Source organism: Lissotriton vulgaris, chromosome 1_2 (genome assembly GCF_964263255.1).
Source record: "Lissotriton vulgaris chromosome 1_2, aLisVul1.2, whole genome shotgun sequence".
In the NCBI taxonomy this organism is placed as follows: domain Eukaryota; kingdom Metazoa; phylum Chordata; class Amphibia; order Caudata; family Salamandridae; genus Lissotriton; species Lissotriton vulgaris.
In genome coordinates this window covers 169,389,967-169,534,145 of record NC_141686.1, presented here as the reverse complement: position 1 = coordinate 169,534,145, position 144,179 = coordinate 169,389,967, and the positions used below count along the sequence as shown (strand labels likewise).

At 46.0% G+C, this 144,179-nt stretch overlaps 1 protein-coding gene across 1 annotated transcript; it reads left to right on the top strand.

Annotated features, from left to right (window-relative positions):
* The first annotated feature begins 36,081 nt into the window (after positions 1–36,081).
* On the top strand, positions 36,082–132,164 carry RAB19 (RAB19, member RAS oncogene family). The gene is made up of 4 exons (XM_086953053.1): positions 36,082–36,271; positions 58,243–58,452; positions 111,682–111,865; positions 129,359–132,164. Exons 2-4 carry the CDS (start codon positions 58,258–58,260, stop codon positions 129,622–129,624), a joined length of 645 nt encoding a protein of 214 aa, XP_086809179.1. The 5' UTR covers positions 36,082–36,271; positions 58,243–58,257; the 3' UTR covers positions 129,625–132,164.
* Positions 132,165–144,179: the final 12,015 nt, after the last annotated feature.

The window sequence follows — 144,179 nt, the reverse complement described above, 5'->3', positions numbered from 1 at the left end:
AGAGCATGTGAGTTGAGAGAGGGGCTAGATGTGAACATTTACACTGATAGCCAATACGCCTTTGGTGTGGCTCATAATTATGGGCGACTTTGGGCAGAACGGGGATTTTTGACTTCCCATGGCCAACGAATACAACATGGTCCACTGATATTACGACTGCTAACGGCACTGACACTACCTAAAAGACTGGCTGTGATAAAATGTAGCGCACACAAGACAATAGTGGATGATGTGGGAAGAGGCAATGCTTTTGCTGATGAGACAGCAAAGGAAACTGCTAGAGAAAAATTACCACGGATGTTTGTGGCAGGGCCAGCTAGATGGGTCCCAGATGTTCATATGTTTGCAGACACTGTACAGAGTGTCAAGAACATACAAGGAAAAGCGACAGACGAGGAATTGAGAGCATGGAAGGATGGGCAGGGACGACTGGATGCGGATGAATGTTGGACAGACACGACAGACAAGAGACAATGGTTGCTACCGAATGCGTATGTTCTTCCAGTAGTGACGATGGCACATGGGCCTGCCCATGTGAGCGCCAAGGGCATCTGTAAGCTGTTAGACCCGGTGTGGAGTAATAAAAATATCTCTAAAATGGCCATTAATTTGGTTCGTCAGTGCATGGTGTGTTTGAGACATAATCCTGGAAAAGGTACTCCCGTCCTGTGAGAAGTTGGCCTGATATGTAGTGTTTCCAATTCTGGAACCACTGGGTATCAGTCCAAACAAACCCCAAAGATGTCAGGTTGTAAGTCAACCTTGTAGACAAGCTATCCTAGTGGTAGCATGGACTAAGCAGCCTTAAAGGCTTAACTTAAGAGGTCGTGTTAAGCGAGCTGTTTTACCACATACAATCCTGTAATCAAATGAAAGGACACCACACAAGTATATATTATAAAAATATATGTATTTATTTCTAAATTACTCCCCAGTACTCTTTATGAGGAAAGGGGCACAAGCGTTAAATCAAAAGCACTGTTACACATATAAAGTTGCACGTTTATGGATGAGGGCGGGTGGCCACTCAGACCATATATTAAAAAAGTGGTATAAGTAACACTTATCGAACAATGGTTAGGCCTAGGGCCTAGAGATTCGCTGGGAGCAGTCAGGACAAGCAATGAAGAAGTCGGGAGTAGCCCACAGGAGACGGGTGCAGCACGGAAAGTGCGGCGCGCACCAATGCACTGTCAATGGTGCGTAAAAGTCAATTAAAGTGAATTAAAAGATACTTCCGCTGAACCTAGGAACACAAAACTTTAGACACAGACCCTAGAGGTGTGTACCAGTGTAAAGACACCGGCGTTGCAAAGTTACCTCACCCACAGGCCGTGGGTGCACAGGGTCGAAGTGGCGTCGGGTTCTGTCACGCAGGTTCTTGGTGCTTGGAGCTGTTGCAGCTGCAGGCGCTGTGAAGCAGAAGTGTCCGGTGCGATCCAAGGGTGGATCGAAGTAGAAAAGTACCTGAAAGCAGAGGGGACAGAGTCTGGGTCACTCAGCAGTGACCAGGGTGGAACCAGGACGGAACCAGGCAATGTCGGGCGCAATCAGGCGGTTGTCGATAGGCTTCTCTCCGCTGTCACGTGGGCTCTGGGGCATCTGCGACGTCCAGGAGCAGGTCACGATCTGTCCCACGTAGGCTCTCGCCGTCAGCACCGTCGGCTTCAAGATTGCAGCAAACAGCACTTGGCAAAAGCAATCCACGCGGAACCGGGAGATTGCTTATCACTCGAACCAGGAGGGTCAGAGTGGGTGCTCCTTTTCACAGGAGCTGGTGCAGATCTGGAGCAACCAGAAAAGCAAGTCGGATTTCAAAGTTCGTCGGCACAGGGGCCACAAGCCAGCTGGCAAGTGACCGGGCCAACGCGTCGAGCGCACACAAGCAGAAGGGCCCCACGCAGCACTCGTCGAGTGTGGAGGGGTGAGCTTTGGTGCAAGTGGAGCTCGGGGCTGGGGCTTCTCAAACCCTGGTGTACAGCTTCGAGGGTCACTCGTGGGCCGCACGGTCAGCGTCTCGTGGCCTTTTCAAGATGGCGTGCCCCACGCTTCCGGTCGCCTCCACGGGTCTCAGCTCTGCAGGGACTGTGGATCGGGCAGGTAGAAGGCAGGCAAGCTTGATCTCGTCGATCTCTGTCGCTCGAGTTCCGGCGGGAACTGCAACAAAGCAAGGGTCGAGGGCTGGATGGTGCCTTTTTGCACAGGGTGGTCACTCCTTGACCACAAGGGAGATTCTTCAGTCTTCTCACGTTGTGTAGAAAGTCGAAGGGTCCAGATTTCGTTTCTTATGTTTCTTCAGGATGATCTGAGGTCCGTTGGGACTGCTCCCCCTCTTATTCGAATCTCGGGGGTTGGACATCCTGCTAGGTCCCCTCCTATGGGTGGGACCCAGGAAGGGGGTGGTTACACCCCTCTCCTTTGATCCTGGCCGCGCTGGGACAGGGGCTGGGAGGCCCCAGAACCGGTTTGGCCGGATCCTGCAAGGGGCAGCCTTGTGCTCCCCAGGCAGTGTCTGGTTTCATTGAAACCTCCCTACTCCAATCCACTATCTCCTGTCTGGGGTGGTTTGACACCGCCCTGTGACAGGAAACTCTTTGTCCAGGCCTCCTCTGCCGGGTTTCGGTCAGCAGCAGGAGGTCAGACCCGTGTCTGTGGCAGGGGCATCCATTTTGTGGATCTGAGGCTCATTTTAAATCAACCGCGTTTCAGTAAAGTAACATGTCTTCTCCCTCTAGAAGGGTGGAATGCTACCCCCGTCGCCAGAACTGGCGAGGGGGTAGTATTCCAATTCGTATGACACCTTACACGACATGTTTTGATAAAGCCAAACCAAAGTTGCTATATAACCGCGAGGATTATAAGGCGCTTAAGAGTATATGGTATGGCATTATCCCGGATCAGCTTAGGGAGTTGTTCCCGACAGCTGCAGACAGGCTCAGCTCATGCCAGAGCACCATCTCACATAAAACCACGCACTCTGCCTCCAGGATTGATGAGGCCTTCCATAGGAGTGGCTTACAGGCTATATATGTGTCCAGATATAGGTTTAGATATAGGTATACTATATCTAAGCAAGGGGTGATTACACCCACTTGCCCCAGCTGAGTGATCAGCCAGTTGTGTCAATTTAAGAACCAGCCAGGGGTGGCAAAAGCTATGCTTCAGCCCCTGGTAGGCCTTGGTGGCACCTATGCCCTGGGCACCTATAGTGCATGGTACAGGGGCTGACAAGGAGTCCATTTCCAATTGTGGTATGTACCTATAGCACATGTATTATAAATTTAGAGAGAGAACAGCAGGCTGGGGGTCTGATTAGCAGGCCCACAGCCTCAGTAAGTCGAAAACCAGTGAAGCAAAAAGCAAAAATTGGGGTGACCATAGGATAGCAGACCCTACTCTCCTACATAACCCCCCCCCCCAAACGCAGGGACATTAAACTTAACCTTGACCAGATAAGTCTTCATGTTCTAAGTGGAAGTACCTGGAGAGACCATCTGCATTACCATGGTCAGTCCCTGGGCGGTGCTCCACTGTAAAGTCCATCCCCGGTAGGGAAATGGACCACCTGAGCAGTTTGGGATTTTCACCCTTCATCTGATTTAGCCACAAGAGGGGCTTATGGTCTGTCTGAATTAGGAAGTGAGTGCCAAACAAGTATGGCCTCAACTTCTTCAGGGCCCAAACCACAGCAAAGGCCTCCCTCTCAATAGCTGACCAACGTTTCTCCCTGGGGGTCAGCCTTCTGCTAATAAAAGCAATGGGCTGGTCTTGACCATCTTGATTAAGTTGTGAAAGCACAGCTCCCACCCCCAACTCAGAAGCATCTGTCTGTACAATGAACTGTTTGGAGTAGTCAGGACTCTTCAGGATAGGTGCAGAGCACATGGCCTTCTTCAGGTCATCAAATGCCTTTTGACAGCTAACTGTCCACTGAACCTTTTTGGGCATCTTCTTGGATGTCAAGTCATTCAATGGTGTCACAATGGACCCATAGTTCTTTACAAATTTTCTGTAATACCCAGTCAGGCCCAAGAAGGCTCTGACTTGTGTCTGGGTAGTTGGAGGAGTCCAGTCCTGTATGGTCTGGATCTTGCTCTCCAGTGGTTGAACTTGACCCCCACCTACTAGGTGGCCCAAGTACACAACCTTGCTCTGCCCTATCTGGCACTTAGTAGCCTTGATAGTCAGGCCTGCCTTTTGCAGGGCCTCCAGAACCTTCTTCAGGTGGATCAGGTGATCCTCCCAGGTGGAGCTAAAGACAGCAATATCATCTAGATATGCTGCGCAAAAGTCATCCAACCCAGCAAGGACTTGGTTCACCAACCTTTGGAAAGTGGCAGGTGCATTCTTCAAACCAAAGGGCATTACCACAAACTGAGAATGTCCACTAGGGGTAGAGAATGCTGTTTTGGCTTTTGACTCTTCAGCTAGTCTGATTTGCCAGTAGCCAGCTGTCAAATCAAATGTGCTCAGAAATTTGGCAGAAGCCAATTTATCAATGAGCTCATCTGCTCTTGGAATGGGATGAGCATCTGTCCTAGTGACAGCATTGAGACCTCTGTAGTCCACACAAAACCTCATTTCTCTCTTCCCATCTTTGGTATGAGGTTTTGGCACAAGGACCACTGGGCTAGCCCATGGGCTCTCTGATGGCTCAATCACTCCAAGCTCCAACATCTTTTGCACCTCAGCCTTTATACAATCCCTGACATGGTCAGGTTGCCTGTAGATCTTATTCTTCACAGGCAGATTGTCACCAGTATCCACCTCATGGGTGCACCAGTTAGTCTGACTGGGTGTGAGTGAAAACAAATGTCTGTGGGCCTGCAACACCTGTCTGCAGTCCACCTGTTGCTGCTCAGTGAGGCTGCCTGCCAAGGCTACTCCATCAACTGAACCATCATCAGGGTTCTGGGAAAGCAGGTCTGGGAGAGGGTCACTCTCTTCCTCCTGTTCCCCATCTGTGGCCATGAGGAGACTCATGTCCTCCCTGTCAACAAATGCTTTCAAACGATTGACATGGAGCACCCTGTGGGGGCTCCTAGGGGTGCCAAAGTCAACCAAGTAGGTGACTTCTCCCTTTTTTTCAATGATAGGGTAGGGTCCAGTCCATTGGTCCTGGAGAGCTGCTGGCCCCACTGGGTCCAACACCCACACCTTCTGCCCTGGCTGGTACTCAACCAGAACAGCCTTCTGGTCATGCCAGGCTTTCTGTAATTCCTGACTTGCCTCAAGGTTTTTGGATGCTCTCTCCATGTATTCAGCCATCCTGGAGCGGAGACCAAGTACATAGTCCACAATGTCTAGTTTAGGCTTTTTGAGAGGTAACTCCCATCCTTCCTTCACCAAACTCAGTGGACCTCTTACAGGGTGGCCAAACAAAAGTTCAAAAGGGCTGTAGCCAACCCCCTTCTGTGGGACCTCTCTGTAAGCAAAGAGCAAGCAGGGTAAAAGGATGTCCCATTTCCGCCTAAGCTTCTCTGGTAAACCTTTTATCATTCCCTTTAGGGTCTTGTTGAACCTTTCCACAAGCCCATTGCACTGTGGATGGTAGGGTGTGGTAAACTTATAGTTTACTCCACACTCTTTCCACATTGCTTTTAAGTATCCAGACATGAAGTTGGTACCTCTGTCTGAAAGAACCTCCTTTGGAAAGCCCACTCTTGAGAAAACTGCAATGAGGGCTTTTGCCACCACAGGAGCTGTGGTGGTCCTCAGGGGAATTGCTTCTGGGTACCTGGTGGCATGATCCACTACCACCAGTATAAATCTGTGCCCAGATGCTGTTTGAGGATCCATGGGACCCACAATGTCTATTCCAACTCTTTCAAAGGGTACCCCCACCACAGGTAGTGGTATCAGGGGGGCCTTTGTTGTGCCACCTGACTTACCACTGGCTTGGCAAGTGACACAGGAGCGACAAAACTCCTTGACATTTTCTGACATGTGAGGCCAGTGAAAGTGTGGAACAAGCCTGTCCCAAGTCTTATTCTGGCCTAAGTGTCCTGCAAGGGGAATATCATGGGCCAAGGTAAGAAGGAAGCCCCTAAACTTCAAAGGTATAACCAACCTCCTGGTTGTGCCAGGCTTGGGGTCTCTAGCCTCTGAATAAAGGAGTCCTTCATCCCAATACACTTTATGGGTACCTTGAGCATTCCCTGCAGCCTCAGCAGCAGCTTGCTGTCTGAGGGGTTCAAGTGAAGGGCAATCTAATTGGGCCTGCCCCAGGTCTGCCCTTGAGGGTCCCCCTGTCCCCAGAAACTCAACCTGATCAGGTTCAAGCTCCTCAGAGACAGTCTCCTCTTGGACTGCAGAATCAGTTTCCTGTGAAACTTGATCCTCAACCTGGGGCAAGTGGGAAGGCACAGCCTTAACCCTCTTGCTCCTTCTCTTGGGTTGTGGTTGGTCTATTGTTTCAAGATCCACCACTGGTTCAGGAAGGCACTTCTTAGCCTGAGACCTTGTCACTGCAAGGACATGAGCTGAAATCCCTAGCATTTCTGCATGAGTCCTGTACTCCACTTCTGACCAAACTGAGCTTTCAAGATCATTGCCTAACAGACAGTCTACTGGGAGGTCTGCACTCACAACAACTTTCTTTAGGCCATCTACCCCTCCCCAGGAGAAGTTCACAACAGCCACACTATGGGAAGTAGTGGAGTTGCTTGCATTGGTCACTAGGTAACTTTCACCTAGTACAATTTGTCCAGGGTCCACAAAGCCAGGTGCCACCATTGTGACACTGGCACAAGTGTCCCTGTAGGCCTGAGCCAGTTTCTCATTAATTAAGGGAGTCTGCCTATATTTGCCCAGGTTACTGGGGCTTACTGCAGTGGGCAAAGATATGTCCACATCATATAGGAGAACTGCCTGTGTGGGGATTCTGACTAGGCCAGATTCCACCTCAGTACCCAGGGTCAACCCTACTAAACCCTTTGGCTGTGTACCACCACTGCTGACTGTACTAGGGGGTGCAGTTGCTTTAGGAGCTGCAGTGGTGGGGACTGGATTTTTCTTAGTGCATTCACTGCCCCAGTGTGAAACTGATTTGCAGGTATTACACCAAGGTTTCTTTGGGCCATCGTTCTTCTTTTTCTTGTTTCCATTTTGGGAACCCCCCTCCTTATTGCTAGTTTGGGGGCCTGAAGACTTCTGGTCCTTTTCTTTATCTTTCTGATTCCCACCCTTCTGGTCTGTTTTCTTCTGGTCACCTTGGTTCTGGTTTTTCTGCTTAATCCTTGTTCTGACCCATTTGTCTGCCTTCTTTCCCAATTCTTGGGGAGAGGTCAAATCAGAGTCAACAAGGTATTGATGCAACAGCTGGTTCTGACAGTTATTAAGGATCTGTTCTCTCATCATAAGGTTGTACAATCCTGTATAGTCTGAAACTTTACTTCCCTGCAGCCAACCCTCCAGAGCCTTAGTGGCACAATCTACAAAATCAGTCCAGTCCTGAGTCTGTGCTTTTTGGGTGTCTCTGAACAACAACCTGTATTGCTCAGTGGTTAGGCCAAACCCTTCAATAAGAGCACTCTTCAGAACAGAGTAGTTTTTGGCATCCTCAGGTCTAACAGTGAGGAGCCTGTCCCTCCCTTTCTCAGAAAAGGAGTACCATAAAATTGCTGCCCACTGATCCTCAGGGACCTGCTGTACCATGCAGGCCCTCTCAAGAGCAGTCATCCATTTGTGGATATCATCCCCTTCCTTGTAGGGGGGCACAATTTTTGTCAGGTTTCTATTGTCATAGGCCCTGTCTTTTTCTTTAGGAACTTTGCTGCCACCAGTGGCATCTAAGCCACACAATTTTTTCTCTCTTGCTAAAGCAAGTTTAGCTTGAGCCAAGGCTACCTCTTCCCTTTCTATTTGGAGTTGGACAGCCCTCATCCTGGCCCTATGCTCTTTTCTCTGGGAGGAAGTCATTCCTCTTTGAGATTCTCTTGAGGCACTAGAAAGATGAGAATCCCTTGATAGAGATCTCACCCTCCTATTACCTGGGAGAATTTGGTTATGAGATCTGGAGTGGTGCTGGCCCTCTCCATTCCCATGTAGGTCCAAGTTGGCCTGGTTAAGCCTGGCAACCTGTACCTGGTTTCCCCCCTGATCCTGATCTTCAGGCTCATCTAAATCAGAGCCTTCTTCTTCTTCTTCCTCCTCCACTACATCATCTTGAAGATCCTCATTCTCAGGGGAGTTTATCCCTTCCTCTGTTTCTAAGGGAGTCTGACTCACCTTATCTAGGTCATCCTTTTCTAGGAGAGCTACTAGGGAAGGAATGGTAGGGCCTCTGCCCTTTTTTAGCCCCCTGGCTGTGCACAAGGCACTCAGGTCTTTGTGGCTAAGGTTGTCATATCTGGATGTTGTCCCTATAGGATCAACTATTACAGGAGCAGAGCCTGAAGCTCTACCTGTATCAGACATGACTGCTAGTGAGGTGTAAGTGGTGCACTTACCTACACTAAGTGGTTTCCTACTGTACCTTGCTAGTGAGTTGTAGTCAGGGTGTGCTAATCCCTTTAATCTACAACTACTAAGTTCAGTAGAACTTAATATGCTAAGCTTTTGATTTATATGTACCTAGAGGTACTTGATGTGATCTTTCAATTTGATAAAGATTGCAATGGTAAAACAAACAGCAAGCTCAAATCCCACTGCTGCCACCAATGTGAGAAGTTGGCCTGATATGTAGTGTTTCCAATTCTGGAACCACTGGGTATCAGTCCAAACAAACCCCAAAGATGTCAGGTTGTAAGTCAACCTTGTAGACAAGCTATCCTAGTGGTAGCATGGACTAAGCAGCCTTAAAGGCTTAACTTAAGAGGTCGTGTTAAGCGAGCTGTTTTACCACATACAATCCTGTAATCAAATGAAAGGACACCACACAAGTATATATTATAAAAATATATGTATTTATTTCTAAATTACTCCCCAGTACTCTTTATGAGGAAAGGGGCACAAGCGTTAAATCAAAAGCACTGTTACACATATAAAGTTGCACGTTTATGGATGAGGGCGGGTGGCCACTCAGACCATATATTAAAAAAGTGGTATAAGTAACACTTATCGAACAATGGTTAGGCCTAGGGCCTAGAGATTCGCTGGGAGCAGTCAGGACAAGCAATGAAGAAGTCGGGAGTAGCCCACAGGAGACGGGTGCAGCACGGAAAGTGCGGCGCGCACCAATGCACTGTCAATGGTGCGTAAAAGTCAATTAAAGTGAATTAAAAGATACTTCCGCTGAACCTAGGAACACAAAACTTTAGACACAGACCCTAGAGGTGTGTACCAGTGTAAAGACACCGGCGTTGCAAAGTTACCTCACCCACAGGCCGTGGGTGCACAGGGTCGAAGTGGCGTCGGGTTCTGTCACGCAGGTTCTTGGTGCTTGGAGCTGTTGCAGCTGCAGGCGCTGTGAAGCAGAAGTGTCCGGTGCGATCCAAGGGTGGATCGAAGTAGAAAAGTACCTGAAAGCAGAGGGGACAGAGTCTGGGTCACTCAGCAGTGACCAGGGTGGAACCAGGACGGAACCAGGCAATGTCGGGCGCAATCAGGCGGTTGTCGATAGGCTTCTCTCCGCTGTCACGTGGGCTCTGGGGCATCTGCGACGTCCAGGAGCAGGTCACGATCTGTCCCACGTAGGCTCTCGCCGTCAGCACCGTCGGCTTCAAGATTGCAGCAAACAGCACTTGGCAAAAGCAATCCACGCGGAACCGGGAGATTGCTTATCACTCGAACCAGGAGGGTCAGAGTGGGTGCTCCTTTTCACAGGAGCTGGTGCAGATCTGGAGCAACCAGAAAAGCAAGTCGGATTTCAAAGTTCGTCGGCACAGGGGCCACAAGCCAGCTGGCAAGTGACCGGGCCAACGCGTCGAGCGCACACAAGCAGAAGGGCCCCACGCAGCACTCGTCGAGTGTGGAGGGGTGAGCTTTGGTGCAAGTGGAGCTCGGGGCTGGGGCTTCTCAAACCCCGGTGTACAGCTTCGAGGGTCACTCGTGGGCCGCACGGTCAGCGTCTCGTGGCCTTTTCAAGATGGCGTGCCCCACGCTTCCGGTCGCCTCCACGGGTCTCAGCTCTGCAGGGACTGTGGATCGGGCAGGTAGAAGGCAGGCAAGCTTGATCTCGTCGATCTCTGTCGCTCGAGTTCCGGCGGGAACTGCAACAAAGCAAGGGTCGAGGGCTGGATGGTGCCTGTTTGCACAGGGTGGTCACTCCTTGACCACAAGGGAGATTCTTCAGTCTTCTCACGTCGTGTAGAAAGTCGAAGGGTCCAGATTTCGTTTCTTATGTTTCTTCAGGATGATCTGAGGTCCGTTGGGACTGCTCCCCCTCTTATTCGAATCTCGGGGGTTGGACATCCTGCTAGGTCCCCTCCTATGGGTGGGACCCAGGAAGGGGGTGGTTACACCCCTCTCCTTTGATCCTGGCCGCGCTGGGACAGGGGCTGGGAGGCCCCAGAACCGGTTTGGCCGGATCCTGCAAGGGGCAGCCTTGTGCTCCCCAGGCAGTGTCTGGTTTCATTGAAACCTCCCTACTCCAATCCACTATCTCCTGTCTGGGGTGGTTTGACACCGCCCTGTGACAGGAAACTCTTTGTCCAGGCCTCCTCTGCCGGGTTTCGGTCAGCAGCAGGAGGTCAGACCCGTGTCTGTGGCAGGGGCATCCATTTTGTGGATCTGAGGCTCATTTTAAATCAACCGCGTTTCAGTAAAGTAACATGTCTTCTCCCTCTAGAAGGGTGGAATGCTACCCCCGTCGCCAGAACTGGCGAGGGGGTAGTATTCCAATTCGTATGACACCTTACACGACATGTTTTGATAAAGCCAAACCAAAGTTGCTATATAACCGCGAGGATTATAAGGCGCTTAAGAGTATATGGTATGGCATTATCCCGGATCAGCTTAGGGAGTTGTTCCCGACAGCTGCAGACAGGCTCAGCTCATGCCAGAGCACCATCTCACATAAAACCACGCACTCTGCCTCCAGGATTGATGAGGCCTTCCATAGGAGTGGCTTACAGGCTATATATGTGTCCAGATATAGGTTTAGATATAGGTATACTATATCTAAGCAAGGGGTGATTACACCCACTTGCCCCAGCTGAGTGATCAGCCAGTTGTGTCAATTTAAGAACCAGCCAGGGGTGGCAAAAGCTATGCTTCAGCCCCTGGTAGGCCTTGGTGGCACCTATGCCCTGGGCACCTATAGTGCATGGTACAGGGGCTGACAAGGAGTCCATTTCCAATTGTGGTATGTACCTATAGCACATGTATTATAAATTTAGAGAGAGAACAGCAGGCTGGGGGTCTGATTAGCAGGCCCACAGCCTCAGTAAGTCGAAAACCAGTGAAGCAAAAAGCAAAAATTGGGGTGACCATAGGATAGCAGACCCTACTCTCCTACACGTCCCAACTGGAAATTTCGCACCCCCCTCTTTCCCTTTCGAGGTGATCCAGATGGATTACATCGAAATGGAAAGGGTCAATAACTTGAAGTACGTCCTGGTAGTCGTATGTGCTTTTAGTAGGTGGGTGGAGGCGTACGCTACGAAGGATTGTACAGCCATTTCTACTGCTAAAATGTTGATCAAAGAGTATTTTTCCCGTTTCGGATTACCTAGGGTGATCTGGAGTGATAATGGTACGTCCTTTAATGCTGAATTAGTGAAACAAATATGCAAAGGTTTGCACATTTCGCAGAAGTTCCACTCAGCCTTGCATCCTCAGGCAGCAGGACTGGTGGAACGGTTTAACGGCACGCTCAAGCTAAAAATGGCCAAGATATGCGAGAGTACAGGTCTCCGTTGGCCAGACGCACTTCCCGTAGCTTTGCTTTCAACGAGAGTCACTGTAAATGCAAAGATGGGCGTCTCCCCCTATGAGGTGGTATTCGGCCGTCCGGCCAATATCTGGGGAGTGCCCAGACCTAAATGTTTCTCTGAAGTACCATACCCTCTGTTGACAGATTATCTGTATGCTTTGACTAAAGATCTTCGTTCTATTCATCAGCAGGTAGCAGACACTCTGAAGCCGTTGCCGGAGGGGCCTGGACACACCATCCACCCAGGGGACTGGGTTGTGGTGCGACGATACCAGCGGAAGTCTTGTCTGGAGCCAAGGTGGTCAGAGCCGCGCCAGGTGCTCCTCACCACGCGCACGGCGCTTCGGATCGACGGCAGGAAAGCGTGGACACACGCCTCACATGTAAAGCGAGTCCCGCTTCCGTTACCCTATGACAAATGGGTCCAGGATGGCATCGCTGATCAAGAGCACGAGTCTATACCGAGGTATGCTCCTTTCTCGGATGCTTCACTGATTGGAGAAGAGCGTAGCGGAATAGAGAATTCAGTGAGCTCTACTACTCCCCTTGCTACTAGTGAAGAGACATCAGAAAGTCCAGCGTTTGCCGCAGATACACCTGTTTTGTTCACGGATCCTGAAGTGCCAGGGAGCACTCGCTATAATTTGAGGCCCCGAACAAGAAATAACAAATAACAGTGCTGAAAATGATGGACTAGACATCGGAAGAAGGGCTTAGTGGATTTCCTGAATAAGAAGATTTAGTGGTAGGGATGGACTTATAAGAGCCCTGGTGTTTAGCTGAAGATTGTGTTCTCTGAGACTATAGAGTGGTGCGGGGCCCGAATTAAGTGCTCCCCTTGTTTCTGAATTGTTGAACAACATCGGTGGAATAAGGTATGGACGGTAAAAGCCTGCCTGTGAGGCTTTGAAGGACACAGGGAGAAGATCCCTTTTTAAGGGTTGAAGAACCCCTCTGGCCGGTTGAGGATTGTCTGGGACTATTTTTTTAGTAGTAGTGTGATTTTTCTTTTTGATTTTTGGTACTAAGATTATTCAGAATGTATCCCTTTGGGCGGCCCATTCCTGATGAGGAGCAGCCCTTTGCAGCTCCCCCGAGACCTGAGCCTGCTTCCCCCTGGTTGGCCCTTCCCCGAAAGGGAAAGATAGTGGTTATAATTATCATTCTGATTGCCTTTCTAGTGACTCTTGGAATATTGTTTTTCCTAGATAAAGCTTATCCCGTTCATGTGTTCGCACCCACACCCACCGCTGTTCCAGAACATAATATGATTACTGTTGATTATGGTGAAAGAATGATGCGAAAAAATTACAAGGACAATGTTTTTATTAAGACTTTGCACCATGCACACGCCACTACCAACTTGACAGATTGTTGGGTTTGCGGGCTTTTACCTTCTGCTGCCTATAAGAAAGATAGATTCCTCGCTCTCCCTTTAACGCCAGTGAATAGTTGTGTGGGGTGGTATACTCTTATAGGTCTTGTTAAATATTTCCAGCAGCCAGATTCCCTGACTCCCCGCCTGCAGAATAGGGTGTGGACAATGACAATGCGAGTACGCCCTCTGCCTTCATCTTCCCTTGGACGAATATATACTGATGGACGTTTTGATCAAACTTTTATAGAGACCTGTGAGAAAAAGTTGGGTCGATTCCTGACACCAAATGATACTGACAGACTGAGAGATAGTTTCCTGAAATTGAATGCCACTTTGTCCTACAGACACCCCCCGAAGAGTAACGACAGTTCCAAGTCTCTGATACCCTTGGCTGTGGTGGGTCCTTCTCCATTTTTCTGTATAGAGGGAAGGGGTCCTATAAAAGTTGGTAATAGCTCCTGCAATGTGACTGCTTCAATACGCTTGCCCGTTAGTCCCTCTTTGATTGCCCCACCCAGTATCTATTTCATTTGCGGTGATAGTGGATACTTATGGTTGCCCGAGGGTTGGGGTGGGGTGTGCTACCTGGCCTATATGATTCCCCCTGTGTATGTGGCTCTCCGATTACCACAAAACTCATCGTCAATTTCCCAGTCCTCAGGAGCAGCCACAAGAGCAGCGAAAAAGGAGGGAACTTCAGGTAGATGACGTCGATCAGACAGACACTTCGTACCAACAATGGACTGATTTTTCTAAGGGTTTGCTTCTTTTCTGGGGTCCGATATTTAATAGCAGGGCTATTAGACGACTGTCTAGGGTGATGGAAAAGGGGGTTCTGACTGAAGCCGACATTACGACTAATATATCCGTTGAAATTCAGGCTATGAGATTATTTACGATCCAGAACAGGATGGTTCTTGACGTCATACTGGCTGATAGGGGTGGGGCCTGTCGCATCATCGGGACGTCTTGTTGTGTTTATATTCCTGACTCCGCCCCGACTGTTAATTTGGCAGTACAGAAATTACATAGATTGGCGACTGAACTACACCAGGATAATGGGACATGGTCCCTACAAGGGTGGCTCTGGGGTGCCTTCTCTTCCTGGGGTTGGAAAATATTGATGGGTGGTGAGTGTAATTCTGACTTGCTGCCTTTGCATATATTGCCTCCCTCCATGTTGTTCAATGTGTGCTGCAAATATGCGTCCTAAAAAGAAGTTACCTGGTCAATATACCACTTCTATGATTACTGAAATTCCTGCTGATGCAAGTTGGTTAATGTTTATTGCAGAAGATGTTCTAGACTAAAGATATAAAGTCCTGCCCCTAGAATGGATGTCGGCACTACCTTTTGCAAATAAATGAGGCTATAGTTAGCCAATGATGCTAAAAGGAGGGTCTGATAGAATTCACTTTTCGATGCCCTAATTACCCTATGATGATGTGCGAGTTAGCATCATATGACTAACTAATGCAGTTCGTATATGCACTTATGCTGAATTTCTATTCTCACTCATTGCTTATATTCAAATGTATGTGTGACCATATTAGTTTCTTAGCTTAGCCTGTGTGCCACCATTTTGTGTAAACCCTCTGTGCCTGCGGGCCCTGCTCGCTCATATGCCCCTCCCGCAGGAATACAGAAATGTACTAAGACAGCAGTTTTCGTTTCTCAGCTTACTGTGGCCGAAACTAACAAGTCTCTTTATCAGTAATGTTCTCATGCCCAGAGACGCCGAAGCCTAGCTCCATGGCCTTGAGTAGAGATAATAATGTATCCCTTGCAGGTGCAGATGCCTGCTGTATGAGAGCATTGTACACTGGTCTGAGGCTCGGTGATTTTCCACAAGGGGCGTACCCCTCGTTACTGTATTGCATTATAATGTATTGCTGTGATGCAGAGAGTCAGTCCTCTCGTTCGCACTCCTAGGAGTGAGGTCGGACAGGGCCCTCTCATATGAGTGTTGTTTGGCCTAATAAAGACTTTTGTTTATTCTTCTCCACTGTCCGGCTGACTTCCTATATGGTAATTATAGGTGAGTGCAGTAAGTCACTCGGGTGGATTTGAGCCACGCTTATCAACGCGCGCGTCTCTTCTCGTGCCCCCACGCTTTAACTTTTGCGAACGAGGCTGCCTGGACAGCCTCGGCAGGATCGCACCACGGGTCACCTCCCAGTCAGCCTTGGAGGTTAATGGGTTTCTTATGGAGGTTTTTGCACTCCGTATAAGTGGGTCTTTTTAAGACTTGCACATTTGAGATCTTGTTAATTAGTCTTGATCTAAACATATGCATCTGCTTCTCCCTTGGTGTTGTATTTCATTCCTATAGCGCTTCACACCACGTTAGCACGAAGGAAGCCTCTGTATGGCGTGGGGGTGCGTCGATGAAATTTTGCATCAGTCTAGCTATTTAGAGAGTGTGCTGGTGTCCTGTGTGTGACATCAGAATGGTGGCCTCCCCTGCTTAGGTGCTGCGCCTGGCATGAGATGGCGAGACGGGTGATGACAGAACACATGCAGCTTAAATTGGTTTATTGTTTTGACTCATTGAATGGGTCTCTGTGGACCCCCACCGATGAGCGATGAAAGAGCAGACCAAGGCAGGCCCTGAATAGAGGGGGTGCCGCAAGCCTGGGTGTGCAGTGGGGCACATTCTACCACCACTGTGCAAAGCTATCTCCTAGTCAGGAGCAGACAGCTTCTGTAAAACAGCCTCGCCTACTCTTTAGTTACGCCGGACTGAGAATGTCTGTGAAGGGAAGAAATGACAAAGTGAAGCTCCCAGACCATTTCAGTAAAATTAAAAAGTATTTTATGACTACATTAAGCCAAAACTGGAATTGAATCAGTCATTCAGTGACCCTTGACCTTGCTGGTAGGTCGCTCCCCCACCACACAGCTCAGCCTGTGTGTCCTGACCCTGCCCCAGCTGCCGCTGCTGTAGAAGTTGAGGCCCTCCTCCACCCGTAGGCTACCACCTGTGCCTCATCCCTGGTCTCCAGTGGTAGACCTTAGGTTTGTATCACTGTCGCTGTCTGTCTGTCTTCCCTGTACTGCCCATACTGTCTTCTGGTGTCTGTGACCGCTGTTGCCTCACTACCCACGGTCCCTGCATTCTTATCTGTGCCCGTTTTCTTGCCATCTGTTCCCTGATTGTGCTCGTTTTCTTGCCTTCTGCTCCTCTGATTGCACTAGTTTTTCTTGCCTTCTGCTCCCCCGATTGTGCTTGTTTTCTTGCCTTCTGCTCTTCTGATTGCACTCGTTTTTCTTGCCTTCTGCTCCCCTGATTGCACTCGTTTTTCTTGCTTTCTGCTCCCCTAACTTGTACTTGTTTTTCTTGCCTTCTGCACCCTTGATTGTACTCGTTTTCTTCCCTTCTGTTCCCCCTGATTGTGCTCGTTTTCTTGCCTTCTGCTCCCCTGATTGCACTCGTTTTTCTTGCCTTCTGCTCCCCTGATCGCACTCGTTTTTCTTGCCTTCTGCTCCCCAGATTAGACTAGTTTTTCTTGCCTCTGCTCCCCTGATTGTACCCGTTTTTCGTGCCTTCTGCTCCCCTGATTGTACTCATTTTTCTTGCCTTCTGCTCCCCTGATTGCACTCGTTTTTATTGCATTCTGCTCCCCTGTTTGCATTAACTTTTCTTGCCTCCGCTCCCCTAATTGTACCCGTTTTTTTCGTGCCTTCTGCTCCCCTGATTGCACTCGTTTTTCGTGCCTTCTGCTCCCCTGATTGTACCCGTTTTTCGTGCCTTCTGCTCCCCTGATTGTACTCGTTTTTCTTGCCTCTACTCCCCTTTGTGCCTCAGTGCCACTCGTTTCCCCCCATTTTTTGTGACCTTTCTACCCTTTCTTGGGACCTTTGTGCCTCTGTGCCACATGTTTCCCCCCGTTTTTTTGTGACCTTTCTGCCTCTGTGCCACTTGTTTCCCCCCGTTTTCTGTGACCTTTTCTGCCCTTTCTTGTGACCTTTCTGCCTCCGTGCCACTCATTTCCCCCCATTTTTTGTGACCTTTCTGCCCTTTCTTGTGACCTTTCTGTCTCTGTGCAACTCGTTTCCCCCCGTTTTTTGTGACCTTTTCTGCCCTTTCTTGTGACCTTTGTGCCTCTGTGCCACTCGTTTCCCCCCATTTTCTGTGACCTTTTCTGCCCTTTCTTGTGACCTTTCTGCCTCCGTGCCACTTGTTTCCCCCTATTTTTTGTGACCTTTCTGCCCTTTCTTGTGACCTTTCTGCCTCTGTGCAACTCGTTTCCCCCTGTTTTTTGTAACCTTTTCTGCCCTTTCTTGTGACCTTTGTGCCTCTGTGCCACTCGTTTCCCCCCGTTTTCTGTGACCTTTCTGTGCTTTTTTGTGACCTTTGACCCTGCTTGCAGGCAAGTCGCCCCCACGCCGCTGCTCGTCACCTGACTGCCTGGTTCCTGCCTCCTTGCTGCCTCCTTGTTTCCTGGGTTTTTCCCTCCCCTCTGCCCTGTGCACCAGTTCCCCCCGCACCCCCCTTTCCCGATCCGATCCTTTCCTGCCACTGCATTCCTGTGGCCCCGCCCCCCCTGCACACCCATTCGCCTCCCCGCTCCGGCCCCAGTTGCTTCTCCCTCCCAAGCCACCTCATGCAGGCCGAGAAGCAGCCGCTCAGCAGACGCGCTTAGCGGACGCGCGCAGCGAGCGTGCTGTTGGCGTGCCTCGCCCATCCGCGCCTGGACCACGCCCAGCGCCAGAACCCCTGGACCCCGCAAACGCCACAACACCAGAATCCACTACCACGCCAGCACCCTCCACGCACTCAATGCCGGCTGAAACCACACCTGCTTCCAGGCCGCCCCGAAACGGACCCAGGACCCTTCTCTTGCCACACCTGCAGTTTCACCTGCGACAGAACCACCAAACCTCCAAGGACTGGACCCAACCACCTCCGCTGCATACTCCTCAACACCCGCTCCGCACGCAAACACGCCGTCGAGCTCTGGGATCTGCTCGACACCTCAACCCCAGACGTGGCCTTCCTGACCGAGACCTGGTGGAACGACTCCTCGGTGCCCGACATCACCATAGCCATCCCAGACAGCTACAAGATCACCCGCAGGGATCGCGCCAACGGAATCGAAGGAGGAAAAGCCATCGTCCACAAGTCCACCCTCAATTTTGCCACCCACGCAGACAACACCCTCAACACTGCCGAACACCTGCACTTCCGGATCCACACCGCCCCGAACACCACCCTTAGAGGAACACTCATCTACAGACCCCCCGGACCCCGGGCTCAGTCCAGCAACTCCATCGCCAACCTCGCCAGCACCCACGCACTCGCCTCCACAGACTACATCCTCCTCGGGGACCTGAACTTCCACCTCGAGAACAACAACGCCGCCAACTCCGCCACCCTGATCGACAACCTCGCCAACCTGGGCCTCAGATAACTTGTCACCGCACTCATGCACGCTGCCAGCCACACGCTGGATCCCGTCTTCTCCACAGGCTCCCACATCGCCTTCGACCACACCACCGAACTCCACTGGACCGACCACCACTGCATCCATTTCACCTTCAAGAAACCAAACACGCACCACCGCACCCAACAGCTGTTTCGCCGCTGCTGGAGCAAAGTCACCGAAGACCAGCTGATCACCTCCCTCGCCAAGAACCCACCTACTGACCCCACCAACCCAGACTCCGCAGCCCGAAACTTCAGACAGTGGATCGACAACTGCACCAACACCCTCGCCCGGCTCAAGAAACCCTCCAACAGCCAGGCCAACAAGAGAGCCACCTGGTTCACCGACGAGCTCCAGACCTCTAAACACGCATGCCAGAAACTGGACAAGACATGGCTCCACGAACCCACACCGGACAACCACGCAGCCCAAAAGGACGCCACCCGCAGACACCACCACCTCATCAGATTAGCCAAGAGATCCTCCTTCAAAGATCGCTTGGATAACAATACACACAACAGCAAAGGGCTCTTCAGCATCGTAAAGGAACTCTCCAACACCAGCGCCAACGCCAACAACATCCCGCCCTCACAAGAACTGTGCGACTCACTAGCCGCCGCAAGATCACTGACATCCACGACAGCTTCAACATACGGCAGACCCAAGACCTACTCGCCTTCAGAAGACTCCTCAAGGCCTGGCTCTTTGAGCAGTAGCAGCACCCCCCCCCCCTTCCCTCAGCGCCTTGGGACCCTCATGGGTAAGTAGCACGCTTTAAAAATACTCTGATTGATTGATTGATTCAAAACTTATGGCTTATTAAAGCGTCATTCCATTCCACATGGTTTCTCCTTTCTGCATGGGTTGTCCGTGAAGGTTTGTGTGCAGTACTCTCCAGAGGCCACTGGAGGCTTCTTCTCCCTCCAAATACCCAGCACGACCACCAGCCCCGGGAGGGAGGCCTTTAGCCTCTAGGCAGGCTGGAGAGGCTGGGTGAGAGTCAGTCATCTTGCACAGGCAGGCACACTTCACAGCTCCCACACGTCAGAGTTCCTGTAGGGGTGTTTCTGGCTCCATCTCCACAGCAGACAGTCTGTCTTTTCAAGTCTGCTAGAGCCAGCAGACAGGGTCCCCTTCCTGTCCTCCTCAGCACCCAGTCCTTACTGTGGACTTCGGGCAGCAGCCAAGTTTACTGCCCTTGCATTTCTGGTGCTTGCTTACAGCAGTTTTAATATCTTTGAGTTCCTTGGTGCTCAAATAGGTGTAATTTCTATTATTTATATATGTTTCTGTTGTCTATATTGCTTGATTTTGTACGTAGGATAGAGTCACTCATAATCTTTCATACGTGCCCATTTGAAGTTGGTGCTATGTAAAAATGCACACATTCTACTTGCCACAGCTTAAGGGGCAGTGGTTGTGTACAACGGGACAGTGTACTTCAGCTGTATTCAAACATATAAATTACGGGACATTTAAAGGAGCACTTCTTTAGTGACCTACCTAATCCAGTGAGATATTTCACTGAGCAGTTCAAAGCCGCAGCAGACATCACAAAATACTTCTACTATGTCTGTTGTTCGTGCTTGTTAGAGGTTTCGGACTGGGGAAACAGGGATGTGTGTTTTTTTCTGCACTGGAAGCACCTTTATATCTAGTGCTTCACAGACTCTGCATATATGTGCGCATTAATTTCTTATCCTATAAAATACTATTTATGTATGGACGACATATTTTCAAAAGGGAACTTTTTGCATTACATGTGTTTAAGGTGTTGAAGATGTTTCTAATACAGCATATGTTTTTAAGTTTGAAAAGCAGAAGCATGAATTGCTGTTCAGAGATTGAGTATTTTTGGTATTTACAACTTTGAGCTATTAGTATTGTAAAAGCCAATGCGTTTTATTTATGTTTCTTTTTTAAAACATAGATAAAAGCCATTGTCATTTACAATGCCAAAGTTTAATCTATTGGCATTGTAAATGACAATGCCATTTATTTATTTGTTTTCAAAACCAACACATGGATGAAGAGCTTGTCATTTCCAATGCCAATGGCTCAAACTTTTGCAAATGTGAGATCTATTGCATTGCAAATGCTTGTTTAAGAGAGGCCTTGCCCGCCCTGGATGTTGTGAGGCAAGACAATTGTTGGCTTTGCTGTTTCTCTTTCCCTTTCCCTTCCCTGTACCCCTGTACCCCCAGCAATGCCACCAAGGCCTTGAACCTAGTGATTTGATGGGGCACTGGAGGAGCAGTTGGGCTGACTGCAGTGTGGCCTTTCGCAGGAAAATGAGGAACCATGTTTTCGACCTGAGTGCAGGGTCTTGAGCACTGCCCATGCCTAGTGCTGACCCTGTCAGCCGGGCGATACCAAAGGGGAGGATGGACGGAGCGTTGGAGCAAATCAAACACTCACCCCCAGTCAACTGATCTGGGTTTAATCCATCACCATTCTTTAGCTCACTCCACCACCCCAGTTCAGACATGGCCATATGCAAATCAGTTTGACCCTGTGCCTCATGGGAACAGTCCAGCCCGAACTGCCAAGCCATGTCTTCCCTGGACCGGAAACAAGCATCCTGGGACCGGTTTCTGGCTAATCAGCCGTCATCAGCCAGGCTAGCTTGAATCCAGTGGCAAAGTGAGCAAGGGACCCACGTCTGGGCATACCCTGCCAACTTAGGGCGAACAAAGCGATACCAAAGGGGATGATGGACGGAGCGTTGGAGCAAATCAAACACTCACCCCCAGTCAACTGATCTGGGTTTAATCCATCACCCATCTGTCAGCCGGGACACCAAGCCACCTACCATGACACGGGCTGAGGGGTCATATGTAGCACGGTTGAGCACAGCCGGTCACATTTCTGCTTCCTTCCTCCCAGGGCAGCGGTTCCCAGGGATATAACAGACGCCCCCGCGATAGGTGGGGCTCTCAAGGTTGTTTATTTTGGAGGGAGCCCATCACTCTCTAAGCCATGCCATAGCATGCCTTGCAGAATGCATTCAATTGCATGGAATAAGAAATAGTTAAACACTTGGGAAAGCCACTCTGCTTTACCGAGCAGGCCCGTGCAGTATAGGGGGGACCCAAACGTTCAGGGGGACCCCATTGCGCTCATTCTGCAGGGGGGGGGCATTGTTTTGCATTACACCACTGGATGGCCAATTGTCCATCAGACCAGCTGCCTGCATGTTCCACGAAAGGCTGGCAGTACTAAATCTGGATACCATTGCTCATCAAACTCGTGTCCCCAAAAGTGACAGGTCTGTGTGTCACCAAAAGTGACAGTTTGTGCGCAAAAAGTTTGGGTACATGATTTATTTGTGGCAACCGTACCAGGAGCTGAGCTGGGGGTGTGCCACAGGGTTTGTGTCAGAGTGTGAGCATGTGTTGAAAGCAGTGTTAGGTTAGCAGGGTTATGTAAGGGGGAAAAGAATGTGTCCAATGGGTGTGCGCAAAAGTGTCTTCATGGGCATGTTTTAAAACTGGGACTGCAGGGCTGTGACAGATGGTGCTTGGGCACGCTGAGCTGTGAGTGTGCAAGCAGGCCTCAAGTTCCCCACCGCCACGGGTGGCAGTGTGAGGCTCACTAAACGCTTGTCCTTAAAAGTGACAGGATGTTTCTGTCGTTAAAGGTGAAGGTTCGTGCCCAGAAAGTTTGGGGATCTGATGCATGTGTGGCAGCCCTACTAGAAGCTGAGCTGGGGTGTGGCAGAGGGTTTGTGTCAGAGTGTGAGCATGTGTTGAAGGCGGTGTTAGCAGGGTTATGTAGGGAAAAATAAATGCGTCCCTAAAGGTGTGCGCAAAAGTGTCTTCATGTAAGAGGGAAATGTCTGGGCATGTTTTAAAACTGTGACTGCAGTGCTGTGACAGATGGGGCCTGAGCAAGCTGAGCTGTGAGTGTGCAGGCAGGTCCCAAGTCCCCCCCCCCCCCCCCAAGTGTGCCAGAGTGTGAGGCTCATCAAACGCTTGTCCTTAAAAGTGACAGGATGTTTTTGTCCTTAAAAGTGACAGTTCGTGCACAGAAATTTTGGGGACATGATGTATGTGTGACAGAAAAGGGAAACATCAAGCCCAGGCCAGTCCCAAACTTCCACAGGAGATTCTGAAACCTGATAACATGTGGCAAGAAAATACACTGCAGGAAAACATGAGGCAGGAGATAAAGCTATCAGTCTCAGCAGCCAGGACGGTGTTGACTCAGCAAGACTACAATCACATTTCCTGGGCCACGCTCCTCAAAAAAATACAGCAAAAGTGTATGACCTGCAAAGTTTTGACTGCGTTTTCCACTTTTCCATGGCATTTTCATGTCTGAATACTTTAGGGCAGCGTGAGCAACTATGAACAAAAGTGATTCCTCTGTAAGCAAAATTGGTTTCTGAAATCACCTGCCAGTTTCCATTAAGGCATTTCAAACTTTTTCCTTGTCTAAGAATCAATTTTTGTACTGTAGCATCTTTGTCAAATTACCACTATGTAGCAATTGGAAAAAATAACCAGTACAGCACAATTACCAGTTCTAAGAAACAATCAGAATCAACAGTTTCGTAGTTGCCCTAAGGTTCATAAACCAGTAATATAACCCAGCAGAAACCATTTCCACCAGGGTTTATGGAATGTAAGAGTTGAGATAACAGTTTATCCAAAAAGAAATACACTGCTCAGCTCCCCTTGGCACTACTGATGAACCTCTAGACTTGGCCGACATCATGCCTTAGTTTCTTTCAAGATTTCTGGTAGGAAAATACAGATTCATAAGACACAATTTCTGTGGCAGAAACCCGTGGTGGTACCAGAATGACCACCGGTATCTCAAGAACTTCATTTCAGCCTGTTGCAAAGCAACCTTTGATGCTACAACATCTTTGGTTGGCATGCCACCACTGCCTCTGTGAGATTTGTCACTCAACCAAGTTAGACACAAAGACATGTGAACATTCCTGCCCCTTAGTAAAAAAAAAAGGGGGGTGACCTCTGTTGTAAAATGCATTAAAATAATGTTGAACTCCATATCTTCTGGCTCACAGATGTTGCAATATCCAAGCCTGAAACCAAGGCTGTTTGAACACTCTCCTTGATTAGTCTATGGACACGTTGACCAATGCCATTGGAAGATGGCGAATATAAAGCGACTTTGAGATGTTTAACATCGTTTTTGTGTAAGAAATTTCTCATATGTTCAGACACGAAGTGAGTGGCATTATCAGTGACTAACAATTTGGAAGCCCCTTCCAATAAAAATGTGTGCTCCAAAACTTGAACAACTGCCTGTGTGTCAGGGAATTCTGAAAATTCATGATATAACCACTTGGAATAGTAATCAATAAGTAGAATGGAATACCTCATGTCACTGGGTAAATTGGAATAAGGACCTGAGAAATCTAACCCCAATTTTTCACATGCCTCTCCGAGGAATGGCACTGGACAAAGTGGGGTTTGTACACACTTCCAATGTTTATCTCATAAGAGACAGTCTGAACATGTATCTATCTTAGACTTGAATTGACCACCCATTGCAAGCCACCAATAATGCTGTTTAATTTTCATGGATGTTTTGGTGCTGCCTAAATGCCCTTTGTGAGCCCGCAAAATAATGGTGTTGAGCAGCCTGAAAGAAGGTATAAAGAGGTTGTCTGAGACTTGTGCAAGTATCTTCAAATCTCCTTCCAAAAACCTTGCTTTAGGCCATTCACTGATGGTATAATCCATTACTCTGCAAAAACTATCCTCATCAAAGGCACTGATCCAGTCCTGCTCACACTACAGTCTTGCATTTAAAGAGGGCATCAATCAGTGCTAACCATTCTACATCTTCAGATGCGTCTTGATCTACATCAAGTACCAAATGTGACACAGTTAGCACGAAAGCTCTTTCCCCCTGCAATGTGATAAATGTTCAAGTTGCATTCCTTCAGCTTTGATACCAATCTGGTGAGCCTGGAAGATGTTACCACATGCACAATTTGTAAATATGTGAACTAAATGTCTGTGGTCCGTGACCAACTCAAATTTCGTGCCCTAAATGTACGTTCTAAATTTGTGGACTGACACATGCCAATGCCTCACGTTCTATATTGCTATATTGGCACTTGTATGATTTGAGGGATCTAGAAGCAAATGCAATCGTTTTATCACCAGCAACTAACTTCTGGCTGAGCACAGCACCCAGTCCACGAGCACTAGCACCACCGTAATTGTAGAAGTGCGACCCTCAAAAAAAGCACTTGGAACAGGAGCTGTCACAAGTAGCTTTTTAACCTTTTCAAAAGCTGCAGGGTGGTTCTCACACTGGGGGCCAGATGTAGGTAAATTTTATTTTCCGACCTCTTAAATACCGAGTCATACCGACTCGGTATTTCAGAGGTCGGAAAATAAAAGTACCGAGATGTAGGTAAATGCAGATGTGCAATTACCGAATCGGAAACAGTCGGTATTTTCCGATGCGGGAAATACCGACCAGTTAATGCCCATTCATTCCTATGGGCTTTGACGCCCATAGGATTGATTGGGCATTTACCGGTCGGTATTTACCACATCGGAAAATACCGACTGTCACAAGGGTGCAGGGGGTGTCACTTTGACACCCTCTGGCACCCCCAAAAGAGGCTTGGGTGCCATGTGGCAGGCATACCTGCCCTAAGGGCAGGTCTGCCTGTCATATGGCATAGGTGTGCATGCACACATGTGCATGCACACCAGAAACGGTATTTTACCATCAAGTAGTATTTGATGGTAAAATACCGATTTTGTACTGCTTGTGGGACTCAGAAGAGTCCCACCTACATACCAATTTACCGGAATCCGTAATGATACCGACTCGGTATTTTACATACTCGGTAAATTTACCTATCGGTAAATTTACCGAGTCTGTAAAATACAGGGACCTACATGTCAAATTGCTCTTACCGGTCGGTAACGGCCGAATTCGGCCGTTACCACCCGGTAAACGCCTACCTACATCTGGCCCTAAGTGAATCTCTGACCTTTTCTTAACAAATTTCTAAGAGGCTCCACAGACTGAGCATAATATTGCACTAATTTCAAGCATGAACGAACACGTCCTCATCACCTAGGGCCTTAGCGTCACTAATGGCTTTAATAAAAAACTCTTTGAACTTTCTGCCATCACGTGACACGGCATGCCCCAAATAGTCCAAATCATTGGTTGCAAACTTGCATTTTTCCAACTTTATTGTCATGGCACTCCAAAGTAGTATTGACAACACCTTCCTCAAAATCTTATATATGTTCCTCCAAATCCTTGACGAAAAGGAATATGTCATCCTAGTGTGCCTGCATGCCAGCTATGTCCCTTAATAAACTATCTATCAGCTTTTGGAACACGCTGGTAGCAGACGCAAGCCCAAATGGCAGTCTAAGGTACGTTTACACCGCATAAGGAGTCACAAAGGTTGTCAGATCCTGTGACTCTATAGATAAGGTAACTTAGTGGTATTCAGATCTTCGATTGATTGTACAAAAACCACACTGCTCCCCCTAGACTAGCCAGCAGATCCTTAATCCTGGATAGTGGGTGGCAATCCAAAATTATATTCTTGTTGAGGACGCGCAAGTTGGCATATAGCCTGATCTCACCAGTTTTCTTGCACACAACAACAATGGTCGCAACACACTGTGAAGAATCAGTGGCTTACTTGACTCCCTGAGACAACAATTCATTTAGGGTGCTTTTCAAATCTTCACACTCAAGAGCACTGGGTGAACCTTATGTGACACAGGATGTACATTGGGAAGTAACCTGATTTTATACTGAAATCATGTTAATTTTCCCACCCGTTTATCAAAGAGTGGTCTGAAGTCAGACAAAATGCTCCTAAAAGCCTACTGTAGATCATCAATCAAGGAGATAGGCGCTTCACCCAATACCACTGGGTTGTCTGAGCCAGCCACCAAACGTAAACCCATTCTTGCCAGGTCTTCCCATTCGACAATATTCCTGCCTTTAATGACAACCTAAACCTTAGTACATGTCTTCCTGCCAAGAAATGTTACGTTTACCATGAAATAGCTTAGCATTTCAATGTCTTTTTCCCCAAAAGCCTATGGATTAACATTTGTGGGAAACAAGGCTTGTTTTACTCCCATCCCCCCACCCCCTCCCACATTCTTGGAAAGTAGTGTCCCTTAAAATGGTTATGGGTGAACCTGAGTCATCAATGACATTAAATGTTACATCATCAATTAACACCTCACACATGTAACCTTTGGCAGGTAAGTCTGATTTACACAAATGAGCGTAAGAATGACTTTAATGAGAGAGTCTGAACATGAGACTACATCTACATGCACACTACCAATTTTTCTTGGTAGTTTGCCACTCCTGCATACACTCTGAAAATGCCCAATTTTTGTGCTAAGAATACTCTTCCTGCTAACTGAGTGACAGTTTTGTGCATTGCTAAAATGAGACTTTGAACTGCAATGATAACATGCACTAAAGGTTTTCTTGCTTGTATTTTTCCCTTTGGCACTGAGAGCACATACAGAATCTACACACCCTTCAGTGGCTGAAACAGCCTTAACAATAGTAAATTCAATTCTCGTGGAGGAACATGATTCAAGCAAAAACAAGGCATTATTACATACAATAGAGATGAGCGGGAGTGCTCAGCTCACACCAACCACAGAAGATTTCCAAACATTTAAAGAATGCAATATACCACATCCTGGCTTAAGACTTCCAGGATGGTTTGTCTAACTTGTAATCTACAAACAACAAAAGAGAATTGCCAGTACTGATGTGAATAAGTTGAATACACGAATTACCTCACAGAACTTGAAACACCATTCAAGACCGGGAGCTAGTTAATAGCTTTTTTTATTATTAGCATTTTTTCAAAGGGAAATCATATCTTGTAAAAATTCTTTGTACAAAATTACATATTCAAGACAGACACATAGTACATACTAGGAAGGGACAGAGTTCATAAGTCATTCATCATATCAGACATATCACAGGCATACAAAAACATACAACCAGTCACTAGGGGAAGGCACTATAACTACAAAAGTGTGCAATATATTTACAATGAAATAACAAGCAAAGGACGGAGAGAAAACAACAAAGAAAGGAAGCCAAAGTCTGCGAAACAATTTTAAAGTAATATTACAAGGCAATATTCTTCACTAGGTACATTCCTATGTTAAATCAAAGCATCAATAAACTTTGTACAATTATTTGATAGAGGTAATGTACATGGGTAAGCGGTAAGCAAAAAATCTTTTCAAAAGCTTATCGCTCTTGCAGACCACAATATGGCAAGGGCATACGCGTTTCGAATCCCGCTGGGTTTCTAGGGATTCTCTTCAGGGCCTTGAGTAGTATCAGAAAGCAAGAATGTCAGGTGGACAGAAGAACTCGAAGGTCTATGGAGGTAGGCTGTGTCCAAATCTTGTATGTCAAGTAAGAACATTTTTCTTAAAGGCGGGCCGAGGGGGTGGGGTGTGGCGTGCGTTTACCTAGTTAATAGTAACCGAAGGTTTCGGTATACGTAGCGCGAGGGTGGAGACTCTAGGACAGAGGTCAAGAAAATGGGGGAGGGGCGAGTCTGGCGTTTAATGGAGTGGTCGCCGAAGCATTGAGCCGAGGTATAGTGCCGACCAAAACGCTGCCGTGCTAAAGGATTTTTGGACTAATTCCAACCCATTCTTTAAAATAACTTGTTTCCGCCGTTTTCCGTACTTATGGGCGTCCCTCGAATTCCGTCGTATATGTGATCCATTTAGGCGGTGCTCACGTGTTCATTCAGTTTCCGCGATCCAATAGGCACCCAGGGAAATGCTTCGGCGACCACTCCATTAAACGCCAGACTCGCCCCTCCCCCATTTTCTTGACCTCTGTCCTAGCGTCTCCACCCTCGCGGCTACGTATACCGAAACCTTCGGTTACTATTAACTAGGTAAACGCACGCCACACCCCACCCCCTCGGCCCGCCTTTAAGAAACATTTTCTTACTTGACATACAAGATTTGGACACAGCCTACCTCCATAGACCTTCGAGTTCTTCTGTCCACCTGACATTCTTGCTTTCTGATACTACTCAAGGCCCTGAAGAGAATCCCTAGAAACCCAGCGGGATTCGAAACGCGTAGGCCCTTGCCATATTGTGGTCTGCAAGCTTTTGAAAAGATTTTTTGCTTACCGCTTACCCATGTACATTACCTCTATCCAATAATTGTACAAAGTTTATTGATGCTTTGATTTAACATAGGAATGTACCTAGTGAAGAATATTGCCTTGTAATATTACTTTAAAATTGTTTCGCAGACTTTGGCTTCCTTTCTTTGTTGTTTTCTCTCCGTCCTTTGCTTGTTATTTCATTGTAAATATATTGCACACTTTTGTAGTTATAGTGCCTTCCCCTAGTGACTGGTTGTATGTTTTTGTATGCCTGTGATATGTCTGATATGATGAATGACTTATGAACTCTGTCCCTTCCTAGTATGTACTATGTGTCTGTCTTGAATATGTAATTTTGTACAAAGAATTTTTACAAGATATGATTTCCCTTTGAAAAAATGCTAATAATAAAAAAAGCTATTAACTAGCTCCCGGTCTTGAATGGTGTTTCAAGTTCTGTGAGGTAATTCGTGTATGCAACTTATTCACATCAGTACTGGCAATTCTCTTTTGTTGTTTGCTATTACGGCTCAGCCTTACTGATTAGAGCCAACCCTTAGTTGTTCTCTGGTAACTTGTAATCTAGGCATGTGTAGGCATGATGGGGTGGAGTGAAAGGAAGAACAGTTGTGTATGCAAGAATAAATGGGTAATTCGATATGTAAGTGCATATGTGGTAGAAGGTAAGGTGCTGGTGGTGGCTGCATTTCCCTTTGGTGGCAGGAGGCTGCCGCCCCCCCTTGCCGCTACTGGTCAGCCACTCAGTCATGCACTCATTGGCCCATCAATGTGCTCAGTTACTCACTCATCCAGTCATCTGCCATTTACTCAATTTGTTCCCACAGTAAAAGTAGCAACACTGTGGGCAGATTGGTTGAGCAGAACAAATTATATATATCTTCACTGTATATGAAAGAGAACCAATTTAACTAGATGACAAACTTTAGTGATGCAAGGCTAGTCTGTAGGAACAATGAGGTACATTTAAAAAGCAGAATTTTACTGATGGACAACAAGAGGTTTTGAATGTATACGCTACTAAAAATAACCAGGATAACAGAAACTTGAATCTCCAAATTACTTAATTACTATTGGTCATTTCCCTCACTTGTTTACAGGCAGGTTCAGAATCCTGATTCAAAGCAAGCAGGTCGTAAACCGTCCAATAAGGAAGCTAAACATCAAAGGGATTTCAATGTACTCACACAATCAGCACTGAAACTACAGTATGTGTGGATCTGCAACCCATTAAGTGCTGACGGATAGCTTTTTCAATATAAAAATCTCTTTATTGACTTGTTTGCACACCATGCCACTTCCGTTTCGACCCAACCATTTTACTGGTCTTGGGTTGTTTGTGTTCCAGTTCAGAGATCACCGGCCTGGCAGTTTGGGCTGGATTGTTTCCATTTGAGCAGGGTCAAGACTGATATGCATATGGCTGGGTCCAAACTAAGGGGCATGGTGTGCATAACAATGGACTGTGATGCTGCCTAGATTAATTACCAATGGCTGACATTAATCTAAACATTACATCCATCACTTTTTTTGTATACTTCAATATGATGCCATAGGTAGGATGGATATGCACAGATGGGTGTCCCATGCACACTGTGCCACTGGAACCAAGCCATACCTTTATTGCTGATTTAGCTGCTCTCAATACCAACTTACTAAATTCTGGCCCCACACATAAAGCTGGCCATCTGTTGGACCCAATCTACTCCAGTCTCCCTGAAATTATTTGCTATCCTTCAATCCCCATTTGCTGGTCTGACCATTTTCTCTCTAAATGTAGTCTCTCTTTGCCTACCCCTACCACTCCGTGTTCTTTTTCTTTGATGACTTTGAAAAAGAACTGGAAAAAACTCGACCTTGCTGCACTTAACAACGCTCTATGTTCCAACATCCCGTCGGCGGACCAACAAACCCACATTCTTGCCTTAAATACCGAGCACTGGCTTCTCAATGCCATTGATCATTGTCTCCCTCTCTCTCACTTGAAATGTAATAATCACCGTCCCCAGCACCCTGGTACAATGACTCGCTTAAAATAGAGAAATCCCAATGTAAATCAGTAGAGCGCTAATGGCAGAAAAACTATGCACCCGATCTGAAACTCATCTACATTAAAGCCAGAAATAATTATCATAACTTATGTAACACGACCAAAGTCACCTTTATCTCCTAAACCATCATTGGTGCCGTCAATCGTTCTTAAACTCTTTTTGGAGTGGTGAAAGAATTAGCAGGTTCCAAAATAGTTGCAAATCCTCTTCCATTTAATGACCAACAATGTGACAATCTTGCACAATTTTTCACAGAAAAAAATCAAAAGAATCTACATGGAAATGGCTAACGCTAACCTAAGCAGTCCTCTACAGCCCCAAAGTGGAACTAACTCAAGCAGTGGATTTAACTCAAGCAGTGGAACTAACTCAAGCAGTCCTCTATTGGCCCATAGTGGAACTTCGACCTTGATCTCACCCGCATCAGTAACCTCTACTGCCTCAGATCATGAGGTCACCATAAAGTCCACTACTCCTACAGCTCATTTAAATTGTTGGCCACTCCTTAATATTGAAGAACTCAAAACTAATCTAAATAGAGTAAAGTCTGGCTCGCCTAAAGACCCCCTACCTATTACCATCATGAAACAATTAGACATCCACCATTTGCAGGTGATTCTCAATTCCTTGCATGCTTCACTGCGGGAATCCATTGTACCTGCACAATGGAAACATGCAATGGTCACCCCCTTTTAAAAAAAACTACAGCTGACCCTGAAGTTTCTGCTAACTATAGACCCATCTCCCTTCTACCAGTCTTTTCCAAAATACTTGAAAGACATGTCCATTCTCTTCTCTCACAGTTTGTCCAAACCAACAACTGTCTTCACCCTTCTCAATCAGGTTTCCGCTCTGGTTTTTCCACTAAGACCGCACTTTTAGGTGTCAGTGAGAGGTTACGCCAGTATCTCGACCTAGGGCAGACAGTTGCATTTATTTTGCTGGACCTCAGTGCGGCTTTTGACACCATCTCTCACACACAGCTCATCCGCACTTTAAAATCCTTTGGCATGTGCGGCTCTGCCCTGGACTGGCTGATCTCCTTTCCGGACGCTCGTACATTTCAAATCTTTTCAGCCACATCCTGTTCCAAAACTTACGCATCACCTCATGGGGTGCCTCAGGGCTTGATTCTGAGCCCACTGCTATTCAACCTTTATGTCAGACCTTTGGCCGATATTGCAGGCCGGGCTAGCCTTGCCCTTTTCACATACGTAGATGATTCTCAGATTATCTTTTCCCTCTCTAATTCCAACCCTTTAGCTCCCTCCTGCCTCAAACAGGGCCTCAGTAACATTTCAACTTGGATGACTCAGAATCATCTGAAGTTAAATGGTGAGAAGACTGAGGTGCTTATCCTGGGTAAGCAGAAAGACCTCTGGTGTTAATCTCACTGGCCGAATGAGATAGGGAACCTCCCCAACTAGACATGTTCGGAACCTGGGCGTCATTGTTGACGACTCTCTGTCCATGCACCAGCAAACAGTAAAATTGACAACTGTATGTTTTACCATCTTGAAGTGGCTCTAAAAAATTATTTGGATGCTGCCTATCTCTACTCAAAAGACTGTGGTCCATGCCCTCCTTACTTCACGGCTCGACTAAGGCAATCTTATATCTGGGCTCCAAAAGGGCCGTGATCCGCCGACTTCAACTTGTTCAGAATTCTGCAGCACGACTCCTATGCAGAATCCCCAGGGCCGACCCCATTTCTGGATACCTGAGGGATTTACATTGGCTCAGGGTGGAGAACCGTATCAAGTTCAAAGCCCTGAGCTATATGTTTAGAATTAAGGCAGGTACTGCCCCTCAATATCTTCAAGCACTTGTCTGTCTCTATGTTCCCTCCAGATACTTACGCTCTAAAACCAAGGGCAACTTTGTTGTACCTAGGATAAAACTTTCCAGAATCGGTGGGAGATCTTTCTCCTTCCTTGGCCCTTCCCTCTGGAATACTTTACCTTCTAGCATTCGCAAAGAAACTAACTACACCTATTTCCGCAAAACTCTCAAAACCTGACTTTTTGATCAATAAATCCAGCTTACTGCCTTGTTTTTAGCTCTCTGTCCGCTACGGCGCCGGGAAACCCTTCTTGGGTAGCTGAGCGCCCTACAAATCCAATAAATAAATAAATAAATAAATACCTCACTAATGAGCTCTAATAAGGGCGAAACCAGTCTTGGGTTGCTTGTGTTCTGGATTCAGGGATTACATGGCCCGGCAGTTTGAGCTGGGCTGTTCCCATTGGAACAGGGTCAAGACTGATTTGCATGTGGCTTTGTCCAAACTGAAGTGGCATGGCGTGCAAAATAACAATGGACTGGTACGAGGCAGAAGTCATTATTGAGCGACTGAGATTAATTCAGGCATTCCATCCATCACTTTTTGTATACTTCAGTGTGATGCCCAAGGTGGGAAGGGTATGCCCAGACGTGGGTCCCATGCTAACCATGCCACTGGAGTTAAACTAGCCTGGCTAATATGGGGTGATAACTTGAAACCAGGCCTAGGATGCTTGTTTCCAGTCCAGGGAGGACCTGGCCTGCCAGTTCGGGCTGGACGGTTTCCATTTTAGCATGGTCAAGACTGACATGAATATGGCTGGGTCCAAACTAAGGGGCATGGTGTGCAAAATAGCGCTGGACTGGGATGCGGCCCAAGTAATTAGTAAGCGACTGAGATTAATTCAAGCAATCCATCCATCACTATTTGTATACTTCAGTGTGACGCCCCATATGGGACGGATATTCACAGCCTTGGGCCCTGTGTGCACCTTGCCACTGGAACCGAGCTATACCCAACTGATGAGCCCTAATAAGGGTAAAACCAGTCTTCAGTACCTTGTGTTCTGGTTCATTGAGACCTGGCCTGGCAGTTCGAGCTTGACTTCTCCCATTGAAGCAGAGTCTAGACTGATGTGCATACAGCTGGGTCCCAACTGAACTGGTACGGTGTGTAAAATATCAATGGACTGGGGTGCGCCCCAGAGTAATTACCAGTAACTGAGATTAATTCAAGCACTCCATTCATCACTTTTCTGTATACTTCAGTGTGACGCCCCATATGGGACGGATATTCACAGCCTTGGGCCCTGTGTGCACCTTGCCACTGGAACCGAGCTATACCCAACTGATGAGCCCTAATAAGGGTAAAACCAGTCTTCAGTACCTTGTGTTCTGGTTCATTGAGACCTGGCCTGGCAGTTCGAGCTGGACTTCTCCCACTGAAGCAGAGTCTAGACTGATGTGCATACAGCTGGGTCCCAACTGAACTGGTACGGTGTGTAAAATAACAATGGACTGGGGTGCGCCCCAGAGTAATTACCAGTGACTGAGATTAATTCAAGCACTCCATTCATCACTTTTTTGTATACTTCAGTGGGACACCCTAGGTGGAACAGATATGTCCAAGCTTGATTCATGTGCACACTGTGCCACTGGAACCAAGCTATACCTGACTGTTGACTTCTTATAAGGACAACACTGGTCTTGGGTTGCTTGTGTTTCGGTTCAGTGAGGACCTGGCCTGGCAGTTTGGGCTGGTTTGTTCCCATTGGAGTAGAGTCCAGACTGATGTGCACAGGACACATCTCTGAGCATACCCGGCCCACTTAGGGCGAGACACCAAAGTATCCAAAAAGTGATGGATGGAATGTTTGAATTCATCTGAGCCACTGGAATATACTCAGGCCTCATGTAGTCCATCATTATTTTGCACAGCATGCCATACGGGTAATACATTGAATGTTCCTCTGAACAAGCCTCTAAAATATGTTTTGTCAGGGCCCCAAAAAATCCTTAGAGATGGAAAGGTGAACAGCAGTAAGTGCCCTAGGTGTGAAGATTGAGGTGCCAGGGTTCAGAAATTGAGAAGCGAGCTGCAAAAGTGCCAGGGGTGTGCACTCTGTTGGGAGGACCACAGCTACTGTCAGAAGTGTGCAAATGGATAGATGTGAGGTTAGCTGCAGCAGGGGTGCAGCTGGGACACAGCTTAGCTGCAGCAGGTTTCACTGGTGTTGAGCTGTCAGAAGCTGAGGGGGTATCAAGGTGTGGTTGTGGAGAGGTGAGTTGCAGTAAATGACAGTGATGTGGAGTCAATAAACCCACAGCACGTGCCAGGGTGTGTCCATGGCAGTGCTTAATTTGTGTGGGTGGGGCCAGCCAGAACTATTTGTTGAGGCTCTGCACTTATATTTTCTTTCATAAACTTTGATCCAGAGCAAGAGAGAGGAACAACCCCCCACGTTCTGAAAGTCGAACATTTATACATATTGTTTGACATCATGAGGTTGTGCGTGAATTATCTGAAAATAAATGTACACTTGTTCTGAACAGCGGTGCCCCAAAATATGCATTACCCAATGCCCCTGAGACCCTTAAGATGCCAGTGGCCGGCGGAGTGATCTTGTGTGGAGCTGAAGCAGAGGTGCCCTGTTGCAGGTGTCACACAGGTGTGGATTGCAGGTGCAGTAGAAGGCAGGTGTGAGCGGCGAGTAGCATCAGGTGTGGAACCGTAGAGATGAGCACTGCAGTCATCGCAAGGGACTACAAGGAGGCATGTGAGCGGGGTCAGCAGAGGTCACCGGAAATAGATCCTTTGAAGCGCGGATGTTGGAACTATGTCTCTCAGGAAGTGTACTGTGAACGTCACGGTTGATGCACTTGGGGGACGGCTGCAAGACGGAAGGGCGGGGTCTAGATGGGAGAAGGTCGCAGTCAGAAAGTGGGGAGCAAATACGAAGCTAAGCAGAGAGGGATCTATCACAAGGATAGGTGGAGCCAGGAGACCGGGGCGTGGTCAAAACAGGTGATGGGCGTGGCTTGGCAGGTGAAGGGGCGTGATCAAAAAGTGGGATGCAGGTACGTATCTAGGCATAGCTGAAGAGGGCAGGAGGCGTGCCTGATACCTGGACAGGTGCAGCCGGGAGTAGAGGGCGGAGTCACTGCAGGGAATGGGCGAGGCTTGTGCAGGTGAAGGGGCGTGGTCAAAAAGTAGGATGCAAGTACGTATCTAGGCATAGCTGATGAGGAGCCGTGCCTGATACCTGGACAGGTGCAGCCGGGAGTAGTGGGCCGAGTCACTATAGGTGATGGGCGTGCCTTCGGCAGGTGAAGGGGCGTGGTCACAAAGTTGGATTAAACTACGTTTCAAGGCATGGCTGGATGACGAGACGTGCCTGTTACCTGGACAGGTGTAGCCGGGGCGGGGTCACTGCAGGTTATGGGCGTGGCTTGGGCAAGTACGGTGTGAGACCTGCTTGAGCGACGTACAAGGCCTAGTCAGGTGAAGGGCGTCAGGTGCTGAGAGCACTCTCCCCGTGGAGCTCTCGTTTGGACTACATCTCCCAGAATTCCCTCTCTCGGGCGCCAGACTGTCAGTGCAGGTGACCCGGAGTGGAGGTGAAAGCCGGGAAAAGAGGATCTTCGACAGGTGAGGAGTGCAAGGGAGGGGCACGAGCGGGAAGAAGGAGGGTCTAGGGGGCGAGGAGAGGCTGCATCAGCAGGAGGGGCACGAGAAGTCCAGGAAGGGGCGTAGCTGCCATTGACGCGCTGGCACAGAGGCCTAGAGCCCTCAGGGGCCCATTTTATTCTGACAATCCTGAACTGTACCACACCAGCGGCAATCAAAGGGGCAGTTTTCCTTGCTTACAACAGGGCCAATGGCATCCTTACTAGATAGATACACTGGCTCGGGATGCGTTAAAGATGTGCATGCAGGTGCATGGGTGGGGTGTTGGATACAAGAAATACGCTGTCTTGCGCGTTTAAACGCAGGCTGACATGATTAAAGCAAACACACGGAAAGGAATGTTCCAACTTGTATTGCCACTTTTGTTGGTGTCTAGAGGAGCAGCAGAGCGGTGGGGGCAGAGCGTAGATTACTGATAAGATGAGAGACAGAGGTCGACAATTGGGAAACAAGGCCGCTTCACCGTATGCGTGAAGGCCGTGCCCTGCTGACCCCCCCCCCCCCCCTAACAACGTGCATTACATCACACGTGCTTACATTTTGTGTGTCATCACTCTCAAAAAAGGGGAGAGGGTCAAAAACGCTCCACTACCCCGAACCCCCTATAACATGTTAACACAGAAAGGGGTAGAGAGGCAAACACCCAACACAAGTACATTATCAGATCTGCAGTGGCAAAAATCGTGTGTTTTGAAAACTGCCCTCACTCACACACAAATGTGTGTGACATGCTTCATCATCGGGTCTGCTAACGAAACGCCCTGGCGTAGCCACGCACAGGACGGAGCATAGGGAGCGGGAAACAAAAGACAAGATAAAAAGTGACACAACAGTGATAACAAAGTGAGTATTACCCTGTGACTGGGTATAGTGATAGAGAAAAGTGCAGCAATAGAAAGTGCTTAAAACTGGCTCATGGATACCTTTCAGACCTTTATTCATAGGTTCCACGGTCAGGATTAAAATAGTGAAGGATGGGAAGTGTTTATAGAGAATGCCACGTTCCCAAAACACCCATCCTTAAACGGCCAATGCCAACATGTTTCGACCGTCTTATTGTGCCCCCACTGAGCAGGTCACACCGGTCTTCATCAGGACGTGAAGCACGAAGCATGTCACACACATTTGTGTGTGAGTGAGGGTAGTTTTCAAAACACACGATTTGTGCCACGGCATGTCAGTTAATCTACTTACATTTTGTGTGTGCCAGAATTCAGGTGTGTCTCACGTATAGTGCTGACTACCAGGTCCCAATGCGCTATACAAATGCCCAATATAATACATCTGATAGAAGGTTCTCAGCACTTCCTTTCGCTTTTACTCCGCATTCGATCAGCACTTACTGTAACAGCTTCATTTCTAGTGGGTAGATGTAAAATATCTCACAAAAAACTCACAAATGCATTGTCTTTGATATACCAAACATCTGTTAAAAGCTTAACACCTAAACCCGATTTATTAAATACATAAAAGAGCACTGCTGTACTGTAATTGCACTTCTTCCAACACTTGCTACAACCCGATGAGGCATGGAAGCGCCTTATGGTGGTTAGTTATCATTGTTATTAACTGGGAGCAGTCTTGAGAGTCTTGTGCTCTCAAAGAAAACTTTCCAAACATTTACTCCAGTTTCTTTGTGGCACAGTAAAGTCATAAGAGTTAGGGGTGATCATTAGTCGGGGCTATGTGAGTTAATCAGTGCTTAATTTGTAAAAAAAAAAAAAAAAAAAATTCGGGGTCAGGGCCTTTGCCAGGAGGCCTCTGCAGCTTGCATCACCCTTTGCCAGCGATGCCAATGACAGTACCTACACTAGTCGGGTCTGGTGGCCCCTGCATCCATTGCAGGGGCCTGTGTTTGACCTCATGGTCACAGGTTCAAATCCTTGTCGGTCCACTCAGCCTTTCATCCATCTGAGGTTGATAAAATGAGAAGCATTTAGTTGGGCAGCAATAAACATGTCTTATTCAGCGCCAAGATACCTCCAGGTGAACGTGTGCTTTACAAATACATGTTATGTTATGTTAAACAACTACTAACCAGCACACTGCTACAAGTGTGACAGTTCAGACTATTTCAGGCCCCCAAAGCTATAAAAATGTCTTGGCAGACAGGCATTGATTGTTTTTAATGTATACTGAATTAGTAAACAGATGCTGTTCTGCTTATCTCTAAATTATACAAACATGTGGCAGCTGTCAAAGTGCTGGTGTTGACAATTAAGTGCTGGTGCCGAGCTCCGGACACCACTGGCTCAAATTAAGCACTGGAGTTTGTTTTGGCTTGTGTAATCTTATGTTTCAGGGATATGGTTTCTAAGGAGAGGCTGTGATCTATGAAAAGAGGTGTGTAACTTTCAGAAATAAAATTATAGAGAATAGGTCAGACAAACAGGTGAATGAGAGCAGTGTGTACTCCGAGTAGAGGCATGCAGAAGAAGGAGGGTAAAGAGAGAATCATTTGATACAAAAGAAAGGAAAACAATAGTTTTAAGGCAAGATCAATGTTTCATGTAGGGTTTTTGTGACATTGTGGGAGGAAGCTTTTTGAGATGCCAGCCTATCTGAGGATGTAAAGCTGTAGAAGGAAACAATATTATTTGCATGTGACATAGTGAACGTAAGCAGTTGTTCAGTGCTCACCAACCCTGACTGTGGCCCTCAAACACGTATCACAGTGAATAGCACGCCACTTCAATACATTTAAATTCTCGCCCTTCAACAGAACCTTAAATGCCTTCAGCACTCGTTTCTGGGGACAAGCACTTATTTTTGCGCATTAGACTTTTACTGAGCAAAAGAAAGGGAAAAATATACAAAGTGGAAAGATGGAGGAAGACAAGGACAGAAAAACAATCTCGAAGGTAGAAAGGAGGGAACTGGGGGAGTAAGATAAAGGGTCAGAGAGTGTCTGGTAGAGGATTAAAGTGGCAGGAGGTGGATTCCAGACTATGCAGTCTTGGTATTCAGTGCGTCGAAATTCAAAAGCCCCGCCATGGGCTTTTGACAATAGTTATAAGAGTCATTATATAGAAATTAATACTGTGCAGACTTATGACACACAATGAACAAACAGAAGACCTCTCAAGTTTGCAACTCTATTCACACAAAAAATGATGTTTGTTGCATGTGCTAAGTCAGTGTGGCAAGTTGCTACCAAAAAGATACATGTGCAGTTGGATTGATGGGGGGGCCACTGCACATTTGTAAGGTTTTTTTTCCCCAGTGATTTTCTTATTTGAGGACTAACTGATTGGAAATATATTTTACTAGCCAGGTGTTGTTTACATTACAAATGAAACATAGGAGAACAAATGGTACAAGTTAGGGAAAATGCTGTCTCCAAGCCAACAATTTAGTTACACACCTACCGGGAACATAATCTATCAGCCTGGTGTTATTTACACTACAAAAGACGTGATCTACTTTTAGGATAAAATGTGTGACAGAGCGTACATCTGTACAACTGTTGCCACAATTGTCTGTTTAGCGACATTAACTTCTTGCCCAAAAGAAATGCATTGTACAATTGTAACAATTCGAAAGATCAGAATTACGGCCTCCCACAGATCTGCACTTTACATTCTTTTCAAAACACAAAAATGTCAGGTCACTAAATTGTTGGTGGTTGGGTGGAGTGACGACAATTGTAAACTGAATGTAACAGAGGTTGCAGTGCGTGGTGTAGATGACCGTCTTCTCCGATTGCGAGTCGTGGAGTGGTAGGCTGTGACGATAGCCACACACTAGGCAAAGAAGTACAAGGTGCCTTTGGCACCATCTTCTTTGAACATTCTTTTGTCATCGAAGATGGAGTTGTGTTTTTTCTCATCCAAACTGGAGTTATGAATTTATTTGCTGCCCCATGTCAGGTGGAAACCTTCTGGTTGACATAGAGCACGTTATGGTCTTAAAAAACAGCGTTAGGGTTTGTCTGAATCAACAGGGTGGCTAGCCTATAGATATAGCAATAGTTCTTGAGGTCCTTTGGATCAAGTGTCAGCTTTTTGACACCCAGAAAGAATTCACACAAAAAGTGAATTAAGTAGTGTACAGGTTAGGTAAAGTAGTGTTAATTAGCTCACGCCTGGGATCAATCAATCAATCAATCAATCAGAGCATTTGTAAAGCGCAATACTTACCCGTGAGGGTCTCCAGGCACGGGGGGGGGGGGTGTGCTGCTACTGCTCGAATAGCCAAGTCTTGAGAAGTCTTCTGAAGGTTAGCAGGTCCTGAGTCTGCCGTAGGAGGATGGGGAGGGTGTTCCAGGTTTTGGCAACGAGGTGGGAGAACGATCTGCCACTGGTAGTTGCTCTTCGGATGCGGGGGACTGTGGTGAGGGCGAGGTCGGCGGAGTGGAGCTGGTGGTTGGGGGTGTAGTAGCGGAGTTGTTTGTTGAGGTATGCTGGTCCGGTGTTGTGGAGTGCCTTGTGTGCGTGGGTGAGGAGCTTGAAGGTGATCCTCTTGTTGACGGGGAGCTAGTGCAGGTCTCTCAGGTGGGGTGTGATGTGGCTGCAGCGAGGGATGCCAAGGATCAGGCGTGCAGAGGCGTTTTAAATGCGTTGATGTTGATTCAGGAGTTTGGCTGAGGCTCTTGCGTAGAGGGTGTTTCCGTAGTCCAGCCTGCTGCTGACGAGGGCCTGGTTGACCGTTCTTTTTGTTTCGGTGGGGTTCCACCTGTAGATTATACGGAGCATGTGGAAGGTGTTGAAGCAGGAGGTCGAGACGGCGTTGACTTGCTTTGTCATGGAGAGAGTGGAGTCGAGGATGAACCCTAGGTTGCGTGCGTGGTCGGTGGGTGTTGGAGCTGTTCCTAGTGCGGTCGGCAAGGAAGATAATTCCGACATTGTGTAGTAACATTTATGACTTTTACATTATTTTTATTCTCAGCTTATACATTCAAGATTAATTCAAAAACATCTGTAAAAATAAAAAAAGAGGGACATAGTATTTATTAATCTAAAAATTTAGCTGGTTTAGTGCCGACAATGCAAGTTATTGTCTTAATTATCCATGCTGATTTGCTTGATAAGGTTCATACAATTTTGGCCATAGCATGTGTTTTTTGTCCCAAAAGGATGAAAGCGGTACGGTGCCATACAGATTTTGGAAGTTTTTTTTATGGTGTGCACTTCTTCGTCTGTGGCAAATTAGTGATTGCCAGGACCTGTAAGGGTCTGTAGGCGCTGGGGTCTGTAGGGAAGATTAAGCAAGCTATTGCCCAGAGTCACATGGTGTTGGACTAATCTGTCGCCGGTGCCAGGGATTGAAACGTGATCCCCAGATTACCGAGTCAGTCGCCCTGGCCGTGGCGCCACACCTCTTCCTGGCACACGGGGCAGGTTGAGGTCAGCTTCCTTCTGTGCCAGGTGTCACAGGGCCACATAGTAAACACTTATAATTATACTCTGCACACCTAAAATGAGCTGTTGATGGTATTTACATTCCTGAAGCTAGATGATGACGTTGGAGCCAGGATGCTTAGGATGGGTGTGGTCTGACGAGCCCTGATAAAAGGCTTTTGCTATATGAATATGTGATGTCAGCCACTAGAACTAGCCCTGCTGTATTAAAACACAAGGTGCACTATGTAATGTAAGCTGCATCTCAGTGGATCTAGGGCAAATGCGTGAGCTCGTGTAGAGCTAGCTTTACGCACATAGACCAAGATCACTGTGATGGTCCTTTTTTTCCCCATACCTTAGCTTTTTTTCTAGTTCCATAAATATATCCCCTCACCTGTTCTGAAAGGTAGTAACCCTTTGGTTCCCCCATGTCTTCCCAGTCCTGCATCAGCTCATGCTCCTCACTTTGGTGCATTACGTTAGGCTAGTCCCTTCTTCTCGAGCGCACTAGCACTTAGAGGGTTTCTTGACGCTGATCTTAGAAATTGAACAGGAATCATGGGAGGAAGACGCCATGAAAACATGGTGGCAACGGCATTTTTTTTAGCGATTTTCTGAACTGTAGAGTGAAAGATGTGGATCTAAGAGGCATGGGCAGAGCATTCTGAAGTGCCGGAGCCATCACTGAGATGAGAAAGGCCGGCTACCAAGGCAGGCACTGCAGAATCTAAGGATAAGTAAGAGTTTATGATTATTGGATAAAAAAGTGATTTCTTTGGACATCATCTGTGAATTTCAGTGGCAATAAACCTGGTGATCCTTCCATAAATAGAACAGTGAACAATGCTTGATAAGGAGGAGTTGGTCTAATAATTTCAGAATCAGGGAGGGGTGTGTGGCTCAAACAAAGAGCAGTCAAAACTATATAGTCTGATTTGGAATGGTCTGAAGATGACTGTTAAACGAGGAGTTAATACCCACATAGATGACATTCGGTAGTCAAGTCTCGAGTCGATTAATGCCATTGCAATAGCACGCCATTTGTCCTCAGACAAAAGGTGCAGAACAGGACAAAGTTTCCTTTATATAGAAGGTACACGCCACTGTAATAGAGACAATCTGGCTCTTCGTGTGCAGAAAGAAGTCGAATTTGACTCCAAGGCTTTTTACTGAGGGGTCACAAATTGCTTCTCTCAATGCTGAAAAAAGGAGTCGCAGGGAACTCATTTCTTCTATCTAAATCAAACCTGTGTGACATCCGCAGAAGAACACAAATTATGACCAAAAATCTAAAACAAGGGTGCACCAAGATGGCCGTATGGAAAAGAAGGAAACCTACTGGGATTGTCTTCGAAAGAGAGCCTGGTTCGCAATGTGCCAATAAATACAAGAGCGCAGCTTGCTCTAATTGCTGAATATCAGCCCAAAGTTTCCAGGGTGTAAGGAAATGCCTCTTTTTGTATGGTCATCTCAAAGTTTTTCGACTAAGGCTGCTGGTTTTTTGATGCTGAGAGTACATTGAGGCCTGCTAATCAGACTTTCAGTGCCTGTGCCCTAACCCTAAAGAGTCAAATTGGCTGTACCCAAATGGAAATGGCTAACTTAGCTTTAAGTCCCTAATAAATGGCACCCTGGTACCCAGGGAATGTAAGTTAGAGAGGAATTCCATGGCTTTCAGCACTGGTTTTGGCACCTTAGAGGTCCCCCAATTAAAACAAGTCCCCCATTTCACCACTGCTGACTGGCAGAGTAGTTCTGCACTGCTAGCCTGACTTTGCCATTAAAAGTAATAGCAGAGCCGCCTCTTCCCCTGTAGATGTGTGCACGTCACCCTTCAGGCACACCTACCAAGTCCTAAAGGCAGGGTGCAACAAACGACATTCACTATACATGCCCTGACAGTGAAACACGCAAAATTATGTGGAAAGACTTGATTGCCTTATTTGCGAGGTCAGGGTTACAAGCTGACCCGTCAGCAGTGCTAACTCCTGAACAGTGCAACCAAAGTGGGCACTCCAAGGTGTCAAACAACTCGTTACATTAGGCCCGACTTGTATCTCAAGTTGAAATTACAGTAACTTGTTTCAGTGTGCAGCTTTAGCAAAGATTTATGTTATGTAAAAATTATTTATAGAGCACACTTACACCAGGTGGTTTAATGGCGCTAGGAGCGGAGGGACGACGGCAGAGGGATGACAAAAATTTTATTCGTAGGCTTGTAAGAACAGGAGAGTTTTAAAGAGGGTTCGGAATTGTGTAGCACGTGGCCAATCTCAGCTCAATTGGAAGGGAGTTCCAGAAACGGGGGGCCAAGAAGGAAAACCTAAGACCACCATGTTTTTTGCGTTTGAAGGTGGGGATAGTGAGCAAGTTGAGATGAGAGGAGCAGCGATTGCGTGAGGGGACATAACGTTGGATCCTGGAGGAAATAAAGGTAGGGCCCTGACCTGCAAGGGCTTTGAAGATGGTGCAGCCTAATTTAAATATACAGCGTTTGGCTACCGGGAGCCAATGAAGGCTCTTCATCAAGGGGCTGACATGTTGATGTTTGGGTTGACAAAAGATGAGTCTAGCTGCTTGGTTCTGTACAAGCTGAAGGCGATGAAGCTGGTATGCTGGGATGCCCACATAGAGTGAATTCGCGAAATCAATGCGAGAGGTGACCAAGGCCAAGATGACAAGAGTGAGGGCCGAGGTAGTCAGGAATCTGCAGATCTTCCGAATTCTGCGGAGGTGGAAGAAGAAGGAAATGGTGGGAAAGCTGTCACTTTGTTGCCTATAAAACCCCTGTGCCATCCCAGGCACACATGGAGCCTGTTCCACAACACAGCTATCTGTCCTCCTGGACGGATGTGCCAATGGCTCTCAGGAAGGAGAACAATGAGGAATTGTAGGCCAGCCAGGTGTCACCTCCCTCCTGCAGGAAGCCAGTTGAGTGTTAGCCCCAAAAGGCAAGCTTCAAAGCTGAAGCCGCCTTTGAAGAGAAGATGTGTAACACCAGGAGGAGGGCTGCCCCATTGTTGAGGTAGACAGGTTGGCACAGGAAGCAGAGAGGGGAAGCCAGTTACACAGTTCCATCAGTTGGCAAAACGTTTTCCACAGTGGCGGGTAACCCTGAGGTAGCCACACCCCCAGGGTGGGTTAATGAGGCCTGAACAGAGAGAGAGAGAGGTCTCACCATCTTGGAAGTGGGCATAGTGGTGCATCCTGGGATAACCAGATGTCGCACCCCACACAAAGTGGTCACCAGGAGGGAGGGAACCTGGAAGCCCTTTGGCTACCAACCGCATCCTGCCCTGAGGGCACTTTCCAAGCATAAAGTGGGCACCTCTGGCACCCAGACCTCAGATGTTGACCAACTTGGAAGAAGGACCGAAGAAGGACTACAATGCTGCACCAAGGGACCAGCAAAGAGAGGCTGCACCATTGAATACAGCACCTGGTAACTAGCAAGGAGAGTGTTCAGTTCATTTAGTCTTTATTTCGAATAAAATTCATAAAAGACAGCATACATAAAAACATTTTCAACAATTTCAACATTTTACAATGAAACCCCAGAAATATAAAGGAATTTACCTCAGTCAATATACAGACATTGTCTAGTAATTAAGTTAATTTAAAAGGGGTTACGATTTCTTTGCGCGAATCAGCCACATCCACCCCAAAAATTTGGCAACACAAATCACAGATTTTTCAATACGTAAGTCGCGTAGTTTCAACAGGGCTACACGATTCCCCCCACAATTTAAGGTTTTACAAATAGGTTTCAACCATTTTAGTCGAGGCAATCGATATGCTGGGCATGCAAAAAACAGATGACCGATACTTTCAACCTGGTCAGGACAAAAAAAGCATTTATTGCTTGTGTTCTTCACCCACTTTGCAGTAAAGGAGTTGATCGGCAAAGTACCCACCCGAAAATGATGATACAGCTTACGGTCGAGGGTTTTGCATATCAAGTCCCAATAGGGCTCAAGGGACGGTGTTATCTTGTGTGTTAAGAACAGTCCCGTTAGGCTATTTTCTGATGAAAGAGAGACCAGTGCAGATTTCTTTGCAGCCCAGAATTGCTCTTTAAATTCCACTTTAGATGGGAACCTAGAACATTCAGGATGTAGCCATAATTCGGGGAGGCCCATGGAATACAATATTTGTTTAACCTCCCGCAGCCATGGGATTTTGTGAGCACCCCACAATGATCTAACCTCGCCCAATTCGTGAGCGAAAAGACTAAGCTCTTGGGTCGTCCAGAGCAGACGCCAGAGAGCTGCGAGACGATACTGTGCCATCTCATTCAGCGGTCTACAGCCTAAATCTAAAAGCAATGGTTTTATGGGTGACGATTGTGGAAGCCCCACTAAGTTCCGCAAAAACCTGTTCTGTGCTGTGGTTAGTGCTGACAAGCCTTTATAACCCCATGTGTCCGCTCCATACAGGGTAGCTGCATTGACCTTGGCCTCATAGATTTTTTATCGCTGGTGTGATGCGTTTGGTCAAGGTTTTTTTTTGTTCCTTCAGCAAGCATCCTGTAAGGCGAACAAATTTAAGAATTAAAACCTCCAACTGGGGGTTCCAAGTAAGTTGGTGGTCAAGGGTCACGCCCAAATATGTCATGACTTTGACCTGTTCGATTGGGACACCGTCTAATAAAAACGAGCTTTTGATTGGTTTATTTTTTTATTAAAGATCATAAATTTGGTTTTTCCAGCATTAATCTGTAGGTCATTATTAGTGCAAAATTCAGCAAATCTGTTTAGAGCTGCTTGTAAGCCGCTCCGAGTTTTGGAAAGGAGCAGGGTGTCGTCGGCGAATATTAACATGGGATATTTTGAACCCCCCAGGGTGGGAGCATCAGTTTGTGTATCGCTAAAGAATGCAACCACCCGGTTGATAAACAGGAGAAACAGGGTATGGGCCAGCACGCAACCCTGTCGCACCCCTCGTCGAACCCCTCGTCGACCGGGAAGCTAGCGGTCACCTGACCCTGTTTCCCCCATCTTACTCGGGCAAAGTTATCCTCATGTAGGCGCCTGACCAGCTCTAAAAGTTCAGGTGGAAGGCCCATGAGTCTAAGGGCTTCCCATAATTTTGCCCTGGGAACCAGGTCGAAAGCCGACCTAAGATCAACAAAGGCGGCGTAGATGACACCACCGCCCAAGAGAACCACCTTCCAATACAGCATGGTAAGACGAAACACCTGATCTAGGGTGCTGGTGCCTGATCTAAACCCTGCCTGCATGGGGGAGAGTATTTTATTCTGCTCAATCCACCCCTGTATTCTAGCCAGGGCCATTCTTGATACCACTTTTTGTATAGTATCGATCAGGCTAATGAGGCAATAGTTTTTCGGTGAAGATCAATCCCCTTTCTTATAAACTGGAAGTATCTTAGCCCCTTTCCAGGATTGCGGTACCCTTGCCCCTACTGCAATAGAATTTGCTAAAGTTGTTATATAAGGGACCCACAGATCTAAATTCAATTTAAAAAGGTCCGCTTGTACAGCATCTATACCTGGGGCTTTCCCAGAATGAATAGAACCCAAGGCATATTCGGTGTCTGAGGTACAGAAGGTAAGCCTATCCCCATAAGATACTGATGTAATCCCCGCTAAGGGCTCACTTGCCAACTGGACGATATTAGGATCTTTAAATTGAGCGGAGAAAAATTCCACCCAATCCGCAGCGGAAACATGGTTTTCAGGGGTTAGAGAATCCGAGTCCCTGCCCCATCTGACTAACTCCCAAAATTTTGTTTGGTTGGACGACTCACAGGCTTTGAGAAGATCAAGCCAGTACGAATCATCCCATTCCCTTTTAGCTTCCCAAATAATGCGTTTGTAAGCCTGTCTCGCTTTCCTGATGTCTGGAGTGTTTCTAGATTTAACAGCAGCAATTAGAGTGCTGTGGGCTTCTCTGCAATTTTTATTATACCAACCTTTGAGTTGTTTAACTTTCTGTTTTCTACATGGCCTAATGAGAAGTTCCCTAAGAGCCGCAAAGCATGCCTCATGGAGATCAACAGTAATGGACTTTACCCTACCATTAGGAGATAATGCAGTCATCCTATCTCTAGTGTCTAGGACCAGTTCCTCTATTTGACAGACAAGCTCTTGATCAGCTATGACCCTTGACCATTTGACCCGTCTTCTGTTGTCAGACAGGACTAGGTCTGATGTAATACAAGCTGTTTCCGTCTGGGGGAGCCCTAGACCAGGGACCCTGAGTCCAAGTGAGAGTGGGTTATGATCGCTCTCTGGCCTGGTCTCTATTAACATATCAATTACATTAGACCAGGATTCTATGTTGACCAATATGTAGTCGATGCGACTCGCACTAGACCCATTGTCAAAGGTTGGTTTCCCCGCCTTGTCAGACAAGCTACGGCCATTCACTGCCCGGAGCCCCCATTCCAGGCAGAGCCCAAGCCAGTGGAGGGCAGCCTCCGTACCCCTGACACCCTTAGTTATTGCTAACGGAGGGATATTCCAGACGGTATCTTCATCCATCCCTACATCCTCAGCAAGACTCAGGATGGGTTCAAATGAGCAGTTCAGATCACCAGCCAACTAAAATAAGCTGATCACTTTTATACTCATTTAGGAGATCTTCCAAGTCATTAAGGATAGGTTGCTTCCTACCACCCTGACAACCTCGGGCATAAATGTTAATTAGAACAATATCCTTACAGTTCTCCTTACTTAGGGATATACAAAGGAGATCAGCATTCTCCACCAGGATTTCCCTGACACTGAAACCTAGTGAGTTTTTTATCCATATGGTAAGACCACCCGAAGCCCTACCCCTGGGGCCCTGTGTTGCTGGTTTATAAAAATTTAGGAATCCTACTCTAAACAGGGGATCGACTGACCACGTTTCCTGGAAAACGATGATGTCGTGTGTAGTAATATAATCTACCCAATCGTCGTTGTCCAGGCGACCCCTTAAACCTGCTATATTCCATGAGGCAACCTTAATTTCATTATCTGGTTTACTAGGGCTGGAGGTCTCAAGTTGTCCCAGAACTCCTAACTCAGCCTGGATTGGATTATAAACATTGTCCAGTGTTATTTGTGGGCCTGATGGTGACATAGAACATGCCATACTGGGTACTGACAGGGTGGACGGAGTAGGATCTACTGGTTGTTTTGAAGCATCCACCCCCCCGAGTCAGTCAACCTCATCCAAACAGCCAAACATATTTGAAGTAGGAACCCCTTGCCACCAGATATTCTGGTTATGCCCACCATACCCACGTCCTCTCTGCCTGGATTTTTGGATTGTCGTCCAAGACCCTTCCATTCCAAACTGTCGTCGAGGAGGATAGAAAAAGTGAGGGGTCTAACAACGACTGAGTGGTCTTCTTCGCAAGGGGCCCATGAACAAAGATGTTGTGCTGTATGGGGGTCTGCAAATGACACCACTATACAGTCACCGGTGATGGTTTTGTAAGTGGGTCCAACCCAAGGTACTCTTCGCACCATTAGTACCCGACTTCTTTGGTGGTTAGGGAGCTGTCTATTCGTGTTAAGCCAATGAATGACCTTATTTTTAAGAGACCAATGATTCTCTTTAGTTTGTGGGTCAAGAGTGGGTACACCAGCTAATACAATGACATATGGACTAGCCTCCGGTGGTAAGTCAATATACCCACCACGAAAGTTCGGTCGGCTAGATTCAAAAGATGGCAAGTTCTTGTTTGTCAATTGATTAGGCTGTTGTATGACAGCTTGTGGCTTGGGTTTGGAAGGTGCTACATTCTGTTGTGGACAAGTTTGTGGCCTTGTATTAGATGGTGCTGCATTCTTTGCGGGGCAAGCTTGTGGCCTGGGTTTGGATGGTACTAGATCCTGGGACGGGAGACAAGCACTAAGATTTGAAATAGTAGTAGCGTTGTCTCCAACTTTCGTGCGGGGTTTTGGTACAGGTTTAGGTCTTGGAGGTAAAGGGGCCGGGGGTTCTGACTCTTGTGCCTGGGAAGTGAAACCCTCACCCTGGGAAAACCTAGCTTCCATTTCCTTAAGACTAAGGCTAGCCAGCGTGACTATAGTCCTGTCCATTTCTAACAAATGGTTTTCCATTCGGGAAAGTCTAAGTTCCAGGGGGGTAAGTAACTTTTTAAGTGTGTCCCAGACAGTTTTTAGAAATTCCTCATCCCCCCTCCTATCCCCCTCTACCACACTCAATCCACCCTCTGTTGACCCTTCCTTGCTCTTGTCGGGGAGAATTACCACCGGGGGATCAAGCACAACACAGCTTGAGGCATGGATGGAGTCGCTGCCTAATAAAGCAGTGTTGGTTTTAGCTTTTTCTTCCCCGACCCCATATGTGCCCAGTGGCCGTCTACTATTAAAAAACTGAGATCTCGCAATTTTAGCCTTTTTGCGAGCAAAAGTAGACCTTGCAAGGCTTTTCTTCTGCTGTAGGGCAACCCTTTTAGCATTAGCTGCAATCTTGGGCATGACAATTTTTACTGGGGAGCTTATACCGACCACAAGAGTAGGTGGTGCAAGCTCCTCCAAAGGTGATAATATAGATTCCTTAACTTGCTCGGGTGGGGATGTGGTTGGGGGGTGGTGTATATCAACCATTGTAAGCAAGGAACGAGGGCCGTTGTACGCTCTGGGGTTAGCGCTAGGGCAAGGTTACCTAAAGATGATTTCTTGGAAGAAGTCAAATTAAGAGAAAGTTTACGCGCAGCATCTAATTCTAGGGAAACCCTATGTTGCATTTTATTGATTTCCGCATCAATGGCCAGATTGGTCTTTGTTAGGAAATCGTCCAGGGTCCCACTAGGTTTGTTAAGGCCCTTGGCAGTTTTACTGCGACTACCCCGTGTACACATAATGGAAAACAACGAGGAGCAGTGACACAAGTGGAAATTATCGCAATTGGTAAAAGTTCAACCAAGGGGAATGGCCCAGCCCAGACCTCTTAGACCTCGAACGGCCTCAAGCGGCCCGCTTTTAGCCCGGTCTTCGCCCCGGTCGCTCCCGCGCGCTACCGCGCAGCGGTTACTCCGCCCGCTAATATAGGGCCTAGACAGAGCAGTGGGCGTGGCCGGCAGGGAGAGGTGCCACAGGTGTACAACGCAGGGACTCCTGGGCAATGGAGTCCCTGCTAGGCTGCTTGCAGCCCTGCCGATACACAAGGGTGCCCCAAGAAGCACAACACCCCTCCCAGCGCCTCGCAGGGTCCTCAGGCGCAGTGGGACCCGCGCAGCGGGTCCGGCAAGCTGTTGGGTGATTCCTCAATAATCCTCCGATGTCAGGCAGCAAGAGAGCTTCCCAGCAGTGCTCTGTTCAATCCAGTAGCAAGGAGAGTGACTGTGCCTGCCATGTCCTGTTCGAGGAGAAGGTGTCTCTAGAGCCCAGTCAAGCCAAGAGCACTCCAAGGACAAGTCGAATGGCCTCCTGTTCGCAGCACAGGGACACAACAGCTGAAGAAGCCTTCTGGGGAAAGTTGGTGGCCCAAAGTCTTCAAATCGCTACCACTGCCGCCGTGAGGGAAGTTATCGACACAGGAAGGATTGACCTGTCAATGTGACAACGAGTGTCTAGAACTCATTTCATTCTGTTTTTTAAAGTCATTCTATTTTTTTTAAGGAATATGAGCTGAATAAAAAAATTATTACTTTATTTAGAAGCAAACAAAGATACAGTGTCTGCTGACCCCAGCAGGCCACCATCCCTGTGATTGCATGGTAATGGGTCTGAATTTGTGACTTATCTCACTAATATTTATGAGAGAGGTCAAATTGCAACTCACTACAATACATAATTTTGTGAACTGATCTATTAATACATAGGTCTGTTCACAAAATTCTAATGCATTCGATAAAAGTCAGTGCACAAACTGCAGACACTTTTACTGACTGTATTCTTGCTACATCTGGCCCAAGATTACTTAGCAATAGTGTCCCTAATTTTATACATTTTTGAGATGAAAAAGTTTATGATATTTTCAAAAAGTGTTTAGTTAAAACTTTGAGGTTAGTGTACACATTGCTCAATGTCAATCCATTGATATTCTTCAAGCTCTCTTTTTGTTTATTATTGGGTGTTGAAATTCTTGATGACTAATGCCGATGAGTCTCCTTCAAGGCAGAGTTATTCTTAGATAAGCTGTGTTTGCATTTTTGTGGGGCTATAATTATGCCTCCATAGTTGCTCTGCATGGTTAGTATCCTATTTAAGAGTACATAAAGAGTCATTAAACCAGGAAGAAAGCTTATGTTTGGCTTTGACAAATCTCACTGTAACTAATGGGAGTGAGCCTAGGTCAGCAGAAATAAGGTAACAGTATGATGCATCGTTTCACAAAGGGTGTATCACTCGGTGAAGGAAATTAAGGAAAAAGTCAAGAATAGGTCCTAAGGTTTCTGGAGAAATGTTTCTCCAGTCTCTGGAAGAGTTACATAATCATTGAAGTTTCATTGGTTAATGTTTTATAATTAGTGAAAAATTTCCTGTAAGAATAGAGAAACTGGGCTTCAATGGGTTGTCAAGATAGATGTTGAAATCACTCTTAAAAATTGGGATAGTCTGAGTGATTTTGAAGGCAACAATGGCTTCAGAGTAATTTTTATAGAAGGCTTTTCTTTCAGGGAGGACGACGGTACAGGGGATAGGAAAAGACTGTTTTAACAAAGATAGCAACTTGGCCTCCACTCTTGTCGCTCCATCCATCAGTGCAGCGAGATGAAGAGGCATCCATCAAAGATGATGATGACTGTAGGAAATTGAGTTACTGGTTGAGGGAGGTTAAACCCTACTCAACCAGCAACCACAACTCTTGTCAGGGTAAAACTCAAGCAAACCCCAAATTAGCTTGTGCTTAACACTCTGGTAGCTTGGCACAAAAGCCGTCAGGCTTAACCTAGAGGAAATGTGCAAAGTATTTATGCAGCACTTCAAACAGAAATAAAGTGAAAACACAACACCTAAAAAATCTCACATCAATTTAGAACAATACAGTACATTTGAATAAATTATTTGACACCACAATAACAATAATCCAATCATTAGAATCAGAGATATGCAATTTTAAAGATTTAAGGAAGGTAAAGTGCCTAAAGGTAAAGTGGCGCTCACGGCTATCTCATCTTGCAAGACTGGGAGAAAGTCACAAGTTCAAATGAACTGCAGTGGATTGCTGGACAGATTCATGGACCAGGTTAGCTCTCTGAAAGGGTTGTTCAACAGGGCCGGACTGGGAACCTAAACCGGACCTGGCAAATTGCTCGGCCGAGCCCCACTGTGGGTGGAGGGGTGCAGCTGAGCAGTTTGCTAGGGCCAGTTTCGGACAATTTTGTTACGGGGGCTGATTTATCCCACCGCCAGTAACAAAAACGGCCCCCAGGGGCCCCAAACAGGCCCCCACCCTGGCAGACCACGGGGAAACGCCCGGTGCCCACTATGGCCAATCCGGCCCTGTTGTTCAAAGTCTAGCGCGAAGAGTCCAATTCACAGTAGAGGGACAATAATAGCATTGCGGATGGTCATTACTGTAGCGTGAAGTGCAAATCTTGTGTTACTAGTGTTCACTGTAGCATGAAGAGTCTGGTTCACCGTAGCTTTGCATTGGTGTTTAGCATTCGGGGCAAGATCGTGGTGCAATCGGTCTCATTCATGGCTGTGCTGAGTCCAAAACTTCAGGATATCTCCTATTCTTTGAGGAGGAGCTCCACTGATGCCACACCAAGGGTCCAGGACCTGATGGGCACCTCTTTTGGCTCAGTAACTCACTCCAGCAGAGGCCAACAGGGTTCAGAGAGTTCCAGTCCAGGTACAGTCAGCAGGACAAATGCAGGGAGCCTCTGGAGTTATGTAGCAACTCCTATTTTCCCAGCAGAGATGAAACCGGCACTCTAAGGGTTTTTTCACTCAATTTTATTTATTTTTGGTGATGGCATCTATGCGTTTCAGCTGCTGCTCGCAGCCTTGGTCATGATACTGAGCCTCATTTTTATCTCATTCAATACACACACATTTTTAAAAAAAGTCGACATAGACTGAGGACAGTTACTGATGTAAAGCGAGACAGATCACTTGGTTTATACAGGCGCCATTTTAGAACATTTCAGATTGCACATGATACCCCGTAATTTTCAATGCTAATGCATAATATCCTCATTAAAATACATTTGACCCTGACAGTTCCATATGAATACATGAATTTTAAAATGAGCAATACATTTTTCCCTGTTTCCACCCCTCCTTCTACTAGGTACCTCTGCTATGCAACTATACTGCATAAATGACGGATCACTTTTGTGCTCTTTCTTCAAGTGTCTGGCAACAGGGTAACTTCGATCTTTGTTAATTATCGATCTTCTATGCAGCAAAATCCTTTTATGAGCTGGTAATGTGAGACTTCCCACATATGTCCTCTCGCAGGGAAATTTTAAAATGTATACCGCAAACCTTCATTTTCAGGTTAGGAAACTGTTTTAAAAGTTAAGAGGTTCTCCCCATGGTGACAGGTTTTACATTTTAATCACTTTCTAAAACCTTGTCTTTTTAGTAACCAGGTTTGATTTCCAGTATTCTCTTGATATTCACTTCTTACAATACAATATTTCAGAGATTTTGATTTCCTATGTGTTGTTTCAGGATATTTCTTTTTGTATGGTCCCATTATGGGGTCACCTCTAATATGGTACCAATGCTTCTGTAAAATAAGCCTTACTTCTTTATGTTTAGTGTTACAAGTTGTTTTGAACCTGTGTGTATTATCTCCTTTTTTATGTCTTTTCATTTCTGCTGTTTTGGAGGGATTAAATTAACACTTTTTTCTACTTAGTGTTTTTGCTTTCTTCGGGTCATTTGTAAGATTCTGGATGGATAGCCCCTCTGCATGAATCAACTTCTCATCTCCTTTTCCACAATCTCATAATCGTCTAGAGCAGGGGTCTCCAAACCGGTCCTGGAGGGCCGGATCCATGCCAGATTTTTAAAATAACTACATGTATCTCAATGGGGATATCCAAAAAACCTGGCATGGATCCGGCCCTCCAGGACCGGCTTGGAGACCCCTGGTCTAGAGTACTACATGTCCTTCTTACCCTGTAAAACTCTCCAAAAGGGATACTTCTAATGAGTGGTGTTGAATGGGAGCTACCCCATACATTATTGTGTTACCTGCCGTGGGTTTTCTGAAAACAGTAGTTTCCAATTTGTCTCCTCTCACCAGTACTCTTACATCTAGGAAGTCTATAGACGTTTTGCTATAGTGTCCCACAAAATACAGATTCATGACATTCTTATTCAAATCATTGATGAAAAGGTCTATACTTCTTTAAGCGCTCTGCCAAAACACGAAAACATCATCAATAAATCTTAACCAAATTAAAACATTTTCTGTCCAATGTTTCAACTTCGGCCCTCTGAGCTCCTGCTCCTCCCACCAGCCCAGATTTAAATTAGCATAACTGGGGGCGAAGCAGGTGCCCATTGTCGTTCCTTGTTCTTTTTGGAACATTTCACTTCCGAACATAATGTTTTTTTTTTGTAAGGCACCACTCCATCATTTCAAGGAGCATCTTATTGTGCCTCAAAAATCTCATTGGGGTCGGATGCCCTCAAACCATTTAAGTGTCTTAGGATTGTATAGAGGGTGGAAATGTCTAAGATTACCAGTACCATACTTTGGTCCCATAGCAGAACGGGAGCGATCACTCTGTAAAAAGTGCCGCTGCCTGTGTTACCCGCGACTGCTGCTTTGTTTTTAAAAATATTGATATCTGCTCTCACACTAAACATTTGATGCACTGTTTTTAAAATTGAAATTGCATTTGAAACTCACCGCGCTAAACATCGCAGTGATACTGGCTCAACTCACTTCCTGGTAGACACGCCATCCGAGCGCCAATCAGAGTAGGGGTGGAGAAGCCACATCTGACTACGGCTATAAATGCCGGTAGCAGCGCGGGAGCGATCACTCTGGAAAAGGTGCTGCTGCCTGTGGTAACCATTACTGCTGCTTTGTTTTTAAAAATATGATTGATTTCTGCACTCACATTAAACATTTGATGCACTGTTTTTAAAATTGAAATTGAATTTGAAACTGATGTGCTAAAAATCGCTGTGATACTGTCTCGACTCTCTTTCTGGTAGACTCCCCATCCGAACGTCAATCAGAGAAGAGGGGGCAGGAGCCAAGGCTGACTAGGGCTACTAATGTCATTTATCAAATGTGACCAGTCTGACAAAGAGACCTGTCTAATGATTCTCGTGCCAATTCACGGCTAGATTGGAGCATATTTTGTGTTGATGTGAGAGGTCAACCAAGATTACAATCCAAGAGTGAAAAGGGTCAGGATATTTGCTCATTCAGGGCGTTATGTGGAAAAATTATTGTGGGAAGGCCATTTGGCCGATTAAAATGCTGAATTCCTAACAAAATATTGTTTATATATCTATTAATGAGATGTATATCCAGGAGAATGACATGATTACCTATTGACTTGCATATTTAAAGATGGCCACGACAAAATTGCGATAATGTATTTTAAGTCCATCTTTCATTTTTATGAAATAATAAAATGTAACGTATATATTGGTACAATGAAGGGTAGCACGCTGACATTGACAAAGGCCGTCATGGCCGAAATGCATTTGTTCGCTACATTGGATTTTGGTAAATAAAATTTTGGACTGGAACAACTAGAGAGTTCGCCCCAACCTTTGTTTGAGCAAAGTGTTTGGGAGGCATAGTTAGCGGTTCGCTTCAAACAAACAGAGAGAGAAAGGGTATTCTACATATGTGTAGGGAGGGAACTACTGGTCCCCTAGTAATACTTTAAACAACAGAATGGAGGAGTGCCCCCTTGGGTTCTTCTGCAAAGAAGTCTTCTGCAGTAGGAAATGGTGAGCCCAACCATTCAAAGGGTACGGATAACCCTTTTAGAAGACCCCTTACTCACCAACCTAGTTGGTGACATGCTTCATCATCGGGGTCCCACCCCGAAGGACGAGTGCCAACAGGGTGTGCTTCGACACCTGACTACAGTGGAGCGGGATCTTTCTTTTTTATAGAAACAGTGCTAAAAATACAGTGAGTGATATTAAAAAGGGGTCAACGCTACTCACTTGTGGACTTTATTCCTGAGTGGTTGAACTCCCTATAAAAACAAATGAAACACCTATGTCTAATTAGGTAGGCTTCGGTGTTTAGAGAAGTGTAGTGTATTAAAATAGAGACGTGTGTTATGTGTTTAAAATATAGGTCTACATGTTTCAACCATCTTGCAATTGTCGGTTTTCGTCAGGACCAAAATGACCTGGGTGGTGCACAAACGCTGAGGCGTGCCCTGCCCTCGATCAGTGAATAATCAGGAACCACAAACTTTTGGAACAATTAAAATTGTAGAGTGATCTTCTCCCGTGTCTGTGAAGAAAAAAACCCTTAAAGAAAAAGGGGGGAAGGGTTGGGATCACGAAGACATATAGACAGACAGATATATATATTTTAAGTCCATCTTTCATTTTTATGAAATAATAAAATGTAATGTATATATTGGTACAATGAAGGGTAGCACGCTGACATTGACAAAGGCCGTCATGGCCGAAATGCATTTGTTTGCTACAGTGGATTTTGGTAAATAAAATTTGGACTGGAACAACTAGAGAGTTCGCCCCAACCTTTGTTTGAGCAAAGTGTTTGGGAGGCATAGTTAGCGGTTCATCACCGCTCTGCGGCAGCACTCGCCTGTGAAGTGAGTTGTGATTTTTTGGGGCGACAACTAAAACACTAAAAAACAACGGTTAGTGGGATGTTATAGTTAGGTTCAGATTTTATATGCACAAAACCATAGAAATTCAACAGTGATGGGTATATTTATAACTCATGCCCTAAGGTGTGAATCGGTGAGGGAAAGAAGAGGTGCTGCAGAACTATAATGCATACACTGAATTATGTGTGTGATGTCTGCAGGTGATAGGTAAGCACAATGGCCTTTGATGTGATGCCTGTGGTTGGTTGTTGAACATAACATGAGAGGTTGATAATTCTGCACAGTGCGCATCAAAGGAGCTCCAAGAGGGGTGTGGTGTGTGAGAAATGGTTGAGCAGAGTGCAGCTGAGTAGGTGTGATGCATGTCTGTGATATGTTTGCACACAGTGTGCAGCAGATGAGATTGATTGGATGAAAGGGAGAAAATGTTATGCACAGAACACAGAGAAGGTGAAGAAAATATTTATGCACAATGGAGGGGAGGTAGAACTTCTGTAATTGTATTAAGTGGAGGATGTGGGATGGGTGTAAGGTGTGCCATAGGTAATGCATAGGGTGATGTAGGGGGATGTGTTGTGCTTTGTCATGTTTAAGCACATAGGTGTGGTTCTGGGCAAGACCCATGCTCACAGTGGATGAGGTGGACGATTTAAGTGACATTTATGCCCGGAGTACAGTGGAAGACAATGGATGTATGTGTGTTTGTTGGTTTTTAGCACAATGTAGCTGCAGTATAATGTATCTATACCATACTATAGGCTCAGAGAAGTGCATTGAACATGTGCTCACATGTTGTGGTTGAAGGATCATGAGCATTCTAGTACTCCTGTTGATTTACTCTTCTTGTGTCCTGTGCAGGGGATGTGAGGGACCATGCAAGCCTCTGATTCCGGAGATGATGACCCCTTTGACTTCCTCTTTAAGATCATTTTGATTGGAGATTCGAACGTGGGGAAGACGTGTGTGGTCCAGCGATTCAAGTCTGGCATGTACAGTGAGAAGCAGCACAACACCATCGGGGTGGACTTCACTGTGCGCTCCGTAAACATTGAAGGCAAGAGGGTCAAGGTAAGACCGGGAGCTTGCTTGGGTGGAGGCCTGAGGTAGTCGCAGACATAATGATGTTTAAATGCCAGCGTCATCCAAGGTTGGCTGAACAGAGACTTGGAGGGTGGGTGTGAGGGGGGTACAGTGTGGTATTATGGTTATTATATAAGCTTTTGAGAGTGTATAGACCCAAAAACAAGTTCGAAAGCTCATAGTGATAAGAAATAACTTGTAGATTTTCAGGTATAAAAAAAAAGACTGAAGCAAATTCTCAAACGATCTACTTGAGGTCATGTCCTGACCAAAATGAGTAAATTATTTAAATTTCAAAATCCGGTGACCTCCAAGATGCAAGAAGTTCAAATTCTTTCAGGAGTTTGCATGAGTAAGTGAAATCCAATGGTTGGATGATCTTCTGCCTTAGTAATTGATCTTGCATGATATTCCTCCAATACTTCTAAATTATGAGATGGAAGAATAGCTAGCCAGACAGACCTTTCAGGATCAATATCAGCTTGCAGTCGGTGGCTGTATAAGCCTCAGTGCTGGAGTTGACAAAAATGGATTTTGGTCAACATTGGTGTCCGTTAAAGAGCCAAAGTGCTAAAGTGGCACTAAACAATATGTATATAAACATGCTTTAAAGAGACTTTGTAAATTAAAGTGAGTGTCCATGGCCAGTTAGATAGCTCACCACATTTAGCCTTCCCTGGTAAGATCTGTGTATGACCTTCAGATTTCAATGCCAGGAACACTGGCCACGCACTTTCATCCTTCCTCAGTTGCAACAATGAGTCTCATTGACTTGCACAATTGTGAAAATTGCTTTGTTTACCATACCCAACAGGCCTCTTTTTAAGATCACACTCAGTAGGCTTTCTAAGACCCGAGATGAATCTATAACCTTTTCACAGAGAAGAGAAACTGGCAGGTGCCTTACTCCTTCCCTACATAGTTATGCTTGTGTAAATGAGTGTTGGGAGTTGGACAAAACCCATCAGAGAATCCTCAATTTGCAGGTGGTATATGGAGACATGTCCCGTATCACAGAATCAGTATGCATGCCCAGATGATGTTAGTTTAGACTATTTTGTTATTTATTGTACACTGTGCGTCTTCAACTCGTGTGCATTAGAATGCCTGTAGCTATTAGAAACAACTCAGCATTCATTGGTGGTGGAAAGGTTATTGTGTAGATTACACTTGAGTGATATTACGCAAGGGGAGTCTGAGCTATGCCACTTGGTTATTTTTACAAACCACCTTAAAGTCTTTTAACTTTTGCCCATAAAGTAGGGGAAAGCTTGTACCAGAAACCAGACTGACAATGGATTCTTTTAATGCCACAGTTAGAAATACATATGGCCCACTTCAACATCTGAAAGATATTGGCTGACACCACTTGACGGCAAAAGTACATGGGCTGAAATCATCATTGCAATCCATCGTTGCTGATGCACCTAATCAAACTCACAATAATGACAACTATCGAATTGTGGTAGAACACCCATTAAGTGTTTTTGAGACCAACGGTCTGATCCATGTAGTATTATGGAATAAAGCTGGTATCTATACAAAATTGCAAAAGCAAGATTGGTTATCTTTTGTGTATGAATTTGTTTGTTGCTAGGAAACCTGGATTTCTGAGGGTTTTCATAATAATGGTTTTTATTCTATTTGTACCCATGCTGTTCAATCGAACACGGGAAGGCCTATTGGGGGAGCTGCCCGTTTTAGTATCAGTAAATTGTGCTAATCTTTCCATGAAAGATACTGTTTTCAACCATTCAGATATATCATTTGTAAAAGGCCTTGAATAGGATTTAGATGCCCCTTTGATGAAACCAGATACTCCAATTCCAATATTATGGGTGGGAGACTTTAATATTACTCTCTGCAGACACTCCAGTGCAAATGTTTGTGTCTGTTTGTATATAGCAGGGCAATGTCACCCACATTTTAAACACAACCTATATATGGTCTATTTGAATAGGCTTGTCATGAAATATTACTTATTTCTTCCTTCTGTGCAGCAGAGTGACTCAGAGTCCCACTACTTGCCAACATTTACAAAAAGAGGCTCGGAGAACTATTGATTTTTCTTCAATTTCGGCTACCTTAGCACCTGTGATATCTAATTTTATGGTCCCACCTAAATGTCATAGTGATCATAATCCACTCACAGTTGATGTCCTGGTCAATAGGTACTGTAATCAAAAATAGGATTTGACAATAAAATACACAGGAAACTAAGGGGTGCGGCTAAAATGGGAAAAATTTACCATACTAAGTTTTTAAAAACTGTATGTAGGGATAACCTACGACTCTTGGAGATTTTTCTAAACCCCAAGGAAGCCCCCAATTAAAATTGTACGCACCTTTCAGCATGTCACTGAATCTGTAAATTCTCTGCTAACCAGCAAGACCCAAGATAAGGATACTTTCAGGAGAGGATGGTTTAATCATGATTGCTCATAAGCAACTCTTAAAGGCTCTGAAAGTGACTCCAAGATTGGACTTTGAAATTAGAGAAGCCATAGCTAATTATAATCAGACTGAAATTTAGAAAGAAGGAACTAAAAGAAAAGGCCTGAGCTGATTTAGAGATGTCTGGTAAACTTAACGACTCAGTGCGTTTTGGCGTGTGGTGAATGCGTCCTATTTTAGACCCTCTAATTTGGACCCTTCTGATGCAATTATTCACTCAGATAAGTGGGATGAATACTTTGCAGAAGTTTGTAGCTCCAAACATACAAGGACTGGTGATTTAATGACCCATTTCATTGATACAGATGGGTTAAATTTATCTTCACACTCCATACAGGCGCATGAGATGTAAGGGGCACTACTAATAGCTTCATCAAGAAAAACTCCAGGACCGGACGGGGTCCCAGTCGATGTTTTTAAATTATCTCACTTTGGGCCCCTCTGATAGGAAACATGATAAGGGCAGCCCTTGTCGGATTTTTCCCGCCATCTCGGATGGAAGCAATTATAGTCCAGATTTTTAAAAAGCGGACAGGAATCTCCCTGCTTGTTATCGCCCTATTTCTCTGCTCGACTCCACAGTAAAGGTCCTAGGTAGAATTCATCTTAGTAGGCTGGAGAGTTGAACATAGGAAAAAGGGTTTCTTTTGGAAGTACAGTATGGCTTTTGCCCAGGTTTGGGAACAATAGAGCAGTGCCTCAACCTCCTTTTGATTGCAGGTAAATATTCTAAGGCAAAGAAGGGCTCCATCCATATGGGTATATGGATTTAATGGCAACATTTGATTCTGTGAATTGGTCTAATGGCTACTGATGGAGGCCGCTGGGGTGGAAAAGCTACAACAAGACTCACAGGTCAGGGTGTGTTATGCTCCCACTGGGGATTGCACAGAGAAACTAGCCTCGGAGAAAGGGCTAAGACAAGAGTGTGTGTTGGCACCACTTTTATTTACATTTTGTATTAACGGTTTAGAACAATTTTTAGTTGATAGAGGGAAAGGCTTACCACAGGTATGGAGATGGGTAGTTCCAGTTTTACTATATGTGGACGATGATGGATTGTTATTAAGACTAGCAAACGTCCTTCAACTTTTGATTGATTCATTTAACATTTTTATGCATAATTTAGATTTGAATATCAACCTCATTAACCCTTTAAGTGCTGCCGTCGGCCAACGGTCGTCACGAGCACTACCTTGCCAGTGCTGCGCACGACCGTTGGCCGACGAGTCAGCATTCGTTATTCGAACGTTCAGCACTGGGCGCTGAAGGTTCGACGCTCGGAAGGTGTTAAATCATATATTGTTATAAATAAGAAGCTGGAACTGACGGGATAAAGACGACTTCTTTATTTTCAGAGTAACATGGGAGAAACCAGACCAGCAGAGCCGAGTTAGAATCTATATCTAACGGCTGTGCGAGAGAACTCTGGGCTTGGAGGCACGAGGGAACTGCCATCACGAGCTCAGAGAAACTCACGAGCCAGCACGAGAAGATAGGACAATACAATAAACATAACATATATATAATGACTAGTGGCACTGGGGGCTCTAAAATGAATACTCACTCAATAGATAACTTAAAAGTTTATATAGTTCCCCATTTGACTTACTTGCACTTGCAAGTTGAGGCCTCATTAGAATGGAAATACCTCCTTACAATTAGAACTCAGCAAATTTGGAGATATGTGGAAGCTGTTAAGAATTTTGCCCTAAAGGTAGGAGGGAAACCATTTAGATCTATTTTGAAAATCTATAGGGCAAAATGTTTGACAGTGGGTAGCTATGGGGCAGGGGCTTGGGATGACATTACTCCTGAGCCCCTACAGAAGGTAGAAAAGTAGTTTTTGTGTTGGCATTTGGCAGTTCCAAAATCAACCTCTACTTTTATTCGACATGTAGAGTCTGGGACGCCTATATTTCTGATTTTATTAGAAGTTGCCCATTATGTTATGGCTTTCAATTTGGGCTAAAAGGGAGCCGCTTTCTCAAAATCTGTGTTGTAGGATTGTTGAAGGTTGGATAATGTTTTAGGTAATCTCTGGCTTAAATATGTGAAACAGTCGTTTATGGATTTCGGTGCTCCTGAATTATTTGAAAATCCAGACAGCAATGCTGGGGAAGTCAAAGGAACTTATTGAGCGCACAAATCGCCAAAAAGGTCTCATGGCGCTTGCGGAGACTCCGTATGGGGACGTGAAATGTAAAATATTGGATAAGCTTTGCAAGACTTATGAGAGTGAGCAGATGGCCAAGGTGAAAGGCTCCCCAGTTGAGAGATTATTTACTCCTGGTTTTAGCAAAGGCTACAGAAGCCTATTTATTAATTGTCAGAAACCCTCAGTTTAGATTTTACTTAAACTGGCTTAGCCTGAATACTTTGCATTTTCTTTTCGGATTCCCTGATGCTGGTTTACGGAAGGAATAATTTCCTTCCTGTCCCTGTGACAATATTTCAGCACAAAGTTCTTTCCACATATTGCTATTCTGTACACAGTACATATCTCCTCGGAAATGTTTGTATTGCCTAGTTTTAAAGAATTTTAAGTCTTGCTCCTATAGAAGGCTTTTCTTTTAATTCGGCAACTTTCATCGGAGTATATATGTTGAGCTGTTATAAATTTCATTGGGGTATCTTTGGAAAATCATGTAAAATTATGGCAACGCACTGTGTAAATAATTGTGGCATTGTATAAAAGTATCTTTGTATACATTATTGATAATTTTTATTGTAATGCTGTACCGTATTAGTAATATGTTTGCTTTTATTGCTCAATCGTATCTTAATAAAGAATTATTCGTTGGTTGATTGATTAACTCTACAATAATTATACCTATTTGGGCAAAAGTTATATAGGCCTCAATCATATTTCATCAAACCATTCTCTCCAGTTGGTCTAAAACTCAACCTAAGTAATAACCAGTTGCCTAATAGCATGATCGTGTTAGTCAATAATAATAATAATAATGACTTTATTGCATGATTAATTAAAACCTTCGCAAACAAGTAAAACATTAATTCACATAATGTAGCTTCACCTTTAAATCATACTAAAAGATTACAAAATATGTTGTCATTCTATAAAATTGCAGGGAAATAAAAACTGAGGTAAGATAGATCATTATAGCTAGTAAAATAGTTTGTCTTAAGGCTTGTTCTCGTGGATGAGTGCACCCCGTAAAGTGATGTTTATGGAGAGTACAAAGTTCGATGAACTCGAAGCCAGCTCATGCAGACTGCTGACAGCTTAGCAACCAAGGAGGTATACGTAGATCTAATCAAAAGCCCTAATGGTCGGGGCCATTATGCTTGTTTCATAAACCGGCTGGCGTAGCATAAAGACCGGTAACTTGTGGATCTTCCAGACTTAACTTTACATTTGCTTCCCTCATAAACCGAACAAGGCTGATCGTGTTAGTCCATTATAGTATGTCAAGCCACATAAAGCCTCTGTGCATGCCATATTATGCCATCAAGCCTGAAGTCACAATTTAGCATTTCGGCATCCCTTCAGCAACCAGCCCATGCGTCTTACATCATGCATGCATCCATAAACTAAATACCTTTCTTATACATGGTGTTTTGTAGAGCGAGGAGGCTTCAAGCTCATGTAGGACTCCTGTTTTGCTACACAGTGTAGCTTCCTCCCCAGCGGGGTGCATGCAAATGAAATATGCCACACACGGAGTGCTGTAATGGATGTCTTTATTCTTCAGCATATGATCACACGCTGCACGCATTGTGTTATCATTTTAACCCACACCTTTGAAACCTCCCAACAGCTTGCGTAATTCCTGTTTAAAGTCCTCCCAGGACTGTGAGGGGCCCTAGCGGTCATATTCCTTTAAGAACTTCCCGTTTGTTAAATAAAATGTACAAACAACATTAACATCGTATTTCCTCAATGAGTCGTCGAGGTGCTCACACTGGTCTGCCAAATTGGGTGGTATGAGGTAGTTTAGGGGCACATGGATCATTCACCAATGACACAGGTTCAGATGTTTGATCTGCACATTCAGGCCAGGGTGCCTTGCTCACTATTTCATGAGCAGACAAACACAGATACAAATGTCTAAAGTGTGACGAGTCCCACATGACAGACTTTCCATGATGATGAGCGGTCACCATGTGTCCTTTTGTCCTTTCAACTCTCAGGGTTGACAGCAAACGGGGTGTCAGTTTTCCACTTCCGTTTCTGTTTGACCAGGACCCAGTCACGTTTATGAAGAACGGTTTTCTGGCAGCATTGGCGCAGATCAGCATAGGTTTTCATCTTGCACTTTCAAAAAATGTCTAGGACACAAACCTAATCAATGTTTATGGATTGGCCGATATCCATTGTGGTAGCTTAGTTGCTATGGCTCTCTGAAATAGCAACGGACAGGACTCTCACCAGTGGTGGAGTGTGGAGTTGATTGATGGGCATAAAGGGCGTGGCACAGGACTTATTTTAAATCAATTCCTTCCATCAATGCACACTGAATCACTCTCATGAAAGTGCCCATAAATTGTTCAATAACACCTTTGACCTGAGACCAGAGAGGCGTACTCCTTCGATGCTTCAAGATCTCAATAACTTTGTCATGGTTTGTCGATGATAAGTCTTCCATCAAATGAAAATGTGAGTATCCATCAATGACTACCCTGAGATGATGTCCATTCTGTAGGGGCCCAAAGAAATCAACAGCCATTCTCTCCCACACATGCACAGGAAGGTCAGTCATGGTCAATGGATGCTGGGTCATTTTTGGACAGAGGCAATTACACAAATGGCACGCTTTCAGTTCTGTCTCAACTTGTTCATCTAGGCGAGGGAACCATACTCGATCTCTCAGTGCTCTTTTGGTAGCTGCAATGACACAATATCCTTCATGGGCAACCTCAATGGCATGCTGTCTCAGGCTCTCGGGATGACAATTCTCGATCCTCTCAATATGACAGAGAGTTCTCCTGTACATTTTTGAACTTTTTTAATCCAACAGGGTCAGCAAAAGGTCGAATGCTTTTCTTCCACTCTTGATTTAAAATTAGGTCTTTGAGGATAATCCTGTTCTTATCAGTATTGGTAGCAGCAATAATCTGTTCAATGGACAGGGATGCTGGCGTGCTCGAACTCACAATGACGTTGACATATTCTTCAGATACTTTGGATGTCAAACTGTGGTGATGTAGTGGCACTCGTGAAAAGTAATCATCAGGGTTTTTAACTTTCCCCAGCTTGTGCACAATTTCATAGTCCTACTCTTGCAGTTGCAATCCCACCTCTCAATGCCAGTGGCCGTCTTAGCCTTCATGTTTACAAAGATAGTAAGCAACGCCTGGTTGTCTGTGTAGGAAGCAGGGTTTCTGTTTCAGTCACGCCCCCACTTTTTGCCAGATTTCTGATTCACTTTGACTTGATGTTCCCTGGTTCCCTGCAAATCAGGTTCCCAGAGCCTGTGTTCTTTCCCAAAACTGTATCTTTGTACCCCCAATGGGCACCTCTCTGGCTACATGTAGGTCCCTTGTAAAAGGTACCATGGGTACCAAAGGCACTGTGACCAGGGAAGGCCTCTAAGGGCTGCTGCACATATTGTGCCACCCTTAGAGATCTGGTAGCTTAACACCCACACACTGCCATTGCAGGCTCTGTGTTTCAGTGCAGAGAAAAGTGAAGACATGGCACAAATATGTGTGTGCCATGCCTGCAACCAACTGCCTATGGTATAGGTAAGACTCCTCTCTAGCTGGGTGCAGTATACCACTGGTGAGGATACAGTTGCATAAGCACTGTACCCCTACAGTGTCTAAGTCGATTCTTAGAGGTGCCGCTCACTAACCTGATCATAGCTCCATGTTCTATTACTCGTCACTCTGATGCCCCCTCTTCGCCCCTAATACAAACCATGGACTTGGATACAGACCCCCCAAGGACACGCGCACAGTCTGGAGTGCGTCATATTGTCAAGACCCTTTCGGGGAGTGGTGGAAAAAAGAAAGGGGGAAAACACAAACCCACTACAAACCTGAGAGCTAAGCGGAAAAAAACAAACCATGGATATATCAATGATAAAGACTTAAGGGCAACTGGAACGGGGACACACTACAGATGAACCCAGAACAGCCATTGTGGGTGATAAACTTGGTGATGGACCTTAAGGCACATTTTAGAACTGTCGTAAAGGATGAATTTAATATATTAATTGGTCGGATTGATAAACTATCAACATTGGTGGATCATTGGTTGACAAGGCAGAGTCAACTCATAAGGGGGTCGAGACGAATAAAACGCTAGTTAAAGAAATAGCTTTGCTTTCTAATAAAGCAGCCCCAATAGTATCTGATGTATAGACCGCTCCTATCAGGCCCAATCCAACCAATCATGGGATTGCAGCTCCATGTCTGAGATCTCCATCACCCCTGAGTCTGGTTTCAAATACCCTTCACCAGATGTCCCCCCCCCCCCCCCAATGCCCACCTTCTGAATTTACTTCTAGGACATCACAGGTTAGATTGCATCCCTCAAACAATCAACAACTAAGCTCAACTTATGGGGTCTGTGCAAAGACTGTACCACATGAAAAACCTACAGAAATAGAGACTGTATTGCCATGTATCAATCTACCACAGCCCTCTACTCTATATGTTATTGTGTTATCAGGAGTACCAGAGTTGAAAAGGGGTTGTAGGGAATCTCACTCTGAGTTTAAAAATTAATGCATTTTTTGGTTGGCCAAAAATAGGAAATTTCCCTACAAATATGCAAATGAAATTATTCACACGCGCAGGGTAGGCTGGCTAGGATGGAATCCAAAGGATGTAGCTGAGGACTTCATAGTGATTAACTTTAGGGATACACGGGCTGTGCAATCTATTTTAGATTGCGGCTACCAGAGGGAGGTTGGGGGCATTACTTCTCTCCCCTTGGGATATTTTTTCCTACCAAGGTCTATGCCACATAACAGGGGAAGATTGGCCAATGACTCGGGGATGAGCAATCAGAGTAGGCCTTTGTCTCAAATAAACCAGGACCCTCCCAGATCACTTCTTCTTTATAACCTCCCCGTTGCCAATAGATTCAGCCAATTAGACTCGATCGACTGACTAGCGTGCACTGGGCTTCCTTACCAAAGTCCCAGTCGCAAACTCCAGACTAGAACCAGATCATTGTATCTGGTTGAGCCAGTGCAAAAGGGTGACTATAGGAAACCAAAAGGAGAACAGGAGATGGTTCCTGCGGGTAGCGTGGCAGAATCCCCTCCAAACTTAATTAGTAACCAAATTTGGCTAATGAACACAGCATTATGGGAAGGGCAGGGATCAAAGATTCATATTCGGTCCATCCAAGGGCATGCTCCCCCTCCTCAACCCCTATAGTCGATGAAGTAGGCCCACTGAGAACGCGAATACTATCCTGGAACATAGCAGGACTCACCTCGAAACTGTATTCTCTAGATTGGGGGCTATTTATAGAGCAATATGTGTTATGTATGTTCCAGGAAGCATGGGCAAGAGTAGATATACACAGAGTGGGCAATGCGTCGTACAGTATCCCAGCAGTTCAGGGGGTCAGATGAAGACCTTTTGGGGGTTTATCCACTTGGGTTGGTTAGCACCTTGATTGTGATGTTAAACAGATAGTGACTTCTTCACCAGACATTCTTTGTATCTTTCTGTCCCTTGCCACCAAAACCAGGATTGCTTTAATCAACTTTTACTCATGGCCAGTTTCCCCCACACTTGATCTCTTGACCTCCTTTCTCCAAACAATCCCAAAGAATTATTGGGTTATCATAGGTGGTGATTTTAATTGTCAATTTGAACCCCTGAATGGCCTGGCCACAAGTATCACAAGTGAGGAGGATTCCGCCTGGGCTATTCCAGTCCCTAATATTCTACCAATTCGGGCCTGGGCTCCTCCAGTCAAATGCATGCTCTTGCTTTGAGCTTGCATTGAGGGCTTGTAATGGTGGAACAAGATCCGATAGCCCTGGGAATTTCACCTTCTATAGACCAGGGCAGGCTTCGATCATAGACTATACCATGGTTGACATCAGATCCTGGCATAGGGTGTTTAATTTCAAGATCATTTCTCGCCAAGAGAGCGACCAAAATGCTCTAGTGTTAGACGTAACCTCGTTGCTTGCTGAAGGACCCCAGACCACACCATCAGAACCTGATCCAGGCCTATTATTGGCCAATGGAGGGAGGAGATTCCACTGGGGGGGAACTCATACAGTCACAGGATAAGTTGGCCTCTTTATGCTAACAAATCACTCTCTTTTTGGATGTTGCGTCTCAGTTCTCTGCTATCAGTGGTATTTTAACTTTCCAAACTAGATTTTCAGACAATCATCAAGACTTGCTTTCTTCTCTGGCACCATTTTCTTCACAACAACAAAAGGACTAGGCAGAATTGCAAACCTCGGCATCCATGGTTCAATGAATATTGTAAGGCAGCCAAGTCAGCCCTCTTAGTTGCCATCAGAACCAATGATAGGCTAAAAATTAAGGAAACTAGGGCGACCTACAAAAATGTTGTAGCCAATGCAAAAAGTAGTTGGGAAAGCGAAAAATGGGACGCCCTCCAAAATGCGCTAGACAATCATGACATGAGGGCCTTTTGGAATCTGATTAACACAGGCACGCTTGAAGGTAAATCGGCCATTGCGCCAAATCTTGGGGGTGGGGAGTCTGGAGAGCCCATTTTAAATCTCTATAGACTATGACCAACGAGGAAGTTGGGCGGGTGGAAATGTTCCCTTTCCACTCGGAGCTGGCTCAACGATATAAGCCTCTGTGCTTATTAAAGGAGATTACGGAAGCACTGGGCAAGTTACTACCAGCTAAATCCCACGACTGGACAAGATTCTTGGTGACCTTTTTCGCTCTGAGCCTCCAGTTTTGGCCCCCTACCTGTGGTCTCTTTTTAATGCTGTCGTGCTGGGCATGGTGCCTCCCTCTACTTGGGCTGGGGCTAAAATTATCCTAATATTCAAAAAGGGATCACCACTAGATCCCGCCAGTTATCGCCCCATTAATCTTTTAGACGTAAGTCAAAAAATATTTGGATGTGTACTTCTGGGGCGACTCCAGTCCTTGATAGAAGAGAGTAATGTACCAACACCCCTCCAAGCTGGGTTTAGGGCTAAGACCTCCACCATTGACCAAATCTTTAGATTACAACTTATCTATTGGAAAACTGTGACCTTAGAGGGTGGCAGCCTCTATCTCACATTTGTGGACCGTAAATCTGCATTTAATTTAGTCCTGAGGGTTCAACTGTGGAGTATACTACTGGACATGGCAGCTCCAGAGTATCCCTGTTACCAGCTGAGACGCCTCCACCAAGATAACTATGCACGAATCAGGTATGGCAAAAATGGAGAACTCTCGGCTGCCTTTCCTGTAGAGAAAGGGGTGCACCAAGGATGTGTCTTGGCCCGACTCTTTTCTCCCTTTTTATTAATGGCTTAATAGAGTCCTTGTTGGCTGGAAAAGACATTGATGCACCTAGGCTAGCAAACCGCAAAATACCTGCCCTTATGTTTGTGGACGATACCCTCTTGCTTTCAAAATCCCCTATGGGCATGCAAAGGGTTCTTAACGCATTGAACGTCTTTTGTAGAAGTTGGGTTTTTTAGAGATCAATCTCCAAAAAACCAAGTATATGGTTTCCAACGCGAATACTAGCAATTGCCCAAACCCCCATCTAGAAGGAAGGGCCCCAGAAAGGGTGTCTATCTTTGAGTACCTGGGGATTACATTAACTGAAAAAATGGAATGGGGACACAAATAAAGAAAGCTAGCCTAAAACTTGCCCAGTCCACGGGGGGCATTATAAAGGTACTAGCAGGCCGTCCCGACGTTGTCCGGGTATGAATTGCTGCCGGCCAGTAGTGTATTGTTTTGTAGGATTTCGTTTTGATGGTATTTCTTATCTGTGACAGGCCTGTGAAACACTCTGATTCACAGTGCACTGCTGATGCACTTAAGAGTGCGCGTTCAGTAGTGTGTGAACTCGAGTTTCCCTACTTTATTTTTCCTTGCAATATTATGTAGCGCAAACTCGACAACATGGCATGAGCACAATTTACATTACAGAAGAACACATTCATTTGTAGTAGGCACGGGGAGACAAAGCGATTTGCCTGGAATCACAGGATGTTGAGCTGATGCCGAGATTCGAACGTAGCTCCCCGGCTCTAAAGTTCGCAACTCTAGAACTTGTGGTGGGAGGTGTGTCTAAAAGTGTATGTGGGTGCTGGCCATCAATGGGAGAGACCTGTGCATTTTTCAAATGGGTGGTGAAAAAATATGAGTATGTTGCTGGAGATGTGGGCCGCCGTGCCACCAATGTACTTACCGGGGGAGGGTAAAACCCATTATTCCGCAACTTTCTTTCCGCATACCATCACTCCGCATACTTTCATTCTGAAAGTACCATGACTCTGCAAATCCATTATAACGCATGGCATTACATTTTATATGCTTTTACCACGCATACATTTACAATGAAATTCGTTGTAAATGCATGAATGGTAAAAGCATGTTTTTTTTAAATTTTTGGATAAGGTAGGTATGTGTATAGGGGTATATGTTTTGGGGTATTGAGGTATATGTTTTGGGGTGTTTGGGTATTTTAAGGGTTCAGATATAGTTTTGGGTTATGGGGTACAGGGGTAGTTTTAGGGTTTAGGGATAGGTATTGGTTTTGGGGTATCGGGGTATTTTTAGGGTTCAGGGGTAGGTTTGGGGTTTGGGGTACAGGGTTATTTTTAGTGTTCAGGGCTAGGTTTGGGTTTTGGGGTACAGGGGTATTTTAGGGTTCAGGGGTAGGTTTGGGTTTTGGGGTACAGGGTTATTTTTAGGCTTCATGGTTAGATGTGGGTTTTGGGGTACAGGGGTATTTTTAGGGTCCAGGGGTAGGTTTGGGTTTTGGGGTACAGGGGTATTTTAAGAGTTCAGGGCTAGGTTTGGGTTTTGGGGTACAGGGGTATTTTAGGGTTCAGGGGTAGGTTTGGGATTTGGGGTACAGTGGTATTTTTAGGATTCAGGGCTAGGTTTGGGTTTTGGGGTACAGGGGTATTTTTAGGGTTCAGGGGGTAGGTTTGGGTTTTGAGGTACAGGGGTATTTATAGGGTTCAGGGCTAGGTTTAGGTTTTGGGGTACTGGGGTATTTTTAGGGCTTAGGGATAGGTTTGGATTTTGGGGTACAGGGTATATTTATAGGGTTAAGGTGGGTTAGTGTTTAAGGGTGTTGGGGTATTTTAAGGAGTAAGGGTGGGTTATGATTATGGGGTGCAGGGGTATTTAAAGGGAGCATGGTGGGATTAGCACACAATATGAAACATGGCATGAAGGGCGGAACGTACCACCCCCCCCCCCCCCCCCCCCAGCGTTTGTCACACCCAGAGCACACACCCACAGCACAATGCAGACATGCCCACAATGGACTACTTTGCTGGCACGGTTCTTTTACCATTTAAATGTATTTATTTATTTATTTAAAACATTTATTGAGCGCAGCTGTCACCTGGCAGGTATCCTGGCGCTGGTAGCTACTCCTGGGTTTTTAGGCGGGGGGGGGGGGTGGACTAAGGGCAAGCGGGCTTAGAGGGGTGGGGGGAAGAGCCATGTTTTGATTCGCTTCCTGAAGGGTAGGAGATGAGGGATTTGACGAATATCGGCCGGCAGACTGTTCCAGAGCTTGGCCGCAGCTACTCTGAAGGATCTTCCGCCAGTCCTGGCCTTCTTGCATCTAGGTACTTTCACAAGGCAGGCGGTTGCGGACCTAAGTGTTGTGGTGGGGGTGTACCACGAGAACAGACGTTGAAGAGGTCTAGGTCCTGCGCCGTGTAGTGCCTTGAAGACCAAGCAAAGGGCCTTAAAGGCAATGCGCTGCTTCAAAGGCAGCCAGTGCAGCTCGGCCAGGGCAGCGGTGGCCGAGGATCTCCTGGTCCAACCAAGAGCCAGTTTGGCTGCTGCCGACTGAACTCGTTGGAGTCTGTCCAGCATTGTCGCAGGGGATTCAAACAGGAGGGCATTACAGTAGTCAAGGCGACTAAGAATAGTGCACCTGACTATCAATGCTCGGGCTGAAGGTGGTAGTAGAGGCAGGACTTTGCGCAGCGAGCGCATAAGGGCTGAGCAGGTGGCGACTGTTCTTGAAACCTGCGTTTCCATGCTCAGTTGGTGATTTAGCATGACGCCCAAATTGCGAACACTGGTAACAGGTAGCGGGTTGTTAGAGTTTTCCGGGGGCCAGAACTCAGCAGACAGAGGGCGGAGTATGCGGCTCGCGGGACAGAACAGAACCTCGGTTTTTGAGGAGTTGAACTGGAGGGAGTTATAGTGGTAGCGAGTGACGTGGGAGGGGGTGCGGCCAGCAAGAGATGGGCGTGGCTATCGTCTCCCTCGGCGAGCAATGGCGCCAAGAAACGATTGAAATTACGTTTCCCAACAGCTAATATTCAGCTGCTCTGGGAATCGAGGTGAATGTGCAAAATCGGCAAGTATTTTAAAAACGCAATACACAGCATACAATTTTAAAAGCAGTAAACACCTCCCGGCTTTTCGCCTCAGGAGTAGCACAGCAATAGAGCAGCGCTAGAGTTCAGCGCGCCCTATTTATCTCTGCGGAGGGGGCGTGGCCAGCAAGAGATGGGCGTGGCTATCGTCTCCCTCGGCGAGCAATGGCGCCAAGAAACGATTGAAATTACGTTTCCCAACAGCTAATATTCAGCTGCTCTGGGAATCGAGGTGAATGGGCAAAATCGGCAAGTATTTTAAAAACGCAATACACAGCATACAATTTTAAAAGCAGTAAACACCTCCCGGCTTTTCGCCTCAGGAGTAGCACAGCAATAGAGCAGCGCTAGAGTTCAGCGCGCCCTATTTATCTCTGCGGAGGGGGCGTGGCCAGCAAAAGATGGGCGTGGCTATCGTCTCCCTGTATATGTATATGGTGGGTGTCTGCATAGCCTATGTACTTCTGCTGCAACTGCCCTTTCCAACCCTGTATTGGGTGTTGTGATTGGTGCTGTGGTTCCTGAGATTACCCGTCTCAAAGGTTTGGGCTCTCTCTTTATTATATTAGTATGGATATAAGAGCTGTACGCCCAAAGTGCTAGGCCCTGTAGCTGAAATATACAAGGTACAGGCAAGGTGTGCTGCCTTGTAAGGAGCAGAACTATGTGGTCATTGTCCAACTACCCCCTTATTAATGATAGAGAACTCATTTGCAAGGCACCTTTTGGGTCTTCCCACTAGCTCCCTACTATTACCCCTCAGAATGGACCTAGGGATTAACTCTATCACAGATGTAGTCTCCTTCAGACCCCTCCTATATTGGCGACGCCTCTGGAGTACTCCCAAACTAGCCTCATACAGAGATTAGTTGAAGGATGTTATGAGTCTGCAAGGTGCTGGGAAACTCCCTTGGCTTGCTTATATTAGGAACACCTGTCAGACCCTGGGAAGGGCAAACATGTGGACCTCCGCTGAAACCTGTCCCAGACCCACAGCAAGGTACTCCTCGAGACCTACAGAGCATAGAAACTGGCCCAGCTATGGAGGGGGACAAAGCTTGGGTGTCTAACTTCTAGGTTCATGAAAGTAAAACTGCAATATAGGCTAGAACAGGTGCTAGACTACATCCAGCCGCTTCTAGCGAAGAAGCTTTTCCTCCAATTTAGACATGGGGTGTCCCGCTTCGAACCTTTACCAACAAGTGGTTGGGCACCCGTAATCTAGATTGTCCAGCGTGTGAGCACGTAGAGGAAACCGAAATGCATGTACTTTTCTTCTGCCCTGCCTACAGGAAGTCAAGGTCTAGCTGGTTGCTACAGCTGTGTAGGAATATGGGGTCTAGACATTCCTCTGAGGTTTTTAGGCTCTTCAAGTATGACACTGACACGCCCATTGGGTTTTCCATCTCACGTTTTCTGTATTCTATGTGGTGTACCCATAGAGCCAGCTTAAAGAAGACCCCATAGGACAAACTCAGTTTAACACTACCGGCTAGGCACTCTGAGTTAGGTACTTTTCCCCTAAACTGATTGAGTGCAACCATTGTCCTGTTCTATTATCCCTTTTGTAAATCACTTATCGCTAAGGTGTTTTGTCATTTTTAGACTTTTACTCTTTCATTTTAATCTTGGTATAGCCACTATTTTTAGCTATTTTTATCTTTAGATTTGGATAGCCTCTTATAAATTGTATTATCCAGGTGCTCCTTTAAATACTTGAATGAAATAGTCCTTTGTCTAAATTCACTTTATTGTCCCCCACTGCGCAGATATCGTAGAGGACATTTATTGTATGTATACTGTATAACCCTCTGCCTGAGGGTGTTTAGAAGAGTTGGACTAGTTAATTTAAGAACGTAGACATAAATGTACACTTATAGTGGCATTCAAAAATAGAATATTTTATATAATGTGGCTATATTCTATACACAATGTATTATTTTATTCCATGTGCTTTTATGGCCCGTGTGGCCGAAATAAAGATTTTCTGACTGACCATTCTTAGACATTGTAAGTGCTGTAAAGCCAAAAAGATTATATGGTCTGGGAGTTTGTCATTACGTACTCCACAGAACCATAATGGCTTTACTGAATTGTGGGAAGTTTGGTATCAAACTCTCAGTATAATAAACCCACAATGATGCCAGTGTGGGAGTTATTATACCATGCACTCAGAAGGTATCTTAGAGATGCACCCAGAAAAACGACCAGCCTCTGGTGGGTTCCCTGACTAGTAAACACCAGCCTGCCACCACAAGAAATATTTCTAGACCCCTGGGGTGGGAACCATTACTCCCTGAGCCCAGAAACAAAGCCTTTTACTGGGCGAATGTCATCACACCTCTCCCAGGTCAGGAATAGCCATCAGTGGCAGGGGAACTTCAAAGGCATTGCTGCCTTTGTAACCCGACTCCAGCCTTTCCTGCTATCAGGAGCATGCCCCCTTCTTGTCTACCCTCCTTTTTGGCGGGAAGACAGGTGGGAAAAATTAGAGCAGCACAGAAGGTGTGCCCACCTTTGCCAACCCCACCTCTCCGGTCAGGGAGGCGAGGTGAAGTCCACTCTTCAGTGCCCGCCATCTTGCAGATGGCAGGCACTCTCTAATCCGGATTCGGGACTGTGCCCGCTCCCCCAAGTGCGGTGAGCACACTAAGGGTGTAGTCCACTAAGGTCAGTAGACCATTGGCTACTGACCTTGAGACCCCTGAAAAGCCCCCTAAATACAATATTTAGGGGGCAGCTGTGAACCAAGAAGACAAAATTCCTGCAACCTACGAAGAAGAAGGACGAAAGAAGACTCCCACCAGAGGAGACTGCAGAGAAGAACTGACTTGGCTCCAGCCCTACTGGCCCGTCTGCTGTTTCCAGAAATCCTGCTCCAAAAGTCGCCTTGCTCTACAGTCAGCAACCTCCAGGACCCTGGGAGGACTGACTGCCTTCAACATAGATCGGATCTCATGTGAACAGCAGCTCTGTCCAAAAGCAACTCCCAAGACAGACTCTGAGCCTGCTAAAGACAAAGAAACTGACGCCTGGAACCACCACTGCACCCGTCGCCTACGGCCAGAATCCGGGTGGCCCACCGGTTTCAGCTAGGCCCACAGCAGGCTCCAGAGTCCGAGATCACTGTGTGTTGACCCCTCCAGGACTCCCCGACATCTCCTGCAACCTCTTCACGGAGCCTCCTACCAAAGGTAGGTGGCCCGGAAAGGTGAAATCTGACCTCAAAAGACACCCCTGCATCCAGCCGCCCTGCGTCCTGGAGAAAAGCACCTGAGGTGTACTTACGTCCCTGAGCCCTACAACTTACCTGTCCATCTATCGGTTCCTCTCGGAAGTCTTCCTGAGCCAAGCTGAAAGCCAAAATCAGCCACTCCCATTGAAAACAGGGCACCCGACACCAAAACAGCACCCTGCACCCGACCGTCCCTGTGCCGCTGTGGGTGTGCCTTGTGTGCTAAATCGGGTCCCCCTTTGCCCTGACCCTAACACAAGGATATTTCCTACCTCAACCTTGTGGCCTGCTCGTGAACAGCCACCAACCAGAGGCCCACTAGCCCCCATTGGATAACATTGGGCCTCAGCACTCTGCATCTGGCTGTCCTTATGCCGGCGAGGGTGGTTTGAGAGTGCATCCTTGAACCTGGGGGAACCCTGGTTCTAGCGCCAGAATACCAACTCCAAAACGTAGTACTTACTATTAAACCGATAACACTTTTTTTTCTCCCATAGGACTACATTGACTGATTTTCTGTGAAAAATCATCTAAATATGGAGTTGTATGAAACATTGAATAACTGCAAATGTATAAAAACTAAATTACTTACCTTTTCTCTAGGAGATGTCCCAGTGTGATATCTAGGCATATCACACTGAGTAGAAAATTAACTTAAAAATTCATCTAAAAAAATAACATACAAAGTATTCTCAAAAGTAACTGTAAAGTAATTTTGACAGCTGACTTACCTGTACACAAACCAATTACATTCAACTGCAATATACCTGCAAAGTATTATTTCACTTATCTGCACCAGGCCTGGCTTGGTTCAAGAAATAAAATAACTCAATAATATTTTTACAGAACAAATTGGTCTGAGTTCAGTCTTTGAGTGTGTCATAATTTTTTGCCCGAGTGTGTACAATAAATGCTTAACACTACCGTCTGATAAAGCATTACTGCTCGCCCACACTCCCCCAGATAGAGTAAGGTATTACCTACTTTTACCTCTGCCTACCTTTTAGGGTTCCACTGGACTCTGTGCACACCGTAGCTTACTTTGGTATAGTACTTTGGTATAGTATATACAGAGCCAGCTTCCTACAGTCTGTGATAATGGATAAACATTTTCCATATGGAAACAGATGAAATAGTTGCAGGCCCACATCACAGCCAGGCTCTCATTTTCTAGCTGAGAATAGGCACGTTCAGTTTCAGATAAGCTTCACCTGGCATAGGCCACAATTTGTCTCTGAGCGTTTTGAGGACCATTGTGTTGAGCAAGGATTGCTTGCAGCCCCACCGAGCTCGCATCTACTGTGATCTCAGTATGTAATTTGGGGTCAAAATATGCCATTTCAGTTGCATGTTTTATTCTTTTGAAACTTTGGTCACATTCAGGAGACCACTGGAATGGTACATTTCTCTTTGTTAAGTCTCTAAATTGGGCACTTACTGTCGCAAAGTCAAAAATGTACCCTGAGCAGTAACTGGCCATGCCTAAGAGGGATCACAGAATGGTTACATCCTGTGGGGACAAGTAGATGACAGTGCTTTCAGTTTATCTGATCAGGAGCCAATTCCCATCAGAGAATATGTGCCCAAAGAATTTAAGTTTGGCCTCTTTCGAAATTCATATTTTTCTGCATTCAGAGTAAGACCTGCATCAGCACGTAATTGGCACACTTATTTAAGAGCCTTGTCATGTTTCTTTCGTGTTGTCCCAAATACCAGTATGCTATCACTAATTAAAAGCATGTGCAACAGGTTGAATTGCTCAGCGTATAACATCCTGAAGTATTTCCGTAGCCTTAGACACTCCAAAACTCATTCTTTTGTATCTGAACACATCAACATGAGTTGAAAAAGTAGTAATATACCTGTAATTCTCTTCCAGCTCAAGCTGATGGTACCTCTTGTTCAGGTCAAGGCGGGAAAAGACTTTGGCTCTGCTTAGCTGCATGACCAAGTCTGATATATGGGATCCAGGATGGCTCTCTTCTAGATTGCTTTGTTGACCTGGCGCATATCACTCTGTCGTAATTTGACAATGGCCGAGTTAGCGCTTAGCTGTGCTACACGTTTTCCCACTTAAATTGGCTATACTTGGAAACGCCATTTTGTGTGTTACGGCGGCCATCTTAGGTCATAAGCGGCCTCGTGGCCAGCGTGCCCTTTAGTCCGTTGTCCGTGCCACTGACCACTCGAGTTTGCCCAGCAACAGGCTATTTTTAGTACTGGTCAAGCCTGTACATGCGCAGTCCCCACTGACCAGTCACCCCTCAGGAATGTGCCGCCAAACTGACCAGCGGAGTTGTAACCCCTCCAATGAGCTGGCTGTGTTCCAAAAATGACCATATATGTACATACTGCTCTGTAACTTTGTACCGCCTATCTTTTTATTACCTGCATATTGTATAAAAGAACGGGTCACACCGATGTTCGGTGTGATACTTCTTGCATTACCGAAGGGTGCTGTAGGAATGTACCACCACCCCATGGGGTCTTAATAAACTTGTTCTTTGAATTTTTCAGTTTCCGTGCCAACAGTTCTTGAATGTAAGTGGGTTATCTTCGGAGCATGTAGGCCTTGGGAACCCGATACTACAACACAAATGCACACTGCACCTCCACTGTCCTTTTGTTGCACCACCACTATGGGCAAGATCAATGGTTTAGAACTGGGGGAGTGTTAAAAAGACAGATACTCCAATAGATGTAGATTTGATGTCTTTAATCAGGAACAGCATCAACGTCCAGTCAGTACCAAGGCTCACACAAACTGCCCTGCCTGAGGCTTACATTCTAAGTGACCTCATACAAAGTGACATCAGGTGATTCCTTAAAGCAAGCAGACATCAAATTATAACACATCCCCTTCCCAATAAACCAAGGAATGACACAGCAAAGAAACTAGAAATAAAATGAATAAGAAGGGAAAAGAAAAGTCAAGATAAATACAGTAAAAATAGCATAACCAGAGCCTAAGGGGAAACGGTTTAAGACATAATATAATCTTTAAATTTGGAGGGTAAACAACGTTGTCTACCGGAAAATTGGTAGGAACCTAGATCTGAAGAAGTTAAATCGGTACCAGAAGTTCCAGCACATTGGTCATTAGAGAAAGACCCAACATCATCAACATCATCACAAGAAGAGTTCAGAAAACTAGAACTATTCTTCAGACATTTGACTAACCTTGACATGCTCCATACACTACCATTGCTAACTTTCACAACATTTTTCTTGATGGAGACAATAGTGAAAGGACCCATGAGGTACTTTTCCCCTTAATCATGTACCTGGGATTCTTTCTCAGAACCCTATCTCCAACATTCCACTTCCTCCCCTTCACACACATTTTGGAATCATACCTTGTCTTGTACAAACCCTGATACCTTAAAAAATTTTCTCTTTTAGTATCAGCTGATAAAGCTTCTCCATCCATCACTGGCATCCAGACAGGATTTAACTTTGAGATCGCCTTCCTACCTCTCAAGGCCTCAAAAGGAGATGTTAAAGTAACCGCATTAGGTGTTGTCCTATGTGCCCACAAAGTATCTCTCAAGATCTCTTTAAGGGAAACCTTCGTATGCAAAGCACGCTGAAGGCAAGTTTTTACCAATAGGTTCATTCTCTCCGCTAACCCATTGGCCTGAGGAGAATATAGTGCAGTCTTTTGATGAATCATACCACAACTCATGAGAAAATCTTTCATTTCAGTTGAGACAAATTGCACCCCGTTATCTGCCACAAGACATTTAGGTAAACCTTCAAGAGCAAACACTCCTTTGAGAAATTCAATGACAATTTTTGCATTCACAGAAGAAGTACACTTAGTCACCACCCATTTGGATGTGTAATCCACCAACAAAATAACAAAACGCTCACTTGGTGGTAATAGATCGAATGGTCCCATAATATCCAATCCTAACTTAGTCCAAACCATCTCGGGGATTTTTACCGGTGACAGAGGTGCGCGATTGGTTGCATAAGATTTGTCATTAAATGCACACAACGTGCAATCTTTGACTACATTCTCAATCATACGGTCCATGGTGAGCTACCAGTATCTCTCTCTCACTCTAGCTTTGGTGAGACTCCTCCCAAGATGACCTTCATGAGCAGTGTTTATAATTTTGTCTCTAAATTCACCAATCTTCGTCACCATTGTTAAAAAGACAGATACTCCAATAGATGTAGATTTGATGTCTTTAATCAGGAACAGCATCAACGTCCAGTCAGTACCAAGGCTCACACAAACTTCCCTGCCTGAGGCTTACATTCTAAGTGACCTCATACAAAGTGACATCAGGTGATTCCTTAAAGCAAGCAGACATCAAATTATAACAGGGAGCATTCAATATGTCATGCTTCAACAATGCTTCTAGTTCTTTCTCAACAGCTTCTTTCAAGTGAAAGCAACTCCGTTGTGCAATGGGGGAAATGTCTTCATTAATATGAAGTTGCACTTTCATTGTGTTGAGTTTTCCTAAACCATGAAACAACGGTAACTGACATCCAATTTCAGACTGCGTATGAAGGTTGTAGTTGAGAGATATCAGTCCCATGTCAGCAGCAGTTGTAAAGCTGAGTAGGCAGGCACTGGATAAAGTTCTCTGAAGTACATGGATTGGTGCTCACACTGACGTTGTTTTGTGTCACATGGTTGCTGTGAATGACCCTTGACTCTCCAGTGATTCAGAAGCAGCCCACACGTATACTTTTGTGCCTGATGGAATGAGGTGAAGTACAGGGGACAGGCTGTTGAACTTTTCCACAAGCAGGATGTTAATCGAGGCACTGCTATCTATGATAAATGTTATTGGTTGGCCATTCATTTTTAGTGTGATTTCGGGACAACATCCAACTGAAGTTTGTTGTTTTGCATGGTGGATTTCTTTTGAACTGTGGTCTTCTTCTTTACAAGCAGCTAGGTTATGCCGCTCTATGGTAGCTACCATTAATGCATGCCTATCTCCTTCATGGGTACTAGACAGCAACATCTAAGTGCCTTTGTTAGATGATCTTGTTTCCATCTGTCATAGCTGAAGTTCCTTGTTGGTTTTGTCGATATGGCGAGAATGTTTTTGGAACCTTCTAGTGCCCATTGTCCCTTCTCGCGGTGATACATTTGATTACTCTTTTGCTTTGTTGACTATTTTTTTCTGCACCCTTTGCATGTCTGTCCCATGGCTGTACATGTGCCATCATGAGGAAACATAGCTTTGATTTCTTTGATGATGTCGACTTGCTTGCATCTTGTTTTCGCTTGTGCTTGCTTTTTGCAGTCAAGGCCGAATCGTGATGGGACGTTCCTGCCTCTATCTTAGCAGCCTGTCAATCTCCTTGTACTTCTGCTCATGCAACCATTAGTATTTTCTCCAGACTGTTTTTTCCCTCAACATGCGCCTTCTAAATGAATCAGAAAGGCAGCTTGCCTTCTTCGTTGGTGAAATCACAGGATTTGTAATGCTTAATGGTTGTATCAAGTCTTTCAACAAACTCATCCATTGTTTTACCCGTGTGTTGTGGTGCCTGGTTGAGGACATATCTTTCATAGTCTCCATTTGACATTGGATTGAGCTTGGCAACCAAAGCTTCTTTAATCTTTTAATACGATTTTTCTTCACTCTGTAAGACTTTCTTTATCACTTCTGTCACTCCATTGTCAGCAAGGTTCTTTAAGTATTTAATGATCTTCTTATCATCTTCTTCTAGCGCATTAATGAAATTATCAAATGTTTCAATGCATGTAGCCCACCTGGCACCAATATTCAGTTTTTTCGCTGTGTCAAATGGCGGAGGTGCTTGAAGAAACACAGCAGCATTATATCTTGCGTTCGCTTCTGTTACCTCTAGATGTATATGTTGTTCGGGCAGTGTTCTTTGCACTGGTTGCCACCTGCAACATTTGCACACATCGGCCTCTCACATGAGCCTGGGTCGTCACGTCCATTTCAAGGTTGTAAGGCACTTAACTGGCTTTTGTTTGCAAGTACGTTTCTGCTTTCAAGCCTGGTTATTATTGCCTTTAATGTTAACTTTGCATAGATGATGGGTCTGTGTCATAGCACAGAGATTGCTCTCCTTTCAGCCTTATCAGCAGATTCTGTGGGCTTTATGAATGCACTCCCATCAGCCTTCAACTTTTTTTAAGGCTATGTACAGGCTGCATCAGCGCTTTGACTACACATATGCTGGCCTCAGACTGCTTTGCATTGATTTGGAGAGCAGGTGTCATGCACAGGCAGTTTGTTGTACCATTGTAAACTCTCAGGGAGAGCAGTCTTCCTTTTTTAGGGCCTTTTTCCCCCTACTCGTCACCAGTTGAAGCGCACTTACCAGCCCGGGATCATGCAAATGAAAAACACCACTCACAGACCTCTGTAACAGATATCTTTATTCTTCAGCATATGATCACACATAGCACGCATTGCATCATAACTTTAATAACCACACCTGAACACCATCCAGCTGCTTGCGTAATTCCTGTTTAGGGTCCTCCCAGAATCCCAAGGGTCTTAATCCTCATTATTTTAAAGATTGTACACACAGTAAAAAGGCTTGGAAAAGGCTTTGGAGTGGAACACTGCGCTTTACATTCAGTCCGCGCGCTGCAGTAATTATGTGTAAGGCAGAGCGCGTCTTTTAAATATACTATCCCCGTTTTGTGTATTTTAGTAAAATATACTTTTTTAAACCCTGATTTTAGCAGGATCATTTACCACATACTTGCACTCTAATCTGTGCCCCTCACCGCTGTTTTAGCGGGCTGACCTGTGGCTCTTTGCGCTTCCGCCATCTTGTGGGTAGCTGGGGAGGTCTGGTGGCGCCATTCTGTTGAGCGCTTTAGTGCTCAGGCGTCCAGGTGAGGTGAGCTCCCTATTTAACACGATTACTTTCTGTAATCTGTCTTGGAAAAGGCTTTGGAGTGGAACGCTGCGCTTTACATTCTGTGCGCGCTGCAGTAAGCTTATGTGTAAGGCAGAGCGCGTCTTTTAAATATACTATCCCCGTTTTGTGTATTTTAGTAAAATATAGTTTTTTAAACCCTGATTTTAGCAGGATCATTTACCACATACTTGCACTCTAATCTGTGCCCCTCACCGCTGTTTTAGCGGGCTGACCTGTAGCTCTTTGCGCTTCCGCCATCTTGGGGATAGCTTGGGAGGTCTGGTGGCGCCATTCTGTTGAGCGCTCTAGTGCTCAGGCGTCCAGGTGAGGTGAGCTCCCTATTTAAGACGACTACTTTCTGTAATCTGTCTTGGAAAAGGCTTTGGAGTGGAACGCTGCGCTTTACATTCTGTGCGCGCTGCAGTACGCTTATGTGTAAGGCAGAGCGCGTCTTTTAAATATACTATCCCCGTTTTGTGTATTTTAGTAAAGTTTTTTAAACCCTGATTTTAGCAGGATCATTTACCACCTACTTGCACTCTAATCTGTGCCCCTCACCGCTGTTTTAGCGGGCTGACCTGTGGCTCTTTGCGCTTCCGCCATCTTGGGAGTAGCTGGGGAGGTCTGGTGGCGCCATTCTGCTGAGCGCTCTAGTGCTCAGGCGTCCTGGTGAGGTGAGCTCCCTATATAAAACCTCCCATGCAGACGCGCAGCGGGCTCGCCTGACTCTCGCCGGAGTCAAGCCAGAGTCGTGCCCGTCTGCGCCCGTCTGCGCCCGTCATCGCTAAGGAAGGCGCGGGTGGCAGGGAACCCCGTGTTGCACCATGCCCCATGCACCGTCACTGACATGTCAGGTATGTCTGGAGACTTACTGAACCCTCATTTTAATCATCGTATACATTGTCAGGAGGTCTGAAATGTCGATAACTGGCATGGACCTGTGTGCTGTCGTCAGTGCGAGTCTATGCTGACACCACATTCTGCCCCGGAACTGCCCTCACAATCTTCTGTGTTGTGCGGAGGACTTATTAACGCTCGTTCTCTCTGTAGAAACGCTCAAAGTATAAATGACCTAATCATGCATACCAATTTAGATTGGCTATTGGTTACGGAAACATGGCTGAAACCCTGGTGTAACCCTGACTTAGCTGTAGCTCTTCCTCAGAACTTCCTGATACAGCGTTTGGATAGAAATGAACAACGGGGGGGAGGTCTGGCCATCATTTATCACAACTCACTCAAGTGTTCCATCCAGGAATTGACAGACATTAAAGGGGCAGAGGCTTTGGCCTTTTGTCTGGGTATTCATGACTCTTACTCTTTCTCAGGTGCCCTTATCTACCGCCCTCCTGGGTCTCCCACTGAGTTTTTAGAAAGCATAGGTGATGTTCTGAGCAATCTGGCGCTCAGATTTTCCCACTTTTCGGTATTAGGGGATCTGAATTTGCACCTGGACTCCCCCAAAGAGCCAGGAGTAAGCACTTTTACAGATATTATTAACATTCTCGGCCTCACTCTCCTTAACCGAGAACCCACGCATACTGCAGGACACCTACTGGACTGTATCTGCTCTAATTCAACTAGACTAATAGTTAAACCCCCTTGTCCTCTAATTTGGTCCGGTCATTGTTTCATTCCGTTTGACATTGTACTGAAATACAAGGTCTCGGTAAATACGATAAAGAATAGAAGGCCTGATAAAAACCACAAACCTAACTGGAAGAAACTCTCCAGTAGACCTGACCTCGTGGATATGTTAAAAGAAAGCACGCCCGTTCTTACGGGTGATACTCCCACCGATAATCAAAAATTCTGCGACTGGATAGCAACTGCTGGTGCTTTATTAGGTTCAACTGGCAAAAATACTTCCGGCATCACCAAGAGCAAAAGGAATGCTCCGTGGTTCTCGTCCGACCTGAAATCAAAACTAGGGGAGGTTAGAACACTGGAACGAAGGTGGCGCAGGAATTATGATGTTGCCGCCCGTAATGTCTATAAATCAGCCAGAAGGCAATATCCTGCAGGGATCAAGCTAGCCAAAAAAGCCCACTATTTGCAGGCCATATCTATCGTGGGCACTGGACAAAAGGAAATTTTCAAAATAGTGAATGATTATACCAATGCACCAGCTCTATCGCAGGAGATTCCTCCGTCTCAGGATTTTTGCAATGTGATTGCTGACTATTTTGAACATAAGATCTTGGACATCGTGAAGACCTTCCCTCCGGTATCCCCCATTCCAGGGAATCCAGAACAGACAGAGGGGGAGAAGCTACTTAATAGGTCCCCTCGCCTGGACTCATTCGATCCTGTCTCCCTTGATGATACTTTTAAGGCCATTTTGGTCAGTAAATCTGGATCTCCTTTTGATCCTTGCCCACCTTCAGTCCTGCAGACGTTAATAGAGGTGATTAACCCTACTATTAACAACATCATAAATTCATCATTAGCCACGGCAGAAATTCCCAATGAATGGAAGCTTGCTGCAGTCAAGCCTCTCCAGAAAAAGGCCCCATCGGATGTGACCACCCTCTCCAACCTGCGTCCCATTTCCCTGCTCCCACTGGTATTCAAACTGGGGCAAAAATTCGTGAATAGCCAACTCACAAATTTTCTGGAGGAGAATAACATCCTGCACCCAAACCAGTCAGGGTTTCGGTCGAAACATTCCACTGAGTCTGCCCTGCTGTTTACAGCAGAGACCCTACGAATTGCCATGGACCAGGGAAAGAAGGCTGTCCTGATTTTACTCGACCTGTCGGCAGCCTTCGACACAGTCTCACACACCATCTTAGTGGACCGGATGGTTACTGCAGGAATAGGAGGGGTGGCTCTGGCTTGGATCAGAATTTTCTTAACAACAGACGCCAAGTCACAGTCCTGGGCCCATTTCAATCGGAAGCTAAAGTCATCAGGTCTGGGGTCCCTCAGGGCTCTAGTTTAAGCCCTATACTCTTCAATCTGTACATGGTACCCCTGATTGAGCTAATTGCGTCATTCCAGATTAGCACAATATCGTATGCTGATGACATGCAGCTCATTCTGGTGTTGGATAAGGAACTGCCTGGTGGAGAGGAAAACCTGAAAAAATGCCTAACGACTACGTTTGAGTGGATGACTAACAATCATCTCAAATGTAATTCCGGTAAGACGGAAATTTTGCCGTTTGGAAACCAAGATCGGTTTTCCCCGAAACACTGGTGGCCTGATGATGCTGAAGCCCCCCCCAGTACCATCTCGTCTGCTCGAAACATGGGCATCAAATTCGACGACCAATTGTCCTTCAAACAGCAAGCGGTGGCTGTAGCTGGCATGTGTTTACACATAATTAAATCTTTGAGGAATTTTTTTGATCTTCTTTCTCTGCCAGCCAGGAAAACGGTGGCAGTTGCGCTAATAACTTCGAGGCTGGACTACTGTAACAGCCTATATGCTGGAGTTAATAAGTCCATACTCCATAGGCTACAGATGGTCCAGCACTCAACTGCCCGGTTGGTACTACGGTGGCTGCGTAAGTCATCTGCCTCGGCCGCACTTAATGCACTTCATTGGCTACCAATTGGCAAAAGGATCTTATTTAAGATCCTCCTGATCACATTTAGAGCCTTTCAACAGCAAGGACCCAAATATCTGTCCAGTGGCTTTAAACGGTATCACCCTACCCGCTGTTTGAGGTCTGCTGGCCAGAATCTGCTAATAGTCCCCAGATTTAGGCTGTCAACTAAAGGAGGGAAATCTCTGTTTGTCCTGGGAGCTAAGGCCTGGAACAAGCTTCCGCTGCACCTTCGATCACTGTCCCATGAAAGTCACTTTAGGAAATCCTTAAAAACTTGGGTGTTTTCCCTCACAGATGCTGCGTGCAGGGCACTAGTGTAAGGTACGTGTTCACCGAATGGCTTCTTTCCCTCCAACCTATTTTCATCTGGGTTGGCTGAGCGCCAAGATACTCCTTGGAGTGGTAGGAGTGCTATATAAGTGTCCATTACATTACATTACATTACAGAACTGTGAGCAGTACTTGCTCAAAATATGGGACATACTTAGGATTTTACTGCTACATCCCCTTTCTTTCTACCAAATAGAACATGTAAGGTAATTTTTCTTTCTATATTACAACAAATATATTGGAGGGTCTGACACACAATGAATCCTAACAGGGTATCCTCTAGCAACTCCAAACTATATGTATCGAAAATACCGGGGTCATCCCCTTGATGAAGGAGGGATGCCCATCAGTCACCACACGGAACCGCCCTTCATCATTTGGGATTCCACCAAGACCACCAATGGACAAGCCGATACACTACCACGGTCGGGGTTACTGATGTGGGAAGGAGCTCCACCGCCGATCAGTAAGGTCTGGCTAGGGTCTTGTTTCTCAAGTTTTAAGATGAGAAAAAACTGGGGACTGACGTTGCAGTGCTCAAAAGTGTTGAAATAAAAAGACAAAAAAAGGTGAAGATAAAATTGGAAGGTAGGGTAACACCAGAATAAAGTTATAAGTACCCCCCTATCCTATGTTAAAAAGTAGTAGTTACTGACAGTCAGAAAATATACAGACCGTCTAGATGTGATATGTGGTCGACATGTTTCAGCAAACTAAAGACATAGTTGTCGTTGCTTTCTAAAGGACCAAGTTAACTAATAGCTACTGCAAACAAGGTGATAGTGAATACAACCAAGTGCTCAAAATCAAAATAAGATACAGAGATCACCTGATTTCACTAGGTGTTCTGCTCCCTCTTAACATGAAATCTGAAAGAGAGGAAACAGAAAAGTTTGGAGGGTGTCGCCAAGGCTGTTCTGTTAGAGAAACAGTTTAACATTACATTCATAATTATGATTAATAATGAGTATCACCACAGTATACTAAATGCCTAATCTGTTGACTGCCAATGAAGAATAATTTGACCCATCTTACCATTTTTGTAAGAGGTATGGACCTCACCCCACCTGGCCACGGCTCAGGAAAGAGGAGAAGCACTGCTCTGAGATAGAGAGAAATGTAGATATGCAAGCATTAGTACACTCCCGCTACCAATTGTCTCTAAAAGTCGAAATAGCGCACGTCACATCAGGGTATCGCTCACTCCCCAGGTACATGCATAGCAGCACAAACATCAAAGGTTAGAAATGTGCCATCACTCAATTTATACCAAAGCGAACAGGGCTCCATGGTATTGTTGTTCACTCTATGTCAAAAAGAGCGAAGCCCACACATTATTAGTATATCTCTATGTGCCCAAGGATTAAACCTGTTCTATGTGGGTTCAAAGATGGCAAATCCATTCGAGTTCTACGTGGTCCGTTGTCCGTGCCTCTCATTGGCGTACATACTGTCGCCACCTTACCGCGTGTCAGACACCCACAAGGGTAAAAGCAGCGTGTTACACGCATAAACGAGATAAACAAAGGCAAGCATATACAGGATACAAAAGGGGGGTTTCCCGCCCGCTAGATGCCCCCGTATTGACTCCTCGCCTCTCCGTCGGTACTACAGCGTCGGCATCCAAGCCGATCGGGGAGGTGCCGGCGGACGGTGGAGAGAAACATTATATTCTGTTGTGTGATTGGTCCTAGACGCGCACGTGATAGGCTCTCATAGCTGGAGTCTGAGAGCTCTTTTCTAATTGGCTTAGGGGAACGAACTCCCGGCCAATCAGGATGCCATGTTTATTAAAAGGCAAACTACTACTTGTACACACTATCGTGCACCCAAACTTTATAAAACTTTATTAGATGGAATATCTAATTCTGAGAACATGAACACCCCTCAGACGGAGTATAGAGTACACTGTATATCAACAGTTTGACAGTCCCCAATTCCCACGATAATATAGGGACTACTCGGCAGAAAGACACAAAAGGGGCTTGTCGTAATGCCAAAGAAACTGAGAACACCGGGTCATATATAAAAGAGTTGTACACAGCAATTTAGTGTCCACACTGAGTTGTCCAAGATATCAACTGGACTGCTACATCTCCAAACAATTGTTGGCAATATTAGTAGCAGTAATGTCAAATGGAGGTAACAAGTAGGGCAAAATTGATGATCGCGATATTACCATGAGTTAACAGAGAAGGCAATCACGATATTATCATGAGTGGGGGGATATCCCAAACCAACTATCGATGCGAACATCACCCAAACCAGTGGTTGACTGTACCAAGCCACAAAAGATTTCTACCAATAAGAGACACTTACAACTTAAGGAAAGGATGAGTGTACCTCACCGTGGTATGTGTGTGGCCATTCAGCAAGATGTTAAGATCATAAAAAGATATAGACACTTCCTGCCATCACTCGTCCATCAGCTGAGTGTTAAGCATGTTAAGTCCTAGATAGTGACAAGAAATGTGTGTGTAAGGGATGATAGCTGGTCTTCCATATGAGTGGTGCTCTATGTTCAAAATTGGATTATATTGACCATTACAGATTGCATGAAAGTCAAAGAGATGACCTCATAGGATCAGAGGGTTGACCAAAGTATGTCATCGTTCAGCCCCAACCGGTTGGTGCCCCACTTAAACACCCATTTCTGTTCTCTGAGTAACAGGTATTTGGATACATCGGTGATGTGCGTAGGGATGTGAGGCTGTTCTATCACAGTCCACTGAAATGAAGTTGAAGGATGACGTGCTTCCAGAAAATGGTTCGTGAGTTTAGTCGCTTGCCTCCTACACATGATGGTGCTCTTGTGTTCTGAGATTCTTATCCTGATCTTACGAGTTGTCATCCCTACGTATTTTAACCCGCAGGGACAGGTGATAAGATACACAAGGTTCTCACTGTTGCAATTAGTGAACTTAGACTGAATCCACGGTCTGGAAGTGCCAATATCCAATTCAGTAGACTACTTCGTTTGGGGACACGAATTGCACATCCCACAAGGATGGTGACCTACAACTGGAGGGAGATCCCATAACATCCCTAGAGCCCTAGGTCTGTCCTCGTGGTCACGTGTGGACCAGTCGATCTCTTAGATTAGGACCCCTCTTAAAGGAAAAGAGGGGACTTTGGATTGAAGCATTGTCCGAGTTGAGAATGGACCAGTGTCTCATTACCACTTTCTTGATGTAATCAGACAATGACCCAAAAGTGGTCACAAAGGTAATCCTTTCCAGAGGAGGTTTCTGCTCTGGAGGTTCCAGCAGGGCCAAACGATTGTTGTTCCGTGCACGTTTGAGGGAGCGTTGGACAAGTCTGGGGGGATACCTCCTTGAGATGAGCTGTTCCTTCAGAACCTGAGAGTGTGTCTTTGAAAGCCTCTGCATTTGAACAGTTTCTGTGTACCCTTAGAAATTGTCCATATGGCAGACTATCTCGTAAAGACTTGGGGTGATGACTGTCAAAACATAAAAGGGAATTTTTCGCCAGGGGTTTCCTATATAACTCAGACTGTAGACCATCTGTGGTAGCAGTGATTAGTAGGTCTAGAAACGCCAACCTGTCCCTTCCAATCTCAATCGTAAAGCGGAGGAAAGCATTACGGTTGTTTAACCAAGATAGAAATTCAAGGCATCTTTCCTCGGTGCCCCGCCACACCACTAGGACATCATCGATGTACCTTCTCCATGTTTTAATACAATCGATTAAAGGATTCGTGGTCACCAGTATGTGCTCCTGTTCAAAGGAATGAACATATAAGTTCGCTAAGCTGGGAGCGTAAACGCTCCCCATACTGGTACCCGACACTTGAAGGTACATCGTGTCTTCAAATTGAAAAAAATTCTTTTTCATAGCCAAGATGGCACAGGCCATAATGAAGCTGACTGGAGTGATACTATTTAACTCCCTAGATTGTAAAAGGTGTTGAATCACTTCTAAAGTTTCATCCTGTGGTATTGATGTGTATAATGCCTCTACATCAAAGGATATAAGAAGGTCGGTGTTGGTGTCGAAATCAATTTCAGGCAAAAGACGCAACATGTCCGTTGTATCTTTCAAATAAGTTGGCATTTCTCGGACCATGGGGTGCAAGAAATGGTCAACAAATGTTGATAAGGGTTCGAGAACCGACCCGAGGCCTGAAATAATTGGACGACCAGGAGGTGGTCTCTGTTTCTTGTGCACCTTGGGGAGGGCATAGAAGTAAGGGGTAACTGGATGCGTGGTACAAAGAAAGGCTGCTTCCTGGGGTGTTATCCAGCCTTCTGATACTACTTCCTCTGTCATGGTCTGAATGGTGGCTTTTAGTTCCGGTGTAGAATCAGTCTCCAACCGTCGATATGATCTAGTCGATATGCCTAGTTGGCGCAGACACTCTGCACGGTATGTGCTAGTGTCCAAAAGGACAATAGCACCCCCTTTGTCTGCTGGTTTTATAGTCACTTGGTCTAGCATTGATAGTGACTTAAGCGCTAATTGTTCCTCTTTGGCGAAGTTATTGTAACACTCCCTTTCCTGTTCTGTGAAAAGGTTCTCAATACTTTTCTCAATGGCTTGCTCGAAAGCCAAAACTTTCGGGGCATGAAGGGGGAGGGTGGATAGAAGGTAGACTTCTTCTTCAATCCCGTGTTCATTTCTTGAGCTCCACTTTCGTGTTTGTTTTCAAAGAAAAAACGTAAACGGATTTTTCTTAAAAATTTAGACACTTCCAGACGTGTTTCGAAATGGTCATTTTTATGTGTTGGTACAAAACCTAAGCCTCTATTCAGAGCCTTCTCTTCAATAGGTGTCAGTATGTGTTGGCTTAGGTTGATTACGAGCCCGGTTCCAGGTTAGTTGACGCCTGTTCCTTGTTCTTCGTGGTGGTACTCCTCATGCTCCTCCCCGACGTTGGTGGACTGTAATGTACCTGTGGTGTCTGTTGGCCTCTTCTCCTGCCACAAGACCGTCCTCGGCCCCCGCCTAAAAAAGGCTGGCCTCCAAAGTTGGTTGGGTATTGGGGTGTAAAAGGACCCAACTCCAAATTGCTTTCTTTCTAACCACATTCCAGCTGTGGTGCTTATAAAAGAGCATCAGAAAATGTGAATTTTCCTTCTCTGGTCTGTTAGTGCGAGTGTCAGAAAACAAGGCTATTAAGCACACATTTATTAACTGATCTTCTGAACGACCAAGGGCCTGTACCTGCACCATGCATTCTAGTACATTTAATGCACAGTGACTGTATTAGCCTCGAATCAGGTATGTATTGTATGTAACATCAAGCAATATATACAGGAACCTTGTCATACATATTAAGCAAACCATATAAGGCAAACAATGTATTATTGTTTCCTATTCAAATAAACATTCTGCTCTTTTCACCCCTTTACAACATGAAAAAAGTATAGCGACCCTCATAATTTTGAAGGAAGAAAACACTCCCTGCAGTATGAAAAATACATCAGACATTTATTACTCCAACTAAAGGGAGCAAAATCATGTTAGATATGCGAAGGATAATGTATACACCCTATTGGATTTGCATTATGTACATACAAGAAGTAGTTTCATTCCCAACTGTTAGTAAATGAAGTCTGATGCAAGTAAATTACAGTTCCTGTTTATTATTTCAAAGGTTTCACCCTCCAAAGGGAACTTTGGAATGTATCTTGATTGGCAAGGTCTGTTGGTGCCAACGCAGACCGGTGGAAGAGCGCGCTGTGAGTTCTTAAAGTATGTAGCAGAAGTAGCATCAGCGGTGCAGTTTTGATGTACAACTGCAAACGTCTGTGAGTGATGCTTGGTTCTCACATGACTTACAAACAGGTAAGGCAGTTTTCACAGCTCAGGTGATGAGCACTGTCTTGAGCATACAACACAACCCCATTTACTGAAACCAGGTAGTCATCACAGGCAATTCAGACAAAAAAAGATGGGCATCAGAACCAGCAGGCCTGCCTAAGAATCCTGGAGGTTTACTGAAGATCGATCTCTAACTGTAGCGGTAGTTTGCAGAGTCCAGAAATGTAACAATCATCAATAGAGAATATCTTTATTGGGTCCAGTGATCATCAATAATCCAGTTGCTTGTTCTTGTTTTAGGTAAAGATAGCTCAAGTTCATCCAAGCCCAGATGGTGTTGAATGTTCATGAGTGATGTTTGATTTCAGCCCTTTTCCCAGTTGTAACTCTAGCTAATCACAACCAGCCTACTGCAGGAGACACTACCAAGGTCTTAAATAGACAGGGCTAAAGGTCACACTTCAGTATTAAATAAATACCTGAAATAAACCAGGAATATATACCCAAAGTATTCCAGACTGAGCTTCAGAAATTCTAATTTGTCTCCATGAAGCAAAGGTCTGTTTTATTGCAAGCTTCTTGATGCCTCTTTTGTATGTCCAAAAAATGGGGTCTCTGCTCCAGCACATATTGGTGGAAATGACTGTCCCTTTTAAAACAGAAGAACATCAGGGAATGTTGAGTGGACACTTATCTTTCTAAAATTGCTATCCTCCCCCTATTATGTTTTTCATTAGCCTAGTTTCTCTGGGCCTGCATGAGAAAATGGAAGAGGGGGGTTGCCAGTACTCATGGGCGGACAGTGAGTTAACCTGGCCTGTATACTAGAGTGTGGCTGTTAGACCTGGCATCATTGGCGTGAATCTCCCTTCCATTTTGATGGATTGCCTCCTCTGTTTTGATATGTTTTTGCTGGATTTATGCTTTGGGCAAGGTGCCACTGCTAATCAGTGCCAAAGTGCAAGTGCTCCCTATTTTAAATTGATGTACTAATTGGTTATTCCATGATTGGATTATTTGATTTATCTGTCAGCCCCTAGTAGAGTGCACCATGTGTGCCCATGGCTTGTAAATCAAATTATGCTGGTGGGCTTGTAGCACTGGTTGTGCCACCCACAGAAGCAGCTTGTAAAATGTGTCTCAGGCCTGCCATTGCAAGGCCTGTGTGCAGTCTAGCACTGCCATGTCGACTTGGCCAAGTGCATCCACTTGCCAGTCCCTGAACCTTCCCTTTGCTTCATATTAGACACCCCTATGGCAGGCCCAAGGGCAGGATGCATTGTAAGCATAAGGTAGGACATGCTCTGAAGTGTGTAGCATGTTCTAATAGTGAATTACAGCCATGTTCGTTTTTCACTATTGAAGGCCACCTGTTCTCATAGGCCAGAATGGGCAGTTAGATTATTACATTCTTATAATCCTAACTGACTCGGGGAACATGGTAGAAATTCGAATTTAGTATGCCTGAAATACATCTTTTAGTAAAGTTTATTTTAATATTCTGTGTTTGCAAATACCACTTTTAGAAAGTAGGTATTTGCTTGCCTTGCCATTTGAGCCTGCCTCTGCTGGGTTGTGTATTCCTTGTCTGGGTTTGTGAGTGACAGGGCTGGGGATTCCAGGAGACAGGCTGGGGCAGCCCGGTGGTGAATAGAGAGATCTGCATCTAGATGGGAGGGAGGAGTTGCACCTGGGACCTGAATAGGGCTGGGCCTTCCCTCTACAATGCTGGCTCCACCTCCTGTGGCTTGTCTGATGTCTCTGCCCTGCACTGTGAAAGGAGAGGAGGAATCATGTAAACACAGTGCTCAGGAACTGGTTTGGACTAGGCAGAGGCCTTTCTGCCTTCAGAGAACAAAGGATTTTGGGGTATAAATATTGGGACCTGATCCCAAGAAATTAGATCACTTCTGGAACAAGAAACCTTTCTGCGAAGGAGAAGAACCAAGGAAGCTGCAGGAGTTGTTCTGCCTCTCTGCCAGTGTGCTGTTTGCCTGGTTGGGCTGCAGTGGTTGCTTCATTGCCAAGGGAAAGGAGAAGGCACTTTGTAAGAACTTTCATCTACAGAATATTCTCCAAGGGCTTGAACTGTGCTTGCCTCCTGCTGAAGTCTCAGGGACAAAAGACCTCACCTCCAGCTCCCTTCTGAATTTCCTTGCTGGGAATTCTGACTCCAGTCACTTGCGTGTCACTGGGAGCGCGACGCATCGAGAAGAAGAGTCTCACCGCCGCAGCTGAAATCATTGGAGAAGCGAGCCTTCGTCGCATCTCCCTGGAGGGGTCGGTTCATCGAAGCTGCCTGCTGTCGCATCACCGGAGAAGTGTGACGCCATAGAGAGAGTCACCATCGCATCACCGGAGAAGCGTGTCGCAGGGCCTGTCGTGGCTCCAAAATACAGAGTCATCGCAAGGCTGCCAGGGCATCATTGCATCGTCATCACATCGCCGCATCAAGGGCGCCATCTTCTCGCATCGCAACCTGATCATCCCATCGCATCAAGGCGCCATCTTGAGCACCACAACGGGCCCGCAGGCCGAGAATCCACGCATCAACTCCGCACCGGTAAGGCTCACGACGAGTCCCCTACTGTGCGCAAGCATTGAGGAAGGATGCAACCATTCCCCCGGGTCATGGAACCAACGTATCTCCCCTTTTGCGAGCCTTTTGTTCACTTTGCGTTACGCATCCAGGTACTTAGTTGATAACTTTGTCGCATTTACCATCAACTTGAACTAAGATACTTTAATCATCTTTTAAGTAATCTTAAGTGTAGTATTGTTGATTTTTGTCGTTTGTGGTCTTGTGTTTAAGTCTATATAAAGAATACTTATTTTTATAAAGCCTGTGTTGTGTCCATCTGTAGTGTTTTCACTGTATTACTGTGTATATTCACAAATGCTTAACACACGGCCTCTGAGATAAGCCTGTCTGCTCGTGCCAAGCTACCAAGGGGGTGAGCAGGGGTTATTAAGGAGTGTAATCCCCTTATCCTGACTTAGAAGTAAGGGTCCCTATTTGGACAAAGGTGAATACCATTGCCAACTAGAGACCCCCAGCTCTAACAGTGGCTTATACAAGTTTGCGGTCAAATGGGTTTTTATTCTTTTATCTTTTTATTTTATGTATAGATGGGAATTAAATATTTTATGATTATGAAATTGTTATCATGTTTTTATTCTGGGCTTATATGATCTTTTTTAAATTGATCGAATAAAGAAGAATGGATGACTGTCCCATAATTTCATCTTATGTCAGGCCCTTTTCAGGAACTACCAAGTCCCCATGCCAGCTTGTGTGTCCAACCACAGTCCATTCTATCTATCGTGGGCAACTTTCCGGAACTCACACTGGTTTGTGCAAAGGCTTGCGCGATGGGGGCCCCCAATGGCTTCATGAAACCCTTCTTTCCAGCTTTGCTGTCCCCCATATTCCATACAATCCTGGAGTTCCAGAGAGCCCTTGAGGGCTGGTGATATCATCCAACCAAACACACAAAGTGGGTGGGAGGAATGTTTCAACTTGTCTAACCACTGGCAATTGCTTGTGGTAGCATTCAAACCCTTTGTGCTTGAGACTCGGATGCTGGAGATTGAGAGCTTCCCTTGTATCCTGGTTGAGAATGAAACCTAAAACTTCTCAGACAGTGTTTGCAAAGCATCTCTATTCTACAGACTTGTAGACTACGGATCTGGTGTAAATTATTTCACACAACATTCTGCTCCAGCTAGAAAAGTATTTTCTTTTGTGAGTCTTTGGGTAATAAACTAGATATACTCAAAGGCACAACAAGAAACCTGCAGGATGATGACCGGGTTAGGGAATGATCAAAACCAAGAAATAAGTGTTCAAACTGCATTGACTAATGGAACTGACCAATGGATGTGGCCATACCATGCCTATTGTAGGCAAAGAATACTCCTCACAGCTTTCACTGTAGCACCCTACAACTTTGGTTAACACATTGTAACCTTTACCGTTGGTCACCATATTGAGGCTCGTGATGTGTTGGAAAGATGCCCGGCTGGACATAAGGGCTTTCATAATGCAGCGGTCTTAATATCCAGTGGAAGTCTCATTCAACAGAATGAGGATTCTTCTAGTTTCTCCATATAGTTATACCTGGCTTGAAGGGCGTAGTTAAGAACCAGCTAAAGCAGCCAGAGCAGGGGTGTCCCTGGACAGATGTTATTCGTTTTACAGCGCTGCTTAACTTTGAAATGTGACTTCTTGGCCCAGGACAGGAGGAGAAGCAGAAAATAATAAATAGCGGGAAGAATATACAATGTGATAGCCTTGGGAGTGTGCCGGGGAGTGGGAAAAGAACTAAACAGAGAAAGAAGAATGATGAAAAACTCGATAAAAATAAAAGTGAGAAGAGACTGGATTGAGAACGTAAAAGAAGAGAGGAAATAAGAATGCAAAGAAGAAAAAAAGGAGAAGGAAAAAGACTACAGAAGAGAAAGAAGTCGGTAAGGAATAAAACAAATATAGAAAGAAGGAAAGAAAATTGGAAAGGAGAAAGGAAGGTTAGAACGAAGGAAGGAAACTTTCTTTGGAGAAATTATTCCTGTAGACCTAAGGGTAAAGATTGCATGGCCCGCCCCCTCACTCAGTGGAAGCAATATAGTTGAAAGTGAGGGGTATTTATTTTTTTAGGCTACTCCCTTGCCTGTTTTTACAGGAAGGGAACCGATGGAGCAGTTGCCATTTAAAGGGGGCATCCGCTAATATCTCAAAATTCAAGCTGACATCATCAGACTTAGAAGCAGTCTGGAATACCTCTTATTGGGGACTGGTAGAGATGCAGGACTGGGTAGAGAGAACTGTTTTCTCCCTATCCACAGGATGGCCCCTTCATGGACTGTTCTTATTTTGGAAGCTCAGTACCTTTTGTAGACTACCCTTGGATAAGTTAAAAAAGAACAGATGATGGACGGAATTCTGAATCACATTTACCTCCAGTCACAGATCTGGGTTAAATCCATTTATTTTTGCATGCAACGCTATTCCAGTTTAGACCCAGCAATATGCAAATTAGTCTTGACCCTGTTCCCCATGGGAACCGTCCATCCGGACCTGCCAGGCCAGGTCCTCCCCGAACCAGAAACAAGCATTCTAGGGCACACTTCGGGATTTCCCCCCTCATCAGGCAGTAGCTTGAATCTGGTGGCGTAGCCCAGATGTGGGTCCCTTGCTCACTTTGCCACTGGATTCAAGCTAGCCTGGCTGATATGAGGTGTTACCCTCAAACCGGTTCCAGGATGCTTGTTTCCGGTCCAGTGAAGACCTGGCTTGGCCGTTCAGGCTGGGCGGTTCCCATGAGGAACAGGGTCAAGATTGATTTGCATATGGTTGGTCTGAACTGGAATGGCGAAGTGAGCTAAAGAATGATGATGGATTCAAACCCAGATCTGTGACTTGGGGTGAGTGTCTGAAAAGCTCCAATGTTCCGCCCTTCATCGCCTTGTGTTTACTTTGTTCACCCTAAGTTGGCAGGGTATGCCCAGACGTGGGTCCCTTGCTCACTTTTCCACTGGATTAAAGCCAGGCTGGCTTTTGAGGGGTTTTCCAGGATGCTTGTTTCTAGTCCAAGGAAGACCTGGCTTGGCTGTCGGACTGGACTATTCCCATGAGAAACAGGGTCAAGACTGATTTGCATATGGCTGGTCTGAACGGGGGTGGTGTAGTGAGCTAAAGAACGAAGATGGATTCAACCCAGATCTGTGCCTGGGGTGAGTGTCTGGAAAGTTTCAGCGCTCCGTCCATCATCTCCTTCTGTTTGCTTTAGACTTCGATAAGGGCGGACGTAGTTTGTTGACCTGTTTTAGAAAAGAATACATTCATCAGTTTTGGAGGCTAAATTGGAACAGTGAATTTTGCGATTTGTTTTTGGAGAGTGAAGAAAGAGAGTGAATATAAGCGCCTGCCACTTTAAAGAGTTTGATGCATGGAACAGCAACACAGGAAGTTATAATGTGCTAGAACCGGTTGAGCCAGAGAGCGAATATGTCTGATGCAACGGTGAAGAATGCTGATCCTGCCAAGGCCTGCTAGACAAGTAAACAACACCTGGTGTTTTACTGCTGCCTCATCATGTGCAGTTTGTGAACTTTGGACGGTTCTAATCCCCAGCAGGATATTGTGTATACAAAACAAGAGAAAATGTAGTTAAAATGGCACAACAGGCATTGTCTGCCTCACTAAAACAGGAAGAACCTGCAACTCTTGTAAGCTACTCTTACATCTCTTCTTAAAGTGTGGTCTTTGGGGAATTTAATATCTTCCTTCCTAATGTATATAGCATAGATATGTTGCAAGAACATTCTTAAGCATGTGGAGCGTATTAGAAATCCTTACAATGCATATTTCATGCAATAGAGTAATGCGCTGCAGTGTTATGTGGGTTGATTTGACACAATTTTTTATTAACTGTATACACTTTTTCTTCTCTCACTTAAAAATATTTTCACTAATATAATTTCTTCCTCAACCTGACCTATGAGAATTTGGATGAGCTTTTTCACAACTTTTCTGCAGCAGTTGGCATTTAATTGAGCAGATTAGTGTGGGAAGGCCCCTTAAATATATGTAAATACCATGAAAGTGGCACTGCAGTAGAGGTTCACCACAGTAGTGTAGGATTTATCTGACCTCCAGTCTGACACAAACCTGGGGACGCCCACTAGTGAAGAACGCAAGATTCAGTTAATTAGGCACATGAGCAAGTTACATCGTCTTATTTTACTAACTGGATTTTTGCATTTGTGGTGAATTGCCAAGCGTAAGTCAGAGATTTTCATTACCTTCCCCCTGCTTCACACTCAATGTGATAAAGGATTTAAAGTCCAATATGGGGTTGTCCACATTATTTCCAAAAGTCCACTAGACATGCAAACCAACTTTTACTGTTAAAAGAGCAATATTATTATAACTTGAATTGAATTGTAGTTCAAGAAACTTTATTTCGATTGAGTTATACAATCATAAAAAGTGCATAGTAAAAAACAGTTACAACAAGATTATAATTTCTCTTTTAAAAAAGTTATCACATATGCAATATTAACTAGAATTACATCCAGACAGTAAATTTTGCCTTTAAAGGAATTTTCGCCTGTGCGGTATAACACGGTTTGTCAATTTGGTGTTAGTTGCATATAAAAGTTACATTGAATTGAATTGAATTTCGACTTGTATCGCGCATGGCTACCCTATGGCCTCCCAGCGCTGCGGACTAACGCATAAGGAAATGAGACTGAAAGCTTAGATAGAGTCCTTAAAGAGATGGGTTTTTAAGACTTTCCGGAACGCCAATAGATTTGGCTCCTTCCGGAGGTCTAAAGGGATTGTGTTCCAAAGAGTAGAGGCATTGAAAGAAAAGGAGCGTCCGCCCCATCTTGATCTTCGCATTTTGGTAGAGACAACAAGGAAAGAGGAACTGGAGCGGAGGTTCAGCGAAGGATGGTCGGGGGTAATGAGGGGGTGGATAATGTCCTGGCCCCTCCTCCAACAGGCATTGTGGGCCAAACACATGGATTTAAATTGTATTCTTGCCCTAACAGGGAGCCAATGAAGGCTCCTTAAAGCAGGATTGGCAAATTGTCTGGGGGGAGTCTGAGAGAGCAAGCGGGCCGCACTGTTCTGGATCACCTGAAGATTATGTATAGTAGAATGAAGAGATCCTAGATATAAGGCATTCCCATAATCCAGGCGAGACAGAATAAGAGCTTGAACCATAATCCTTCACGCCTGGGGGAAGAAGGGGAAGGATCTTACGCAGCAACCTCATTAACCCGTAACAGGTGGCTGAGAGCTTGGTAGCCTGGAAGTTGGAATGGAGAGCGCTATCAAGCCACATCCCCAGGCTCTTGATCTGGGCTTTTGATTCTGGGGCGGGCCGAGGCAGTCCGGCCAGAGGAGAACAGGGTGAAGGAGGAAGAGTTACAGAGGAGCATCAGCTCAGTCTTATCCCCGTTGAGCTTGAGGTATGAGAGTTCCATCCTTTCGGCTACTGCCTTTAGGCAGGGACCCAAGGAGCTAGATGACCTCTCAGGATGGTTTAATGCTACAACGATTTGAGTGTCATCTGCGTAGGTACCGATCTTTATGCTGAATGGAAGGACAATCTCAGCCAAGGGGCTCATATAGATGTTAAATAACGTGGGGCTCAGGGACGAACCCGGAGGAACCCCACAACTGAGCGGCAGCTGGTTAGACACTGCATTACCTTCAAACACCTAAAAAGAGTGATCCATAAGGAAGGACTGGAACCAGGCTAGGGCCATACCAGTTACTCCAAGGCGGCAAATCAGGATATTGTGATTTACAGTGTCGAAAGCGGCACTGGGGTCAAGAAGAATGATTGCTGCTGTACCCCCCTGGTCCAGAATCTTCCTCACCTCCTCACTTACTGCCACAAAGGCGATCTCTGTCCCTAGCTGGGGACGAAAGCCTGTTTGAGAGCAGTGGAAAAGATGGTTTAACTCCAAATACTCAACCAACGTAGTATTCACCCAGGGAAAAAGAGAGATGGGACGATAATTAGTTAACTTGGACTGATCCAGGGTAGGTTTCTTTAGAAGGGCCTTCACTCGAGCACATTTCCATGCGGAAGGGACCGTACCGGAGTAAATGGCTAGATTTAGAATGTCCAAAATGACCGGGTGAATGGGATCGGTAACCAGGGTAAGATGCTGAGGGGTGGCAGGATCCGTGGGAGAGCCCGAGATTACTTAGTCATAATTAGAGCAAGAAAAGTCGAGGTTAGGGGAGGGACTTGTCCTAATGAAAACTGCAGATCAGCAGCCAGCTCTGCAGTTTGACAGAGACTTGAATCCCTCCGGAAAGCTGGAAAAGATCAGTAGATATTTTGAGTTTTTTGATGGAAAAAATCCGCTAAGTTATTGCAACGGCTTTGTGCCCCCTCTGGGGCTGATGCTTTCTGAGGCAGTGTTGCTAAGGGTTTGGCAATTCGAAAAATCTCTTTAGAAGAGTTAGAGGCCAAGATGATTTTCTCCTCATAATCGATGGCTTTGGCAGTTTTAATTTTGGCTTTATATATTCTGATTGATTCTCTATAATCGGATTTCCTCGAATCAGAATAATTCTGCCTCCACCTTCGTTCTGACCTGCCGCAGGTTCGTTTTAGCTCTCTTAGTTTAGGGGAGAACCATGGTGTCACCTTAGGTTTACCTTTCTTGTGGGTATATCTCTTGGGGAGGACTGAATCAAGCAAACTTGTAAATCCAAAAATTTAAATTGTCGACAACCCGGTCCAGGTTGGCATTGATGGCAGGTCTGGGAGGCCTGGTAGCTTCGAGAGCAGAGGTCCAGAGGCCCCATGAAAGCCTCGAGCAATTCTGTTCTAATACCGATACTTTGTTAAAAGAAGGGATAGGTTGACAGACCTTCCAAGTTCGAGGGACCAAAAATGATTTGTCCAAGGGAGTGGGATAGGAGTGCCAATCGAACTGTGACAAATTTGCTAGTCAGGGTTTTATGACTGACAGTGACGGCTCCTCAGCTAAGGTGGAGGAGCTTCGCCCTACCACTTTATGAGCAGTGCAGAGGAAAAATAAAATGATAATAACAAAGTGTTATCATTTTATTTCTCCTTCCTAAGTGAGTGAAGGGGTGGGGCTAGCCAGAGCAGGGGCGAGGGGAGAGGTGGTTTGCCCCCTCAAAGTGCGCATGAATGTTTGACCGCACGTCTTGGGCCAGCCAAACAGTCATGCAGACTTTGCATGTTCCCCACCAGGCTGCATTACACAGACTGGTGGGGAAAATGGATTGGTTCCCTGACCCCATCTGAGTGTCAATCCATGGCGCTCAGACCAATCTCAACGCTGCATAGCAGCGTTGTCATTGGCTTGGGGTGTCAGGGAGCCTGGGTGTTTCCTGTGAGGAGGAGAAGAGGCAGAGAGGCTGCGGCTGGCAGGTAAGTTTACTTTATTCTTTATTTTTTTATTTTCTCGGGCCCCCACACCTCCCCACGCTCCTCCGCCACCATTTCATACCAGCTGCCAAAGATGACTGGTGCTTTTGTTATAAAAGTAGCCACCCTGATAGTTGGCACCCTTTGAGATTTGGTCACCCCTTCAGAATGCCTCCAACTCAGACTTTTCTTGTTTGCCTGCATTCCAAGCTCTTTGAGAGTGTGAAGTGGAGACATGTAGCTAGCATGGGCAGTAGCCCTGTTTGTCTGTCCATGGTGAAGGAGTTAAGTGGTATGGGTACTATAGCCTAGTGACTAACATGCATTAACATCTGTTAATTACTGTTTTACTCATGACGTATCCTTACCAACAGTTCATGCAAATAACAATTAAAGTCCTAATCAGATGGCATTCACTATTAATTAGCACATGCTATAGAATGTCACGATTGTCTCACCTAATCTAAATGTTGGTATGATGGTGTTAACTACTGGTGTTTGCTTGCATTCTATATTCTGAGAAAGTCTGAAGCAATGATTTGAAGTGGATGGGGACAGATGACTTGTTTGTCTGCTTGTTGAAGTGTGTGATGAGGTGACCGATGCAAATAGCCTAAAATGCCCAGATGCTCCCACGAGGACACAATTGTTAATTGACCTTTCCTCTCAATTATCATGAGTTTGAGAACAATAACAAAAACCACCATCACCAGGCAGGATTTTGACTGAGATTGAGGAGCACGTCTGTACTATTTGTATATATAAGTTGACGTGATGGTGACATAGCCCTGTTCAGCTCTTGACAGCCTTTGGCACCATGGACCATCAGCAGCTTCTCTCCGTTCTACCAATAATGAAGCAGTTGTAGTGCTGTGAGACTATGACATGCTAGGACCCTTGCAGTTCAGGGCAGACTCTAAGGAATTACATAACTTGCTGGGAAGTGTTAAGGTATGGTTATTAAAGGTTATGATTACCAAGAAGATCTTCTGCCTCTGCCGCTCTTCAGACCCTACACTGGTTACCTCTTCATAAGAGGATCTTGTACAAACTTTTATTGACCTCTTTCAGAGCTCTTAATAACATAGGCCCAAAGTACCTTAGGAAGCGTTTTGTACGCTATGACCCTCCACGTTGCCTGAGGTCTTCCGGAGGCAACCTAATTAACATTCCCAGATACAAGTACAAAACTAAGGGAGGAAAAACACTTACGGTACTGGCTTCGAGGGCATGGAACATTATGCCCAAGGACCTCAGAATGCTTGACAAAGAAAGTGCTTTCAGGAAGCATCTTAAAACCTGGGTTTATAATTTATCAGACAGTATCGCAATGGCAGCAATCTAGATATTCTTTGTTATGGGACACATCTGCATAGCGCCAAGATGCTCCTTTCAGAGCGATAGGTTGCGCTCTACAAATATCCAAATACAATGATGTAATTAGTGGAAGCAGTGTGTGATCGTAGGTGGAGTAATAAAGATGTCTACTCTAGAGCTTCGTGTGTGTGTATTCATTGTGCATGCTTCTGGGCTGGGGAGGATGCTATAACTAGCAACAAGTAGAGGATACGTGCCCCGAAGAAACGAGATGGCTCTCCTTGAGAGTTTCCAATGATATAGCATGCTGCTCGTGCGTGCCACATTTGCCCAATTCGACAAAAAGCAGCTCAAAGTTGACGTACGTGGAGATAAAGCAGCACTCCAGCCAATGTACGGCCCTCAAGGAATTTGAAGGCCTTGCGGAAAAGCACGACTGGAAAGCCTGCCGAAAACCTGCTGACGAGGCTGAAGAAAGAGGTACTGAGCTGTACCTTAACATAGAGCCATCATCAATACAAAGCAAAATGCTAAAGGTAGTGACAACCAGGTGCAAGATACAAAAATACATTTACTTGCAAATAACAGGCACAATGTTTTACGACCTCAAGATAGGGTGAGACAACCCAAGTATAAGCACAGGGATTGTGCTTAAGCAGGTACAGCCTCCTATAGATGCAGCCAAGGACTTCGGAATTGTGAAATTTTTAAATGACGGTTGACAGGCGCACCAAGTTTGAGGCTGTGCGTTCCTGAAACCGGCACCACCATTCAACACAGCGAAGAAGTAGAATATTGGCACCAGATGGACTGCAAGGATCGAGAGGTTCGATGATTTGATGGATGCCCTGGAAAGGGTAGATGAAAAGAAAATGCTTAAATACCTACAGAATCTTGCTGGTGATGGAGTGAAAGACGTGCTGAAGAAAATCTCACTGACTGGTGCAACGTTGTTCCATCAGCTAGCTCCACCAAGATGTGGTAGCTCTTGATCTCATGCACCGGGAACGGATCGAAAATTGAAAAGCAGATGTTCCCAGATTTGTTAAATTCCCTACATACATATATGTGATTTTTAGTGGCAACATGTTTCAGCCATATGTCACAGTCACTCAGGTCTGGTCTAGAGGAAATGGATAGTGATCCCTAGCCTAAGGATCTATCTAAATTCTAACTTAGATAAGGGACGTGAAACAATTATAACGATTGATAATATTCCTGCTGTGCAGTGGTGGTCAGTAATTTTATCAGGGAAGGGGGCGGGGGTCCTCACACACACACTCACACCCATCACCCTCACACACCCATACACAAATACACATACATTCATACATACATACACACACCAAACATAAAACACACATAAAATGTAGCTTCTCTGTAGAGAGGGAAGCCTCTGACGTTCCAGGAAGGTTGGTACTGCTGCCTTCCCTCATTGGCTGACTCTGTGACAAGTGAGGGAAGGCAGCAGTCCCTCACTCTTCACAGAGCGGTATGGGGTCAGTGAGACTGCTGACCCCACCACGCTATGTGACGAAGCGTCACTGACTGACACTCAGCCCTGGGCATTTCAAGGCTTAAAACTGAAGACCCCAAGTCCCAAGAAACCAGTGTGACCCCCACTCATGAGGAGGAGGACCTCGAGGAGTTCACTCCCACAGGGCTGTGAAATCCTCAGCCTGGCAACATTCAGCTCAGGCCCCGGAGTATATTCATTTAGGGCATGTCTAGCTTTTGACTACCTGACCTGAACAAGAAGAGTGTATGTCAGGCTGACCTTTGTTCTCCTTGGGTGGCATGGGGAAGGGTGGGAATGGTCCTTCAGCCTATTTGGACATGCCGTGGCTGCCGGTCCGGTGTACCTCATTCGATCTTTGTCTCATGTAGAGAAAAGGGAATATCAGTTACTTTAATACAAAATTAGAGCCATTAAATGTATATGGGCAGAGGTCCGCAATTTTATAGTGATTACCACTGCATGCTTACAGGCCACGTATTTATAGGCATGCATGAGGCACGGCACACATATAGTGAACCAAAGCAATCAACACTGAGTGCAGCAAAAATGGCATAGTAATGAGCGTGCAGTCTGGCTCACCCTGTCATAATGGGCAATAAGCATCCTGATAGACTGGAGGAACTCATCCTCTGGAGTCGCAGACTGGTAGATAAAGAAAGCGTTAAGAGCCTCGAAGTACAAACATACAACTGAACGGAGACCAGACCAAAATACTACTTCTTGGAAAAGCTCATCTTTATTGGGATTAGAACTGGTGGCCGATGGAGCTCGGCCTTACCCCTGCTCCTAGAAGCGCGGCGAGGAACTCTCAATGAAGGACCGTGTGACTTCCACAGGTGGCCCATGTTTCGGGATAATGCATCTCCTCAAGAGAATCTTCCAGTGGTTGCCACTAGATCCTCGCAAGACCCGCCCTCATAGTTAGTTGCCTTGACTATGGTAATTTGCTTGTAGCCGCATCCAACGCATCTCTCCATGCAAGCTGCAGGTGGTTCAGTACACCGCAGCCCGACTGATTAATAAACAGCCATTGGGCACTCCACTTTGCTTAGAGCCTTGCACTGGCTCCCTAAAAAAAAGAGAGCAATTTTTGAACTTCTCTGTTTGACACTCAAGGCCATGTCAGGTAAAGGACCCAAATATTTACAAGACAAATTGAGACCTTACTGCCCTGACAGGAACCTGAGATCAAAAAATCAGCTCCTTCTCTGCCCTCTACGCATCCGCACATCTAAATATGAAGGGCGTGCCTTTTCTTATCTGGCCGCATTCCATTGGAACAAACTCCCCTTGACCATTAGGGCACGTTCAGACTTTGTTGGATTTAAGAAACAGCTTAAAACCTGGTTGCTTTAATTAGCAGCACTTGACACTAGGCTACCTTGAGCACCGAGATGTCCCTTTGGGGACGAGACGTGCGCTATATAAATTTTGTATAACTTAACATAACATATAGCCTACAAAGACTGCCTTCATCAAGGGTCCAGGCCTACAAACACCTATGCATTACTTCCAATCACCTGCATCAATGCGCCGTTGTTTGTAATTGCACTACTTATACTTCCCTTAGTGGATGCATCCCGCCACTCAGTGTCAGTAGGACATCCAGACTGCATTGCACGTACATCGCGTGATGTCCTCATGCTACGTGGTGTGCGCTTATAGGTACTTGCAGAATATCTGTGTTTTTTTTGTCAATCACCATCTATTTGGGCAATAAACACAAGTCGGATTGATCACATGACACAATAAAACTGTTGATCTTTTCAGTGCTTTATTAAGATGGCATCATTTTTTAAATTGTAATTTTTTTTGCAAGCAATGCTGTAAGATTTCGATTATGGTATTTTGTTGGCCTTGGTCTTTAGCTTTGCCAATGCTTGTTCATTCTTTGCTTTTTGACCACACAGTAATTAAAATTTAAAACTGTTAACTTCCTAGAAATAATAATGCTACTTTGCTACTAATAATACTTTGATGTTTCAAAATAATATCCAGTTGAGCAAATCTATAATACCCTTGCATATTGGTTTACCTACTTTCTAGTGAACAAATGCCTTACCTCTCGTCTTCAAGCTCGCACATGCGCACTCACACTGACCTGTAGGGAAGCGGAGAAAAAACAGTGAAATGCAGAACAAGACACAAAATGAGTATAGAGCAGCAAAGTAAATGGCGTGATGCACTATGACGGATATTACCGACAGATTGAGGGATTTGGGTAAGGGTGAGAGTTTGAAGTGAAGAGTGGTGGTAGTGGGTGGTAGGCGTCAGAAGGGACTTTTCAGATGATCGATCTGATGGGCGTCCAGATTGCAAGGAAAGGAACAATATAGGAATTTCTATGAAGGGATTTAAAATGTAGTTTTTATAGGGTAGAAAAGTGATTGAGCAGTTTATATATTGTGACTTGAGTCATGTGTGGTGCATGATTGAAACCTTTCACTTATTGGATGCTGCCGAGCATATATATATCCTGAGGTCTAGCTATAGATTTTCTTACCTTAAATTCAAGCTTTCCAAATTAATCCTCTCTCCTTTCAATTTTGAAATATTCTCTAATGTCGCGCATTTCCATTTTATTGCTGAAAAAGGAAAAGTTTGAAAACACAATCAAAAAATTTACAGGTTTTGTTAGTCTCATGGGGTGGATGGTGGAAAGATTAATCTCAAAACCTTGAATCCCATAAGAGAGAAAGAAATATATTTGTTCCGAATAATAACAGACCTTGATGAATTGACATTGAAAATGGTTTGAAATAATACAATATTTCCCCTTAATTTAGTGCGTATCCTCGTAGATAATGTTAAATTTAAATAAGTGCATTCCACAGTTAAGGAGCTGTCCAAAAGAAGATAGAATACTCTTGTTTAAAAAAACATGGGGAGGGTGCAATACATTTTAATTAAGTTAAAATATTTACTGGCCACTTAGAGATAATTCCCTATCAGCATATGAGCAATTGTGTTAACTAGAAAGGAAGTGTTTTGCCAGGTCGAGGCAGGGGCGTAGCTAGCACTGGTACAGCAGGTTCAGTGGCACCATGGCCCATTGTACCTTGATAATTGCTGTACTTACTACCCCAACAGCAGGCAAAGGGACCATGTTCCCTGCTTGCACCAGGGCTCATGGCATCTCTTGCTGCAGTACTGGGTGGAGGAAGAGAACTGCATACCCATGTTTCCCATTCGGCCAAAGTATACATTGAGAATTTTTCTGACTGAAGAGAAGCTTGGGCTTGGCAAGTTGGGTCAGTGCTTGAATCTGCCCAGTGGTGCCACTGATTTAAAGCTGTAGAGAGTGCTGTGTAAGTGGAGGACAGCCACAGGTAAATCAGGACAGAAGGGGGCTGTCCACCGAGGTCCAGAGGAGGTAAGCAACAAGCAGGAACCATTGTCTGATGGAGCTGGGCCACGTCATACCCCTGCACTGTGAGTTGTGATGATGTCAGAAGTAATGGGGCTGGCAGCAGGCCCAAAAAGTACTGTGTCCCATTCACCCTGGTTGGAGAAATAATTGTAGAACTCGGAGGCCATCTTTGACAGCTGTTGTCGAATTGCACTGACTTGGGAGGATTTAAAGTGGAAAGATGGGCCCGTCCTGCGGAGGGAATAAAGAAAGTGGGAGCAAAAACTCTTTTTTTTTTTCAAACTTTTTTTATTGAATAAAATCACAGTATTACAGTACATGATTGAACGATACATTGCATAACATCAGTAAACAATTCCAGGTCAGTACCTGTCAATATCTCTCAGGGCACATCTTCCATATCTCCCATCAATCACTCCTGTCTGCGCATTTCCATTTCTACCGTGGGCGACACACATATATCCCCCCTGTATGTGTTCCAGTGGGACCACTTCCTATCCCATTTCTTAGGGCACCCCCTTGCCTTATATACCTCCGTCTCCGCCTGCATACACCGGTCCAAATTCTTTGCCCCACAAAGTGACACGGGGCGGGTTTTTGTCTCCTCAACCCCTAGCTACCTCTATCTTCACCATTGTGTAACCCAACGCAGTAAACTGTTTTTCAATGTTTGTTAAGTCTGTGTCCTCCCAAATGTTCAGTAGTCCAAGTTACGGGGTTAGAGTTAGGGAGCAGAAACTCTTAACTTGATATCTCAGACACATATAAAGAAACAGCAGGTTACTCTAGCGTTCTTGGGGAGCCTGGAGGAGGCAATGGACAAAGCTTCATCCAGAAAGAGCATAGAGGAGATCAGACTACCTTTGCCCCATGCTTATGTTGAGAATTTGTAAAGCGCATAGCTGCCCTGGCTGGGCATCCTAGCGCTAAAGAACCAGCAAGAACAGAAACCCATCACTAGTGGAAACTGGTTAAATAAAAAGAGTGCCAAAGGGATGAGTGGTGGAAACACGTTTACAGTTTGTGCTGGTGACCCCTACCTGTAACCACCAACTCAAACTAGGCACGGTTAAAGGAATTCTCTTGTGTTTACTATGAAAAGGATCTAAAGTAGGAGCCTCATACTTAGGGAGGAAATGAAGAGGATTGACAAAAGAAAGGACTGCAGAGATGAGCATCTTTACTTTACCTAGAGGGTTTTCTGCAGCGCGAATCGGACCAGAGGGTATCCAAGCGCTGTTCATGGTACCCATTTCACCAATACATTGGTTACTAAATGTAGCAATTTACAGATGCTCATGTCCTGACTACAAGAGTCTTTGGTGTGTTTTGGCGTTTCCTGGGGAAGGAGGATTAGGAGGCAGGAGTTGTTTTGGTTTTATGAATTTGAGTGCGGTATCCATGATGTATGGCCATATCTGTGTTTGTAACTTTGTCGGAAACCAGATTGGTGGCTGTTAAGTAGTTCAAACATTTTTCCGGATCTTTCGCCAGGAAAGGGAGGGTTGTCACCGGACAAACGTTGTTTGGGTCATTTGAGTCAGTGCCCGGCTTTCTAAGCAGCGGGGTTACTTGTTTGGTCTAGTCCAGTGTGGAGGCAGGTCTGAGCTCCTCATTAGTGAGGAGGTCTCTCAGTATCAATGCTTCCGGGTCACCCTCCTCATTCCGCTGTAGGCTTTTGTCTCTAGGTGGGGTTCAGGTGTAGCAGTGCAGTGGTGGTGATCTCCATCAGCTGTTTCACAAATCGTTGGTTTTCTCCAGGGGCCATATTATGGTAATTGCGCAATTCCTTTGTTTGTGCCGGGCGCACCAGTGAAAATGCGCCCTATTACCATAAATACACTGCCCGCAGGGCACCCTTGAACTGGTGCCACCCTGGGAGCTGTGCATTCCAGTGAAAAAAGTAAGCGGTAGCTTTACAGCCTCTCTGTGTTTTCACAGTGCAGATGGCAACCCGCCTGCACTTTTGAAGGGGATTAGAGATCAGTGACTCCACCCACCTGCAAGTGGGTGTCTGGGGTGGTCCATTGGACTACCTTTCCCCCTTCCAGAGGGCTGCCATCGGGGCGCACTGACAGTGGTTTTAACTGGAGATCAAATACATATTTCATATCTTGCTGCATTTACTGCAAATCTCACATCACAAGCTGTGATGTGCATCTGTCTCATTTGCAGCTGCATGTGGCCAATAAATGCTTTGATTTCTTTCTTTGGTATAAATATATTTTCACATGCGATTGATGTTCTCAAACATGCCATTAACGGTGACTAATAAGGAGCCATGGATGTAATTGGAGTTTTGGCCCTCACAATCTACTGTTCTCTCCATCAGATCCAGGTTTGGGACACTGCCGGCCAAGAGCGTTTCCGTACCATCACACAGAGCTACTACCGCAGCGCCCATGGTGCCATCATCGCTTATGACATCACCGGGCGCAAGACCTTTGAATCAGTGCCGCACTGGATTCACGAGGTTGAGAAATATGGAGCAGCAAATATAGTCCTGATGTTAATCGGTAGGTGAATGTTCATTTATATTTCTTGCAGGATTACACATTTCCTAACATAACAATTGTGTTACTACTCCATCCTTTCTAGAGGGAAGACAGTGAGTAGTATCTGTGGCTTGTATACTTATCTTTCATTGAAGTGAAAACTAGATAGTTGTTTCCTATAATAGCCATAATTTATCAAACATCTGGTAAACCAATGGCCTGTAGTATTATTGCCCTTCAAAAAAAGTGTAATACTTGTTACACTTGGGAAGGATCTTTGTCATATGTGAGAGTCGAGAACTACGCGTGAGTCACAGGGACAAACTACTACATCCAACTTTTTTGTTGGGTGCAGTAATTAACACCTTGCCTTTGCTGCCTATTTCACTATTTGGAGGTGTTTTATAGCAATATAATTTTTGTATTGATTGATTGGGTCCCAGTTTAGATCTTTCCCATTTGTTTGCCTTTGCATAATGCTACAAATTTGAAGGAGAAAACATCTCTATCATACCTGTACAGTCTGCGACTATATACAGTTTGTGGTTCCAAAGTTAAAACTCAAATCCATGGAGAGAAAAGTCGCCAATTCTGTACTGGATTGAAAGGTCTTGAACCAGCTCATCTTTGATTTTAGGTATTAGAACAACTTGTTTAGAGTTTGGAAAAGACTACTGACACCTAGTATTTTCAACCATCATTTCATCCGGTTCTCCCTGAAACTGTAAGACGTCTGTCCATCCATTCCTGTACTCGCACATTCAATGGTTATGACACTCAGTAATTAGCACATAGAAATGTTTTATGCAAAGGATTAAATGGTAAACATAAAAAGAATATTGTAAACACATGGATGCATATCCATGCCCTTATGTGCACAGATGAAGATGACCCGTGCCTCTTGATATTGTTAGACCTTTCAGCTGCCACTGTCGACCATCCCACCCTCACATACACTTTGGAGCATCGAATGGGATTCATGGGCAAAGCCCTTTACTGATTCTCTGCCTACCTTTCCAACTGACACCAGTTTGTTCACTTGGGCACCTGCAGATCCGAAAAGAGCCCTATGACCTATGTAGTCCACTAGGGTTCCATACTGTCTCCTGTCATCTTCAACCTGTGCATGGAGCCACTTGGTGCTCTACACTAGTGCTTAATTTAGAAAGAAAGAAGGCTATTGTCTGAAACCGGCAGCCGGTGCCATTAAAGATCGGTGCGCCAAACACTAAGACTTTAATTCACTACCAGACACTTCCTGCCCCTTTTCTTCGCACTTGCAGGTTCTTGATTTCTGGTTGTGATGGTTTTGCCATATTTTTCTTCCCCACTTTTCCTGTATGGGTTCCCCCTCTCTTGCACTCTGTAAATATCTGATATGGGAAAAATAAGTGCCTGTGCCCCCCACCAGCTGAAGTTATGCACTGCTTTTCTCACAGATAATCAGTATTTACTAATATTCTGATGACACACAACTCTACTTGAAAGTCTACCGAGCTTCAGACATCCTCTGTATCAAATAAACAGACTGTCATGGATTCCGCCTTTGTTTGAGTGAGCAAAGGTTGTGGTAACACATCCCAGAAAAGTCACATTTTATAGTTTCAATGCACAATGCATTCAACATAGTGTGAAGTAGTGCCATAGGGCTATACTAAACAAAGAAAATAACATAAACATATCGACATTATAGAAATTGTGCTTCATAAAAAAGTAATGCCTAACTCACTAATAAATATGAATCCCCTTTACCCTACAAACAACGGAAATGGCATTACACTATTGAAGCAAACTAAGCAACAAGCCATTTTAAAATGAATAAACAATACAGTTGTGGATTGTGCAGCGATAGCCTTGATAATTGCAACATACAAGAACAACGGTGTGTGTCTTGAAGGTGAGAATGAAGTGGCCGACTGACTCGACTCGCTTCCCGCCAGAGAGCAGCGGCAGCTTTGCTGTGTCCAAGCATATCTTGTCTAACTATAGACTACGCCTACTCCATACCAAATTGCTGCATAGAACATAAGAAATTCCAGCCTCTTATAGAAGATGGGGCTAAGGAGTCACTCAAAATGTTTTAGTTGCGAGACCCAGGATGCATAGTTTATTGACTTGGCATGGTTGCGCCAAGTCTGTGCCTGACTTCTGGTCCTGGTCTGCAATCCCCATCATATCAAATTGTTTCCAGTTATCCTATCAAGAGAATCCCGGTCACTGCCCTGCTGGGATATGTGAAACAGGTGAGTAACCTGATAGTTCTGATGCTCCTGCTTGCGGATCGTGGAGTGGCCATGCACTGGGGGCGAGGCTCCCTCTCAAGAGTTAATGATTGGTGCTGAGAAGAAGCAAGAACTGGATGCATACTGGAAGCTGATTCTGAGCAAATCTGACCCAAAGACATCCCTATAGAACTTCTCTGAATCTTTAGAGGGATGGACCTGGCTTGGTGCCTACTGCTACAATGGAAACCACGTATTCACAGACTTCTGACCTGGGCTCAGAGGGCAGTGATTCCCTGCCAGGAGGGCTGAACTGTAAGAGGTGATGTACAGTGGAAAGAAGATGCTGGAGTTCTTCGGCATGGTGTAAGTGGATACATACTGCTGAGGTGTGTGCTTTCCAATAAAGCGTCGTAGACATGAGTAGATGTTGACTTTGGATTTATTCAGGTAAGGACATTAATTGAGACCTCATCCAGCAGTATTCATAAGGCAACTGTCGACATTCAAATTATAGCTAGGCAACAACCATTGATGACTCCTAACATTCCAGAACTTACTGCCTAGTGACATGCCACAAACTAAAGATCTTTTGTCACACATTCACAATGGGACAGCTTCAGTATTAGCGATCCTTCCTTTAAATAAATGGAAAGGAGCTACACCCTTGGAGGAATGCGGAGTGAACCTAATTTCTCTGACTTTTTTTTTATCGCCACCTCCCAGTCTTCACCACAAGATCTTGCTTGTTGCATAGAGTCTTTCAGAACCTTAATAAACCTTTCTACAACTCCATTGCATTGTGGGTGGTATAAAGAGGACCTTTTGTGTTTAATTCCTCTCAAAGATAAAAATTCTTGCATCTTTTTCAAAGTAAATTGTACTCCATTATCTGACAAAAGCGTTTGTGGAAAACCCTCACTCTCAATAATCTCATCTAAAAATACAATTACAACATTAGCCTCAACCGAGTTCACCACTTTTATCGTTGGCCAATGAGAAAAAAGATCCATGCAGACAATTACATATTTATCCTGAGAATGAAACTTTCCAGGTCCTAATATATCTATTGAGATGTCTGGCCAAGGACTGACCGCTTGTTCCCTAACAACCATGTGTTGCGTTCTACATTTGAGTTGTTTGTCACAATTCATACATTCCACACAATCCCGAACAATCCTTCCAACAAAAACATCCATGCCCGGCCACCAATACGCTCCCTAATTCTTTCCTTTGTTTTGGCAATGCCTATATGAGAAGCAGGAGCATTATTGACAAGCTTATTTTTCAGTAAAGTGGGTGGAACAAGTTTGCTCCCTCGTAAAAGAAGATCATCCACCAAAGTCAATTCTTCTTTCATGTTCCAAAAACCTCTTAAGTCCTCACAACAATCTTTCTTTTCACACCAACCATTTTTCACCATGGTGATAACTAGGCCTGGGCGTAGTTTGCGTAGCAGCACTACACGTACCTTCACGTAGTATTCTTTGAACTTCACGTAGTCTGCGTAGCATAGCTGATGACACTGTGTACTTGTCTGCACTGTGAAAAATTGCAAAATAATTGCAAATGGTATCCTACACAGTGATAAAATAAGTATCTCTATCTTTATATGCTAAAGTGCCTATAGCACTTTCACAAAAGTGAAACTGACAAATTAACAAGCAGTGAGAGAGGTGATGATTTTGGGATCCTCCCTAACCTAGGGGGAGTACCAAACAGATGCCTTGAAAACAAAAAAGAACATCTGATTGAACGATTTGGTGGTGGTCCCATCCTCTTAGGAGCACCCCAAGCACAGTTATTGGCAAAAAAACATTCCCAACCAAAGGCCCTGCAAAGCATTGTGGGATGAGATTAGCAGTGGGCAGTGAATATTATATAGTATACAATATCAAAATAATTCTACAAAGAGCTGCAGTTCAACTGGTGGTTACTAGATGTCCCTCAGGTTCCCAGGCGCAAGAGGAGAAGATGAAGATCTGACTCACATGGACAAATGACCACAGCCATAACCATAATTCGCACTGTCCACTTTTTAAAGTGAAAAGAATGTCTATTTAAAAACATACTTACCTGAACAATTTTCTCTGATCCTTAAAAATATATAAAGATACTTGCTATTTTTATAAATTGGTGTGGATCTCCTTCTTGAGTCGTGTTGTCATTTATTAACCATTGTGTGTATTTGCAAATGGCTTGCACTCCTTTGTGATAAGCCCAAGACTGCTCGACCACTCTACTCCCTAATAGAGCACTTTGGGATTGCTTAGCAAGCCCTGCCCACTAGTAAGGGAATCTCTGGACTCTTTTACACAGTGTATCAGAGTATTGATATATCACATAAAGAGCCACCTTCCTACACCAACATATTTCACGACTGCAATAATTCACAAAGTAATAAAAACTCTGATATGTATTCTACATCTTTCGATCAGCAAGAAGGCTGGTTTTGTGCACCCCCAGTATTATGTAGCACTGTGTATGTTTTGATATACATCACGCTGCACTTCTTTTCCGTGATACAGTGTAGAAAATACTAGACTAGTGCAGGGGAGGGAGTTTGCATGATCATCCGGTTTCAGTTTTGTTTCGCTGGTTCAGCTTTGGACCGCCATTGGATCACAAAGCATCCAGACATCACACTGTGCCTACAGTCTCTAAGACCTATACCTCGCGTGCACCATTACCACTTAGAAGTATCCAAGAGCTGGCTCATCTAGTGCATCAGAGAATTAAAGGATTCTGCTCTGCATTTGGTACTAACAATAGTTAGTAAAGGCAAAACGTTCTGAGGACTCCACTGTGCACCTTTCATCATTAAATAATCTCCCAGGACAATGGTACGAGCAGTTCTCCTATCACTGCAGCTCAGACTTTCTTCAAGACTCACTTTTAACAAAAAACCTATATTGAATCAGTCGTTACCTGGTTGTGCACCCAAAGTTTGGAACTCAGCCCACTCCACGCCCTTCAATCAATCAATCAATCAATCATTCAGGGAATTGTGAAGCGCGCTACTCACCCGTGAGGGTCTCAAGGCACTGGGGAAGGGGCAGCTCTGAGTCAGCTGAAGAGCCAGGTCGGAAGGCTCTTCTTGAAGGTGTGCAGAGTGCGGGAGTGTCTCATGTCGATCGGGAGCTTATTCCAGGTCTTTGCAGCAATGTAGGAGACGGCTCTTCCACCCGCTCTGCCAATGTGCGGGGTTTTGGCGAGGGTGAGGTCGGTGGATCAGAGGTTTCCCTTGGGTACGTGGACGGAGTGGCATTGGGGTCTAGTTTTGTGGAGGGATTTGTAGGCGTGGGTGAGTAGCTTGAAGGTTACTTTCTTCTCGACTTGGAACCAGTGGAGGCCTTGCAGGTGTTGGGTCATGTGTTCATGTTGTGGGATGCCGAGGACGAGTCTGGCCACCGTGTTCTGTATGGTCCAGAGCTTGCGGCACAGGCATTTGTTGATTCCGGCGTAGAGGGCATTTCTGTAGTCCAGTCTGCTTGTTAGGAGTGCGTAGGTGATGGTCTTTCTGGATTCGAGGGGGCGGGGGATCCATTTGAAGGTCGTGTGAAGGATGCAGAGCGTGTTGAAGCAGGTGGAGGCGATGGTGTTGATCTGTTGAGTCATGGTGACAGAGGAGTCGAGTATGATGCTAAGGTTTTGGGCATGGTTCATGGGAGTGGGAGGTTGCCGAGGGCGGTGGGTCACCAGGTGTTGTCCCATGCTGAGGGGGAGGGTCCGAGGACTAGGACTTCTGTCTTCTCTGAGTTAAGCTTCAGGCAGCTGATGCTTATACAGGATGAAATGTATTTCATTTCTTCCTGGAAGCTGAGTCTGGTGGTGTGGAGGTCCTTTGTGAGGGAGAGGATGCGCTAGGTGTCGTCGGGGTAGGATACTATGCTGAGTCCATGCTGTCTGACGATGGCGGCGAGGGGGCCATATAGATGTTGAAAAGTGTGGGGCTGAGCAATGTTCCTTGGGTACTTTGCAGTTGATCTCTGTGGGTTCGGTGAGGAAGGGCAAGAGTCTGATCCTTTGGGTTTTGCCGGTGAGGAAGGAGCAGAGCCAGTCGAGGGCTGTTCCCTGTATGCCGGTATCGTGGAGTCTGGCTGTGAGAGTGCGGTGGGAGACGATGTTGAAGGCTGCAGAGAGATCTAGTAGGATAAGGACCGCGGTGTGGCCTTAGTTGAGGAGAGTGCTGATGTCATCTGTGGCGGTGAGGGGGGCGGTCTCTGTGCTGTGGTTGCTGTGGAATCCGGATTGGGAAGGGTTGAGGACAGAGTTCTCTCGATGCCCTTTCCTCTTTTAACTCATTCAATAAAGAGTGAAAACAAGTCCTTCTTCCCTTAGGCCTCCTACAGAGAGTGATTTCCAAGAATGGCTTTAAAATTGCACCTGGGAATACATTCAGGTACTCTTGGGGCAGGGATTCGGGGAGGTCTGTTCTTTATATTCTGTGCTGTGAAAGTTGGATTCTGCTTTTATCACAACTACTGTTGGGAGAGCTGGACCACAATTTAAATCTCTGGACAGATGCATCTTTGCCTGCAGTTCTATATGTTTTGTATTTATGGGTATGGGCCTTGTCTACATATGTCAGAAGTAATATATCTTACCATGTGTATTATGTAAGAATACATTTAGTTTGCATATAACTGTGTAAAGTACAAGCCCATAGCGTACTGATCTGGAAAGGACTTAATTAACACTGGAACGCCATGTAGAGAGTAGTAAAAACACAGCCTCCTACTAGCTCTGCCAGCTCCTCTGCAACTGTCCTTCTAACAGTCTAGAACCCTACTTACCTAGGAGCTTGCATGAGCTTGAAATGTCAAACAATAACAGTAAGTAAGTGAAGAAGTATGGCTCACTGGTTAGAGGAGGCAGACCTGGAAGCAGAGGTCAGCCTGGGACCAGGGTTCAATTCCCGGCTCGGCGGGTCTTGAGTCCGAAAATGTCCACGGACTCGACAATTCTCGCTCCGGTGCCTACTCGATTCATGGGTTCACACTCTGCGACTCTGGGCAATAGCTTGCTTAATCTCCACAACGGCCCCTCGCGGTGGGATGCCTGGCTTTCACCTTGTGGATACCCTGCTGGGGTTATCCCACAGGGGAATACCAGGATGGGTTCCCTAAGCAAGCGCTTAGATACCGGGTCGGTGATTTGCGCTATATGAATACATGTACATTTACATTTACATAAGCAAATGTTAACATAACACATCTTCCCTCTTTAAACAACACAAAAGAATACCTCTCGAAGCGACAAGTAAGAATAAAAACAAATCATTCATGATAACTAAATTCCTAAAAAGTAAGAACAGAAATAATAATACATCAATTACTACTACAAACTTAATAAATATTCATTACTATCTCACATTCATAATCCAACCCTCACTTAGGTTTACTCCTGACATGTTTTCCCTTTTCCCTCACTCCAACTTATTCCACACAATCATCATCGCTACCAACTTCATCTTGACATCCAACTTCTTCCACACAATCATCATCGCTACCAACTTCATCTTCACATCCAACTTCTCCACCCAGCATGTCAGTGGTACAAGCATTCACCTCCAAAGGATCTTCCTCCCCTGCGCCACCATCTACAATACTTCCTCCTGCAACACACTCCTCAACCTCATTCAGCTTTTCTGACTCGTTCCTCTCCATTCTGACATCCATTGCTGGTTCAATCACATCCCAATCAGCATTAGCACTTTTGTCATTTACCTTCTCCATCCTTGCGAATTTATTGTGAAATACAGCTATTCTTTTCAAATTCCAAACCTTGCCATCACTCAACATGAGAGCTTTATGCAAAACCTTAACCACCTCCAGTGGTTCCGAGAACTGACTCACTTTTCTTGACCTTCCAAGGTTTCCTTACCTGGACCATCATTCTGACTTCCACACATGTATCTTTCACGTTTTTCCTTAAATCATATTCTTTTTTTTATTTTAATTGTGTTCACATTATCATCTCCACTACCCAAAATGACTGGCAATTACTCCAAAACGTTAAATCCCATAGGCCCCACAGAATGTAAAAATATGTGTTTTGTTGTTCAGTTTTCATCTTCCCATCAATAGTATCTAAATAATTCTGTAAATAAGACTTCCAATCTGGCCATTTCATGCATGGTTCACCTCTAGCCGGGGGAGTAAAAGCGTAATTCTGGGTGCTCATGACGGTGTGCTATACCAAGGAGTAGCAAAACTTGAAAGAAAATACTTACAGCGTCCCTTCTTCACCTCAATGAGTGACTAGTTCACTGTAATTACACAAGGTATATTGGAAAGAATAATTCCAAATATGAGTAGTTTCCTCAATACCTTCTGCTTTGAGACTGACTTAGCAACAGGAACTTTAATGCCTTGATTTTCATTTTTTTTTTAAATAGCAGTGTGACTTGCCAAAAGTTAACAGTAACTGCTTTACTTTTCAACTGGAGGACATGTACGATCAACCCAGTGCAGAAAGTGTTATTAGAAATTCAGTGGGGCATGAAATAGTGAGTGAATCACTGGAAAGCCAATCCACGCTGTAAAGGATAAAGATTTTTCTAGCTGACACGTCAAGAATATTCAATTCTATTAAGGACACAGAGGTGAAGATTATGCTTCTCTTTCTTTACTAAAGCAAATACAGCAGCCAATAAACTTTAAACAGCATAACCCGGAAGGTCTGCCCCTTCCCTGTATACACTAGTCACAGTTCCCCATATGGTTATCAATGCCCTGAACATAAAAATCCGTCCTCTTTCTTTGTGAACCATTAATCACAGTCCCTAAATTTGAACCATCGAACCCGAACTCCGCCGATCCATTCCATCAACTTGAACCATAACTCCAACGAAGATAACTCTCTCGACGAAACTCGTCAGTGATACCTAAAGACCCTTCAAGTCGTCTTGCTCTGATCCCCTGAAATTAAACTTAAGTTGTAATATTCCAAAATATGGACATACTTCAACAACATTGGGCGGGAAACCCATAAACAATTTTCTTAACATGTACTAATACAATATTTCAATCCTTTGTCAGAAAAACGTAACCAACCATCGTTTTACATGTCTATCTAGGGTGGGATAATCATCGCCTCTGTGTCCTTAATAGAATTGAAAATTCTTGACGCGTCAGCTAGAAATGTTTTTATTCTATGTCAGTACACAGATGCTACATATTATGCAAGTTTAAAGTTGTGCAATTACCTGAGATGCTACATCAACAATTGGTTTACGATAAAAACGTTTTAAATGTCGAATCAGAAGACCAATCAGCTGCAGTCTTGATGTCCTCTAAACGAGAACCTGTTAATAGGGTTTTAGAAGCCATAGCCCCTCTGTTAGAGTGAACTCCAAATACAGATGTATCGACACTAGCTTGACTTAACAACCAAGTAACCCACCTGGCTAAATTTGCTGAGGAGACTGGGTGAAAGGGTTTCTACAACGAGATTAACAATTGTTCTGCTACATCATTTCTAAACTCACGAGTACAATCTTCATAACACTTCAAGCATTGAACAACACTCAACTTGCTGTTGGGTGGAAAAGCAGGATATGTCACACATCTCGAATTAGTCTTTGTTTTTTTTAAATTGCAAATGAGACACCCGAAGGAGTAAATACTCTACCTGCCAAATCCAATGCTCAAACATCCGAGACTCACCTACATGAGATAAGACATAATAATAGAGTAAGCTGGCGGATAGTTGTTTGGGCAAAAGACCCTGATTTGCTGGCCAATTCCTAAGAAAACAAAGCCCTACATACACATTCCAGAAAGATGAATATCTGGGTTTAGGTGGTTTCACCAATCTAATGCCTCTCACTATTTCGCATATTAAGGGATGTTCCCCCACTGGTTAACCATCCACATGGGGTTGGCCTGCTGAAATTACAGAACGGAAATTATTAACTGCCTGGTAAGCCATTCCTTGATTAGCCATTTCAGACAAAAAATGTACAATCCTATGTATTCCGGATTGCAAGGGATCCCTCTGTTGTTCAGAACACCAACTAACCCATCGCGGCCAAGCTGATTCATAGTGCTTGTGGGTAGAGGGAGCTCAAGACTGCGACAGGAAAAACATTGCCTCCTGTGAAACTCCTGGTACTTGCCAGCGTCTCCTGAAAGTCTCCATGCCATGAGGGATAATTGACCCTGTACTACCAATGGGTGAGGATGGCCCAACGGGTCCTGAAGTATCTCTTGGAATGAGAGCAGCTACACTGGCGGAGCACACATCAAAGATAGCGCTAATGGGAACTATGCTTGTGCTTTCCAGCAAGGGGAAATCATTACTAATTCTGCATTCTGCCTGCTGACCTGAGTTAACACTCTCTGGATCATGACGAACGGGGGAAAGGCATAATGCGTGCCCATCGTCCAAAACTGCAGGAATGCTTCCGAGTTGAGCACCTGCAGATCCGGTCTCCAACTGTAAAACCGGGGAAGCTGAGTGTTCAGCCTGGATGCAAATAGATTGATTGTGCATGTACCCACTTCCTATTCAATTGTTGGAACACTCTGGGGTGCAGTCTACAATCGCTGGAATCGCGTAGGAATCTGGGGTTCCAGTCTGCTACCACATTGGAGCTGCCCAGAATATACACTGGCGTCACTGAAATGTGATGTTGCAGGCAATAATGCCAGAAGTCATTGGCTATTTCCATTATTATTCAATTAATCAAAAGAAAAAAGGACACTTGTAACAAATCTAAACCAGTGGTTAGAAATTGGAACGTCCTCAAAAACTCAATGTTTGATTGGAAACAGCGGTATATATGTTTCATCCGACCCACATTGATGTTGTGGCAGTTATCCTCGAGCGTTCCAATATCTGTTTGTGCCAGCCTCATCCAGAGGCCCTCTGGTATAGAGTGCAGTGTCCAGAGATATATGGGTTACCCACACCAAATTCATTCAAGTGTCCTTTTTTCTTTTTTTCTTTTGATTAATTGAACATTTACCATGGGGAAATAAATTGGACACAATAATTTTCCTCCTCCCTACCAGTTGATTAACTATTATTTCCATTATTAGTCGAGACCTCGTGCCACCCAAACGATTGATGTATCTCACTGCAGAGGCATTGTCCACCCGCAGTATGATACAACACCTCGCTTTTTGTGGAGAAATGGCCCCGATAGCGAATGACCCTGCCAACAGTTCCAAACAATTTATGTGTAATTTCAGTTCCTCCGGGGACCATCTTCCCCCGTTTCCACTGAAACGCACCGGGCTCCCCAGCTCCATCGGCTGGCATCGTACTCTATCACCACTTCTGGGACTGATGCGAAAACGGCTTTGCCATTCCACACGTCCATGTGTTCCAACAACTAGGTTATCTCGGTCCTGGCTTCCGTGGATAACCGAATCTGCTCAGCATAAATCAGACCCTTGCGCAAGTGCAAGATTTAAAATTTTTGAAGAGCCCGGTAGTGGAGTGGACCAGGGAAAATCGCCTGAATAGACTAAGCCAATAGACCTACCAATCGCGTCTCCTCAAGGATATAGTTGGAGAGGCAAGCACTCTCTTGAACTCTTTCTTGATGGAGATCCTCTTTTTTTAGTGGGAGTAATAATTGTGCCAGTATAGAAAAATCCCAAGAACTCTATCGACTGGGCATGGGTCAGTATGAACTTGTCTGAATTGATGACGAACCCCAAGTCTTGCAGGAGTTGGGTCGCCCAAGCTAAATGTAGTAGTACTGTTTCCACACTCTGTGCCACAACGAGGATGTTGTTCAGGTAAATGATAAGTCCCACCCCTCTCTCCCTCAGATACTGCACCACCGGCTTGAGGAGTTTGGTGAAACACCAAGGGGCAGACAATAGCCCGAAATACATGGCAGAACACTCGAACCCCCATTGGAATTGTAGAAACCTCTAATGTGGAGGAAAAATCGGTACTGCCAAATAAGCGTCTTTTAGGTCGAGATGTACCATCCAATCTTTTTCTAATAGTAGATCTCTCAGTAAGTGTATGTCTTCAATTTTGAAATGGCGATACACCACCCAAGAATTTAATTCTTCGAGGTTCAAGACTAGTCGGAATCCCTGAACTTTCTTTGATACCAAGAATATTGTTTTGGTGTAACCATGAGGGTGGGGTACCATCTCTACAACTGCTCTTTTCTCATCAGTGACCTCACTTCCTCTTCTATGTAAGCCCTCTCTACTCGGAAAAAATGTAGAGGTTGGAGTCTGCAATTCTGTTGTGGGAAGGAATAAAACTTTATCCGAAAGCCCTGTACCATCTGAAGTGCCCAAGGGTACTGTGTTAGTCTCTCCCACATGTGAAGGAACAACCCCATTCGGCTTCCCACCCACACCTCCTCAGCCTGAATAAGTCTTACCTGCATAGGAGGAGCCGTCTGAATTGTTTTGTACTCTGTAACCGTCTACGTTTTGCTTGCCTTTGCCACCTCAGTTATGGGTGGAGTAGAAATTTGAACAGGTGGCACTGCCACGACATCGCTGATCAAAACCTGTGGAGACCAGGCTATATCCTCGGCCAGTCGCTTGACCCCTGAAGCGTCCGGCCCTGGTAAAACGTTCAGTGTGGAACACCTTTTTTATTGAAGATTGTGCCTTGTCTAGGGACTAAAAGGTAGCTACATATTTTCTAAGTTCCTTGATAAACTTGTCGCCGAACAACAATCCGTTAGCTAACGTGCCTGCCTCTTTAGTGTCCATGTCTGCCAGTTGCAGGTCGATTCTCATTAGGAAGGATCTTCTGCGCTCAGTGGAGAGGGCACCATTTGCGTTACCCAGCAAACATAAGGCTCTTTGTATCCATTCTAAGATTTCGGTCGGACCAAGGGGAAAATTAGAGTCTTTAGCAGTGACCGCTAAATCAAGGATTTTTGTGAGGGGTCCAGTTCCATCCAGTAATTTGTCTTGGCATCCCCTCCATGCCCTATCCAATCCTTTCTTGGGATCTTTGGCAAACTTCGTGAGGAAGGTTGCCATGATGGGGTATAGCCCTGGGGTGTCTGTTACCTTGCCTAAGAGGGAGGGTCTAGGGCATTCAGATTTAAGAGTAGTGCGCACTTTGTGTTTAAAACCTTGTCTGAGATTCTCTTGGACATAATGCACCACCTCCACGCAAGGTACCCATTCTGTTGACCTCGGGTGTACAATATTCTTTGGATCAAATAACAGGTTTTTATTTGGCGGCTTAGAACTCACATGGGGAGTTTTACGTTTTGCTTTTTCTGTTTGCTAGGTAATTTGGTGTCTTGGTCAGTGTCTGACGTGTCCGGCGTGGCAGGAGAAGATTCCTCCCCATCTCCCAGGTTCAAGAGGGAAGAATTACCAAAAGGCCCAGAAGGAACAGAGCGGCCATACCCATGATCCTTAAGGACAGATTTTGCCACCTGGGATAATACTTCTGCTGAGGAATGGAATGAGGGTTCACCCTGGGAAGCATTCAAAGATCGTCTCCTGTAGTTTTTCAGGGGTTTCGTGAAGTGTTGTAGTGCCTTAATTAAAGCCCTGTTCACTGGAACCCTACACATGGCAATCCAGGGTTTCTACTAACTTCTCCTCCATTTGGTGCTCATATGACACCTCTTCAAACTCAGCGTAGTCATTGTAATCAGCCCATTGAGAAACCTCCTCGGCTTAGTTCTCCATCTTACTAAAGGAGGTGTGGAGGAGGTTTGGGGAGAGCAACCCAGGGGCGACAGAATTTTGTGGGGGTAACACAGACCGTCACTGGCTACAGCTTCCAGTCTTCAGGCTTGATCAAAATGAGTTAAATTTGCTTGATTCAAATATTTCCTTAATTATATATTTATATATACACACATACTGTGGGGGGGAGGCACCCCTATTTACTCTCCTAAGGCAAATCCTTTCACCGTTTATGCACCCCGTCGGGTGTTCTTGGGACCGACGATTGAGGCAGAACACGCGAGCGAGCGCAATGAAAAGAGGACTGCCTCCTCGAGTGCGTGACGTGCGTCTGTCCCGCTCCACCAAATCCCAGGAATTAAATCATTAGTGAGTGCCGCTACACGCACATATCCAGCTTAAATTATGCCTAGCAACCATATTAAGATATCCAATAAACCACAAAATCATCACATAATAATGAAAACTTTGCATGTACTTAACTCGCTGCTGCAGCCGCAAAGAAAGCAGACGGACTTTTATGTTCAGGGCATTTATAACCATATGGGGAACTGTGATTGGTGTATACAGGGAAGGAGCAGTCCTTCGGGTTATGCTGTTTAAAGTTTATTGGCTGCTGTATTTGCTTCAGTAACGAAAGCGTAGCATAATACGAAGCCTCAGTGTACTGACATAGAATTCACCTCACTTTGAACTAGTGTATTTATCACAGATACGCAGTAAAATAAAACCTTTGCTCTCAATGTTGTGCGTGCGTCTTTTTAAAGTCTGTAGGCCTTGCTAATACGATGTATGATGCATGCGTCTCCTGTTCCGGTGAGCTGCAGCCAGTGCCTCGTGCCTTGACTGAACTGGGGTGGTGGAGTGGGCTAAAGAACGGTGATGGATTAAACCCAGATCTGTCGACTGGGTGTGAGTGTTTGATTGGTTCAGATGCTCCGTCCATCACCACCCCCTTTTGTACCGCTCCGTTCTCCATAAGTTGGCAGGGTATGCTCAGACGTGAGTCCCTTGCTCACTTTGCCACTGGATTCAAGCAAGCCTGGCTGAAGACGGCTGTAATGGCAGAAACCGGTTCTAGGAAGCTTGTTTCCGGTCCAGGAAAGGCATGGCTTGGCAGTTCGGGCTGGACTGTTCCCATGAGGCACAGGGTCAGACTGATTTGCATATGGCCATGTCTGAACTGGGGTGGCAGAGTGGGCTAAAGAACGGTGATGGATTAAACCCAGATCTGTCGACTGGGTGTGAGTGTTTGATTGGTTCAGATGCTCCGTCCATCACCACCCCCTTTTGTACCGCTTTGACTGAACACAGCGCATGTTTCCCAATCCCAGCAATCGAAACAAATAGTGAGAATTAATTTATACTGTACCTTGTCTACATGTAAATGTATAGGCATTTATATAGCGCACTACTTACCCGGAGGGTCCCAAGGCGCTTCGACCGCTGCGAAACCCTTCCTGGCTTCCCTGGTAGATGGTCCCTTAATGGGTATCTCCAGGGTGAGACCAGGCATCCCCGGCGGTCTGGTGGGGCCGTTAGTGAAGATGAGGCAAGCTAATGCCCAGAGTTGCCGAGTGTGAACGCTGATCAGAGTGGGCACCGAGGCGAGAGAATTATCGAGTCCGCTGACCCTGGTCCAGAACCCTGCCGCGCCGGGAATCGAACCCTGGTCCCGGGCCGTCCTCTGCTCTCGGGTCTGCCGCCTCTAACCAGTGAGCCACACCACTTCACTGCAAATTAGAGTACTCCGCTGCCGACAACCCCGTAAAACCGTACCAATGCAAAATGTTAATTGCCTGTCACGATTTCAGCTGCTCTTCCCCGGAAGAACTTCTTGTGCACACATGGTCCTGCGGTGTTCCAGCCACTCGTCACCACTTTTGTAAAGTACAAGCCCACAGTGTACTGATCGGGAAAGGACTTTATTTACACGAACACCATGTAGCGAGGAATATAAACACACTCTGCCAGATCCTCGGTAACTGTCCTCCCACCATACTAGAACCCTACTTACCCAGGAGCTTGCACGAGCCAAAAATGTCTAACAATAGGCAAATATTAACATAACAAACTGCTCCCTCAGTGTGACCGTTATAGCCGAACATTTGCGAATGGGACCAAGTAAGGCGAACAACAGATGCGGTTGATCGGTCGTGTTCTATTTTTTATTGCACATTGACTCCCTAAAAAGGGTTATGCTGTATGACATGTAAAAGGCAATAAAATGTGTTCACAAAAAAAAAACTGCTCCATTTGATTTGTGAAATACTGCTCCTGTGTGTAAAGAGCTGTGATGCTCTTTGGCCTTGCACCAGCTCTACAAAATGTACAGCCACATGCATCAAAGGAAATTGCATTCGCAAACGGTGTGAATCTCATAATTCGGCCGTTTGCGAAAGCAATTCCCATTTTTGGGATGCATTAACATTTTTGTTATGTTCGCAGTTTGAGAAATCGCAAAATTGCGATTTCTTAAATTGGGATTGCATTTAAGGAATCTCAAATTGAGACTCCTTAAATGCAATGCATCAAACTTTAAAAATTTGCGAATTCGCAAATAAGGGGAGCAAATTACCATGAAGTTGACCTTCATAGTAATTTGCGAAAACTTTGAAAAATTCACTAAAATGCATTTTTCAAAGTTCCATTTTACACACACACATGCCCTTGGGGCATTTGAGTGTGCAAAATGTACTCCTAAGCAGATTTCAGGGGTGCAACAGGGTGTCCTTTGGACACCCCTAAACCCTTTAAATTGCATTCTTAATTTGCGAATTTTTAATGGTGAATTGCAAATTAAGAATGTCTTTCCATTCATTCCTATGGGCCTTTAGGCCCATAGGAATGGATGGGGAAGTATTCCTTAATTGCAATTCTCAGTTAGAGAATCGCAATTAAGGAATTTTAAGAAATCGCTATTTTTATAGCGATTTCTTGATGCATTGCAGTTTGCAATTCCTTAATTGCGATTCCTTATTTTTCGCAATTAAGGAATCGCAAAATGCAATATTGATGCATGTGCCTGTTAATGATAAATACATGTTCCTGCGCCTCTCTCCAGTCACATAGGACTGTGGGTCTTCTGCTCTTTCAACCACCTACATCTTCCAGCCCGAGGTGCACATATCCAAGGTTCCAGGGTTTCCAATAATGTATTTGGAGTGAAGTCGTTTCAGTAGATCACAATTTTAATAACCATGGATTGGATATCTCTTCATTGCTTCAACCTGAGACTGGAAACTAGAGCTCACCCAAGTAATATTCAGGGTTAATGCGGGCTTGGAGTTTCCAGTTTTTGGGAGGCATGTCCTGGCTTAGCCAGGAGGCACGTCTGTAGGCTCCAGGGACAACTGCATGCAAGAGCTGGGAGCAATGCAGCAGCAAGACCTGGTTTTAGCTATTGCTCCAATACTTGTAAATGGCTAAAAATCTCAAACTCTTCCTAACATCCACTGCTTACACACGTGCCAAGGCCAGCATTATGCCACTACCCCAACATGATATGCATTGGTGATGTGGGTGCATTTTTTTGGAGTGGACTAGGGAACGGGGTTTTCCTTCCAAGCCTCCTTTCAGTAGTGAGATTATTGTATGCTGTTTGCTTAATTCTCTGATGGTAAATACCGTCTCTGTCTCTTCCCCAGGGAATAAGTCAGACCTACTGGCGAATCGACAGGTCCTCTTTGAAGACGCTTGCACCCTTGCAGAGAAGCACGGGCTGCTGGCGGTGCTGGAGACCTCTGCAAAAGAAGCACTGAATGTAGATGAGGTTTTTGTGCTCATGGCCAAGGAGCTGATGGTGAGGAACAGCATGCACCTTCAACAGGGGAGTCCACGCAACAGCATCCTCCTGGATTCCCGCCCAGTGATCGCAGCTCAGAACGTGGAAAACAACAAATGTCACTGCTGAGCAGTGGCTGGCTTTCATCCAGAATCTCCATCTCCTGTGCTGTACGGAAACAAGGGAAGTGCTTCTTCCTGGGGCAAGAAGCTATCCTCAGAGAAAGGATGCCTTGATGGCAAGGTTCATGCTGCTGGAACTATTGCTGCATAACTGCCTGTATCCTCTTTGGTACTTTAATAATGGCATCTTTGATGAGAAGGTAGCCTTGGAGAATAGAGGCCACACTACAATATGAGGATTACAGGAGGTCCCTTTGGCCCTTCAGGTGGCCTCCAGACACTGTCTGCAGTGGCTGTGACATCTCTTCCCCCGGGGCAGACACTGCTGTCTGGCCTAGATCAGTGCCTTCCCATCAACTGAAGGACTGTTCCATCTTTGCTTCCACAAACAACCATCAGATGAAAATCATCCAAGAAAATGTGGCTGTGTTAAAAGATCATTCATTGTCCATTTGATGCTCCCTCAACTGCAAATCAGTGATCGCTGTTCAATCGTCACCACGCATGTCCATTCACCCTCATGCTCTGTCATGGTTCGAAAGCTGTGCTTTGAGGCATTTCAGTTTCTAGTGTCCATGTCACGGATTGCTTCTCCCATCTTCAGTTGCTCTTCTAGTCACCCTGACTAAGTTAAGAAACAGTTTTTTTCTGAAGCAGCTGGATTTTGATGGCCTGTGTACTCTTCTGGGATTGAATTTCTTTGTTTGTAGCTTCATGGTTAAGAATTTCTATTTTATTTTCTCTCTCATTGGCTCATGCACAGGGAAAAGACGAAAGTCAAGACAATATTTCCATCTATCGGTCAAGACCAAAAGCCTTTTTGCATGAAGTTCTTCTTGCTCAACCATGAAAGGCTGTGTCTTTTCAAACGATGAGATGAACTAGCTTTAGATTCATGGTCCATTCATAACCTCACAGTGGTGCCTTGTTTTTAGAGCTTGACCAGAGATGGTGCTGGAGAGAGAGACGTGTTTGGGTCAAAGTCATTTATAACCAACAATACAGTTTAATCTTGAGTGGGACACCACTTCACCAAAAGAGCTACCAAGATTGCATGTAGAATGAGTTTTGTTTAGCCTAGAGAACATTGTGTTCATGATATAGAGAGGAAGTGGTGTCATAATAACAGCCATTCATTTTCCCAATAAAATCCCTGCATATGTTAGCTTTGACATGTATCGGGCATTAAGTGCAGTACCACGCAGAAGGTCTGTGAGGTCATACAGCGCGAATGATATCAATATATTACAGCTATTATTTTGCACACCATAGTTTTGTGATGATAGACCCATTAGGTATGTCTCTCGGAGGTGCAATCATTCATCATACTCTAAGGACAGAGTTGGGATTGACAGGATGAGACTGTTGGTAATAGTTAAGCTTTCTGGGCATTTCTACTTTTACAGGCCAGTCCTCATCTGCCTTACATATTATGTCACAAACAAAATGCACCGTGTTTAAAGTAAAGTTAGGATAGTAACTGCTACCCCAGGACTTTTCCCGGATGAAGTCCGTGAGCAGTCTCTTTATAAAACAATCAACAAATATTTGGATGCTTTGATGCTATCTTATCAGATTATCTTAGATAAAGCACCTATGCAAGATCAGGGATGGTGTTACCCTTAAGATCATTCGAGGGAATGAGTCATAACAGAGTGTAAGCAAATAAATCAGAATAATCAGTTAAGGAAGCCACGAGTCTAAAAAGGATCCAAATCAATACAAGTTAGAAACCATGAACTTTTATTAAATTTAAAGTGCACTACAGAAGGTAAACATTATGATTAGTCAAAATGCATGGTGAATCAAAACAGAAAATGAGCATAATACTCAGTCAAATGCAGCAAACAGTATGACAAGCCAGAGTAAAAGCATTCTAACTCCTAAACAAGAGACAGGCTGATGAGTTGGGAAAAACCAGACTTGGCTTATCTCCCGAATGAAGCATCTTTATAACAAAATACAATGAATATTGTATTGTCTTCATAAAGTGATTGAACCTGCTACAAAGGTTCACAAATCAGAATTCAGAATGTTATCATCTAGTACCATCCCCTAAATGAATATTAATATCACCCCCTTTTCACCTAATGTCATTGGATGTGACAGTACAAGTCTAGTTACACTAGAAAGAATGACAGACTCATTATGTGTAGCCCTACAGTGGCACAGGCATGAAGAACCTTCAAGTCTTGTACAGGGAAACTTCTACTGGAGTGCTTTGAGAATAACATTTCAATAATGTTCATAGTTCACATTTTGCTACGTGCCTTGAGAGGAGAAATGAAAACACATGCATCATGGCTGCTCTGGAATTCAAGATGGAGTCAGGGCTGATTTATGCCTAGTTCATCCAAGCAGAGGAAAATGCAGATTTACAAACTGCAGTGTTTTCATTTTTAGTGAGAAATGTTCATGATGTTAAGCACACGTTATTTATAAATCAGAAGCATCTTTCTCTGAGACCTTCTGAATTGCATACCTGTTAAGTTTAAACTTTTATTTTCATGTTTCTTGTATTCCTGCACATAAACAGGCTTTCCATGATCATATCTGTGTCTGTTTTTATTGTGACCAACAGGCTAGCATCGAGAGTCAGAACAGTCAACATGACAAATCACGTTTTGCAGTGGCCACAAAAGACTTATATGCTGTACATAAGGAGTGTGCTCAAACTTAATCATAAAGAGGTGCTTTGACAAAGTTGATCTAAGTAGATTGTTGCATGGCAATTTACCACCGCATTATAAGTGTTTGTCTGAGCATACATATAACATGTCATTTTGTCTCCTACTCTCACAGATAAGCAGATACTGGATCAAGTGAAGTTCCCAGACATGTAGAGCACGTAGTGGGGTGACTGCATCTGTGTTTTCACAGTCAGTTTGAGGGTAACTTAAAAGTTTGTTGCCCACACGGATATTAGGGTACTCAAGTTTTGGTCAGAGAAAAAAGGCATTTGACCTTGATAGGCAGTCAGGCGTAAAACATGTCGGCCAGTCTGTAGGATCGAAGAACAATTAATGGTCAATTGGTCCCTTTGTTTTTATTATAGTCATAGATTACCGTATTGAATATGAAAGCAAAGCTACCATGGTCATTTACAGGCAATGTTTCTTCCGCAACACTCACCATCTCCTTATTTTCACTACCACTAAAAAAACAAGCATTGGCATAGCCAATAGGTCTCGCTTTTTGTACATTATACATGTTTAGCAATGCAACAGTTGATGTTGCACCAAGGATATTGTGCTGCATGATTAAATACTTTTAAGGTCCCAAAGGCGATGCCTGTTGGCTATGCCAATGCTTTTTAATTTATGGCATCTTACTTAAAAATGGACTCTACTTCTAGGACAAGCCAGGCTTCCCTGGCACACCATGAAAGCACTGGCATATTTCATGAATGGCCTTTCGGGGTCTGTGGTGTTTTAGCAATTTTGCCCCCAAATTTTCAAATATGCTCAGGGGAGAAGCCCACTCTCCACAAAACCACCTACAAGAAGTCTGTTTATTCGTTTTTTTCTGGAATTCAGGCCAAGTATCACAACCCACCCCTTGCAAAAATCTTTAGCCAGCCCTGATAAGCAGAATCAGCAGGGTGTCGAGGGGAGGCAGTGTAAGAGTTATGCGCACACTGAGCCTGCAGAAAGGACAGGAGCAGGGATTTGGCAATGAAGTGACAGCATTGTCTAATCTTAAAATGGATATAATTGCTTACATTTCAAAAGTGCTAAACTTGTCGCTTTCTTCTCCTACCTGTAAATGTTCCTGATTTATAGTCAAAATTGGGTCATGTGGTACAGGCTGTCCCAATAACTCCCTGAATCCGGCTCCTATGGCTGAGGGAGCTGACCGCGTGCGGGCTTCTGCAGTAGGGCAGAGCGAACTGGGACAGTGGGCTGCTGCATGAGGGGAGAGCGAACTGGGACAGTGGGCTTCAGCAGTAGGGCAGAGCGAACTGGGACAGTGGGCTGCTGCAGGAGGGGAGAGCGAGCTGGGACAGTGGGCTGCTGCATGAGGGGAGAGCGAACTGGGGCAGTGGGCTGCTGCATGAGGGGAGAGCGAACTGGGACAGTGGGCTGCTGCAGGAGGGGAGAGCGAGCTGGGACAGTGGGCTGCTGCAGGAGGGGAGAGCGAGCTGGGACAGTGGGCTGCTGCATGAGGGGAGAGCGAACTGGGGCAGTGGGCTGCTGCAGGAAGGGAGAACGAGCTGGGACAGTGGGCTGCTGCATGAGGGGAGAGCGAACTGGGGCAGTGGGCTGCTGCATGAGGGGAGAGCGAACTGGGGCAGTGGGCTGCTGCATGAGGGGAGAGCGAACTGGGGCAGTGGGCTGCTGCATGAGGGGAGAGCGAACTGGGACAGTGGGCTGCTGCAGGAGGGAAGAGCGAGCCGGGACAGTGGGCTGCTGCATGAGGGGAGAGCGAACTGGGGCAGTGGGCTGCTGCAGGAAGGGAGAACGAGCTGGGACAGTGGGCTGCTGCATGAGGGGAGAGCGAACTGGGGCAGTGGGCTGCTGCATGAGGGGAGAGCGAACTGGGGCAGTGGGCTGCTGCAGGAAGGGAGAACGAGCTGGGACAGTGGGCTGCTGCATGAGGGGAGAGCGAACTGGGACAGTGGGCTGCTGCATGAGGGGAGAGCGAACTGGGGCAGTGGGCTGCTGCATGAGGGGAGAGCGAACTGGGGCAGTGGGCTGCTGCATGAGGGGAGAGCGAACTGGGGCAGTGGGCTGCTGCATGAGGGGAGAGCGAACTGGGACAGTGGGCTGCTGCAGGAGGGAAGAGCGAGCCGGGACAGTGGGCTGCTGCATGAGGGGAGAGCGAACTGGGGCAGTGGGCTGCTGCAGGAAGGGAGAACGAGCTGGGACAGTGGGCTGCTGCATGAGGGGAGAGCGAACTGGGGCAGTGGGCTGCTGCATGAGGGGAGAGCGAACTGGGGCAGTGGGCTGCTGCAGGAAGGGAGAACGAGCTGGGACAGTGGGCTGCTGCATGAGGGGAGAGCGAACTGGGACAGTGGGCTGCTGCATGAGGGGAGAGCGAACTGGGGCAGTGGGCTGCTGCATGAGGGGAGAGCGAACTGGGGCAGTGGGCTGCTGCATGAGGGGAGAGCGAACTGGGACAGTGGGCTGCTGCATGAGGGGAGAGCGAACTGGGATAGTGGGCTGCTGCATGAGGGGAGAGCGAACTGGGGCAGTGGGCTGCTGCAGGAAGGGAGAACGAGCTGGGACAGTGGGCTGCTGCATGAGGGGAGAGCGAACTGGGGCAGTGGGCTGCTGCATGAGGGGAGAGCGAACTGGGGCAGTGGGCTGCTGCAGGAGGGGAGAGCGAACTGGGACAGTGGGCTGCTGCATGAGGGGAGAGCGAACTGGGGCAGTGGGCTGCTGCAGGAGGGGAGAGCGAACTGGGACAGTGGGCTGCTGCATGAGGGGAGAGCGAACTGGGGCAGTGGGCTGCTGCATGAGGGGAGAGCGAACTGGGACAGTGGGCTGCTGCATGAGGGGAGAGCGAACTGGGGCAGTGGGCTGCTGCAGGAGGGGAGAGCGAGCTGGGACAGTGGGCTGCTGCAGTAGGGCAGAGCGAGGTGGGACAGTGGGCTTCAGCAGTAGGGCAGAGCGAACTGGGACAGTGGGCTGCTGCAGGAAGGGAGAACGAGCTGGGACAGTGGGCTGCTGCATGAGGGGAGAGCGAACTGGGACAGTGGGCTGCTGCATGAGGGGAGAGCGAACTGGGGCAGTGGGCTGCTGCAGGAGGGGAGAGCGAACTGGGACAGTGGGCTGCTGCATGAGGGGAGAGCGAACTGGGACAGTGGGCTGCTGCATGAGGGGAGAGCGAACTGGGGCAGTGGGCTGCTGCAGGAGGGGAGAGCGAACTGGGACAGTGGGCTGCTGCATGAGGGGAGAGCGAACTGGGACAGTGGGCTGCTGCATGAGGGGAGAGCGAACTGGGGCAGTGGGCTGCTGCAGGAAGGGAGAACGAGCTGGGACAGTGGGCTGCTGCATGAGGGGAGAGCGAACTGGGACAGTGGGCTGCTGCATGAGGGGAGAGCGAACTGGGGCAGTGGGCTGCTGCAGGAGGGGAGAGCCAACTGGGACAGTGGGCTGCTGCATGAGGGGAGAGCCAACTGGGACAGTGGGCTGCTGCATGAGGGGAGAGCGAACTGGGGCAGTGGGCTGCTGCAGGAAGGGAGAACGAGCTGGGACAGTGGGCTGCTGCATGAGGGGAGAGCGAACTGGGGCAGTGGGCTGCTGCAGGAAGGGAGAACGAGCTGGGACAGTGGGCTGCTGCATGAGGGGAGAGCGAACTGGGGCAGTGGGCTGCTGCATGAGGGGAGAGCGAACTGGGGCAGTGGGCTGCTGCAGGAAGGGAGAACGAGCTGGGACAGTGGGCTGCTGCATGAGGGGAGAGCGAACTGGGACAGTGGGCTGCTGCATGAGGGGAGAGCGAACTGGGGCAGTGGGCTGCTGCAGGAGGGGAGAGCGAGCTGGGACAGTGGGCTGCTGCATGAGGGGAGAGCGAACTGGGACAGTGGGCTGCTGCATGAGGGGAGAGCGAACTGGGGCAGTGGGCTGCTGCAGGAGGGGAGAGCGAACTGGGACAGTGGGCTGCTGCATGAGGGGAGAGCGAACTGGGGCAGTGGGCTGCTGCAGGAGGGGAGAGCGAACTGGGACAGTGGGCTGCTGCATGAGGGGAGAGCGAACTGGGGCAGTGGGCTGCTGCATGAGGGGAGAGCGAACTGGGACAGTGGGCTGCTGCATGAGGGGAGAGCGAACTGGGGCAGTGGGCTGCTGCAGGAGGGGAGAGCGAGCTGGGACAGTGGGCTGCTGCAGTAGGGCAGAGCGAGGTGGGACAGTGGGCTTCAGCAGTAGGGCAGAGCGAACTGGGACAGTGGGCTGCTGCAGGAAGGGAGAACGAGCTGGGACAGTGGGCTGCTGCATGAGGGGAGAGCGAACTGGGACAGTGGGCTGCTGCATGAGGGGAGAGCGAACTGGGTCAGTGGGCTGCTGCAGGAGGGGAGAGCGAACTGGGACAGTGGGCTGCTGCATGAGGGGAGAGCGAACTGGGGCAGTGGGCTGCTGCAGGAGGGGAGAGCGAACTGGGACAGTGGGCTGCTGCATGAGGGGAGAGCGAACTGGGACAGTGGGCTGCTGCATGAGGGGAGAGCGAACTGGGGCAGTGGGCTGCTGCATGAGGGGAGAGCGAACTGGGACAGTGGGCTGCTGCATGAGGGGAGAGCGAACTGGGACAGTGGGCTGCTGCAGGAGGGAAGAGCGAGCCGGGACAGTGGGCTGCTGCAGGAGGGGAGAGCGAACTGGGTCAGTGGGCTGCTGCAGGAGGGCAGAGCGAGGTGGGACAGTGGGCTTCAGCAGTAGGGCAGAGCGAACTGGGACAGTGGGCTGCTGCAGGAGGGAAGAGCGAGCCGGGACAGTGGGCTGCTGCATGAGGGGAGAGCGAACTGGGGCAGTGGGCTGCTGCAGGAAGGGAGAACGAGCTGGGACAGTGGGCTGCTGCATGAGGGGAGAGCGAACTGGGGCAGTGGGCTGCTGCATGAGGGGAGAGCGAACTGGGACAGTGGGCTGCTGCATGAGGGGAGAGCGAACTGGGGCAGTGGGCTGCTGCAGGAGGGGAGAGCGAGCTGGGACAGTGGGCTGCTGCATGAGGGGAGAGCGAACTGGGACAGTGGGCTGCTGCATGAGGGGAGAGCGAACTGGGGCAGTGGGCTGCTGCAGGAGGGGAGAGCGAACTGGGACAGTGGGCTGCTGCATGAGGGGAGAGCGAACTGGGGCAGTGGGCTGCTGCAGGAGGGGAGAGCGAACTGGGACAGTGGGCTGCTGCATGAGGGGAGAGCGAACTGGGGCAGTGGGCTGCTGCATGAGGGGAGAGCGAACTGGGACAGTGGGCTGCTGCATGAGGGGAGAGCGAACTGGGGCAGTGGGCTGCTGCAGGAGGGGAGAGCGAGCTGGGACAGTGGGCTGCTGCAGTAGGGCAGAGCGAGGTGGGACAGTGGGCTTCAGCAGTAGGGCAGAGCGAACTGGGACAGTGGGCTGCTGCAGGAAGGGAGAACGAGCTGGGACAGTGGGCTGCTGCATGAGGGGAGAGCGAACTGGGACAGTGGGCTGCTGCATGAGGGGAGAGCGAACTGGGTCAGTGGGCTGCTGCAGGAGGGGAGAGCGAACTGGGACAGTGGGCTGCTGCATGAGGGGAGAGCGAACTGGGGCAGTGGGCTGCTGCAGGAGGGGAGAGCGAACTGGGACAGTGGGCTGCTGCATGAGGGGAGAGCGAACTGGGGCAGTGGGCTGCTGCATGAGGGGAGAGCGAACTGGGACAGTGGGCTGCTGCATGAGGGGAGAGCGAACTGGGACAGTGGGCTGCTGCAGGAGGGAAGAGCGAGCCGGGACAGTGGGCTGCTGCAGGAGGGGAGAGCGAACTGGGTCAGTGGGCTGCTGCAGGAGGGCAGAGCGAGGTGGGACAGTGGGCTTCAGCAGTAGGGCAGAGCGAACTGGGACAGTGGGCTGCTGCAGGAGGGAAGAGCGAGCCGGGACAGTGGGCTGCTGCATGAGGGGAGAGCGAACTGGGGCAGTGGGCTGCTGCAGGAAGGGAGAACGAGCTGGGACAGTGGGCTGCTGCATGAGGGGAGAGCGAACTGGGACAGTGGGCTGCTGCAGGAGGGAAGAGCGAGCCGGGATAGTGGGCTGCTGCAGGAGGGGAGAGCTAGCCGGGACAGTGGGCTGCTGCAGTAGGGCAGAGCAAGGTGGGACAGGGGGCTGCTGCGGGAGGAAGGATGGGCATGAGGCTGTTGGGACTTCATCAACTGGCCTGTCCGTCGGCGCACTGGCATGGGAGGGCAGAACAAACTGTTCACCCTGCATGGCACAAATGCAAATGGAGAAGGGAAAAACCTGAACAGAGGCCTCTGCAGAGTTACGGTGAGTGCCAGGACCATTGTGGACGAGGGCACGTCCTTACTGAGAAGCTCTGTTCGTCAGTACCATTGGCCTATCAATAACAAGCAGCAGAGAAGCAGGAAACGCGCCTACACAAGCAAACAGATGCCCCTGGGCACAGGTCATAATTCTTTCACGGGCCATGCAAGGGAGCCAGGGCTTGGGCTCTGGGGAGGGGCCGGTGCAGGTCGTGATGCACTCATTCCTCTGCTGATCAAGCAGGAACTTGACCCCTGTTCAAGGGGAGCCATCTGCTTCTCACAGCGCCTCAGCCTGCGCATGCATCCGCAGTGCCTCACCCTTCAGGCTCCAGGGATGCCGGTAGGCCCTAAGCCTCTGCAGGTGGCAGCGCCCCTAGTGCATCAGGACACACCGATCATCTCTTTCAGCTCGTATTCATCCCTGCAGATGGGCCACCCAGCAGCGGCGGCTGACACTGACGGGGACTGCGGCTGGGGAGGCAGGCAGGGCAGCGGGGACTCGCTGCTGGGCTCCGCCATATCGATGCTGCTGCCGCTGATGCTGGCAGACTACACAACCTTCCTGAAACTTCACTTCAGCAGCACCTTTCACCTCGTGCGGAAGATATTTGGTATCCCAGGGGAAACGTGTATCTACGGCTCTCTTTGGGGCTCTTCCCTATTGGCATGCTCTGACGGCTCCGCAGAGGGCCCGCCCGCCCAAGGAGAGGCAAACTCAACCCTGCCTCACCCGGGGCAGACAGAAGCAGCAGCGTCCGAGATGAGCCGGTCTGTCAGTGCTCCTGTCACTGTCTCGATAAGGGTGTTACCATTACAGTGCGGAACGGGTTCGGGTTTGTTTACCTTATCTTCAGCAGGGACTATGAGCACGACTGTCTTATGGCAGAGCCTCACCTTGTAAAATAAATAGAGAAAATAAACGGGGATCTGGAGTGTAGAAGAAAAATGAAGAATTAGAAACAGATAAACACGATATGAAGAGGATGAAAGGGAAGGAAACAGTAACAGTGATAGGAAGGAAATAATGCGATAAGAGAGCGAACCGAGTTTAGGCTGTGAGAATGAGAAAGAGAATGAGAGCGGAATGTGGAGTGGTGTGGCTCACTGGTTAGAGGCGGCAGACCTGGAAGCAGAGAACAGCCTGGGACCAGGGTTCAATTCCCGATGCGGCAGGGTCATGGACCAGGGTCAACGGACTCGATAATTCTCGCCTCAGTGCCTACTCTAACCAGGGATCACACTCGGCAACTCTGGGCATTAAGCTTGCCTCATCTCTACAACGGCCCCCCACAGACGCCGGGGATGCCTGGTTTCACCTTGGAGATACCCAGAAGGGACTATCTCACAGGGAAAGCCAGGACGGGTTCCCCAGCGGTCTTCAGCGCCAGGACACCCCCCGAGATGGGGTAACAGTGCGCTTTACAAGTATCATCATTACATTACAATGAGAGGACAAGCGCGCGCGCGCCTAAAAAAGTGTTGGCAAAAGTGAAAGCATTTCCCTTGAGGGAGCGAGCCACGGGCACCATGTGGTTGCAAGTTAATAACAAACATATGGTGTCAAGCTTGTTGCATCAAAGGAATCGCCAAATGTGCAGGCGTTGCCATTGAAGGCAATGCGACGCAACGAGTGCACGTTTTTGGGACAAAAACCGTAGCGATTGGTACAGGTCTTTTTCCTTTTCAGCGCATGGGCGCGGCCTAGGCGAGACCTAAAAAGGGCAGGAAAAAGATATCCACCAAAGTGCCCAAGTACAAAGGGCCCTCTAGGCATTGCATGCCTCCTAGCATGGAGCAGGACCCCAAAGATCAAGCATGCTGCAAGGTGGGTGAGTCGGAAGGGAAAAAAAGGGAACCCTAATCACTGCGGTTTCAGGGTGAATAGCTATAACAAGAAAACAATTGTTCCTCTGGAATAGTAAATACCCCGGTTTCTAGTAGAGTACAGGGAAAAGAGGGACGGTGCAAAGTTAGAGAAATGGGGGCTCCTTTAGCGAAGGCACATGTAGCGATCTGGAAGGACACTTACCCCTGTTGAGAGTGTGAGCCAGCGATCACGATGCGTGTGAGGGAGAAACTGTAGGTCGGGATGAATGGCGGAACTTTGAGGAAAAGAGGGATATTGAGATGACTGGCAACTAAATGAATTTGAGTCTCGGAACTGAGCGTCTTACCAGGGCGAGGTCACTCGATTAAGATGCATAAGGGTTATGCGGGCCAGGGTGTGGCAGGGTGTCCGCTTGGCAAAGGAGATTCCTGAAAGTGAAGGAATCCAAACGTTAGCGGCCACGGAAGTCCTTGTGTGTCTGGTATGTGTGTATACACACTGAGGGACCTGTCTCTTACCTAAGAATGAAGTTCCAAATGGCACAAAGGATGCGTGCTTACAACAGCCTGCACGCGTCTGGCTGCTGGTGGTCGGTTGCGTGACGCCCGACTTGCACATGGGGTTAAATAGTACTGTGAGGAGCAGCACCGGAACCATGCGCAGGCATCCAAAGGATTGCCACGACTTTGAGTGATCTGGTTATCGGTAACAATAGTAGGAAGTGAAAACAGACACGGCTGTGTGTTCAAGAATAGAAAGAAAGAGAGATAGAATCGTAGCAGAAGCGGTTGGAACAGCATTTTTGTGTGAGCTTTGGAAACCAAATCGTAACTGATGAAAAGGCAGTGGATGGGGCAGGCGAGTAAGGACAATAATGGAGACGTGCAATATGTACATGTGAACAAGTGTAAAATAAGGGTTGAAGACCCTTGATGATGAAGACAGACATGTTCCTTTTACATGAGAACACACAGGGTAGGTTTATACTTAAATGGTATACAGAATAGAGGTGGTACACAAGTGGCGGAGTTCGCCTCCATACAAAGGTGACAGTGCAAAACACGTGTGCATATAACAATGTGCAATGTCCATACAGCCCGATGAAAGATGGTGACACAAAATCGAATCACAAGGACAGCTGACACACACTGCATGGTGGAAAGTGTGCCACTCACGGGAGAATTGTATCTATGAACAGTATGGTGTTAAACACGCTTAATAAAAGATTACACACATGATTGAGCAATGTACTGAGACATATGATATCGCGTGGAGATCATGAATGCTGGAGGCTCAATGTTGCGACAAATCCACGCCACTCCTCAGCAGAGTTGAGTCCTTTGTTCCTTTGTTAATGGAGTCAATTCTTTCTATCCAATGACATTCACGTCTTTCTAAAATTTGTGTTATGTCCCCCCCTTTCTCAGGAACTCTTGCAATGTCAATCACCTGCCACCTAATCTCATCTGCTGTGTGCTGTTTCTCATTGAAATGTGAAACCAACGGGGCATTCGCAACTGATCGGTGAATACTACTGCGATGTTGCCCAATGCGGACCTTGACAGGTTGTTGAGTTTGTCCAATGTATGGTAATCCGCAGGGACACCAGATGCAGTACACAACGTTACGTGTATTGCATTTTGAGGAAAACTCAAGAGTATAGGTACAATTGCCGTGTTTAAAGGAGTTGGTATTCTCAGTGTAAGGGCAGGCTTCACATCCGGTAGACCTCATGTAAATTCGAGAGCATTACTCTTCCTTTTTGTTATTTCAGTGGATGATCTAACAAGATGGTCTTTTATGTTTTTGCCTCGCTTGTAGGCGAACACGAGGACCTCCATTTCAGGGTCACTGCTTCTGATTATGTTCCAATTCTTGGTGATAAGATTGCCAATTTTGTTGGTATGTTCCCCAAAGGTGGTGACACAAACTATTCTGTTGAGTGGTGCTTTTGCTCTGGTAGTGAGGAGTTCCTCTCTTGGGCAGTACCAGGCCTGTTTCATAGATTTTTTGACAATTCTGTTGGGGTAGCCTAGGTATACTAGTTTGGCTTTAAGGATGTCTGCCTCTCGCATGTAGTCCTCCTTGTGAGAGCACTTCCTGCGGACTCGCAAGAACTGCCCAAAGGGTAACCCATCTCTGAGTGCCCGAGGCTGATGGCTTTTATAGGCCAGTAGCATGTTTCTTTCAGTCAGTTTCCTGCGGAGTGAAGTGTATATTTTACCCTCTGCGTGCTGGATGTTGAGGTCTAAGAATGCTATGGTGGATTTGTGTAAAGTGGTATACTGTGTGAATAATACATATTTATGTGTTAAAAAACCATTGGTGTTTCTGGTCCTTCTCTCTTTGACATCAGTATAACCTTCATATCGCGATTCCGCATTTATTATATTTACATACAGATATTTACTATTCCACAGGAACCATTATTTTCTTGGTATAGCAAGGAGGGTGAGGGTCTTTTGCATCCTTGATATGGAATTCCCTGTACCATTGGAATAAGAAACAAAACCACGTTATTTAGCTTTATACCTTCAGTGTAGGAGTGGGAATAATTTGGAACCTCATTATTTTTTATATTTAGTGAAAGCATGGTTTCATTAAAGTAGCCTGCGAGCAAAAGCTTGAACCCTGCAGCACAGACCTGTTAAAATCACCCTTTTGACTAGTCAGAAAACCTCATTTTAAATAGTTAATATGTCACCCCTAAGCGCACCTTGCTGCCCACAAGGTAGGTTGTATTATATTTCAGAGTAGAACATGTGTGATATTAGAAAAGTCATGTTTGCCCCTGAGATGAGGCCCAAATGGCAATGCCACTGGTCAAGCTGCAACAGGTACCCAAGAAGGGTTAAAGCACAGATTATACACTTTAATCTAGACCTTTTGACCTGCACCGGCTAGAGACTGCATTCAAAGACTTCTGGTTATGTTTAATAAAAATCCTATTCAATGACAAAAGGTGGATTTTTATCAAAAATATGGGAAATGTAAATTTTGGAAAGTTACCTTTACCTTGCTTGGAGCTGCTGGAGGCTAATTTGCCGTTCTTTCAGCTTTACGGCCGCCAAGCTTTGGAACTCTCTACCTCTGGCCTTAAGGTGCAAACAGGATCTCACGTCTTTTAGAAAGGACCTTAAAACCTACCTTTTTCCGAAGGCAGTGTAATTGACATCGGTAGGAATGCTCTGTGGTCAAAGCGCCAGGATGCCCTTTGGGTGACAGACGCGCTATATAAGTATGCCTACATACATACATACATAAGTTCTCTATCAGCTCCCCAGCCTGTGCTTGGCCAAATGTCGGCGTGAAAGAGATGTAAAAACTGCTTCCAGAGGAGGGACAGTGGCCTGGGAGTAGGAAGGTGTTTTCAGTCCCCAGCATGAAAAATAGTTGGGGTGGGCCCAGAAACGTAATCTGCTTCAAAGGCCTAGCTGGTCCCAACTACATTTTAGATGATATCTAGAAAGGAACCCCCCCCCCCCTAGTCAGGCTGGCACCAAACCGGGTGGCTGGAAAGCTATTCACAGACCCAGTTTTGGGTGATGACAGGCGGGACTGCTGATTACCCTGGAAACCTGCACGAGGGAATAAGGGTTTGGCTTTGCAGTATGACCAAGTATTTATGTTTTACAGACTTCCCCTTCTATTGAACCTTATCTAAAGATCGTCACTAAGCCGTTTCATCGCTTTTTGTTGATTAGATTTAGGTTCAATATAATCCATTTCACCTTGGGCACATTTCCACATTGGGGGAAACCAGAAGACACCTAACCGCGGTCCTGTGATGGTTTCTCTACTCAAGACACAC

Excerpts from the sequence above, each read along its gene's own strand:
- RAB19 (XM_086953053.1), top strand. The coding sequence starts at position 58,258 with ATGCAAGCCTCTGATTCCGGAGATGATGACCCCTTTGACTTCCTCTTT. Across the intron at positions 58,453-111,681 it reads TTGAAGGCAAGAGGGTCAAG|ATCCAGGTTTGGGACACTGC; the intron begins GTAAGACCGGGA and ends TCTCTCCATCAG. Across the intron at positions 111,866-129,358 it reads TATAGTCCTGATGTTAATCG|GGAATAAGTCAGACCTACTG; the intron begins GTAGGTGAATGT and ends TCTCTTCCCCAG.